General features: G+C 47.1%; 3 protein-coding genes and 1 pseudogene across 7 annotated transcripts; 1 reads left to right on the top strand and 3 right to left on the bottom strand.

Annotated features, from left to right (window-relative positions):
* Positions 1 to 9,014: 9,014 nt before the first annotated feature.
* Positions 9,015 to 42,357, bottom strand: WDR37 (WD repeat domain 37). 5 transcript variants are annotated; one of them, XM_088843983.1, is made up of 15 exons: positions 35,084 to 41,116; positions 33,191 to 33,435; positions 31,559 to 31,736; positions 28,654 to 28,750; positions 27,034 to 27,129; positions 26,704 to 26,768; positions 22,629 to 22,764; positions 21,512 to 21,583; positions 20,154 to 20,198; positions 18,632 to 18,708; positions 16,581 to 16,821; positions 15,360 to 15,501; positions 10,952 to 11,086; positions 10,383 to 10,497; positions 9,015 to 9,289 (listed from the first exon to the last, which is right to left on the bottom strand). In XM_088843983.1, exons 3-15 carry the CDS (start codon positions 31,694 to 31,696, stop codon positions 9,158 to 9,160), a joined length of 1,491 nt encoding a protein of 496 aa, XP_088700109.1. In that variant the 5' UTR covers positions 31,697 to 31,736; positions 33,191 to 33,435; positions 35,084 to 41,116; the 3' UTR covers positions 9,015 to 9,157. The 5 variants fall into 5 exon arrangements, with proteins under 5 accessions (XP_088700109.1, XP_088700108.1, XP_055287609.1 ...); XM_088843982.1 differs by lacking the exons at positions 33,191 to 33,435; positions 35,084 to 41,116 and adding an exon at positions 41,659 to 42,357; XM_055431634.2 differs by lacking the exons at positions 33,191 to 33,435; positions 35,084 to 41,116 and adding an exon at positions 41,150 to 41,645.
* Positions 42,358 to 46,110: 3,753 nt separating this feature from the next.
* Positions 46,111 to 50,171, top strand: LOC129559852 (isopentenyl-diphosphate Delta-isomerase 1). The gene is made up of 5 exons (XM_055431655.2): positions 46,111 to 46,561; positions 46,803 to 46,975; positions 47,116 to 47,208; positions 47,661 to 47,791; positions 48,729 to 50,171. Exons 1-5 carry the CDS (start codon positions 46,413 to 46,415, stop codon positions 49,044 to 49,046), a joined length of 864 nt encoding a protein of 287 aa, XP_055287630.1. The 5' UTR covers positions 46,111 to 46,412; the 3' UTR covers positions 49,047 to 50,171.
* A 2,771-nt stretch (positions 50,172 to 52,942) lies between these two features.
* Positions 52,943 to 67,638, bottom strand: GTPBP4 (GTP binding protein 4). The gene is made up of 17 exons (XM_055431573.2): positions 67,510 to 67,638; positions 66,455 to 66,625; positions 65,072 to 65,175; positions 64,857 to 64,993; positions 63,494 to 63,594; positions 63,194 to 63,286; positions 62,444 to 62,635; positions 62,302 to 62,367; positions 61,209 to 61,298; positions 60,653 to 60,763; positions 59,319 to 59,396; positions 59,010 to 59,061; positions 58,468 to 58,568; positions 56,693 to 56,890; positions 55,742 to 55,807; positions 54,489 to 54,632; positions 52,943 to 53,633 (listed from the first exon to the last, which is right to left on the bottom strand). The coding sequence occupies exons 1-17, from the start codon at positions 67,555 to 67,557 to the stop codon at positions 53,481 to 53,483; spliced, it is 1,905 nt and encodes a 634-aa protein (XP_055287548.1). The 5' UTR covers positions 67,558 to 67,638; the 3' UTR covers positions 52,943 to 53,480.
* A 33,462-nt stretch (positions 67,639 to 101,100) lies between these two features.
* Positions 101,101 to 101,196, bottom strand: LOC129535582 (U6 spliceosomal RNA; annotated as a pseudogene).
* Between the last annotated feature and the right edge of the window lie 10,796 nt (positions 101,197 to 111,992).

The raw sequence follows: 111,992 nt of genomic DNA, 5'->3' as shown, positions 1-111,992 counted from the left end.
TATTTTAGCAAATATAAAGAACTTACCCACCTAGCCAAATAAATGCTGCTTTCCCCAAAACAAGACTGTGAGAATAAAAAGTCTTACTCTGGCGCATGGCCCCCATTCAACACAATTTTTGGACTGTCTCCTGGATTTGAAATTGCCTTCAGTCCCCACTTATGAGGAACATAAGAAAACTACTTTTATTGTTTTACGATCACACCTGGTAAATGGAATCCTTATTACATTTCCCACTTTAAAGCCAGGATTTACAAAATGTATATGACCAACAACCCAATTTTGCCAGTATAAACTCTGCCTTTTGACAACTGCCTTCACAACTGTTGTTTTTTCTTTAAGCCAACCACTGTTATTATCATTCTTTTATTTTATAGGACAAAAAATACAGAAAGAAAAGGATGTAACAAACATGTCAGGTTGCATTTTTTAAAAACTGCAGGTTTGTACATGTTGTTCTATTCACACTGGGGAGCAGGCTCTCCCCACCTTCCGGCGCAGCGGGTGCACGTGTCCGAGGCCCTTCTGCAGATGCAGCCCTGGCACACGTGGCATGGCCCATGCGGCCACAGGAGCAGCAGCTCTTCCTGCAGGAGGTGCACTTGCAATCTACATTTGCAAGAGCCGGCACACATGCAGGACCCACCTGCGGTGCAGGAGCGGTTGGGATCCACAGCGAACTGAAGCAGGGCTGGGGTCCGGAGACGACTGCACAAAGGACGGCGAGGGTGTCCGAGGGGCGTGCGCTTGGTGACTGCTCTCCTCAAGAACATGATCTTGGAACAAAACTGGCTTCGCGTTTCCTCCCATGGAACACACACTGACGGAAAATCAGACAATTTAGGATAAAACCACACGTTTGTAAGTGGAAGAACTAGTATCTGAAGTGAAAAATCAGGGTTTGCAATAAGCATGAAACGGATGTGGGGAAAAATATTACTACAAATTCCCTCGTCTTACCAGCATTCACTTGATCCAACACTTCCTCTTTATAACTGCTTCTATTATCTTGGTTGTATGATATTAGACTCATTAAAAGAACATCTGTAGGAGCACTCAGGTTATACAGTGTGAGAACTGGAACATGCAATCGTGTGCCCAGCATCCAGATCAGGACCGGCGCCCATGTGCCCAGCATCCAGACCAGGACCAGCCCCCGTGTGCCCACTGTCCAGATCAGGACCGGCCCCCGTGTGCCCACCGTTCGAATTAGGACTGGCCCCCGTGTGCTCACCATCCAGATCAGGACCAGCACCCATGTGCCCAGCATCCAGATCAGGACCAGCACCCATGTGCCCAGCATCCAGACCAGGACCAGCCCCCGTGTGCCCACCGTCCAGATCAAGACCAGCCCCCGTGTACCCACCATTCAGATTAGAACTGGCCCCCGTGTGCTCCCCATCCAGCTCAGGGCCGGCACCCGTGTGCCCACCGTCCAGATCAAGACCAGCCCCCGTGTACCCACCATTCAAATTAGGACTGGCCCCCGTGTGCTCCCCATCCAGCTCAGGGCCGGCACCCGTGTGCCCACCGTCCAGATCAGGACTGGTGCCCGTGTGCCCACCGTCCAGATCAGGACCGGCACCCATGTGCCCAGCATCAAGATCAGGACCGGCACCTGTGCCCAGAATCCAAATGAGGAACAGCACGGTGCCAGTCTCAGCTCTTCCTGATCTTGCCATTTCCTTCACCACAGCCCCATTCCTGGCCCACAGACAACCACTTGGAATGTTAGGCTTCATCCCACGAAATACGAGGCTATGATCACATGCATGGCTGGATGGCTCATGCCTCACGAGGTTTCACATGGACCAAGAGTTGTGCACAGCTGCATGTGGGTCATCCAGTTTCTGTTACATCACATTTCACTGTGTAGACATACCAAGACTTGCTTTCCAGTCCCTGGTGGTGTGTGCCATTTGTTCCGTGTTTGGCGCTATGACCTTGAACATGTGCTCTTTGCAAGACCATGGACTGCAGCTCACCAGGCTCCCCTGTCCTTCACTATCTCCTGGAGTTTGCTCAAATTCATGTCCACTGAGTTAGTGACGCTATCTAACCATTTCATTCTCTGCCGCCCCCGTCTCCTTTTGCCTTCAATCTTTCCCAGCATCAGGGTCTTTTCAAATGAGTTGGCTCTTTGCATCAGGTGGCCAAAGTATTGGAGCTTCAGCATCAGTCCTTCCAATGAATATTCAGCGATGATTTCCTTTAGGATTGACTGGTTTCATCTCCTTGCAGGCCAAAGGACTCTCAAGAGTCTTCTCCAACACCACAGTTCGAAAGCATCAATTCTTTGGCACTCAGACTTCTTTATGGTCCAACATCCATACATGACTACTGGAAAAAATCATAGCTTTCACTATTTAGACCTTTGTCAGCAAGGTGCTATCTCTGCTTTTTAATACTTTGTCTAAGGTTTGTCAGTTTTCCTTCCAAGGAACAAGCGTTTTTTAATTTCATGGCTGCAGTCAACATCTGCAGTGATTTTGGAGCCCAAGAAAATAAAATTTGTCATTACTTCCACTTTTTCCCCTTCTATTTGCCATGAAGTAATGAGACTGGATGCCAAGATCTTAGATTTTTGAATACTGAGTTCTAAGCCAGCTTTTTCACTCTCCTCTTTCACTCTCATCAAGAGGCTCTTTAGTTCTTCACTTTCTACCATTAGGGTGGCATCATCTGCGTATCTGAGGTTGTTATTTCTCCTAACAGTCTTGATTCCAGCTTGTGTTTCATCCAGCCTGGCATTTCACATGTACTCTACACAGAAGTAAGCAGAGTGAAAATATACAGCCTTGTCATACTCCTTTCCCAATTTTGAACCAGTCCATTGTTCCATGTCCAGTTCTAACTGTTGCTTCTGAATACAGGTTTCTCAGGAGACAGGTAAAATGGCCTGGTATTCCCATCTCTTTAAAAATTTTTCAGTTTTTCTTTTAATGTTCTGTCTTTCACATAAATGCTGGAACTGATTCCCCTTTTGTTGTGAGATGTGGGTGTGTTAGTTACTTAGTCATATCTCTTTGTGACCCTCCATGGACTATAGCCCCCCAGGCTCCTCTGTCCATGGGATCCTCCAGGCAAGAACACCTGAGTGGGTATCCACTCCCTACTCTGGGGGATCTTCCCAACCCAGGGATCAAACCCACATCTCCTGCATTGCAGGAGTCTGAGCCACTAGGGAAGCCCCTGGTGTGTGAGACAGGGATCCAACTTTACTATCTTCCTCCACGTGAATAACCAGTAGTACTAGAACCATTCATTTCCCCCCGCTGATCTGTGACTATATGAGCTGAAATGTTTCAGGTTTTCATTTATGCATGAATCAACTTTGATATCTTTCTGTTATACTGGTCAATTTCCCACTCTGTGCAAACCCCTCACTCTGCATACTACAGCCCTGCCAGACTCAAGGTAAATTTTTTTTTCTCTTTTCCCGCCTCCTTTTTTCTCTTCTTGGGCATCTTGTTAACCCTGGCCTTTGCTCTTTCTAATAAAACTTAGGAACCACACTGTCCAATGCCTCAAAAAAAAACCTGGGTGATATGGATTGGAACTGCACTGTATCTACTTGCCAATATGGGAAGAACTGACACTTTTATATTGACTCTTCCTATTAATAAACCTGATGGTCTGTCATTTTGTCTTTTCTAATGTCTATGTTGCTGGGAAAGGTTGGGGGCGGGAGGAGAAGGGGACAACAGAGAATGAGATGGCTGGATGGCATCACCGACTCTGTGGACATGAGTTTGAGTGAACTCCGGGAGTTGGTGATGGACAGGGAGGCCTGGCGTGCTGTGATTCATGGGGTCGCGGAGAGTCGGACACGACTGAGCGATTGAACTGAACTGACTGTCTATGTTAAAGTTTTAAAATATTTAAAACACAGTTGATTTTAATCCTTTTTTATTTTTGTCACATATTCAAAAAAGCAAAAACTTCTCAGATAACAGGCCATATATTTCAATGGTTCTGAAATTTCAAAAACTATAAAAAGAAATACACTAAAAACTCACTTCTGCCACATTCTTATTTACCACTTTTCCCAGCCCCTCACAATAACCATGTCTAATCACTTTTTATCTTTCCAAGGTGTTTTTCTTTGTGGTTAGCGTTGAAATTTCTCTATAAATATTTAATAACTTAAAGATTTAATCTTTCAAACCCCAGAAGAACAAAAAACAATATTTAAAACCCAAGCTCCGATCAGACGTAACTTGGTGGAGATGTGTGCCAGTATGCTGGTCCATTTGAAACCATGCTTTCGTGACTTTTTCTTCTTACAGAACATCCTTATAAAGGTCCCTTTACATTTTCAGTCCTGGGTGTTCACTGGAGGGACTGATGTTGAAGCTGAAACTCCAATACTTTGGCCACCTGATGCGGAGAGCTGACTCATTTGAAAAGACCCTGATGCTGGGAAAGATTGAGGGCAGGAAGAGAACGGAACGACAGAGGATGAGATGACTGGATGGCATCACCAACTCAATGGACATGGGTTTGGGTGGACTCCGAGAGCTGGGGATGGACAGGGAGGCCTGGCATGCTGCGGTTCAAGGGGTCACAAAGAGTTGGACACAACTGAGCAATTGAACAGAATGGAACTGAACTGAAAGGTCCCTTAGGGAAGGGGTGCTGGTGAAAATTGCTTCTGTGTATCCACAGGCCATCCTTTCACACTCATTCCTGAAGGAGGTCTTGCTGAGCACAGAATCCTAGTTATCTTCTCTTCACTCTGAAGCACCTGGCATTATTTTCACGTAGCTGAGCTACTGGAGAGAGATGAACTTTCTCAACTCCAGCTCCAAGACTTCCCAGGCAGTGCTGTGACAGCCGCATCTGCGCTAGTGGAGCACAGAACGACAGCTCGCCCAGCATGCAGGTGGGAGGATGGGGTTGTGGGCCAGTGGTGACAAGGGGCCCGGCAGCAGGGAGCAGATGAACTAGGCCCAGGTAACAAACTACAGTCTCCAAATCACAGCTAAAATTTCCCAGCATATCCCTGTCATTGGGTAAGTGGGGTAGGGGGTCCTTCTCACACACTGTAGCACCCTTTGGGTACCACAGACACCTGTGTGCTAGCATGACAGGACCCGGGAACTGCCCTCATCATGGGGTAAGCCCCGCCCTCTCCGCCTGCTGCCCCCAGCTCAACACTCACCACAAATCCCATGGAACAAGACTGCCACGCACTCATCAGGACGTGCCAGGCGCACGTGGAGTAAGCCACACTTCCCAAAGCCTGACCAAGCCACCTCCATTATGGACGCCCTCCACACCCAGTCACACTTCTCGAGTGGCCGAAACCTCACTCTCGTCCCTCTCACTTCATGACACTCTCTTCAGCCTTGACAGGAGGCTCCGATTTGAACGTCCTCTCTCTGGAGACCCTGTCCAGCCAAAAGGCAGAGCCTGCAAGGCACCAAAGGGTGCTCAGTCTACCTGCATGTTGGCCCTAAGCTGCTTAATGTTCTTAGAAATCTGCTTTTAAACTCCGAGCACTTTTGTGACTTCATTTTCAGCCTCTTCATACACCAGGGACTGCACAACATGTGCTGATGTAAAGCAGAGGCACTCCCAACATAGGGAATAATTTCCTTGACTCCCAATTTATTTAGTGAAAACAGAAAACCTGTGGACAGTGAGGGAGACACATCTTGGTGGCATCTTGATGAAATCAAAGCAATACAAGTCTTGTCTTCTCAATTCTTTACACTAATATGAACTTTAAATGCAACTTAAGGTATAATTATGAAATTTAGGTAATACTCACATTTTTGAAGAGTAGGATAAGGGAGAAATTGTTGAGAAGCTCTGCGCTCTGGGGACTGAACATGTACCTGCGGCCCACAGGACTAGGGTGGCAAGTCCTGGTCTGGGGCAGGGCTGGAGGACACGCCGGGCAGGGCCCTGCCACCTGCCAGGTTCCCAGGAGCCACCTGCCACAGATCCCATGGCAGATGAAGCTCCATCTACATGGCTGAGAACAGGACAGTGAGCAGGGTCACAGACAATCCCAGCATGCATTCAACACAGAAAACAGGCCCTCTCTCTGTAACAGGTCACTTTCTGTAATTGCAATTATTCTCAACGTTCAAACAAGCTTAACTATAGTAAGGACAGGACAAGTGTTTTATGAAACTGAGGAACTTTGACAAAGGACTGTATTTTGTCAAGTTATTAACTCCCTTCAGAAATTTTGGGGTGGCGATGCAGGAATGGAGAAGTGTAATGTGGTTTGTTTAATTACAGTATAACAGAAAATAAAATACAATTGAGCTTTGAAGTCTAAAGTTTTTCAAATGGGCAATACTATAATTAACTTGTTCACTTTCTACATGACTGTGATGTTCAGCTGCCAATAATGCTTTACCAAAGCAAAAACATGAAAAAAAAAGTCAAATAAACTTTGCCGACCAAGGTCCGTCTAGTCAAGGCAATGGTTTTTCCCGTGGTCATGTATGGATGTGAGAGTTGGACTGTGAAGAAAGCTGATCGCCGAAGAATCGATGCTTTTGAACTGTGGTGTTGGAGAAGACTCTTGAGAGTCCCTTATACTGCAAGGAGATCCAACCAGTCCATTCTAAAGGAGATCAATCCTGGATGTTCATTGGAGGGACTGATGCTAAAGCTGAAACTCCAGTACTTTGGCCACCTCATGAGACGAGTTGACTCACTGGAAAAGACTCTGATGCTGGGAAAGGTTGGGGGCAGGAGGAGAAGGGGACGACGGAGAATGAGATGGCTGGATGGCATCACCGATTCTGTGGACATGAGTTTGAGTGAACTCCGGGAGTTGGTGATGGACAGGGAGGCCTGGCGTGCTGTGATTCATGGGGTCGCGGAGAGTCGGACACGACTGAGCGACTGAACTGAACTGAACTAATAACAACACTCTCAAAAATAGTTACAGAACATGGGTTTTTAATGAATCTCATACTGCAATGAAGACATTGAACACTTATGAACAATTACATCAACACAGTAAAAACACCTGCTTCTACACAACACTTATAAATGCACACTTCCCCCAAAAAAAACTTAATTTTCACAGATTTAAGCAACAGATGATTTACATAGGATTCTTCAGTTCCAGAACAGGTACAGAATTTTCACTCTGCAGAAACTGATGTGCAGTGGCTGAGAAAGGGTGTCATTTGTCCAACAACACACCTCTCAAGAAATTCTCCTGACACATGGTTTCCAGTAAACACACATTTCCTCCTGCTGTGACAAGAAATTCTGGACTCATCGGCACATGGACAAAACCACTCCCACTTCCAAACACTGCTTCAGATGAGATCAAGGCAGCGGGCCACATGATTTCACTGCAGCCACATGCACACACATCCCCGCGCACACTCATGTGCACAAACAGGTGTGCACACACAGCACCCCCAGCTCCTTCATGACACCTAAAGACACCCCGTGACCATAGTGGCGGGTCCCACTCCTGAGAAGGGTCAAGCCCTGGGGAGGGAGGGGGTGGGGGGAGGGAGATGGGGCTGTGTGTGGAGCCTCATCTGCACGGCCACACAGCTGGCACACACGCTGAGTTCACTCGCTTCCCGTTGTTTCAGCAGGCAGAGATCTGTGTAAGTCTGGCGTGATGACATGCAGACATTTTCCAATGTTCCTAGCAGTGACTCTAGTAAGACACTCAGCTGTGAGACTAAAGCAGGAGAGAGGCCAGTGTGTACGGGGGCGGGTGGGGCAGCTCCGAGTGAGACCCAGGGTGGGGGCCCTTCTCACACCAGTCAGGGAATGTCAGACTCCAACATCAGCTCCTGAGCCGCCACTGCTGTAAAGCTGCACTGAAACCCCTGCCATCTCACCCTCGCTCCTCAGATCTCCCTCCCACCCGGCCGGGGGTCCCCCAGACCCAGTCATGACCATCCAGGGCTGAGAGGCCTGAGGTCGGCCACGATGGGGCCTGACCGAAGGACCGCGGGCAAAGGACCAGCATTCAGGCTGCCCCACGTTTGACACCACAAAACGGAAGCGGTGATGGGATAAGGCCAACACAATGGCTTCCAGTGTCCCTCTCCGTGCCTGTCCCAGGACAGCCTCCAAGGGTTACAAATGGGGCAGGGGGAGGCTAGGGGGCACTGAGATGTCTCGCTGTCAAACTGTAATTCAACAAGAAACACGACTTGTGAACACTGGACAGAAAGTCCTGAGAAGGCAGGAGCAACAGGTTCCAGGCAGAAGGGGCCCCTGGCAGCCCTTCCTGGGCAGGGCCATCGCTGCACCCACCTCTCCTGCCTTCTGGATGAGCTCATTCCAGCTCTAAATCACAAGTGCCTGAGCCAGTAACAGTGACACCCCAAGTTTCCCAAATACTTTATATCTGAGGTAGAACTCATTTATTTGCATTGCTGGCTCTCAGATGCCACCAGGAAGTGAACCCACTTGGAAACATGCAAACCCAAGGTGTAGAAAATAAATAAGGTTTGTCCTTAGGTAGCAGGCCCTTCTAGAAAGGTCAAGTCACATTCAATGGATAAGTCATCTGAAACTTCTAAAAACTGTTTATAACCATAGCTATAAACTAAAGTGCTTTAAATTTTACTTAATATCTGGAATCAGTGATTAGAACCATTCTATTTCAGAATTTGCCAGCATGAGATACCTCAGGAGATTGAAATGGTTTTCCATAAAAAGAGCAGAATTTTTTTCTTTTCAAAAGAAACTGTCCAAATGTTGCAAATTCAACATTCTATGCTTTTTTTAACTTCTAAAATCCAAGCAGATTTCCCAACTGTAACAGAACACAGAGGTGAAGCTGAGTTAGCACACGCTAGAACCCCACATAGACGTGAGGTCTCTGCCCACTCCCGCCGGACAGACACACATGCACCATCGCTCCAGAGACCACTGACCACTCGCCCAGATGCCCCGCCCTCCTGTCACCCAACACACCAGGGACTCACTACACCAGTGGTCATGGAAACGGCTCCACTTCACGGCCGCAATGCCCACACACACAAAACAGAAAGAAACAACAGGGCACACCTCTGGACACTTCATGCAAGCTGGATACAGTGAGGAGAGAGCGCCCTGCTCAGGTCCACCGCCCACAGCCGTGGCGTCCCAGCGCCCAGCGAGCTGGCAGGCACGGTCCCCGGCCGGCGGGAGCCTCGGAACGGCACCCTCACTTCTCCTGTAGCAGCGCCGGGATGTTGATGTTCCAGCCGATGGCCTGCCGGTCAAAACCGCAGGTGAACAGGTTGCACACGGGGTGGTCCTCGCTCCAGGCTGAGCCGCACACCATCCGCCGGTGGCCCTGCAACCAGGCACAGCGCCGTCAGAGCAGGGCCCGAGCAGGACCACACCCCTACAACCTCCTGTGCTGCTGGGGGAGCTGCCGCGAAACGAGGGGTGGGAACACGGCTGAGCTCAGTGCAGTCCAACCCTCGCCTCAGGACCCTTTCTCCAAGAACAGGAGTCAGACAGCAGTCAACAGGAAGAATGCAGAAACGGTCCCTCTGGGATGTTTTAATGAATAAATGAGGATGGATGATGTGGGAAGAAACAAATATAATTCAAAGACCCCAAATACATTTGAACAAATAATTGCTTCAAGGAATAAAGGAGCTAGAAATGTACCTTTGGTGCCAAATAAAACAAAGATAAAATAAGTAGCCTTTCAAGTAGATTCCCGCCACCTTCAGAATGCTGGAACAAACACTGCAGACTATCTAGGGAGTTTAAAAAGTGGACACACTGACCTGTTACTATAACATACAACAGGTACAGGGCAAGATTCAGAAAAGCTGACAGAAATCCCATAAGTAAAATAGACTCTCAGCAGAACAGCACCAAAATTTCCTCTGCAAGACATCCCCATGGCGGGGTGCCATCCACACACTGGGGAGGCCTTCCCAGGCCAGAGGCCCAGGGCCGCCAGTGGAGGGATATCCACAGCAGAAGCAAGACCTTCCCTCCATGACCACTGAGAAAACTGCAGGAGGTCACCGGAGACAGGCACTGAAGTCAGGACTCCGGACGAGAGACCACACACGCCGGGCCCACTGCAGGTCACTGGGGTCAGCGACCGCACAGCGGGCGGGAGGGGCTAGGAAGCTGGGAGTAGGGAGCCCAGAGCGCCCCCATCAGGTCCACGCTCCCACTCACACCCCTCTGGGCCCCAGCGCTCCCGAGTCCTGACCCTCAAATGACCGAGAACTTCGGATGGAGACCCAGTAAACTGCATGTGAGACTGTTGTTTTGAATATACTTGGGTAATTAAAACCCACTGTGAGAATTAACTTCTTTCTTTCAGGAGGGGCTCCTGAAGCACTGAACACGGCCAGGCTGGCTGGGAGCTCCCCATGTCAGAGAGCCCAGCCCCCCGCACAAGCGGCCCCAGCACACACCTGCCGACTGCTGCGTGGAAGCCTGGCCAGCCGCACACCCGCCATGTCAAACAGTCTCACCTGGCGGTTGTCATGGGGGAGGGCGATGATTTTTTGGCCAACACAGACATTGATCCTACAATGTGTAGGAGGAGAGAAAAGTAAGTTACATAACCAACAGTGACAACACAAGTTTTTGAGATTACAAGCAATAATGCAGTGGTGGTTTCACACATTCCACTCTTCAAGCCAAAACATATCAGCAAACCGAGGTGTTACCAGCCTACAGCATCAGAAAACAGGCTGAGTTGCTCACCTGTAACTTAAATGTGCTACACAGTAACCTCTGGCCAAAAACGAATCATTCTTAATTCTTAAAAAGCTCAATACACCAACCTGATTTTATACCCAGGTTTCAGTATTTATAGAATACAGAATGTGCATTAGAGGATCAATAAAAGATATTTTCCTGGGAGTCTAAAGCACTTTTCCCAAGGCCCTACCAAGTGAACACAAGTTTATAGGAAGCCAACACATGCCACAAGCCCCCTTAGGGCCACCCTAATGGTCCATGGAGGAGCACCCATCACCTGTTGATGGCAGAGTCTGTGCGGATGGTGGCAATGGGGGACCGCATGTTCTTCAGGTCCCAGACCTTCACAGTGCGGTCGTCACTGCCAGAGACCACGTTATCTCCCACGGTGAACACGGCAGAGGTCACAGTGCTGCCAAGAGAGGACACGCAGTCAGAACCTCGTCAGGAAGTCCCTGTCCACACTGCACAGCAGACACCCAATCCTGCCACCCCGGGGCCTGGCGGGCGGGCGGGGAGGCAGGGATGTGGACACCATGAGTCATCGACTCTGCTCACTGGCCCTCCTGCTAACCCCTGCCAGCACACAGGGGCCGCATTGACCTCTCCAAAGCAGCCTCACCTCATCCCGGCAGCGGGGCAAGGAGAGGGCTCCCAGACAAGATGGGCCAGATAAGACAGGACCCACCGAAATCTCTAGAGCAGACAATTAAATATCCATCGCAACTGAGACTTTCAGACAATTCAATCAGCGCACTGTAAAAAAAATTCATTCCAACAACAACAAAAAACCATTTAAAAACTGATCTGAACAGACTTCTCCAAGGGAGGTTTACAGATTGCCAACAGGCCCATGAAAACGTGCTCAACATCACTAATCACCAGGGAAATGCAAACCAGACCCCAGTGAGCTGGTACTCCACACCGGTCAGAACGGCCCTCATCAAAGAGACAAGCGATCAGTGTTGCAGAGAGTGGGGAGAAAGGGAACCCTCCTACAACGTTGATGCAAATGTAAATTGGTGCAGCCACTGTGAAAAACATTGCAGAAATTCCTCAAAGACAGAACTGTCATGTGACCCAGCAATTTCACTCCTGGGTATTTAACTGGAAAAAAAAAAAAACAAAATCAAAAAGATACACACGTCCAAAAGTGCATGGCAGCACTGTTTACAACAGCCACGACACAAAAGCAACCAAAAAGTCCACTGACAGAGGCCTGGGTAAAGAGGATGTGGTCCGTACAGAGCGGGGTGGACCTGGAGGGCACTGTGTTCGGGTCAAAGGCCGGGTGCACCACAGGGAGAAAGACGGAGACAAGAGTAGCCCCAAGAGCAACCCGACGACTAATGCAAACTCCTCCTCTGACGACAAGGACACAGTGGGGCCTTGAGTGGGAACCAGGTGCGGCTGCCCCTCAGGTCACGGGGCCATCTGAGCACTCGGCCACTGACAGGGCCCTAGGGTGGACACCTCCACTGCCAGCGACCTCTCTGTGGATGTGAGGCCTCAGGAGGTCTGGCTCAGTTAAACCTCAGTTAACACTCTGCTAAATTAGTGGGGAAAGTCCCCACAAAGCTTGTCAAACCCTGTTAATGAAATGCTGAAAGACACTGGGTTTCAATGCATCAGGACCCTGACAGGTATCGTGGGGCATCAAAGTGAGAGGCTGGCTGCAGTTCTTCCAAGGACTGTCCTCCCAGGGCCTCTCCCACACGGTCCCTTGGGGCGGTGGAAAGCCCGGCCCCTCCAGCGCCCGCCGCCTCATTTATCTTGTCGCCGAGAGCAGCCGAGCATGTGCCTCCAGCTGACAGAGCGGCTCCGCCACTGCAGCACGCCTAAAACGTTCGTTCCGCTCCCTCTGTGGGCCTCCATCAGCGGAGACGGAAAGCTGGGCTCCTCATTAGGACCCACAGCTGTCCCCCCATCACACAGGGAAGTGGCTGCTCTGCATAACAATCTGCTGAAACTTCCCGGCCAAGGAAGAAAGTGCACAATGTGGAAAATGAAGCCCAGAGACAGGAGGCAGCAACTCCTCTGGCACCGGCCGCAGGCACCGTCTCACTCTGAAGGGATTGGGGCCTCCAACGGGGCAGAGTAAGCAGGCAGGGAGCACATATTCCAGCAATGGGGCTCAGGCAGAGCCTTCGCGACTCTTCCTCCTTTGCAGGCAGCGTAAGGGGCACGTGGACTGCAGACCCAGGTGTGACATGACACATGGCCCACGCCACCTTCCTGCCTGATGGCCGTTGCGCACAAACCCACAAGGACCTAACCGACACTGCTCACAGGGTTGGGCGACCCCCAACTTCCAACCACTGGCCTCCAAGCTGTGCTGAAGAAGCTAAGGTCCCTGAAGAGGAACCCGTCCTCAGGGACACCCTGGGCCCTCAGAGCACTGACCCACAAGCACGGGCCCGCCAAGTTAGAGAATGCTCGGCTCCTGCAGTTCACGATCTCAGATGCCTGAGTGAGAAAGAGAAACTCATCTCCCAACAACACAAACTTCTGAGGAGTCCTGGAAGGCCAGCTCCGCAAGGAGCAGACCCTGAGATAACAAGCGTTCAAAGGAAGTCAGGTTTGCACCACACCAATTCTTTTTGTGATTTCAAATACGGTTTCCCCTGGAGGAGAGCAGGGCACACTCCAGCAAGCAGAGCCAGACTTCACTTGATACCCTTCTCCAGCTGTCCCCAGGCTCAGTGCAGACATTCCCTGCTCACTTCACAACAAGGCTAAACCCCAGAACCGCTCCCTCGATCACCGCATGCCAGGCCCCGCGTCCTACAAGAAAATACACAACAGAAGGTACTGACACTATCCAGCCGAGGGCCCTGACAAGGTCGTGTGCACACAGGCCTCAGAGCCGCGTGCAGCACCCATCAGAAGTGACACAGGCTGCACGGAACATGACACATGTAGCGGCGTGGGTGCGACCTCCTGCAGGCACCACCACCGCCCCACCCTGCTCCCTACTCCAGGGTGCTCAAGGCATCCTGCCAACACCTTATCAGGTCCAGAAGTGCGGAAAGAAAGAAATTTTTCTGTGAGACGTTGTGTCTTGTTTTCTTTAGACAAGGAAGCAGCTGAGTTCACACTCTAGAAATAAACAATTATATGAAAGGAATTTAGGCAAAAAGAAAGAAAAAACTCTGCATTCTCAGATATTTCTAAGAATGAAATATTCCGTGCTGAGCTAATTTCCAATTTCTTCAATGCCAGAGTTTATGGCACGTGTAGACACCATCAGCTGGGCACAGCCTGGAGTCATTGGCCACCCACGGGGGAAGCTTAATGACCAGTGACTGCCTCCACTGCTGGCCCCTTTTTATAGCAATGGAAACAAAACAAAATGAAACTAAAAACAGGGTGACAACTCTGCCGCACTCCACAGGAGGCGGTGGTCCTGGCGGGGTGGGAGGGGGCTTCTCTCAAGTGCAGCAGGGGTTCCAGCGATAAGTTTCATGACAGTGAGAGCCGTTCACAGGAACGGCCCTGGATCTGACCCACATGGCCGGAGTCCAGCTCCACTGACTGCACGTCAGAGGGGCCAGGGCATTGTCCCCACCAGGCCATCTTCAGGTGCTGGTGGAAAGCACATGAACGCACAAGGACTGAGCCCATCAGACAAAAAGTTCTGGGTTTCGGCTATAGCTGATGACAGAAATACATGAGAAACGAAATGCCAATAGTTGAAACTCCTGTGACACTCTAGATTTTTCCAACTAAACATCTCTGTCATTTCCAAGAACAGGACACACTACAATCCCCACTTATCAGGAAAACAGCTGGTTACAAAAGATTTCTAAAATTGCTTTTCAGTCAAATTGGTACACCTTGGGCCACCAAAAGCTTGTCTAATAATACAGACCCCAAGCTTCGCTACATAAATCCTGTTAAGATTCCTATTATAATGAAGAAATTTCATAATACAGAGTGAATAAAAGTAACATACCAAAAAGGGGGTGGGGGGCTCACCTGTCTTTTTCACAAATGTATGATGAAAACCTGAAACAGACACTCCATCCGGAGCTCTCTCTCCACCCAGCAAAAATAATACAGCCAGATCTCAGGGGGACTCATCACCTACAGACATTCATTTATCTTACAGAGGAGTGTTACATCTCAAACCCTACTTTCTGAAAAAGGCACAGGAGCCACGTGAAACTTGGGGTAACAGTACCCAAAATGAAAAGGAGAAAACAGTATCTCCCCCAGCTCCCAGAGAAGCTGGGCTACAGCTGAGTCAGTGATGCTGAAGCCTACACCGCTACACCTTGCCTCAGGAACAACCAGCACACAGAACACTCGAATTACCTGTATTTCAAGTTAAAGTACTCACATCACAGAGATGTTAAGAGTCCAACACACTTCACTAGAGAACCTGTGCTGAGTCCCTACAAATGAAAATATGCCCTAAGATAAGCTTTCCCAAAGTGTGTTCCACATCATAACAACATGAACCATGCAGTCACGCAGTAAGAAACACTGCCTCTGTGTAAGCAACCATCCACTGAGAACACTCCACAGGGACTTTCCAGGGTGACACAAGGGAAGAAGAGCCACACTCCTGAGAACAGCACACCTGAGTGTTTGTTTCAATGCTCAGAAAACCACCCTAGAAAACCCAGTCATGTCCCAGCCCAGACCAGAGTTAAAAAGACATTTACGTGACCAGGACTCACTCCGTGTGGCCCTGGAACACATTCACGGAGTGGATGGAAGGGTCGCGGAAGTCCCACAGACGGAACGTCGTGTCGCGGGAGGAGGTCACCACTAGCCGCTGGGTCGGGTGCGTGCAGCAGTGCGTCAGCTCCTGGTCATGCCCTGTGGGAGATGGAAGATGCAATCACAGTGAGGACCCCACTCAGCTCCCAGGAAAAGCAGTCGCAGGGACAGTGTGTGGGGTCAAGGGCGGCCCGTGTCCCTTCCCCTCGTGCATTCGAAAGAGCTGAATGAGCAGCGTGGGAGGGACACTCCTGACCCTGACGGGTGAAAGGTCAGGAGGGTCTCTAACGGCCAAATGTATGAGAAAGTACAGCTCTGAGTTTCGAATGTGAGAAGAACCTCTAGTAACCCACGAGTGGAGCGCATGGTGGGACACATCCCTGTCACTCAATGACAAAACGCGCTGACAAGCAGGTATGAAGGTCGGTGGCAGGCAGGGGGCTGTACACGCCCTGCAGGACTCCTGCCCTGCATGTGGGCACAACCTGCAGAAGCGTGGGATAGTGTTCTGGTGATCTCAGTACATTATAATGCAAAATGGGTTTTGCAGATAATGACCAAGACCTCCAAATCTCACGGCTTTCAGTTAGCCAAAAAAAAAAAAAAAAACTTCCTGGGTGGCCTGCCATAGTCAGGCGGGCCTTTTTAAGGGTCCCAAGAGAGACTTGCTCCTGCTGGCCTGGAGGAAAGCCAACAGCATGAGGTGAGAAGCCTCTGGCAGGGCCGAGGGAGGGGACCTACAGCCGCCTCCAGGTACTGAAAGCTGCCCCCAGCCGAAAACCGGCAGAAAACCGGCCACAGGAAAGGGATCCTTGAAATGGCAGTAGAGGACCGCAGGTCTCAGGTAAGGGCACAACCCCGCAAGCATTCTCATCCCGCCCACGACACCCTGAGAATCAGAGCATCAGCAAGCACGTGCCCAAAACTCCTGGCCAGGGACACCATGTTATAAACTCATGTTATTTTAAGATACTAAGTGTGTGGAAACTAAAGAAAAAAAAAAAGAATACACCAACCACATTCAAATATCTACATACTGCATGTTTCTAGGTGCAGTTACACCCCCAAAAAATAAGATAAATTTAACCACTAATGGCTCCATTACTCAGGAGGATCTCTGAAAATCACAGCTGTGCCAACACTCAATCCAGACAAGAAGTCCCTCCCACATGACACACCTGTCAGGGAGTGGACAAGCTCTGATGTCTCCACATCATACAGGTTAGCCGTTCTGTCCCAGGAGGCTGTCACTGCCTGCTTCCCGCCAACCAGCCAGTCAGCAGCTATGACCACTCCCTGGTGGCTCTTCAGAGATGTCAGCGGCGCCCGGATGGTGGGACAGTCGCTGGACGGGTCGGGGTCTGCATCAGGCTCGTCCTTGTCGGAGCACTCCACTTCATCCTCGCCACAGAGCTGCTGCTGGGGAAGCAGAGGCGGGTCCCTGGGGATCCTGACCTTGCAGACCAGCCGCACAGTCAGACTGCTACCACCTATCCTTCCAAGACTTAACCACCGTTATGACCGACCCAGCGGGCGTCGGGCACTAAGTAAACATGCATACACACCCCATGTGGGAGTACACACCACATGGACACACGTACACAAGGATATGTGTGTCACATCTACAAACACGGTAGAGTTAAAATAAAATGTTAAGATAAAAAATACATATATAACACACTCAATTAAAAATGAATTGTTAAGGGGCTTCCCTGGTGGCTCAGTGGTAAAGAATCCGCCTGCCAATGCAGGAGACACGTGTTCAATTCCTGGTTCAGGAAGACCCCACATGACTCAGAGCAACTGAGTCCGAGAGACACAACTATCAAGTTCTATGCTCCAGAGCCCGGGAGCTGTGACTACTAAAGTCCATGCATCCTAGAGTCTGCTCTGCAACAAGAGAACTCAGTGCAAGGAGAAGCCTGTGCATCATTGTAGCCCCACTCGCCACAACTAGAGAAAACCCTCACAGCCACAAAGACCCAGCATGGCCAAAAATTTTAAAATAAATTTTAAAAAATGAATTGTTAAGACTGCTAACCTAAAAAACGCTCACTCTTACTCGTTACGGGAATTTATTAATTACTTAACCCATCTCCATTTGGAGAAGGAAATGGCAACCCACTCCAGTGTTCTTGCCTGGAGAATCCCAGGGACAGAGCAGCCTGGTGGGCTGCCGTCTATGGGGTCACACAGAGTCGGACACGACTGAAGTGACTTAGCAGCAGCAGCAGCAACCCATCTCCAAACAGAACAATGTTTAAAAGGTTTAAAAATAGAAAAGTAATCTTCACAGGCAAAAATAAGAAAGCTGGAAGATTACTATCACCCTCTAACAATTACAGCCAAAACATAAACAGAAATCCAACCTCTGCTCGACCACGTGAACACACCCAGTGCCCTGGGCCTACAAGGACCCCCACCTGCAGGAGCAGCGCAGGGAGGGCCCCCGTGTACATACCCCACAGAAACTGGAAATCAGATCAAGTCACCCAGGAGGAGGACGAGAGCCCACGTGAGGACCCAAAGGCAGCATTGGGCTGATACGGTGCAACTACATCTGACAGGACAGGTAGGAACTGGGCGCTCTGTGGTTTAAACCTGTGGTCCGTTCTTCTCAACATGAAACCTAACTTGTCGCCAACCTTAAAATCTGACCCACGTGACAATGACGTCACACACCCCACTGACCTTCATCTCACATGAGAGACAGACAAGTTGTCTACAATCAAATATATAAAACACTAAAAAATTAACCTAACCTTAAAATTAAAGGACTAATATATGTAAACGTTATAACTTTTGTGGAAAAGAAAGTAAAAGCGAACACAAGCGATGTACACAGACGCACGCCCTGGTCTGCTGGGCAGCCTATGGGGAGGGCTCGCACCCGGCTGGTGTACTGGCAGGCAGACGGTGGCCTCGCTTGGCCTCTCCTCGGTGCATGCAAGGAGAAGGCACAGGGAGCCCTGGGGTGCCTCTTCTCCTCCAGACACCAATCCTGCTGGTCAGAGCCCCACCCTACAACCTCACTTGACCTTAGTGACTTCTTCAGAGGCCCATCTCCACGGATAGCCCCCCAGGGTGAGGGTTCTAACCTATGAATTTGGGGACACACACATTCAGTCCACAACAGAAACCATTAAGTTTCTCCTAAAACTCACAGATGTCCAGAACCCACCGACATACCCCAGGTCGTGCTTTCAGGGTAAGTAAACGTGCTGCTTACACTAGAGTCAGCCGCAGGCTGAGGAGCAGGCAGCTGGACTGCATACCTCCACACGTGGGCAGTTTGATCTCCCGAGGCTGAGGAGAGAAGGCAGGGGGGAGGGGGACAGGGGGGCGGTGTTACCCGGCATGCAGATGAGCACAGGTGAGACCCCGTTAATTCCACTCCTTGAGGGATCACAAGGGATCGACTTAACTTAAACGGGTTCTTCTGAGATGCTCCCAGGAATAGCAAAAGTGCCCAGAGATAATTACCTATAAAAATAATTCCCTCCATCCCAAGGTGGAAAGCTCTGACGGCTCAGAGAAAACTCACAAGGCATGGATTTCATTCTCCACCTGGCTAATCTAAGACGACAGACACCCAAGTCCACAATAACTCGAGTGCACAATCCTGTCCACTGAACCAGGAGGCACCTCGCCCCAGCCAGGAAGAAGATGGCACCGAGACCTCACTGTCAGTAGCCAGGCCGCGAGGGGTGCTCAGACCCAGGAAAGACAGGGGGCTGCTGAGAGGCACAGATGGCTGCAGATGTGCCAAAGGGCCGCCTCCACCCCACACAGGAGCACCATCTGGACTCCACCTTCCCTAGGTGCAAAGGCTGCAAAGCTCCCCCAAAGCAGTGGATGGCAGCATGGGCCTCGTGGCATCAAAGTGCCCAACATTCTGGCCTCTCAAGCCAGCATCCAGTCCCAGCCCCACATGCCTCCTCTCCCCAGGCCACCACTCTGCTGGCTTCTGTCCCCACAGCAGCCTCCCGACGCGTCTCGACCTCATCCCCCTCTCTCCAGCCCAGCTGCCTCTGGTCTTCCTCCGGCTCCCCAATCACACAACAAACAGCCCCCATAACAAGGCTTCACTCCCGGCTGACTGCTCCCCAGAGGTCAGTTCAGACGTTCACTAGCTGTCACCTGTCCACAGGTGCAGGCCTATTCAAACCAGCCTCAGGATGAAAACAGGTACTCTGGTCCTTCACAGAAAAGCCTGCTGATCACTGATCTAGACACACACGCACCCTTCAGGTTACATCTGTGTCCCCAAAACACCATAGGGGTCCACAGGGTCACAGTTTTATGGCCAACTCCTCAGTGTGACCATGAAGGCGTTTGTGAGACCACTAGGTGAGGTGGAGACAAACCCAAAGGACCACAGCTCTTTCTGGGAGGACCACTCGGGAAGAAGTGAAGACGTGAACCCTGCAGGTGCCCAACCCAGGACCGTTGACCTCCTTTCTATGCCCACAGGGTCTGAGAGAGCCTGAGAGCCAGAAAGTGGGCAGCAGGGATAGGCTCTGTAAAAAGACCTCCAGGAGAACCAAACTAACTCGCAAGCCACTGCTGGTTAAAAATAACCCTTGGTGTTGTTTTCTTTATTCATTTCTCATGCAACTTGTGAAATGTCTACTAACGACCAACTTCTGTGAATGGCATGGCTAATCCTGATGCTACTGATAAGAAAAGGAATGACAGTTGTTTTCAGATCAGCAATAACTATTCAATAAAGGAAAAAAAAATCAACATACCGGTGAGGGCCAACTGTTCTGATGGATGAAATTTTATGGAGTTTACTGCAAAGTAAAAATATTGAAAAACACATTTATAATAAGAATATATCATCAATATCTATTACAGCTACAGTATATGTTGTAAGATTAAATTTAAAAACTAAAGAATTATGATAGTTCAATATTAAGTCTTCTTATTCCGTTAAACTATGAATAAAGAGAACAGATACAACACAAAATAACTAAATATGAACTACCAAACCACTCAAGAATCGGCTACACAGGAAAACAATACTTGATCTCTTAAACACTGAGAAGTCATTGAGAGCTAAAAGTAAACCAGGATGAAAAAAGAAAACTTAATTACAAAAGGCAGAGGTAGATTATGGTGGGGGACACTGTTCACTGCCCACACGCCCACCCTCCAGAGAAACCACGAGTTCACGATCTGCACAGAAATGAGACCACTACTCCCTTCAGAACAGCAAAGCTGGGGACTATAGGTGAGGCACATGCCCGGGAGCGGGGGCCGCACTGTGCGGCGGTGACAGGCACGTGCCCAGGGAGCAGTGGGCCGCACTGTGCAGTGATGAGGACAAGGAGCACAGGGCCCATCTCCCTTTGTAACAGGAGTCCCTCTCTTGTCTAAAACTCAAAAAAGTAAGAAACAATAAGACAGGCTATTTTTCTAAATGGAAGAAAAGAGCAGAAAATTTTAAACTATTCCAAGTGGCTGACTTTGAGAAGTAGAGATGGGCAGTGAGAAGGACGAGCACGAGGCCCCCGTGGGTTTGTCACACAAGCTAACGCTTTCTTAACGCTCAGGCTGAGTATTCAGCATGTCACACCCACTGCAGGAGCAGCTGCCCCCAGGTATGGCCCTGAGGGAGCTGAAGGGTCCAGCTGGAGGGGACAGTGGACCAGGCAGGGGTGGGGGCCAAGCATGACCTGGCCCACAGCCCCGATGGGACAGAGGTACACCCCCACTGATGGGACGGGAGGTGTGCCAGGGAGGACGGGGAGAGGAGGTGTTCACCCAAGTCCGTGGGGGACACAGCAGACCCTGGAGCCGGGTAGTGGACACCACCTCCAAGTCTGTGTGCAGGGTGAAGGGTGAGCTAGCCAGGAGCACGAGACACAGGCCCAGAGCCGGGGCGCCAGAAGGAAGAAGGGAGAGTGGGACAGCCCATGGTGTCCGCAACAAGGAGCCCAGTGGCCACCAGCACCCACAGGGCCCACATACAGCACCTCTGCACCACGGAGCCTCGGCAATTGGACAGTGCGAAGCCAGTGCACACACGTCAGTCCCAGACCATGCAAGGTGAGAGACCGAGGCCTGGCCCCCACAAGGGGACGCCCCGCGATCTACGGCTCACCTGACCCCACGTGGCCCGTGTACTTGGCGAGGCTCCGCCCCGTCTCGATACTCCACAGCAGAGCTGTGTGATCTGCAAGATCCAAACAAACACAAGTGAGCTGCTGCCAACATTAGCCTTTTTAATTAAAGAGGAGGATAAAACTTCTAAATCTGAGAAGTTTCATCACTACTAGTACCTCATGGGATTTTGCTCACACTCCTCTGTAATCCAACTGATGCAAGAGGACAGGGGGCCAGTGACCCGCCTGAGGCCATGGACTGGCAGGAGAACCTGGGGACCTGACTCTTGGGGCATGGCCATGCTGCCAGCACCAAGCCTGGGACCTGAGACACCAGGGTCCATGGGTCACGGGCTCATCACCTTGTTGAAACAGTAAGACTTTTCAGAACATCAAGTTATATTCAAATGCAAATAGCACCCAATTCCAGTTCCAAATTATTTGAGATAATCCATGCTCTGTGGACCTCTCCAAAACAAAGATAAAAAGGACACTCATTAAGGAAACCTGACAAAAAGTGCTGATTATCCATGTGAGATTTCAGAAATATCATAAAAGGGAATCTGTATCCTTTCTTTTAAGCTAAAATTTCCAAAATAATCTGGGGTGCTCCTGTATGAACACAGTTTTAAACAACAGAAAACTTTCTTCATCATTCTAATGACTTTACATTTCCTATTTCCACTCAAAAAGGCTGGATTTAGCGTATAACTTCTCACAAGTTGGCACTCCTTTTCCACAAGCGAACATATTTTTAATTTCGGGAATTTTTTCTGAAGGGTTATTAGGTTATTAGCTCTCAGAAGACACTTTCTCTCCAAGGAGGACCCCAGGACTCCTGGCAGTGGAACCCCTACACCAGGCCAGCACGGCGCTGTCAGACCACACAGCACGTCCTTGGAAGGGACCTCTTGAGTGGGGAAAAGTGAAATACACTATCAAAGCAAATGTACATGGACTACGGCTGACAAGAAAGCCAATCACAACTACCTAATGCCATGGAGAGGCAATCCACTCTGTGCCACTGGACAGTGTCCCAGACGGTGAGTGGTTCCAAACGCAGCCACTCACTCGGATGCCAATAGGCATACGGGCAAGCGTTGATTCCAGACTCACCAGCAGATGCCGTCCCCAGCACCACGGGCTGCGTCCTTGCCACACTGACGTCCCAGATGCCATCCCGGTGGCCAATGTACTCCTTCACGAGCTGGCACACTGCCCGGGATGTGGTGGTCTTGAAGCTGGAGACGATCTGAAATTGTGATGGAATTTATTGAGCAAATGGTTCAGTAAAAAAAAAAGAAAAAAAGACTGTGTCTGGAAAATGCATAAATCATTGAAAAGAAAATTTAAAACATTATAGCAACACAGTGTAGGTGCAGTTGGATCTCACAAAGCAAGGCAAAGTCCTTACAAAGGCCTCAGAAGAACCCCACAACCACCCCCCACCGCCTGCTTGCCTGTCTGTATACCTTACATGTCCTCATACACAAACCCAAACTATCGCACAACATTTCCAAATTCTCAAAAAAAAAAAAAAAAAGGACATAAAAAGTCAGGAAGGTATACCCCAAACCCTTAACACTAGTTACTCTTACTACTAGGAGACCTGTATTTTCTTACTTTTAGTAATTCACACCAAACATATGACCAGGAGGAAAAGAATCTAAGGTGGGAAGGAATGAAAAAATAACAGGTGAGGTCACTGAGCACGGTCTCAGCCAGTCCTGCACCAGAGGGGGAAGGGGACAGGGCAGGGCCAGCAGGCCCTGGCCTTGGGCAGCACACAGTCTGGCACGGACACTCAGGCACAGTGGTCAGGAGGCAACGTCCTGTATGACCCACACAGCACGTAGTCCCCCCCTTTCTCTCATACAGGAAGGGCCTGAGGGAGACGCTAACAAAACACAAAGGGTTTGGTTTTTTAATTGTTCTGGGATAAAAGATGGCGTTTCTGCCTTTAAAGTTAATCAGAATACTGAAATGGTAAAACCAAGTTAAAAAAAAAATGGAAGGTATTCTACAGCTGCTTTAAACACTGATTTAGCAAAGCCCTAAAAATGCATCTACATTTGTTTTTAGTATAAACACTTAAAACACAGTTCACTGTTCCACCACCACCAGGATGGCCTTCAAATGATTCCCGACACAGTGAAAGGCTGAACCAGACTTCCAGCAGGGAGACTCACTCTTCAGTACACACTCCTGACTCAGCGTAAATGTAAAAGGAGGGACAGCACTTCCCAGGTGGTCCCACACTCAGGACTCTGTGCATTCACTGCCAAGGGCACAGGTTCCATCACTGGTTGGGGAACTGACATCCCACAAGCCATCCAGACACTTTCAGGAGGGGCGCGGGCGAAGCCCATGACAAGTGGTGGGCAACTTCTCAGACACCAATGTTATGAGATATGAACTGCCCCCACTTGCCCAGCAGAAACACAGGTTACAGCCGAGACTTGTGCCAACCACATTTCCAGTGAAGTTGGAGGAGAGGGACTGCGGTTGATGACATCAAGCAGATGCTCTCAGGCACTGCTTCCAGGTGCATGCCACATTCAAACCACTGAATCACTGCTTTCTAAATATGGACTCAGGCATAACTGCACAGAAGCCCATGAGACAGACTGAATTACCTCCAGGGAACACTTGTGATGCAAAAGCAGAAGGATGCTTCCAAATTACCCTTTGCACTAAAATAAAATTTAAACTACTATAAAATACAAAGGGCTTCCCAGGTGGCACTTGTAGTTCCTATCAGCGTTCAGTTGCTCAGTCATGTCTGACCCCACAGACTACAGCACGCCAACACCAGGTGGCACTAGCGGTAAAGAATCCACCTGCCGATGCTGATGAGAGATGCAAGAGACACAGGTTTGGTCCCTGGGTCTGGAAGATCTCCTGGAAGAGGAAATGGCAACCACTCCGTATTCTCGCCTGGAAATCCCATGGACAGAGGAGCCTGGCAGGCTATAATCTATGGGGTCTCAAAGACTTGGGAGAGTTAAAAAGCTGGCTTAAAACTCAACATTCAAAAAACTAACATCATGGCATCCAGCTCCATCACTTCATGGCAAACAGAAGGAGAAACAAAAGGGGAATCAGTGGCAGATTTTATTTTCTTGGTTTCCAAAATCATTGCAGTCATTAAATTAGAAGATGCCTGCTCCTTGGAAAGAAAGCTATGACAAACCTAGACAGCATATTAAAAAGCAGAGACATGACCTTGCCAACAACGGTTCATATACTGAAAGCTATGGTTCTTTCCAAAGTCACGTACGGATGTGACAGTTGAACCATGAAAAAGGCTGAGTACCAAAGAACTGATGCTTCTGAACTGTGGTGTTGGAGAATACTCTTGAGAGTTTCTTGGTCTGCAAGGAGATCAAACCAGTCAATCCTAAAGGAAATCAACCCTGAATATTCATTGGAAGGACTGATGCTGAAGTTCTGATGATACTTTGGCCACCTGATGCAGAGAGCCGACTCACTGGAAAAGACCCTGATGCTGAGAAAGATTGAGGGCAGGAGGAGAAGGGGACAACAGAGGATGAGATGGTTGGATGGCATCACCGACTCAAACGGACATGAGTTTAAGCAAACTCCAGGAGACAGTGAAGGACAAGGAAGCCTGGCGAGCTACAGTCCATGGGGGCGCAAAGAGTTGGACATGACTTAGTGAGACAGAATGACAACAACAAAGAAAGGCTTTTTCACAACAAAAGAAACTTATCTTTATAAAAACCTATGTAAACAATTTCACAAATTCCTGGGAAACAGTTTGCTGTTTAGCATGTGGTGCTGCCCCCACAGGCCTCAGAGCCAGTCCACAGACCCCAGGCGGGACAGGTCTGCTGGGGGTAAGGAGCCTGAACCCGTCCACTCCTCCAAGAACACTCACTGCAGCAGAGCAGACCTGAGCTCCATTTCACCTTCATTCTTTAAAGTGTGTGCACAGGCTACTAAGATCGTTAATAGTATGTTTCTCATAAATTCAGATAAATTTTTAGTCTCTAAAATGACTTGGGCTTTCAGTATTTCTAATACATTTTTTTAAAGCAATTATTGTACACATCCTTACCTTTGCTCAAATCTTAAGTTTTACTACTCATGGTAAGAGGTGACTCTATATAATTCTTTCTTCCTCTACTTCAGAAATGATCAGAAAATTTTGGAATTCTAAGACCATACACTGTATACATAAACTGGAATAAACAATATAATTCAAAACAACATAAGAAGTTAAGTGAGTAAGAATATAATGTCACTTGACATTTTTAAAAAGAACTTTAATGTTAATTTATTTAAAAATTCAAAACTACTAAATGCAAGCTAGATAGAACAAAAAAATTTTAATAAGCCACTTACATCCTAGAGTTATCAAAAGAAACACAAGAAAATGTCAGGAATATTCATATTTTTTAAAAAACAAAAAATTACCAAAGACTTTCAAATAAGCAGAAATAGCCTAAGACTGAAGCTGCTCCTTGAATTGCAGTTCATCTCACTGAGAATACAGGCTTAAGTTACTTAACGGAAAAATTAAAAGCTAACAAAAAACTATTCATGCCGTCATAGCAGACTCACCACAAATTTCAACTTCCTCCTAAGATTAAGCAAAAGTACTATACACTCGTTTAAGTTAGGCAGGTAATTTATCTTGTTTATTCCAAATACCCCAAAGCAGAGATGCACACAAATCATCTCAAAATATTACTTCATAGTAGTATTCTCCCAGAGATAAACTAATTCCCAAATAATTAAATCCCTGCCACTTTAAAAAGATCAGATGATGATTTATAAAACAGCAAAATATGACAAACGTCTCTATTCTGCCTTTGGACCTTCACTTTTTTATCATACTTTGCAAATTAAAGAAGAGATGAACTGAAATGTAACTACACCTCAGAATGTAAGTTCCATTGCTTTATACCCATTTATTAGCTTCTCTGAATTCAGAATCTCCTTATCAAGCCACATTAACAATAAAAAATGTACTTTCCCACAAAACACACCACACCTACTAACACATGATATGTCAGCCACAGTAAGCAGCACAGGTAGCATCCAGGTGCCTATGCCCTGGAGCCACTTAACATCAACAATACTTGTCTTAAATATTAGGTTCCTCTCTTCCCATCGCACTACATGCAAACAGACACACTCATGATGGCCCGAGAGCCACACATACCTTGCTGGTGGAGGCCTTGTAGGTGGTCTTCAGTTTCTGAGAAAGCTGGCTGGTGCTATGACTGGCTGCAGAGACACAGAACCAACCGTCAAGAAAATTACACAAGTAAGAACATCAGAGCTGGGACAGGGAGACAGCTCGAGGACACGGAGGACAGTGCAAACCCCGGGTGTGTCCACACCAGCAGAAACACGGGCTTCCTGGAACCTCACCTCCTCGTCCTTCCACACCCATACCCGAGGGATGCTACTCAAGCCTGCTGACCATGGAGAGGAAACGAGTCCTCCCTGCACTTCCTCCCTGCAGTCGCCTGCAGGAAGCCAGCCTCACCTTTTGTCTTGAGTTGGCCCTTACTCAGTTCTGCTCCATCGATCGCTTGTCCTTCAGCTGCTAAGCGCTCATTAAGAGTCTCGATTTCTCTACGCACTGAAAAGTAAAATAATGTGCTTTTCAGGTATATTCACCAATTCCAAAACTGCGTACATAGAATGTTGCATGTTAGAATTGTCTAAACAAGCACATGAATGATATCCCAGTAAACAAAAGGATGGACACAGAGTGCCAAAAAATTCAAAGACATTCCACAAGCACAAAGTCCACCACTCATGCCACCCCAGAAAGACACTGTGCTCAGTTCAGTTCAGTTCAGTCGTTCAGTCGTATCCGACTCTCCGCGACCCCATGAATCACAGCACGCCAGGCCTCCCTGTCCATCACCAACTCCTGGAGTTCACTCAAACTCATGTCCACAGAGTCGGTAATGCCATCCAGCCATCTCATTCTCTGTCGTCCCCTTCTCCTCCCGCCCCCAACCTTTCCCAGCATCAGTCTTTTCCAGTGAGTCAACTGGTCACATGAGGTGGCCAAAGTATTGCAGTTTCAGCTTTAGCATCAGTCCTTCCAATGAACACCCAGGATTGATCTCCTTTAGAATGGACTGGTTGGATCTTCTTGCAGTACAAGGGACTCTCAAGAGTCTTCTCCAACACCACAGTTCAAAAGCATCAATTCTTCGGTGATCAGCTTTCTTCACAGTCCAACTCTCACATCCATACATGACCACGGGAAAAACCACTGCCTTGACTAGACGGACCTTTGTTGGCAAAGTAATGTCTCTGCTTTTTAATATACTATCAGGATTGGTCATAACTTTCCTTCCAAGACACTGTGCTATTGACCCCCAAACAGGGCTCCTGGATTTCAACAGAGTTCACATCCTTTGTACTTTATTTGGTGCACTTTAAAACACTGTTCTGGTCCTGTCTGAAACTCAATAAAATAGTCTCCCCTGAAATCATTAGGGGAAATGTATAATAACAAAACCTGGCTACTGTTACTGTTGTCTGGTACCAGAGCATCAAGTGAGGGCTACACATCTCAAAGATTAAAAGTTGAAGGGAAAAAAGAAAAAATTTAATATTGGGGAGTTCTCTGGTGGTCCAGTGGTTAGGACTCTGGGCTTTCATTGCCAAGGGCCTGGGTTCATTCCCTGGTTGGTGAACTAGTCACACAAGTCACACGGTGCGACCAAAAACAGAAAAAAGTGAAGAGAAAAGTACTGAATCACAGTGGAAGGTGAAGAAAGAAGAGGAAGTACTGAATCACAGTGGACGTGAGGAAAGAAGAGGAAGGCAGAGGATGAGGAAGAAGAGAAGCAGACGCGGGGCGCGGGAATGCCAGCAAGATGGGGCCTCTGTCCTCACTCTGTAGGGACCTACGGTCATAACCCACTCCAGCGGGAGACAGACGCTCCCACCCCCTGCCCCCAGACCCTGACCTGAGTGTGTAGAACTGGAAGATAGTAAGCAAGTGCCATCATAAGCCCCCCAAGCTCGTCAAAGCAGAACAGAAAAGGTGTACAAAGGTGAATGTGACTCAGAAATGAAACTCAAATATCCATATGGAGAAGTGACAGGTTATAAAAGTATTTAAAATAAGAGCAATACTCACATTCTAAGTTTTCAACATAAAGGTTTTCAAATTCTCTTTCTATCTGACCAAACAGTTCCAGAAGAGTACTGCGAACCGAGGAAGGCAGCTTAGAATCCTGCAGAGAAAGAAGGTTCTGCTGAAAGTGAATGAGTAAGTGAATGTGGAGCTCTGACACCGAGCACTAGTACACTTTTTCCAAAGGGAATTACCATTCAAACTCTTATTTTATATCTTTACATATTATATCTCTTCTATGTAAACACTCAAAAAAACTTCAAATTTCAAATTCCTACAGCTGAAACTAAAACCAAATTGTGTAAATGGTTCCCCAGGATGGCACAGGTTTTGAGGTCAAGCAGGTCTTCAAACACGTAACTCCCTTTACATGGAAGGAGACAAGCCTATTCAAAAGCTCCGAGTTTGTGGGAGATGAAGCTATGAACAGCCCTTATGCTCCAGCATGTGGCATCACAAGTTAATCTTAGTAAGTGGTACCTCACAGTCCTCACATCCACTGTGCTCCAAGCGGAGTAAACTGGACACTTCCTGTAACTCTACTCAGCACTTAAAGACTGCTCCGAGGAAGAAAAGTGAATTCAACTATAAGAGCGAAAGGCGAATCAGCTGAATGAAAACACCAGCGTGGAAGGTCCCAGGCCTCTGCAGGGACTTCACTACAAAGCTACGACTCAGTGAAGCTTGTAGAAGAGTCTGCATTTTCACGGCTGGCATACAAGAGGCGTGCCCTTTTCCCAGCCTGCATCAGTGCTTCCAGTGCAGACATGGGTTTCCCACTCCACAACTAGCACCGCTGCCTCCTTGCTTCTGACTCAAGAATCCAATTCCCATAAAGGCTGCCCAACAGCTGAGAGCCTGTAATCCATCCAGAATATCACCCGTGGCTCCACTCGGATGACCCAGGCATCAGACTCCTGCACCTGAGGTCCGCCACACCTACCATGCCAAGTACCCACATCCAACGCCATCACTGCCGTTGCTGCCGCGGGACCAAGCCAAGCGCCCCCACCAGCCCGGGGAGCTGCCCGTCGGCCCACAAACACTGACCCACCTGCAGGGTTCTGAATGACCCTCACAAAGGGGTACCCGAGAGGCAGCTGGCTCTACATCACAATGGGGACGGCACAGAAGCCCTAAGAACACGGGCCCCTCACACGGAGTTATCCCCAAAGATGCCATCAGGGCGGCAACAAAGGGTGACTGCTGGAAACTGAGGAGACTAACAATCTAAAAGTCTTTTAGACAACCTGCACTGTCCAGTGGGGGAGCTGATGGCCACATCTGACTAACCTTAAAAGTAGGTTAATCACGATTTTTAAAGTCCTCTGTCCCACCCATCACACGTGGCTTGGGCGCCCATACAGGTAGCACAGATCTAGAACCTTCCACCACAGAAGTTTCACTGCACAGCTGGTTCAATCATTCCTTGTCAGAAGAGACGAGGACACAGACACCAGCGAGGAGGAACGTGTGAGGACACAGGAGATTGGGTCCATATCCAGGAAGGAAGCCTCAGGAGGACCTGCCTGCCCACCCCTGACCTCCAGCCACCCACCTCCAGGACAGAGAGAAAAAAGCGTCTGCCATTTAATCTCCCATCTGTGGCACTTCACTGTGGCCATCCGCCATCCGAGCTCACAAGAACAGGCAAAGCCATTCTGGAGGCCCTTTCAATCTACAATTTTATTTCCAAATTAATTTAAAATGTAACCAATTCATTATTCACCCAGTCAGTACATAAAAGGACCCTAAGTGAATGTTTCCCACCCGCCAGCAATAGCACCAGTTTCTGAGCACACACAGCTGCATCCTACAAGCACACCCTCCACGTCCCAGCTTCTTAGGTCAACAGCAAATGAGCCAATTTCTCAGATTTATGCCATATTTCCCTGTGACACTGTGGTGGATCAATCAGTTCTAACTGCAAAGGAATGATATCTATCTATCTATCTATATATCTATATGGGGGGGGAGGTCATCTTGGTTCCCTGACCAGGGATTGAACCCATGCCCCCTATGGTGGAAACTTGGAGTACTAACCACTGGACCACCAAGGAATTCCCAGTATTTATACTTTTACTACCGTGGTAAAGATTACACCTGCCAAAGCAGGAGACTCAAGAGAGACGGGTTCGATCCCTGGGTCAGGAAGATTCCCTGGACAAGGAAATGGGAACCCACTCCAATATTCTTGCCTGGGAAATGCCATGGACAGAAGAGCCTGGCGGGCTACAGTCCATGGGGTCGCAGAGTCGGATATGACAACACGCACACACGCATATATACTTATGCCTATATAAACATACAGCAGATAGATCTACAATTTATTTTACTGTAACATATGCTTTTAGACTTAACAACAATGTTCTTTTAAAAACCTAACATTTTACTCATTATAGAAGAACTAGAAAAAGTAGAAGCAAACTTATTTTTGTTAATAAAGTATTAGATCCCTTAATAAAGGGGGCATCAAATTATCAGAAAGATATATAATGTAATAAGTGGCAGATATACTCACACAGCAAACACAGTATAAAGCCAATAAAAGTTACTGAAAGATCAGATTCCAAGAACTCCTCAGAGAACAAAGATCATTATACCTGATTCTGCTCTCATCTTGAGGCTCTGAGACAGAAACCTAAAAGGACACTGTCAATCTGCCTGTGCAAAGAATAAACACTAGCCCAGACTATCACACCCACATGTATTACAATGTATAACACATTCACCTGGAAACTGAATTCTGCCTCTGCAGGCTGTCGTACTTGACTGTCATTTTCACTGGTCTTACGGGGGTCCTGCTTGTTTTGGTAACCCACACTTTCCCTCCACTTTGGAGATCTGTATACACTGGACTATTTTTTGAACACTGCAAACACGATTCACATCTTCACCAGATACTCACCTGTCCCTCTAACATGTCTCTGGGCAGGCCCGTCCTCTCCTGCTCTGAGCTGTTAGTTCTCCGTATGGAAAGGCTGTGAGATTTGCGCTTCTGTTTTGCTTGGCGAGCAGCTGAACAACTCCCGCTTTCTGTGGGCATTACTTCTGGAAGATGAGGTCCTGGTCACTCCTGCAAGAAGCTAAACAGGAGCAGGAAAAACAAGTACTGTATTTCTGATATAGCAAACTGAAATGAAAGGAAAATAGGGGATAGGAGTGAAACTGCTCGCTGCAAATTTCCTTATTAACATTTACTATGTAAATTAGAATGACCACAGCCTTCATTAAAGAGGTAACTTTTTATCAAATTTCATTAACACCCTTTAAAAAAATCAACAACAGAGAACGGTTTAAAATAGAGAACTCTCCCTTAGCCCACTCTCTGCAAACTCCCCAACTCCCCTGGGGAACCAATTCTAATTGCATTTTCCAGCTACAGATTCCAGAGCTACGCCCTCCTAGAGAAATCCAATGCAAGCCCCAAAAGCAACTGTAGATATTCTAGCAAGCACATTAAAAAGGTAAGGACAAAATTTTAATGCTTTATTTAACCCATGTTTAAAATACTCTCATCGGAGTCAAGTAAAAAGCCCAAATGAGGTCTGTCAGCATTTGTAAGCTCCAGTTTCCTTCTCACTCACAACACCACTCACTGGGAACTGGTCACATTCGCTGGACTCACCTGCAGTGAGGGCCACCAGCATACAGCGCACAAAATCCTGCATGGCATTCCAATATCCACATAATACATTTTCCTTTCCCCATTTTGGACATTATTCATTTCCTGCAGTTACTATGACTCTAAGCAGTATATCTGGAGAAGGCAGTTGGCACCCCACTCCAGTACTATTGCCTGGAAAATCCCATGGATGGAGGAGCCTGGTAGGCTGCGGTCCATGGGGTCACAAAAAGTCGGACACAACTGAGCGACTTCACTTTCATGCACTGGAGGAGGAAATGGCAACCCACTACAGCATTCTTGCCTGGAGAATCCCAGGGACGGCGGAGCCTGGTGGGCTGCCGTCTATGGGGTCACACAGAGTCAGACACGACTAAAGTGACTTAGCAGCAGCAGCAAGCAGTATATTTACACAGGACACACTCCTTCTTCGTCTGCAGATTGACGTTTTGGATATCACTTCCTCATTTTCTGCTCTCACTGGTCCCTCCTTCTCCCAGCATACCTTTGTGAATGCAAGTAATTTTAAGCATCTACTTATATGCCTTCCTTCTTCAACAACTGACAATACCTGTAGGTCCTCACTGTGAAATGGCTCTCAGTGTCCCACCTTTTGTGGGCCGGCCTGCAGCCCTCCACTCCCCACTCTGCTGCGGCAGAGTGCGTGTCCTCTGGGGATCCTGAGCTCAGGGTTCTCAGCCCGCCCCCGCCGATGGACCACAGTCACCTCCTGTGGACTGCTGACGCTGCTCCCCTGTGGATGCAGCACAGCTGTCTTAACCATGCACTTACTGCAAAGATGTCTGGCCCTTTCCAGTTTCTTACTATTACAAATAAAGTTACTATGACAATAACATACAGGTTTTTGCTGAAACTCTTAATACTTTGGCCACCTGATACGAAGAGTTGACTCACTTAAAAAAGACCCTGATGCTGGGAAAGATTGAGGACAGGAGAAGAAGGGGACGACAGAGGATGAGATGGTTGGATGGCATCACTGACTCAATGGATAGGAGTTTGGGTAAACTCCGGGAGTTGGTGATGAACAGGGAGGCTTGGCGTGCTGCGGTTCATGGGGTTGCTAAAATCAGACACGACTGAGCGACTGAATTGAACTGAAGTTTCTATTTCTTCTGAATGAAAGCCCGAGAATGAGACTGCTGTATGTTTAAAGGAAAAAAAAAAACCAACAAAATTTTTAAAAACGTTTGAGATATAATTCACACACAATCCACTGTGCCAAAACTTCTAAATTTTGATCAAGTCCTAACTCATCCATTATTTTTCTTCTAAGACTCATACTTTTAGAGTCATGTCTAAGAACTTTCCACCAATCCTAAATACCCAAATTTTTGTTTTCTTCTTAAAATTTTAGCTTTATCAGTTACATTTAAATTTACAAGCTATTCTGGGGCTGTTTTAAAGTGTGAAGTTTTGATCAAGGTTTTTTTTTTTTTTTCCCTGGCGGTATCCTATTATTCTAGCACCATATGCTAAAGACAATCCATCCTACACCAAATTAAGAAAGTTTGGCATCTTGCTCAAAAATCAATTGGCCATATTTCCATGGGATTATTTCTTGGTTCTCTATTCTGTTCCACTGTTCTGTGCTATCTTGAAATCAGACATCTTGTGATTTCTATCACATCTTTTTCACAATGTTTTAGCCATCCTAGTTCCTTTGCCTTTCCTCAGAAACTTAGAATAATCTCATCCGTATCTGCAAAACTCCTGATGGAACTTTGATAAGAACTGCGTTTAATCTGTTGACTAATCTGGGGAGAACTGGCATGTCTATTATGTAGAGACTTCCAATCTATGGACACAGAGGACCTGTTTCAGATCACCTTTGATTTCCTTCCTCAGCTTTGTAGGTTTCACATAAAAGTTCTACATATACAAATAACCCTGAAGATTATATTTTTGTGCAATTTTAAATTGCTGGTATAGAACAGTACAACTGATTTGTGTGTAATATGCTCTTGTTGAACTCATTTACTACTTCAAGATTTTTCTGTAGATTATTTAGCATCTCCTATGTGGACTACTGTGTCATGTAAAAAAGGACAGTTTACGTCTTCCTTTCTGATCTGTATGCCTTTATTTCCTTTTCTTATCTTACTGATCTGGCTAGAAATTCCAGTGCTATGTTGATTAGAAGTAACAGCAAACATCCTTTCTTTATTCGGATCATGAGGTAAAAATAGTTTTCATTTCATTAAGTATACTAGCTGTAGGTTTTGGGTAAACACGTCGTTTTATCAAGTTGAAAAGTCCCCCTCTACTGTTCACGTTCTGAGAGTTTCATGAGGGAGTGTCAACTGTGTCATGTTTTTTCCTGCATCACTTAATATGAGCACGTGGCTTTCTTCTAAGCCCCTAACAGGTCAATTACACTGTTGATTTTCAATATTGATCTAAACTTGTATCCATGGAGTAAATCCTACTTGGGCATGGTGCCTAATTCATTGTCTGTTTTCTCATTTTGTTTTTCTGCCTTCTTATAGGTTATTTGAACATTTTTTGGAATTTCGTTCTGATTTATCTTGTTTTTGAGTTTCTTTTGTATAACTTTTCTTAGTGGTTGCTAAGTTTTCATTATCTTTTCACAGCTTATCAGTCTGCTGACCACCAACGTTCTACCAGTTCCTGGTGAGTGTTGATGCCTTACTTCCTCCATGTCCCTCTGCCCTCCCCACTGACAACAGAATCGTCTTAAGTGTTTCCTTCAAACACAGAGAACCACATCAGACAGCTGTGCTTCAACTTTCAAACCTAAGTCAGAGAAGGACTGTCTATTGAATTTACCGATTCATCTACTCTCTCCATTGTTTCTTCTTACTTCCTGGTGTTCCTACAGCGCTTCCTTTCTGCTGAACTTCCTCTATTATTTCAGGGTAGCTCTGTTGGTAACAAATCATGTGAATGATGTTTTCACGATAGAGAATTCTGATCTGATGGTTCTTTTCCTTCAGCACTTGAAAAATGTACTACTTCCTTCTGGCCTCTGCAGTTTGTGATGAGAAATCAACTACAGACAGAAAGACATTTCTCTCTCCCACTGCTTTTTCATCTTTCGTTTCATAAGTCTGACTATGAGGCAGCTTAGCAGATTTCTTTGAATTTATCTTGCCTGGGTTTCACCATACTTTTTGAATATATAGGTTTATGGCTTGCCAAACTTGGGAAATACCTAGCCAGTGTTTCTTCAAACATACTTTCAGTCCGACTGTCTCTCTCCTCTCTTTCTGATAAGAAGGACAGGTTTCTTGTTAAAGGCAGAGGTCCCAGGGGTTCACTTTTTTCCAGTCTATTTTCTCTCTAATGTTCAGACTGGGTAATTTTCATTGTTTTATCATCAAGTTCACGGATTCCACAAGCTCACTAATTGTACTCCCCAGTTCTAAAATTTCCATTTGTTTCTTCTTTACATCCCGTATTTTCTTCTATTTTTCTATTTTTCATTTGCTTCAAGTGTTAGTATCTCCTCACTGAAAATTTTACGATGACTGCTTTAAAATCCTGTCAAATAATTCTAATATCTGCATCGTTCCTGTGTGGCTATTAGCTACCTTTTCTGATTCAAGTTGACATTTTACCCCTGGGTGTGAGAAGCCTCAGTATGCTGGGTGTTGTTATCAGACATGGGACCTGATCTAAGTCTTCCAGCAAGCCTCTTCTGATACTGGCCCAGCCAGCAAACAAGGGGATGGCCTTGTTTCTGCCAGGTGGATATAGAGTGGGGATGGAAGCAAGTGCTCCCCGCTCCGCCTCCTCTGACCCAGGTACCAATGCCGGGTGAAGCTCCCTTGGCCTCTATTCACACCGCAAGCTGAACCTAGGGCACCTTGTTACTGTGCGGTTCCAGGCTTCATCACCACAGGTGGTGGTAAAATTCCTCAACTTTTGCTGGGTTTCTTCTGAGGCCATTCCAACAGGAAAGAGGAGGGTGTTCTTTGTTACTGCACAACAGAGATGAGAACTCAGCTTCTCACCAGGCCACTCTGATCCCACCCAGCAGTGTGGTCCCCACAAGGCTTGTCAGGGGTCAGAGACTAGACTCCCTACCCCACCTGGGATGCTCAGCGTGAGGTGGGGCCACAATGTTTTCTGAGCATGTCCTGTCTGGCAGGCTTTCCCTTTCCTGGTCTTCTGGTCAGAGGCCAGCTTTCTCGGGGCTTGCTGAGCCCTTTGGCATTGCTGGGCTGCAGCTGCTCAAGGCCCAAAGCTAGGATGTATGGGGCAAGAGGAAAACCCAGGGAACTCAGTCCTGAGTCAGTTTTTAGGTCCCCATACACCGACAGTTTTCTTTCTTCTCTCCACCTTTCAGTCTCTTGTTTTTTTTTATTTGTTTTATATTTAATGTCCACTGTTTTTAGCTGTACTTAGTGGGAGCAACAGGAAAAGTATACATCTACTCTAAAGCCAGAGATCTTTTGACTCTCCAATTGAACATATGTAGGCCCTGTACAAAAGATAACAAAAAAGTAAGTACATTCAAGTTGGTCAATTAGTTCTTTATGTTTAGGTTTTAAAACTTGAAATTCACTAATTTATTAAAATTATCACTTTTTGCAGCATTATATAGACAAAATTTAAGTCTCAAATGTTTTTTAAAAAGGACACTTAATAAGATAACTTCTTCTTTCTAAAATTCTCATTTAAAAAAAAGATATCTTCCATTCTCCTTGCTTTTTTGGATACTCTATCCATCAAAGCCAGCCACAAGGCCAACCCCCATTCAAGTAGAGGGCAGAGACTTCACCTACCGACAGGACAATAAGAATCTGTGTTATCCATGACACCTTATTTCACTCACCTGAGTTTGAGAGTCATACAAACCTAAGTCCCCACCAACTCCTCAAAGGGCTGGCTCTCTTCCATCATGAAGCCTCAGCTTGAATGTCACTTCCCAGAACAGCCTCTCTTGAGGACCACTAGCCACAGCACTTCATGACTTTCGCCACGCTTGTATTTACAACCTATTTATGATTTGCTCACTTAATAAGCATTTCCCCCACTACACAATCAACACAGTGAGGACTGGGACACAGTAAATTGGGGCCACTACTGTATTTGTACTGTATTTGTTAGGCCTGACATAAACACATCCTCAAATATCTGATGGGTGGATGAACACTACATCTACCACTGACAGGCTGTGTAACCCTGGTCAAGTTACTTAACCATCTTCTGAAGGCTTAACTCTGTATTGTTAAAGCAGAGACGATAATAGCACTACTTCATTAGGTCACTCACCAGTATTCCTCATCTGGATGGGCTGAGCACTGGGAATGCTGTAGCGAACAAAACAGGCTTGGTTCCTACCTTCTCAGAATGCTTTAAGAGTTGAGTTGGAAGACAGATATTATACACACAATCTCATAACTTATTACAGAAGTTATAAATTGTGATGAGTGCTACAAAAGACATGTGCAAATATTATAAGACCAGCTATTAGCTAAATAGTTACAAAGATCATCTGAGAAGCTGGCACCCAAATTGAGACTGAAGAATTCCTAACAGTTAACCACATGGAAAACAGAAAAAAGAGTAGATATTTTAAGGACAGGAATAGCATGTGAAAATGCCCAGATATTAAAAGACAAATACTATAGCTGTAATACAGCAAACAGGGGACAGAACAGGGCAAGGTAAGTGGAGAGATAGGCTTAGAATCTAATCTTTTGTTTACAGTTTATCCTAAAATAAAAGGAAGGTCACTTACAACTTTTTAAGCAAATAAGCAATAGCAGACTGGCTGCTATGTGAAAAATACACGAAAAGGTAAAACAACCATGAATGGAGAAGCCAGTTAGGCAGTTACTGAAACAGTCAAGGTAATAAATTATAACAGTTAAGATTAGAGGAGAATGAATGGATTGGGGGTGGGGGAGAAAGGTAACAAGGAGAGCGAGAGCCCCTTTCTGAGCCAGCAGATAGGTGAAACAGAGGTCAGATTACTGAGATGAGACAGCAGATATGGAGAAGAAATCAGGACCTAATACTGAATGTATCATGTTTTTGCAATGCCTTTGAATGTCAAAATACAAGGAAGCAGGGGTGTACAGTTTAGAGATGAAAAGAGAACTATGCAATGTGTAGAAACTGGGAGAAGTCTACACTGAAAGTAAAGACAGGTACTTTGACCCCATCATGCCTCTAAGTCCAATACCTTACCATTTTTAACGGCTCTTCTGCACACGAGGGGGGAAAAGTTTATTACTGGTAGATATAGGCAACACAGAATAAAACTGTCTCTCACGAAAAATTATTTTTGATGGAAAATGACAGAACAAATCTTTTTCGTGAAATTTAGATCTGAAAAATTTGAGCTATAGAAATTAGAGACAGTTGAGACAGAAGCATAAAGAAAAACAATGGCAGAATCTGTGGTTGGCAGAATTTTACATACACAAAAAAAGGATACTGATATTTATTTTAAGATATTTGAACATAAATTCTTTAAGCAACTCATATGATCCCACTGAAGAATATTTCAATAACTTTTTAATAGAAACATTTAGAAACTATTTAATTGCCATATACAAAAGAAATTGCCATGTCCAAGAAATCAAAGTGACTTAAAGAAGTCTTAACCAGAAATTATATTCTTCACTTTAAAAAATAAAGGTCCCAGGTGGAAGAGGCAAAAATGAGCCTTCTGAAGTGCTGTGAATGTTCCATATCTTGATCTGGTTTATGCTTATACAAAGATGCATATACAGGTAAAAATCCACAGAGCTGCACATTTACAACTAGCACACTATATGAATTTACTGTATGTTTTACTCAATAAAAAACAACTCCCAGGCTAAAAAAAATAAGAAGGTATATATAATTCACTTTTCAGCGAGCACACGTTAAATGACTAACTTCATAAAGCATCTCAGTTATTAAGATTTTCAACACAGAAATTTATCCCAGCCACCTCACAGTTTATGTTATGTTTTTTAAAGGAACAAACATATCAAAACCCTGTTTCACAAAGCTCAAGAAAAAACGAGACTATCTCTAAATATTTCAGTCAAGCAAGTAAAATAGCAGAGAGCTTCTCTTTCCTCCCTTAAGAACTTCATCAGTAGAAATACTCTGGTAAACATAAACTGGGAAGTTAATGTATTCCAAAGGTTCTAAAATTGCTTATACGAAGTGTGAAAGTCACAGTATTAACCTTCCTTCCACCTCAAGGATAGTCTCCCTTAAGGATCACATAACCAGCTTGTCCAACGTCTGTATCTTCAGTAGAAATAAGCAGTCTTCTTCACTACTAACTTGTAAGATTCTCACCCTGGCCTGTCCCTGAGCCTTGAACCCTTCCCTCAACCCCATGAACCACCTGGTGCTACTCTGGGCTTTGCCTGATTTTGTTGGTCACCTCACCAAATAGTCAATGTACTGGTCATCTTTTCCCACTCATCAATTTCTACACAAACACACACATTTCAAATAACTACAAATCTGAAAGAGGTTTTGGTTCTCCAAAGAGGTTTTAAGCTCTTGTTTAGTCACTAAGTCATGTCCAACTCTGCGACCCTAAGGGCTGTAGTCCGTCAGGCCCCTCTGTCCATGGGATTTCCCAGGCAAAAATACTGGAGTGGGTTCCCATTTCCTTCTCCAGGGAATCTTCTTGACCCAGGGATCAAACCTGTGTCTCCTGCATTGGCAGGAGGGTTCTTTACCATCTGAGCCACAAGAGAAGCTTCATGACAGGGCATATGACCGCATTAAACAGACGGTTTAATGAATAAAAGGTCCTGCTGGTTTTTTTAAACACATCCAAAAAAGTATAAATAGTTCCCTCCAAGAATCCAACCTCCCTATCCTGTTGGTCAAGCATATCAATTTAATATAAACTCTCCTGCGCAACTGGTTTGCCCTTGCATGCTACATGCCTACTATACCCTACAAACAAAACAATACTCACAACTTCAAACTCATTGGCGTTTTTAAACACTTTTGGCCAAAGAAAAATACTGACAAAATAGTAAATGTCATGAACGTTAATAACATGCAAAAAAAAAGGTTAAAAGCGATACTCTGCACGTGGCATTTAATAATACAATACGTAGCTGAAAAGCCGATAGAGCTTTTCATAGCACTTCACTGTAAAAGTACCCTTACTGAATGCTGGAAGACAAACGACAAACTCAGCTGCTGAGTGACATCAACCAAAGGCAGCCCCGCAGTCCAGCCTCTGTAAACCGGCTGAAGGTGCCCCGTGCACGACCCAGTCGAAGGCACGCTCACCAATGCTGGACCTGATGCTAGACTAGGGGCATCTCTAACCGGAAAAACACCAACGCTACTTAAAGACCTCAATTATTAAAAGAATGAGCTCGCATCAAGGATGAACTTCTTAACTGTCAAGTCGTCGTCTTAGAAGCATCAGCACTTGGGAATTCAGAGCGCCGTCGGTACACTGGGGAAAGGGGCTGAGAGTGTCAGCTCGCGACCAAGGCATAGCAGGTGCGCGCGGCTGGGGAGGAAGGAAACGCGCCGGGGCCTCCGTGCGAGCACCCGGCAGGACGCGAGGCTGGATACGGCCCGCCGCTCCAGCCCAAGGTCGCGGCGCCCCTCGCGCGGTTCCACACCCCCAGTGGGGCCTAAGGACCCCGGGTTCCGACACGCTCGCGGGTGGGAGGTTCCCGGGGGCCGCGAAGGACCCGCCTCCCCAGCCGCTCTGGGCGAGGGGCGCGCGTTCCAACTCCGTCGAAGCCCGGCCGGGCTCGGGGTCGGACAGGGGCACGGAATCAGGGCCCAAGTAGGGGTTCGCGGGGCCCTCCCAGGACAACCCCACCCAGCGGAGGCCGCCGCCGCTGCACAGCCTGCGCGACTGCGGTCCCGGGCTGAAGATGGCGGGCCAGCACTAACCTGTCACGCCGCCGCCGAGCCCGCCGCTGCGCAGTGCCACCCGGGCAGTGCGCTGCCGCCCGTGTCTTCCCAGCCACGAGGCGCGCGGGACGGACGCGGACGCACAGGACCCCGAGTCCCCGCCTAGACGCGGTCTCAAGACCCGGCAGCCCAACGCCCCACACTTCCGGCGCCGGAAGTCCCTGCCCCGCCTCCGCCCACTCCGGGAATCACTCCCGCCATCCTTCACGCGCAGGCCCGACAGGAAGTCCCGCCTCCGCCCCGCGGCTGGCACCGCCGGAAGGCCAGTCCGCCGGAGGAAGTCCCACCCGCTGCCCGCGGGGGCGGGGATCCTCAAGTGGGTCGCGTCGGCCCTCAAGTGGGTCGAGGGGGCGGAGAGTACACAGCTGGGCCCCGGGACCACCCGGCCCTCGCCCTGCGGTGTTGGCGGTCATCTGAAGTCCCCGCGGAGGGCCGAAGGACGGCGGGCGCCCGTGGCGCGGGGGCGCTGAGGACCTGCGGGTACTCACTGCGGCGGGGGCCCAAAGGCATCCCGGGCGGGCGCAGGTCAGCGTCCATGTGGACCCGGGTCGGGTCTCTGGAGCCGCCGGCCCCAGTCGGAACCGCCTCGTGTGCCTGGAACCGCTTCCCGGGGCGGCGCGGGCGAGGCAGCTGCTCGCGGATCCCGGCGGATCTGCGGAGGGTGACTCACCCCCTGCAGCCTCCGGTCTGAAATGTGTGTTCGCCATTGGCTGCGGAGACGAAACAAAGGCAGCGTCTCGCCGTGAAAGGTGGGACCTGATGGCCTTCTTGTCCTTGTACAGGTTGGAAAACTTACAGGGTGCGCAGGCGGCCTCTGCTCTAGGAACAACCAGCTGGGCGTTTAAAGTCCTAAAGCAAAAACGAAATCAGACTCGTGGGAGCGTGTTTGTTTGTTTTTTTAAATACAGACTAAAGCTCATCATTCGAATTGGAGAAGCATTAGTACGATTGTTGCACAAGAAACAAATTCGACGTATTTGGGGATTCAAATAGCCACAAAGTTTGTGCAGTAAAACCCAAGGTTACTTCAATATTCAGTATAATAAAAGTTTATTGCTAGAATCAGTTAATATAAGGTGAACTGAGGGTTTCGAGTTTGGTGGTTGTAGCTACCATTCAACTAGAATTTTTATTAGGGACCTAATAGGCACAAGGCATTCTGCAGGGCGAGGGAGCAGGTAGAATGCCGGGTGAACCACAGTATCAGCTCCCAGTTGATTCAGGTGCTAATATGTGGTTTTATTTTGCAGCAGAACATCAACAGTTTGGGTGAAACTTAGGATGTTGTTGTTATAATTGAGGTAATCTTTTCTCTACTATATTTAGAATTCTATAAAAGTCACTGGAAATAAAATGTAAAGAAGTGTCACAAAAATAGGGAAAAGGAATCAACACTTTGTTGGCCCGCTGTGTGCCAGACACATATTTGTTAACTTGTCTGATCCTCAAGCCAACCTAATAAAGTGCTGATCAAAACTGCGATGAGGTACCACCTCATACTGGTCCAAATGGCCATGATCAAAAAGTCCACAAATAGTAAATGCTGGAGAGGGTGTGAAGAAGAGGGAACACTACAGCCACTATAACAGTGTGGAGGTTCCTTAAAAAACTAAAAATACAGCTACCATATGATCCAGCAATCCCAAAACTGGCCATATATCTGGACAAAACTAATTTCAAAAGATACAGTTCAGTTCAGTCGCTCAGTGGTGTCCGACTCTCCGCGACCCCATGAATCACAGCACACCAGGCCTCCCTGTCCATCACCAAATCCTGGAGCTCACTCAAACTCATGTCCATTCAGTCGGTGATGCCATCCAGCCATCTCATCCTCTGTCGTCCCCTTCTCCTGCCCCCAATTCCTCCCAGCATCAGAGTCTTTTCCAGTGAGTCAACTCTTCGCATGAGGTGGCCAAAGTATTGCAGTTTCAGCTTTAGCATCAGTCCTTCCAATGAATACCCAGGACCGATCTCCCTTAGAATGGACTGGTTGGATCTCCTTGCAGTACAAGGGACTCTCAAGAGTCTTCTCCAACACCACAGTTCAAAAGCATCACTTCTTTGGCGATCAGCTTTCTTCACAGTCCAACTCTCACATCCATACATGACCACTGGAAAAACCTTGACTAGCCGGATCTTTGTTGGCAAAATTATGTCTCTGCTTTTTAATATGCTATCTAGGTTGGTCATAACTTTCCTTCCAAAGAGTAAACGTCTTAATTTCATGGCTGCAATCAGCATCCGCAGTGATTCTGGAGCCCAAAAATACAAAGTCTGACACTGTCTCCACTAGTTTTCCATCTATTTCCCATGAAGTGATGGGACCAGATGCCATGATCTTTGTTTTCTGAATGTTGAGCTTCAAGTCAACCTTTTCACTCTCCTCTTTACTAATGGCATACTACTCATTAAAAAAAAAAAATGGAACCTTTTGCAACATAAATGGGCTTCCCTTGTAGCTCAGTCGGTAAAGAATTTGCCTGCAGTTCAGGAGACCTGGGTTCAATCCCTGTGTTGGAAAGGTCCCCTGGAGAAGGAAATGGCAACCCACTCCAGTATCCTTGCCTGGAAAATCTCATGGACAGAGGAACCTGGTGGGCTGCAGTCCATGGGGTCGTAAGAGTTGGGCACGACTGAGCAACTTAACACTTTTTGCAACGAGTGAACCTAGAGATTGTAACAGTGCGAAGAAAGTCGGTGAAACACATATTTGTAGGTGGGATCTAAGTTCAGTTCAGTCACTCCAGTGGTGTCCTACTCTGCAACCCCATGGACTGCAGCATGCCAGGTTTCCCTATTCACCAGCTGCCTGAGGTTGCTCAAACTCATGTCCATGGAGTCAGCAATGCCATTCAACTATCTACAGTATGATACAAATGAACTTTAATTTACAGAACAGAAATAGACTCACACAAAAAACAAACCTAGGCCTACCAAAAAGGAAAGGTGGGGGAGGTGGATAAATTATATTGGGATTAACATATACACTACTATATATAAACAGAATCCAAGGATATACTGTGTACCACAGGGAACTGACTATATTCAACATCTTGTAATAACCTATACATGGAACAACAGACTGGTTCCAAATAGGAAAAGGAGTGCGTCAAGGCTGTATATTGTCACCCTGCTTATTTAACTTATATGCAGAGTACATCATGAGGAACGCTGGGCTGGAAGAAGCACAAGCTGGAATCAAGATTGCTGGGAGAAATATCAATAAACTCAGATATGCTGATGACACTACCCTCATGGCAGAGAGTGAAGAGGAACTCAAAAGCCTCTTGATGAAAGTGAAAGAGGAGAGTGAAAAGATTGGCTTGAAGCTCAACATTCAGAAAACAAAGATCATGGCATCTGGTCCCATCACTTCATGGGAAATAGATGGAGAAACAGTGGGAACAGTGTCAGACTTTATTTTTTGGGCTCCAAAATCACTGCAGATGCTGATTGCAGCCATGAAATTAAAAGACGCTTACTCCTTGGAAGGAAAGTTATGACCAACCTTGATAGTATATTAAAAAGCAGAGACATTGCCAACCAAGGTCCATCTAGTCAAGGCTATGGTTTTTCCCGTGGTCATGTATGGATGTGAGAGTTGGACTGTGAAGAAAGCTGAGCGCCGAAGAATTGATGCTTTTGAACTGTTGGAGAAGACTCTTGAGAGTCCCTTGTACTGCAAGGAGATCCAACCAGTCCATTCTAAGGGAGATCGATCCTGGGTGTTCATTGGAAGGACTGATGCTAAAGCTGAAACTGCAATACTTTGGCCACCTCATGCGACGAGTTGACTCACTGGAAAAGACTCTGATGCTGGGAAGGATTGGGGGCGGGAGGAGAAGGGGACGACCGAGAATGAGATGGCTGGATGGCATCACCTACTCTGTGGACATGAGTTTGAGTGAACTCCGGGAGTTGGTGATAGACAGGGAGGCCTGGCGTGCTGTAATTCATGGGGTCGCGGAGAGTCGGACACGACTGAGCGACTGAACTGATACTGTTAAAAGAATAATGTGTAAAATATCATTTTGCTGTACACCAGAAACTAACATTATAAATCGACTAAAGTACAAATTATTCTGAATTGAACTTAAAACATGTGAGCATGCTAAGTCACTTCAGTTGTGTCCGACTCTGTGCGACCCCATGGACTGTAGCCCGCCAGGCTCCTCTGTCCACGGGATTCTCCAGGTAAAAATACTGGAGAAGGTTGCCAGGCCCTCCTCCAGGGGATCCTCCCAACCCAGGGATTGAGCCCGTGTCTCACATCGCCTGCTTTGGCAGGTGAGTTCTTCACCACTAGCGCCACCTGGAAAGTCCAATTAAGCGTGCTGCTGCTGCTGCTAAGTCACTTCAGTCGTGTCCGACTCTGTGCGACCCCATGGACGGCAGCCCACCAGGCTCCGCCATCCCTGGGATTCTCCAGGCAAGAACACTGGAGTGGGTTGCCATTTCCTTCTCTAATGTGTGAGGATGTTAGCAGTCAAAACTCAAAAAGCTAGTATGCAATGGAGCAAAGATTGGATTAAAATACAGGATTGGATCAAAGCCCACGTTTTCCACAGTGCTTTCCTTTGATAGGGCTGCTGTAGCAAAATGCCACAAGTCAGGCTTAAACAACATAAATTTATTGTCTCAGGTCTGAGGCTTGAGGTCCAGGATCAAGGTGCCAGTCGGTGCTGCTTCCTGCCGAGACCTGGGACAGGGAATCTGTGCCATGTCTCTCTCCTGGTGGTTTGCCAGCAACTCCCGACTGACAGAGGTCGTTTTCTAACTCCTTTGCTTCACAAATAGTGACAAACTTGTCTAGATACTTTGAAGTCGCCACACTACCCGTCGGGGACAGCTCACGGTCACCGACAGGCCTTTAGCTCACAGGACGGCCTTACACAAGCGCCTCCCCGCGCCTCACACTGCGAGCGCGCGGAGACGCCTGACGTCACCGCGCCGCGACCGCAGCGCCTCCGGCGCGCCGATTGGTTACAGCGGCCAGGGCCGAGGGAAAGCCGTAAACGGACGCTCACCCGGCCCCTAGTCAGCGAGTGCCCTTCCTCAGGCCGTTCCGCAATCGAGGAGCGTCACCTCAGTTGTGTACCAAAGGCACCGAGAGCACCTGCGCTACCGCCTTGGGAAGGTTCCGCAACCCAGAGCCGTGGGAGGAGACGCCTGGAGATCGGGAGTGGCGCCACCGCGCGACCGTGACGTGGGTCGCGGGCCGGCGCACCATTGGCCGGCGGGAATGTGGCGCGCCCTGGCGCCGGCGCGGGCAATTGGCCGCGCGGCCTCGGGGGGCGGGGCCCGGGCCGGAGGCGGGGCCCGGGCCTGGGGGCGGGGTCTGAGGGAGACTCGCCCGGCGGCGCAGCCTTCAGTGGACCGCGAGTGTCTGAGGTACCGAGGAGAGAGTCTGTGAGGTGCTGGGAGGCGGGCGGGGGTCCCGGATCTGCGAGCTGAGGGGCGGGCCGAGCGCTTGCGGATCGCATCCCGTAGTCTAACCCAACCGCGTGGGGAAGTAGCCGGAGGCCCGGGGTGTCCGGCCCGTGGGCAGCGCGCGGGGCTGTAAGCGTGGCGCTGGGCCCGGCGCGGGGGAGGCGGCGGGGGCGTCCTCCGACCCTGGGACCCCCGCCCCCAGGTTCCCGGGGCGGCGTGGAGATCGGGCGGCGATGCCGGAGGTTAGCACGGACGAGCTGGACGAGCGGCAGGTGCAGCTCCTGGCGGAGATGTGCATCCTCATCGACGAGAACGACCGGAGGATCGGGGCGGAGACCAAGAAGAACTGCCACCTGAACGAGAACATCGAGAGAGGTGCCCGCGAGGGCGGCGGGGGGCGGGCCGGGGTCCTCGGGCGCAGGGAGGGCGGGGGTCCCACGTCGCCCCCTCCAGCCGCCCGAGCCCTTGCGAGCCCCAGACAGAGACTCAGGACGTCGCATCTCTCTCGCCGTCAGGGTTGTTGCACCGAGCTTTCAGTGTCTTCTTGTTCAACACCGAGAACAAGCTGCTGCTGCAGCAGAGGTCAGACGCTAAGATTACCTTCCCAGGTAAGTGCTCACCCTTTGTGTGTTGTTGGCAGCTGTACGTGCTTTGATTTGTTTGTCACGTGCAATTTCTGGTAGCCGAGATCAGAAAACTCTAGTCAGTTGCTGAGTTTTATTTTCTTCACACGAGAAGCTTGTAAGGTAGATGCAACTTAATAAATAAAGCAGCAGTAAAGGATAAGAACTGCTAGGTATGCATAGATGTGTCTGTAATCATTTGTGTCTTATACACAAGACCATTTGACCGTTTGGGTTAAGAAAGCATTCATAAAAATGTACATCTACCTGTGTCTTTCACAAAATGGTCGCTGGTAGCCCGTTATAACAGATTTAAAATTCTCCAGAATCATTTTATTTTTCTGTTACTTTTAAAACTTTAAGTTTTCTTAATCTTCCCAACCTATTTTTCAGGAAAAGTTTATCTTTGTATATTTATAAACATTAACGTGTTCCAGGGTGTTTTACTAATACTTGCTGTAGTCACCCGTTAAGCAACCCTAGTGAGCTGGAAGAAAATGATGCTATTGGAGTAAGAAGAGCAGCACAGAGGCGGTTAAAGGCTGAACTCGGAATTCCCATGGAAGAGGTAACCCACCATACCAGCTTAAATCTATTTATAATACATTAAAACAATTTTTAATAAAACTTTAAATTCAAGTGTAGCTCTCTGCTCTGTATCACTTGGGTTTTTTAGGCCCCAAAAAAGCCCGTTGAATAAGTTAAATTTTTACTTCATAATACTTGTAGATACTTAACTCTACCAAAATGATCTATTAACCAGTATATAAAGTTGACTGTTTTATAATTGACCAAAGATGAGTATTTTCTTGTGAACTACAGATCTGATTGAGTGAAGTGGAATTATCTTCTTGTTCCTAGAATTGTCCCCTTTCAATAAGACCTGAATAAATAAAAGTGTCTCTTTTATCTAGTTAAAATGGGAATTTTTTTTTCTGCTATAAATTGAGATTGGAGGGGGAATGTCACACTTCTAGTTTGAGTGACTCTCCTATTTTAATATACATTTTTCAATAAATCTTCTATTTTTGGTCCTTTGGGAAAAATTTCAGACTTGAAACTATTTAATACTGTTTCAAGTATATAAATTTTCCTGGGTCAGGAAGATTCCCCTGGAGAAGGAATAGGCTACCCACTCCAGTATTCTTGGGCTTCCCTGGTGGCTCAGCTCTTAAAGAATCTGCCTGCAGTGAGGGAGACCTGGGTTCAATCTCTGGGTTGGGAAGATCCCCTGGAGAAGGGAACAGCTAACCACTCCAGTATTCTGATCTGGAGAATTCAATGGATTGTATATAGTCCATGGGGTCGCAAAGAGTCAGACATGACTGAAAGACTTTCACAGTATATATACTTTATGTATTCCGTGTATTAATAGGAAATGGATGTTTCAAAAATTATCATTCTAAAACTAGTTCTGTTGTTCAAGGTATTACTGAAATGTAGTAGGTTGATTCAGATTATTTTTTGTTGACGTTTTGGAGGTTTTACTTTTTTTTTTACCCTAGGTTCCTCCAGAGGAAATTAATTATCTAACACGAATTCACTACAAGGCTCAATCTGATGGTATCTGGGGAGAACATGAAATTGATTACATTTTGTTTGTGAAGAAGAACGTGACCTTGAATCCAGACCCCAATGAGATTAAAAGCTATTGCTACGTAACAAAGGAAGAATTAGAAGAACTTCTAGGAAAGGCGGCCAGTGGTGAAATTAAGATAACCCCATGGTTTCAAATTATTGCAGATACTTTTCTCTTTAAGTGGTGGGATAACTTAAATCGTTTGAATCTGTTTGTTGACCATGAGAAAATACACAGAATGTAAAAGTGGAGGTGAATGGTTACTAAAGTACTGAAGAATTTCTCTAGTTAGTAAACTTAAAATGAACTTTAAAAAAATCTGGTTCCCCACTGGAACTCTCCTTGGAAATACTGATACTTTACAACCAGAATTTGTATAGAAAAGAATTCTTGATTTTATGTCATACATCCCATATATATGTACTACAATTTGTAAAAAAAGTTTGAGAGATTATTATACAAAGAGAGCAAAATAAACTTAACCTGTCTACACAAATGGTTATGACACATTTAAACAGACAAGTTCATTTTTTATATATTGTGATACAAACATTTTCAGAAGACTTGTATATCACTTTACTATCTGCCAGGTGCTTGACATATCTTTAAACTTTTATCATGGTCCAGAAAAATGTGCAGTGGAAGCTATTTGCTTATCTACTTCAAAACACTACAGTTTAAATTTCCATGTTAAGAGATAAAATATAGTAGAGCAGTTCAAGGGAATTAAATGGCATGATTTTTGTCATTGAAAGTTAATTTTGTGGTTTAATCATTCTGGAAGTATTTTTGATACTTAAAGTCTAACATTGATTTTGGTAGGGACATTGACTAGGTGAAGTCATTTAAATAGTCCATGCCAATTAGTAAAGTCTGGTTTTCAGAATTACTAGGAACACAGACTATTTGTAAAATGGAACTTGGGTCAGTTGAGTTATACTCAACAACAGGGTCTTTTAACTGTGGCACTGCAGTTTAGGCTGGATAATTCTTTTTGAAGGTTCATCCTTTGCCTTGTATAGCAGCATCCTTACGTTCTACCCAAAAAATGCCTTTGGCACCCCTCCCCCAATAGCAGCCCCAGTGACACCAAATGCTAAATGTCTTCTGGAGGACTTGACTGCAGTCAGGCCATGTTGTAGGAAAATTAACCAAAATCAGGTTAATATTTTAAATAGATTTGGGTTATGGAATATGTATATATTATTTGAACTGTACCTTGACTAATGGTACTTTTATAAACTCTTGCCACAGATTTCTCACATTTGAGACCTTAAGACTGCTTTATTATCCTTGAATGCTATTAATTTCAGGCAAAAGTGTAGCAAACGTTAACTTTATCTAACAATAAAGATGAATTACATTTTGATACTGTTGTCTAATTTGTTGTAATTTCAATTCAGTAATAGTTGACGAGACTGGAAAAGACTGATGCTGGGAAGGATTGGGGGCAGGAGAAGGGGATGACAGAGAATGCGATGGCTGGATGGCATCACCGACTCGATGGACATGAGTTTGAGTGAACTCCAGGAGTTGGTGATGGACAGGGAGGCCTGGCGTGCTGTGATTCATGGGGTCGCGGAGAGTCGGACACGACTGAGCGACTGAACTGAACTGAATAGGTGAAAAGTCCTGTGGTAGCTTAAGCATGGTAAATGCATTCAAAATGCATTTATATTATTTCTAGTTCTTTAGCTTACAAAAAACTTGGTAACTACAATGGCTACTGCTTGCTGTGTGGGCAGTGGTGTCTTATATTTAGATTCTGGACAAAGCACTGACAACAGGTACAGAGCAAAGTTACCATCTATTAAACTTTATTGATATTCCTATTTTGTTCATGCATTGTTTTTTCTGTCTCCATCTTCCTATAGCTTCTTGAACAGCTTTAAGGCAGCTGTTTTACAGTCTTTGTCTAGTAAGTCTGCCATCTGGTCTTCCTGAAGGACATTTTCCTAGTTTTTTTCCTTTAATGGACCACACTGGTTTTTTATATGAAGTTTTAATTGTGGGTATCTGTGCCTCCTGCGGTCTTCAGGTCTCAGTTCTTTTTCCAAATGTGTTTCTTTTTTGTCAACATGTTGACTTTCTAAATTCCTGAGCATGGTCCCTTCGATAGCTCAGTTGGTAGAGCGGAGGACTGTAGTTGACATTCTAAATTCCTGAGCATGCAATGCTTTTTGAAGTCATAATTCTTAAGTCTCTAGATCTCAAAAGGGGTAAAAAAGGAAAAAATGCAGGGGAAAAAGAAATAAGCACTGGCCCTTCAAATTCAGCTGGCAGGTATCCATCTGTTTACACCTCTGCCATCAGAAGCAGCAACTGCCAATCAAAAATCCCAGTATTTGGAGGACAAGGCCCTTTAAGGGCTCAATCTGATGCCAACAGGCAGCTCCAGAAATGCTGGCACAGTGACCAACTCAGGATTGGGAGTGGGAAGACAGACTGATGCTGACCACAGGGGCTAAAACTGACCCAAAATGGTTTACCACCAAGGCCTCCCCAACACAGGAAGAGGCCAGCCTTTAAATTCCAAGAGTCCCAGGAGTCAGCAGAGTTTCTGCCAGAGGAAAATTCTGAAAGAGATGGGAATCCCAGACCACCTGACCTGCCTCTTGCAAAACCTGTTTGCAGGTCAGGAAGCAACAGTTGGACATGGAACAACAGACTGGTTCCAAATAGGAAAAGGAGTACGTCAAAGCTGTATATTGTCACCCTGCTTATTTAACTTATATGCAGAGTACATCATGAGGAACGCTGGGCCGGATGAAGCACAGGCTGGAATCAAGATTGCCGGGAGAAATTATCAATAACCTCAGATATGCAGACGACACCACCCTTATGGCAGAAAGTGAAGAACTAAAGAGTCTCTTGATGAAGGTTAAAGAGGAAAGTGAAAAAGTTGGCTTGAAGTTCAACATTCAGAAAACTAAGATCATGGCATCTGGTCCCATCATTTCATGGCAAATAAATGGGGAAATGGTGGCTAACTTTATTTTTCTGGGCTCCAAAATCACTGCAGATGGTGATTGCAGCCATGAAATTAAAAGACGCTTACTCCTTGGAAGGAAAGTTATGACCAACCTAGACAGCATATTAAAAAGCAGAAACACTACTTTGTCAACAAAGGCCCATCTAGTCAAGGCTATGGTTTTTCCAGTGGTCGTGTATGGATATGAGAGTTGGACTATAAAGAAAGCTGAGCACCTAAGAATTGATGCTTTTGAACTGTGGTGTTGGAGAAGACTTGAAGAGTCCCTTGGACTGCAAGGAGATCCAACCAGTCCATCCTAAAGGAAATCAGTCCTGGGTGTTCATTGGAAGGACTGATGTTGAAGCTGAAACTCCAATACTTTGGCCACCTGATGGGAAGAACTGACTCATCTGAAAAGACCCTAATGCTGGGAAAGACTGAGGGCAGGAGAAGGGGACAACAGAGGATGAGATGGTTGGATGGCATCACCGACACAATGGACATGAATTTGGGTGGACTCTGGGAGTTGGTGATGGACAGGAAGGCCTGGCGTGCTGCAATTCACGGGGTTGCAAAGAGTCGGACACAACTGAGAGACTGAACTGAAAGTATAATCCCAAAGGAGAGGGACTCTGGATGTTCCTGGTCGTTCCACCTGGTATCATTCAGCAGGTTTCTCTGAACATAACCTTTCCCAGCACAAACAAAACTTTTACTTTACTATGGATCCCTAAAATGCAACTTTCAAACCCACCTATGTGTAGAAAAGCCCTGAATTACACTGCTCAACACTGGAGGACCCACAAAGGTGCACTTAGAAACACCGACAGTGAGCAGAGGGGACTTGGAAACTACACACAAAGCGGTGGCCAGGGCAGTTTTGAGGTGAAGAAGTGCTGTTGTAAGCACTTCATATTCACACATACTAATTCCCTTCAATTTACTGAGCATGAACCTCACAATGATTTCCACTCAAACAAGTCTTCAGCAGTGGACACTGAAACAGGAGATGCCCACATTCAATTGCTTCAGCAACTTAGGCAACATTCTACTCCACAGAAAAGTACTTTTTGCTTTGAAAACAAAAAAGAATTGTCATTTGCTTTTTTCCCTTTTCATCTGCCCACACTGACAGTGGTTTGTAACTGAAACAAATAAAACCAACCAAATCAAAATTTCTTTCTTTTGGAAGTTTATTTTGGATAAAATAGTCGAGGACAAATTAAACGGTGCACTGAACAGAAGGACTAGGAGATGACTTAGTCCTTTCAGTGCTGGCATGCTGATATCTGTAACCTTTCACCAGTTCCTGGGCCTGCAGGGCAGACTTCTGTCCACACAAACAGAGGTGTGTTTGCAAAAAAGGGACTCTTCACGTGCAGTGACCAAAGTCCCCTCCTGCACAAGAGTATGATTTGTCCATCAAAAGCAACACAGTCACATCAATAAATCTTTCCTGTCCTGCAAGTCTGAAGCAAACAAAACTTCAGAAATGAGAAACCACTGCCCACCCAAAATATCTGTAGTATAATAGTGACAAAAATTACCCACACCTGTACATTTGAGGCATAACCATAGCTTTCAGCAAAGCATCAAGTCCTTGAGTTACTTCACTGTTCTGTTCAGTTTACAGATCACGACTCCCAGTTCTGTGAAACCAAACCAGGAAAAAGTCAGGTCAAAGTGTTTCAGTGGCAAAGGACACTATCTCCTGTCCTTTTTACCAGCTTTCCTCTTTCCTGAGAGCAAGTGCTTTGGTTTCATGTCAAACACATGTCTGTCTGCCTCCCCTTTCTTCCCCAAGCGATTCATCTTCTTCTGAGCATTCTTCATCATCGTCTTGGCCTTCTTCACCATCTATAAAGGTAAAGAAAAACCTATCAGTTGTGAAAACCCAAATTTCCAAGTGAATTTCCATTACCTAACAGTCCAGGTCTATGCTGTGAAAAGAAGCCCTAGTGAGCATCACTCACACCATTTTCCCGTGGACACACCATAGTACCTGCAGGATGGAAACTGTACCAGACCAGTCTTGTACCTGTAAGGACCAGACACACTCAGACCTGCAAGATCAGGTACTGTGTTCTGTTCTACTTCCCTCTCAGCAGATGAGGGCACAGAGATCTGGCTATGGAGCTACTCGTACCTGACTGATAAGTGGCAATGCTGGTATTAAGTCCAGATTACTAGATGAAATGGCTTCCTGAAAGCACACTGCTTGTCAGTTTATAAACAGACTTTCTCATCTATATGAATTTTCAAAATGTTGAAACTAACCATTTTTGTATTTAAAGAAAAAAAGAAAAAGTAGTAGTTGGTCACAAAAAGAGACTGTACACATCCAAAGTGTCTTTTCTGAAAGAGTGCCCCAAACAGCTCCCTTCTGTGGTGGGTGAGGGCCCCATGTCCAGGCTCTGAGCAGGACTGTTTTCCTAGCATAGCCCTGAGTGGCTGGGACCAAGGTTCAGGCTGCAAGGCTATTGCAATATACCCTGCTCTGTCCACCCGGAGAAGGAACACACACACATGAAGAAAAGGCCCATGGACACCTGGCTGTGCAGGGGCCAAGCCCGACCCTCAGGGTGACCACCCAGAAAAACGCACTCCACCACCCACCCCACAATCTCTGCAGCTCCAAGTGTTTGCCCCAACTCCCTGAGGGGTCAACCATAGAGGCTACTGTTTTATTAGCTGCTCGTTACAGGGACTAACCTTGACATCCCGGAGACCAGAGACATCACGTGGAGGCCGAGAACAGCTGTGACTGCGGGTCACAGAGGCGGGCAGGACAGAGTCTTCCCGCTTCCTCTTCCTGGTGACACTCCGAGACCTTCTGGCCTGGACTGCATAATGGGCCTGAAACAGAGCAGGCTTCAGTGCCTCGGGGTCCCGGTGCCTTGGGGTCCTGGCACCTCGGGGTCCCGCCTTAGTGACAAACATTAAATTACTCCAGTGCGGGGAGAAGGCACATGGAGGGCTCACAGAACCATCGTCGAACAAGCTAAATACATTTAAAACATACATAGTCAGGGCCTGCCCTGGTGGACCAGTGGAGACGAGTCCTCCCTTCCACCATAGGGGATGCAGGTTCAGTCCCTGGTCATGGAACTAAGATTCCAAATGCAGCACAGCATGGCCAAAATAAATAAACAAATCTTAAAAAAAAAAAAAACACTGTAAAAAAATAAAGTACACACAGTCCTCATTAATTATTGGTCAAATATTCGTCTTCACTCACACAGCTGCCGTGTGCTACTCAGAGCTGCCTGATCAACCTCCTAAGCAGCACGATTTATGTCAAGAGCGGCCCTCCTTCTCACCCTACTGGCCACCAGAAAGCTCAGTCATGAGGTTGAGCAAAGACCTGGGTGCTGAGGAGAGGTTCTGCAGGCCCCTGCTCAAAGTGCCCCTCAGGTTGCTATCTGGAAATAAGACTGCACAGCTGAGAGCCCAGCATCCGATAATCATTAGTCAGGAAACATAATGTGAACAGCACGCATGGCTCATCAAAATCCGCTTAGTCTAACACAATGGTTTTCCTTGTTTCAGTAATTCCACTTCTGAGAAACTGCTTTGAGAAATAATCCAGAACATCAAGATGCTCTTTCATATGAAGATGTGTACTCTGGCTCAATTCATCAAGAAAATCTGCAACACTAAAAATGGTATGTGAAATGCCTTCTAACCTCTGGGGTCTGAGGCATGGCTTTGAACTATTTACAGCCTATATTCCTCTCACACCAAGGCACTCAGCACCACCTCCCGTTTACTATGTCTAAACTGAAGCTAATTAAAGCTCGATGTGAAGACACTGGTCAACAAAATCAAAGTCACAGCTCAATAAGAACTATGCAAAACAACATAATTCTCAACACAAACCCCGGAAGTGCTGACTCCTCTGTAACCTGTTCCTGCCCTGGTTCCCAGGACAGCACCCCACCCCCACCCCGGCCGTCTGCACTCACGTTGTCTTTGTCGTTCATGTCAACACCAAGACTGCGCATCTCATCCTCCAAGACCTTCCGCTGAACCTGAAGGGGGAAACGAGATTGTTTTAAACAGTTAGTTTGATGAAACCTTAAAAAAAAAAAAACTTGAGGAAAAATGTACAGAACAATGATCCATGATACACTTATTTTAGAAACTATCTTTTACTTGGGCTCGCATGCAAGTTTTTGGACAACTCATTAAATAACATAAAAATTAACATTTTCTGGGTGATTACATATTACACACAGGACAACATATGTGTGGCCCCCGGATTCCACTCAGCTCCCCAGGGGTTCCCACATGCAGACCCAAGAGGCCAGCAGCTCCTCCCCCATGGTGAGGGAACACAGCGATGCCACAGCTGTCCACGTCATCCGCCACCACACAGAAACCGCATGTCAAACACACACGTGTGCTCCATGGAGACAGCCTGGCCCAGCTCACTCAACCATCCCCCACACCATCCTCCTTCCCTGGGCACAGTGACTCCAGATGAGAGCGAAGGCCCTAGGAGACAGACCTGAGGACCCGAGGACCCTGGCTCCATCCAATCCACTTGTGCCTCAGCGTGAACCTCCCCATCCTAATCAGTCACAGGGCTCAGATAAATCACTCTGGCTCTGAGTTAGACTGCGTAAGGTTTCTGAAGAAAGTAAAACATAAGTCCTTTCCAATAAAGAATTAAAGAATAAGGATGTGTTAACTGATGAGTTTACCTCCACAAATTTACCCATAACTCACGATCTTCATTTTGTACAGCTACAAAGTAGTTGAATCCAACAGTGAAAGTCACCAAGAAAGGGTGAACACTCAATATAGGTCAACACTCAGCCAACCTCAAAAACAAGTCAACTTACACCAACCAAAAGGCAGCCATACAGACGCCCACACAGAAAAAAACACTGACTCTTGAGCACAACACTTGCCTTCTTGGCCGTCCGAGGCATCCTGGGCCCCTGTGTGTCCTTCTCTCTGGACTGTAGAATCTTCAGCTTCTTTTTTTCCCTAATCTGTTTTGCCAGCTGTCGAATCTCCGCCATTTCTTCATCTTCACTTTCAGATTCACTGTCATACTCTCCAGCAGCTGTTCTTAGTTCTTCTTCTTTTTCTAACTCTTCCAATTTCTTTAAAAGAAAAGTCATAATTAAAGTTAACAATGAAAAACTCATACATAACCCTAGGGTTAGGGTTAAGGTTAGGGTTATAACTTTATAAAAACCAGGTTTCTCCTAAGCTTTTTGAGGTGATACAAATGCCCAGGTTCAGGCTCACGTGGCCTCGGCAAGGCTCACCTCCCCGCAAAAAGGCACAGAGATGAGCAAGAAGACTACACCAACAGAAGCAGACAGTTCCATGCCACTTCTTTACCTTCTTTAGAAAGAATCACTCCCAACTCCAAGGTTAAAACATGTAAAACGTTCCCCTCTTCCTAGATGGTACACAAGAGCAGGTCTGTTCTTAAAGAACCATGAATATCAACCCAAACTGGCCTTGGACCAGGACAGCTTGTGTATCCATCCCAAAGCTGTTCCAAATACAAGCTCATTAGCTGTATGGTTAATAACATCTTTAAAAATGTATAATAAACCTCAACAAGAGCCCGAGTCAAAGGTGCCACATCACTACTGGTGTGATAAGGCAGAAGGAGGGAAGGAGACTGGAAGGGGATGGGCAAGGTGAGGCCAATCATGGGCCATCAGAGCCCAGACTGTAGAAGGGGGCTGCTACACAATAAGAAACAGAGCAAGAGGCACAAGTGAAGAGATGAAGACATGAAATAAATCAAGGACACCATCTGAGAACTGGCAGTTCCTCAAAGAGTAAGACATAAAATTACCTTATAATCCAGCAATTCTCCTAGGAATCTGCCCAGACACGTTGAAAACACTCAATACTAATACATGAACCATGACACCCAAAAGGCAGAAACAACCCTTATGTGTCCATCCATGGATGAGAGCATGAACTATATACTATATAGAATGTGCCATACATTTGAAATAGAACATCACTAAGAAAGAGGGAGGAAGAAAGCTCTGACACATGCTACCACACGGACAAACCTTGAAAATACCATGCTCAGTGGGAAGTCAACTTACTGTGTGACTCCACTTTTATAAAATACATAAAATAGGTGGCTGCACAACACCACGTGTGTACTAGATGCCACTCGATCATACACTTTCACACATTAAGAAAGACGTGACTCAGAAAAGACAGGACCGCAACTGAAGAAGAACACAGGGTCTAAGGCAGGCTTTGTTTTTTTAAAAAAGAAAGAAACTTATGGACACTCGTATGTTAAGAAACAGCAAGTGAGGAGGGGGCCAGCCGCGAGTGCCAGAGCAGGACCAGTGAAGAGGAGGGTCAGGCTGGGGAGTGGGCAGCCCCAGCAGAGGGTCCACTCATGGGGTGAGGCGGGGTGGGGCAGGTGAATGGGGTGTCCACACGAGAGAGTCCTTCACGAAGGAGCCAGGCAGAGGAAGACAAGGAGGGAGGTGTGGTGGAAGAAAGAGTGAGCACCAGCCTCAGGTGGAGGGACACGGGGCTGAAAACAGGCCCCAGGTGACAGAGCCCAGGCTCTCGCTGGGCGCAGAAAGAACAAGGGCCAAGGACAAAGTGGAGGGGGAAGCTGTGCTCGTATCTCCTGGGTCAAGTTGAAGAGGAGTAAAAGTCACACAATGTCACCAGGGACACATACCTGCATGATGTCAGGGTCAATATAATCGGCTATGTTATGGCCTTCCCAGATCTCAGGGATCTTGTCATGTTTCTCAGATGAATTTATTATATCCCAGTACTCTAAAGGTCAAAAAACAAAAAAAAAATCTTCAACTACCAGATACCCGAAGAGTCACCACTTAACAAAGTCCCACATCTGCAAAGACAGTAGAGCATCTGTGCTCAGTGCCAAGTAAACAAGGTAACGTGCTTGAGCAGAGGACTAGTCCACGCTCATGCCAGGGCCCATCAGTACCTCAAAACCAAGAGTCCTAAGGCATAACAAGAGACTATCGATGGTATCAGCCTGGTCCAGCATTATATGCTAGGAAAGGTACAAAAATAATCCCTCACCAAAAACAAGAGAAACCTACCTGGAAGGAAAAAATCTCAGCATTCTGGCAACCTCTCACCTTCAAGAAATTAAACTAACAAAATGCTGGACAACTTGTACCCACTAAGGTACTCTCATACTTTTCACACACCTAGCATCTTAAACAACTACCACACTTGAGCCCTTACTTTGAAGATCCAGAATATAATCATCTCCCATTTCCAGTTCCAGGTCCCGTTCCTGCAATGAAAATGCAACAGTTTTCATCAGCACTTCCGACCCCCAGGGCCAGAACTGCCAGGTGCCCCACAGCCCCACGGCATTACCCCTCTCCAACCTTTTGCCACCTGAAGCTCAGCACCAACTTCCAGTGGGAAACCTGCTTCCACCCCTGGCAGCCCTGTCCCCCAACCCAGGAAGGGGCCCCAGTCCTGGGGATTATGCTCCCAGGTGCCCCCATCCCCACTCCAGCACAGGCCTGAGGCTCCCTCACCTACCCGCCTCTTCTTCGGCTCCCCGAGCTCCATCCTCTTTCTGCGTGCCACCACGCCTTCAGGGATGAACGGGGGCCTCTCCTGTGAAAACATAATTGGAAATACTCACGTGAAATGTTTGCTGAATCAAAGCACAAAAAGAAAAAAAATGTCTACTGAATGTAGAACGTCCCAGGTGGCACTCATAGTAAAGAGTAAAGAACCCGCCTGCAATGCAGGAGACCTAAGAGACGCAGGTTGGACCTCTGGGTCGGGATGATCCCCTGGAGTAGGGGATGGCAACACATGTATTCTTGCCTGGAGAACCCCACAGAGGAGCCTGGCAGGCTACAATCCATGGGCTCCAAAAGAGTCGTACACGACTGAAGTGACTGAGCACACATGCATAGAACACACAAGAGTCTGACTTCCTTAATATAAAAATTAGAAATCAATAAGAAATAATCAACCTACAGAAGTGAAGAAGTCAATCAATATGTTAATCACCATAAAATACCCAGTTCCACACAATGTTCAGTAACTAGAAACACAATCAAGTTGAATAATCAGCGAGTGCGACTGCCTAAAACCACAACGAAGAAACATCACTTCTTATAATTTTCACTTTATTTTAGAAGAAAAAATGTGTGGTACTGAAAAAAAATTGAAAACTGGCACAACTTTCTGAGAATCAAGAGTTTTACAGTAACAAACGTCACTGGCAATGATCTTTACCTATTGTTAGTTCCTAGACTGGTCACCAAAAATTAGTGCTGAATGAATAGAATACATGAGAAACATCAAAATAATTAACAACAACAACAACAAAAAAAAAACGCGTGAAAGTTCCCTGGCAGCCTAGTAGTTAGGATTCCCGGCCTTCACTGCCAGGTTCCAGGCAGGGGACTGAGATCCCGAAAGCTGTGCAACGCAGACAAAAAGAAAACACACCACGACAACAGAATCATCTGTGGTCTGTCATACTGATAGAACAGGAAGTGTGCATTCTCAAACCACCAGGAGCATAAACTTCCAGTGCACTTTTGAGAACAATGACATTTTTGATACCATGTCTTAAATTTCACTCTACAGATAAACTTGCAATTAAAAAAAGAGACCTATGATACCACCCTATTTAAAATTTGAGAAAAGCTGATATGCCAGAATGTTTCTGGAAAGATAAACGAGACGAGCTGCAGGAGGCAGCCTCTGGTGGAGGGAACAGCAGTTAAGGCTCCTCCTTTCTTTTCACCTTTTAGATTCTGACACACACATGGCGTGACCTTGATCTAAGAGCACCCAGGAAACCCCACCAGCCCCACAAGCCCTGCCTCCAGGGCCGCCATAGGAGGTCTCACCTTGTCATCTCTCCTGCTGGGAACAGCCAAGTGCAGTCTGTTCAGCACCTCATTCACTTTATTTCCCTTCATTTTGGTTTCAACACGATGAGCCAAAAGCCTGTCACAAGCCTAGGAAGGTGAGAACACGCGGTGCTGGGTCACGGGGCATCCAATGTCCCATCACATCTGAAAGGGCCCAGGAGCCAGAGCCCCACGCCAGATGGGCCCAAGGCTGGAACCTGCCGGGCTCTCCCTCAGAGAAGCCTCTGCGGGCTAGGTGCTGGGACCCCCAAGTTCAGGAAGTTGCCCAGGGCAGACCGTGTGCTCCTGGAGTGGGGAGCGGGTGCCATCTCCCTTCCTGGGCCAGGGTAAGCCCAGCCCAATGCAGAAACTGAGGGGGCAGGACCGGTGCAGATGACCCGTGTGACCCCCACTCCCAACACTCACAGGGCAGAAGAAGGGGGCACAGAGGGGTCAGGGAACCCGGAAGCATCTCTCGGCGGGGCTGCTGGCACTCGGGGCTGACCAAGCTCCTATCAAGGAAGGGACAAGCCTGCTTACGGGGAGCACTGACCTCTGTCTTCACTCTGATAACCCCCTCCTCCGTCAGTGTACTGGTCTCCACCACAGGAAAACCTTCTGCCTGCAGATCTAGAAATATTTTCTGGGAACACAACGGATGAGTAAACATGAGCTGCGGCATTTATTCTCACTTCCCATCCACAAACCATCCTCCTCCTCAAACAGGTGCTACAGATGCTAATCACAACAAACACCTCTGTGGTTTTTAATTCTTCTGAAGAACATCTCCCCAAAACTGTTACTTATTTGTCCCTAAATCCTGCTGTGATTAAGACAATGCACATTATGGGGAGACTCAAACCAGAGTGCAGCAAGCAAACCTGAGACACTCAGGAACATTCTGTGAGGCCTACCCTTCTGAAGAGAACCTTGGCAAAATCAAAATATATCTCCACAGACAATGCTCTCACTGTTGTTCTTTATAAATACCTGGTCTCCTCAGTCTAAGATAATTTCCAAGAAAACACCTTCACAACAAGTACGACCCATAGACAAAAGAACCACTAAGACCCTAAGAGGGACCCCACCTGCACCACCACCAAGGCTCCTGACACCTCACTGCCCACCCGACCACACGACCCCAGTCCAGAAACAAGTGCCCAGCTCAAGCCTTCAGGCTGCTCAGGATGGAGCTCTGCTTCCCTCCTAGGCCCCTCCTCCCTAGAAACACCAGTCACAGCATGACCAGTGTGGCCACTTGCACCCATGCCACCTGCCCAGGTGCCCAGCTGAGAGACAGCCCTTCCCAACAAGCAGCTCCTGGGGCTGCCACTCTGACCACAGGCACTGCCAGCCCCACGGCCTCTGAGAGAGGCCACAGGAAACCTCATGGTCCCTCTGCCACTGATGGGCATCCGTGAGGTTACAGCAACTCAGTCACTAAGGACATAATCTCAACAGTAAAACAGAACACTGTGAACTAGCATCACTAACATTCCTTCAACAGAACACTGTGAACTAGCATCACTAACATTCCTTCAACAGAACACTGTGAACTAGCATCACTAACGTTCTTTCTCAACTCTGGTTGTGGCAGACGAGGTTCAGAATCAGCAGGAAATTTTGAAAACATCGAGGCAATTTACCTGATTGTCCTCAGAAAGCTCAGAGATCCTCTTCACATCACATTTGTTTGCTATGACGATAAGAGGCTGCAGCAAGGAAGAAAACTAATGAAATCATCACCTTCGCCGTTACTCACCAAAGACCACACCAGCCCATACCCACCTTGTTGACAAAGAGTGGCCTGAGGTTCTGGAAGAGTTCCAGCTGCTCCGCAAGCCCGTGGCCGCACTGCTCTGACAGGTCCATCACGTACAGCACCGCGGCTCGCAGGTGGGCCAGTGCCGTGATGGCCTGCATCTCAATGGTGTTGCGGTCCTCCAGAGGGTGGTCCAGGATCCCAGGGGTGTCCACCACCTGTGGGCAGACAAGTCAGCCCAGCATACAGGCCAAGGGTGCCCACAGACCTAGACCAGCCCTGGTGGAGCTCCCCACTGACTACGGTGAAGGAACAAGGCAGTGGGACATGAAAACCGGGGGAGGGGCCCTCCCTGAGGAACAAGCTCAGCAGCGACGCTGAGGACTGGATGGAAAGAGGACTGCTCTATGAGCCCTGGGTTAACCAGAACGCCCCCAAGTGCTCAGAACAACATCACTGTTTACAATACCACGTTAAACTGTGCACATAGGCTGCGCCAACCTTTCTGGGTTTCTGAGGATGCATTAATCAGAAGTCCTGCCGTAAGCAGAGCACAGATGCCACACAGGGAGCTGCTGTGTCCCAAGTTCACCCGAGGACAGAAAGCGGCCCCCGTGCAGCCCTGGAGCCTATCCATTGGGGGTGGGGAGTGCTTCCGGCGACCCAGGACCTGCTCCCCAGCCCCCAGGCTCCCCGGACATGGGCAGACCCTCATTGGTGGGAAGCCCAGAGCCGGATGCCAGGAATGAGGCTGCATGCCCCAGGCCAGCGCTCACCTGCCAGCGCAGGTACTTGTAATCCATGTGCCCCACAAACAGAGACTTGGTGGTGAAGGCGTAAGGCTGGACATCCACATCCGCTCTCGTCACCTGGAACAAACCACAGGTCCTGATTTTCACATCCTCCCAGAACAAACACGCCTCAGCCACACAGCATCAAGACCAACTGTTGGGGGTCAGAAGAGACCCCATGACACCTCACGTGACAAGACTGCTAAGACAGAAGCCAGCACCGACCGGGTGGCCCCCCTCAGCCTACGCAAGCGGGTCCTCGGTAGGTGCGGGGACAGCACCAACCTTGTTGATGAAGCTGGACTTGCCAACGTTGGGGTACCCACACAGAAGCAGGGTCCTCGTGTTCGGGTCAATGGTGGGCAGACGGGACAGATGCTGACGCACTGTGAGAAGACGAAGGTAAATGTACTTAACTTCATGAAAAAGCATAAGCAACTCAAAGCTGATGGTCTGCTCAACTTAGCTGTACACTCCAGGCCTGCGGCCATGTTACCACACTCCATCAGTGATCACACACATGACGAGAAAACATGAATGAATGGAGAAGGCACCAGCTGCAGGGGCATCCAGGCTGAATCCAGAACCCTGCTCCCAGGTCCAAACAGCACTGAGTTCCCACCCAGCAGACCGAGGTGGGGCCCAGACCACACAACCCAGAGGACTGAGCAGAGAGTCGAGTTTGAAAGGGTGATTCGAGCAAGCGTGTGCTCTAGCACTTCCTGGCCTACAGGGCTCCTTTGCCAAGTTACGAGCAACCCTCTGGACCTCGACTGCTCAAGCAGCACCACTGGGCAGGCCACCTAAAGACCTAACTGATGACTGGAAGCACTGTCAAAGCAGCTCAGAGTTATGATCTTGTTGCAAATTACATGCAAGATGCTGGGGGAGGGGATCAAAATCAAATCAGTTAAAAATAATTGAAATGTAAAAATATATACGCATGCAAAACAGCACAAAGTTGTTTCAGTAAAAATTGTTCTACATTAATTTAGAAACCGCCTATTGAATAAAACTCTGAAACATGTTAGTTTTTTGTATTTTCCATCCTATCTGGTGTGGTACTTCCCAACTCTTTCAGTGTAGTAGTTCTCATAGTAAGTAATATTTGTGTGAATGCAGCCATGAAGTTGGAGAAGTAAATGGCAACCCACTCCAGTGTTCTTGCCTAGAGAATCCCAGGGACAGCGGAGCCTGGTGGGCTGCCATCTATGGGGTCACACAGAGTCGGATACAACTGAAGCGACTTAGCAACAACAACAACCAGGTAACAAAACTGGAGTAGCAGTTTGATGCTAACATGTTTTACACTAAAATATCAGTAACAGGTAAAACTACGGGTCACTTTATTTTTATACATTTTGGTATCTCCCCGCCATTTATACTGTACATGCCTTGCCTATTAAATTTGAAAGACATATAAAAGTTTTTAATAGTGCTACTAACAGGTAAGCATTAATTGAATTCTAGCTGCTTTTTCAATCACATCTGTTAGACTTTCTTACAGGTTAGAGTGGGAAAAATAATTTGTTCCTTTGATCTCTACAACAAAACAAAAATAAACATTATAAAAATAACTCTTGACAACAATCAAGTATTTTAACAGAATGTACTAACAAGTAGCTAGTTGCTGATGCATAACAAGTACCTTGTTCCAAATATTCCAAACTCTGCTTCTGTCTTTTGATAATAGTGCACATCCGCCCGAGAGCAGCGCGTTTCAGTTGCTTACAGCGGTACAGAGAATCACCATATTTCATGAGCCGCACATAATCTTTAGCAACGCTGAAAAACAGAAAAAACGTGTAAGATTTTGCTCTCCTTTGACAGTAACTTAAAAGATACATTAAGAAAATCCCTTACTTGTCCACTAAATTTTTGGCAATGTTTATTTGTCCTAGAGCCAACTTGTAATGATCCTTGTCATAGAGAATGTTCATCAAATCTGCATAAAATGGATGAATATCCTGTAACAAGAACAACAGAATGGTCACCTTGGTATGGCAGCTTCTCCATATCCAGTGTGGATAACACTCGAACATAACTTCCTAGGGAAACACATCACATCTTCTGCTCTTCCTCATCGCCCACCCTCCCCCCTCAATCTTCTCCCCAGGCCTCTCTCCTGAACAGTGATTATTTAGTCACAGAGAAAAAATAGAGTCAGCAGGGAAGCCAAGTCCACCTGCCCTGTGCAGGCCTGACCAGGCCCAGCTCCATCTGGGCACCAGAGCCCACCCCTTGGGCTTGAGAAGAGAGCTCCAGAAATACTTTCCCATCCATCCAGCCAGTCCCATCAACCTGTAAATGTGCTGCTATTGCCCAAAACTTAAGAAGAAAGTTTTAAATCCCCGTCTCTTCGCTCATCTTCTATCTGCACAGGTGCTTCCTGGTGCTGTCACCTCATTCTTACTGCGCTTTTCATCCTCAGGTACTTTCCAAAGTACCTGCACTTTCCTCAGAAACTATACCCTCATCCAGCCAGTGGTCACTAAGCACTAGCATCAAGTCCTAGAATTTTACACCAGCAGTTTCTGTCACATGAACCAATCTCTGCTCTCAGCCTTAACCCCCATTCAGGGACTATCTCAGGGCAGCTGAGGCTCTCAGGCTGTATTGCAGACCCCACATCCATCATCACCTCAGCAACTCTGCAACCATGTGGCCCCACTCAGGGGCTCCACAGGCAGGGTCCACTCCTGTATCCTGCAGCTAAGCACGCAGGCAGATGGCTCAGTGCAGCAGGGCCTAACCTCGGGGGCTCAGTGAAGAAGGCAGCGCCCCATGAGACTGCATCTCATAAGAAAAGCACACTGACCATCAGTCACAGCAATAAGATAACACACACTGCTGGACCTCAAGCCACTGGCCCCATCTGAAGCCATAGGAAAGGGAGCTTTGGAAAGAAGGAGGAGAGGATGCACATAGGCCACCAGAACCTTGGGCTTCTGAATTCAGTTCAGTTTTCAGAATTCCAACTGTCCCTACAGCCTAGAGGTTACAGAGAAAGCCTGAGGCATGTTCCAGGCCCTCAGAGATGGGAGTTTCACTGGGGAAACAAGATACTAAAGAATCAAAAAACCTCTGATCTGCTCCCAGTTTTGTTACTAACTTTCAGAGTAAACTCTGACAAGTCGATTATTTCCTCTTTCCTTCACTATCCGTCAACTGAGTAGACACACCTGGTTTAACCTTGTCTGATGGTTCATATTTACATAATCACTTACGTTCAGCAGAGTCACTTACATCCAATTTGGGGAAATCTGTCAGAATCTGTGAGAGCCTGTCATGGTAATTCTGCTGAGTAAATTTGACTTTCCTCATATAAAAATGTCTAATGCGATGGATTTGGTAATGTTTGTGGATAACTGTCGGAGTCTTTCGTTGAGTCTTCGATAATGTCAGGTCAATAAAGTCCTGCAATAAAATAAGACAGTTACACCAAAAATGCCTCCTTTCACCCACTTATTTGAAATCACCTTAAGAGACTAATGTTCAACAATGTATTTTAAACTACAAACACTTTTTCTATTTTAAACTACAAACACTTATTCTAATTAAATCTTCAGTGTAAAGCTCTGTTCATCTGCATGGTTCCATGCCTTTATGAAAACACTCAGCAAATGCCTGCTGAAATAAACTTTTATCCCACACTCTTGACATTATCCTAACTTCCATATACCTAAAACCATCTGAAACGTTAAGTACCCAGAAAACTCAAGCACAAATCAGGAAAAAAGAATGTTTTAAGGAGAAACAGTTCTACTATTTCGGTATGTCCAGTTTTGACAGCCCACAAAATAACCGGTAAGACTAAAACACGCTGTTTTCAATTTCCCAAGGTAAGGCGGACACGAAAGATTCCGGCAAGAAGTCCAGAGCAAGCCGTCCAAGCAGGTAGACATGAGACGCTGTCTGCTCTGGGAGGCACACCGCCGGCTCTGGGAGGCACGCTGCCGCCGGTCGTTCGTCTGACAGAGACCACGCAGACCCACCTACTTCATAGAGCTTCCTGACTCTCCTCCTCTCCTCTGGGCAGATCCCAACCCCCTGAGGGCCCTAATCTCTGAGGAAGGACCCCCAGAACCCAACCTCCTGAAGGCCCTAATCTCTGAGGAAGGACCCCCACTCTCTCTGGGAGGACCCCAAACCAGGAGGCCCGAATCGCGAGAGAACGTGATCTAAGAAAGGGCCTGGCGGGGAAGGCGGCCCCTTCCAACCCACCGTTACAGACCGGAGCCCCAGCGTCCCGCGACCTGGCCGAGAAAAGCGGGGGCAGAAGGGCCCTTGGGGCCTCCTACCTTGGCAGACGGCACCACCGTGATCTTCTTGAAGTTGTAGTGCGCCATGCCGGCGATTCGCCACGAGGGGACAGCCACCCGGACTTCCGCCGAGGAGCCGGGGAATAACTTCCGCCGAGAAGGACGAAACTTCCGCCTGCGGTGCGTCAGTTCCGGCGCTCCCTGCTCCCCACGCACGGCCTCGGGGTCACACAGCGCCCTCGCCTGGCCGGAGGAGGGGTCGCGGGGCCGGGGCGGAGGGCGCGAGCGGCGGGAGGAGGACCGCGCCGGAAAGGCGGCGTTGAGGTCCGATCCTCACCGCGGAAAGGAGAGGGTCTTGAGAGGCCTCCCCGGGCATCTGTGCTGCCCAGCCGGGTCCAGGGCCTGGCTGGGCCGGGGGTCTGGGGGGCCTTTGGGAGCCTGGGAAGGGGGTGAGAGTTGGGGGCTCAGTGGGGCTCGGAGGGCTCCAGGGGTCTCGGGGAGTCTGGGGTCTCCGGATCGGGAGATCTGGGGGGGCGGGCGCGAGCTCTGGCTGGGTGAGAGGAAGGCGGGGGGCGCGCGGGTCTGCTCTTTGCGCGCTCACGTCGCTTCTCCCCTGGTGAGCGCGCTTCCCTTTTTTAAATTTGTTGGTTGGTGAGGCGGGTGGGATCTTAGCTTCCCCACCAGGGATGGAACATCCCCCTCTGCACTGAAAGCTCAGTCTTAACCACCGGAACGCCAGGGAAGTACCCTGCTGAATCTTATTAAATAAAGGCCGTGGAGTCCCAGCCGTGTGCGACAAGTGACGCCTCTCCTCACCCGCGAGGCCCCCCTGGGGACCCTACACCACCGGAGCTTCCCCCTTTCCCCCAGCCCAGGCCAGCCGCAGGGCTTTTGTACCTCTTCTTCCTCAGAAGCCATCATCTATCCCTCCGCCTCGGTGACTCTGGCTCTTGTCTTAGCATCTCTGCGCCCTTGACCGTGGCTGACTGACCTGCCCACTGCCTTTCTCCAACGAACTCCACCTGGAAATTTACCCCCCACCTTTGCTTTGCCTGCCGGGGGTAGTAGCCCCAAATGCCTGTATGGACCAGACACTTCCAGTCAGTTGTGCATTGTCTGCGGGCACAATTCCAGATTTGCAGCACAGCCTTTCTGAGAATCAGACTGCAGATGGGTCCATCCTCCGGGCCCTGTGAAGGGGGGCAGTCCCGCCCCTCCTGCTGCCACTGCAGGAGCGGAAAGGGCAGCCCAGAGCCGGGCTGACCTGCTGCGAATGCAAAACAGGCCGCAGGTGAGATGAGGTCAGGAGGAAGGAGATGGCCCGGGAGACCTGCAAAACCCCACAGATGAGTGGCAGGGCAGGAAAAACCCACCCAATGCAAAGGGCTGTGGTCGGCTCCACGGCTGCCCTCTGGAGTGGACGGAGTAGAAGGCTGGGGCACTGAGACACTGGCCTCCGTAACCTGCTAAGGGGTGGCCACTCCCTTGTAGAGCCCAGGACCACATCCTGCGGGAAACTGTACCTGCATGTGACCGGGTGTAGTGCACTGTCCAAAGCACCTGCCCACGTGTGAACTCATTTCAACCCTACAGCAACGCTGTGAGTGGGCAGGGAACCGAGGCCCAGCAAGGCTGCCACTAGCCTGTCACAGCTAAGGGGCAGCAGTGGGCTTGCAGCCGGGTGGCCGCCTATGTCCCTGCTGTCCACCAGCAGCTGCTCTGCCCCTGCCTCATCTCTGTGCCCCTTGACTTCTCAGATCCTTTTAACAAGTCCTCTCATTCTTACATGAAAACGTCTCCTACACTCCCCAGATTCCAACACAGAAAGTAATTCTAGAGAGTCAGGATTCTCTCATCTCACTAGCTGTACTGCCCTTTTTTTGTGTCGTGGGTATTACAAGCATGCCTCCTGAGTCTGGCACTTCTGAAGGAAGCCTGCGAGGTGATTAGACTCATCAGGATCATTTGCTTAACTCCAGATAGCTGTGCCCACAGTTCCTGAGAAGCACAGAGCCATGCTCACACCCCTCTCTCTTCCTCAGGTACCTGTGTATCCCTCAGCCTTCCCCCCTCACTCTTACATGGTCCATTTCTGCTCCTTAAAAACTATTTTATTTAGATAAATTCAACCAATCCTTTGCTCTGAATAGCAAATATCCTTTCTTTAGCTCTTAACTCTAAGCAATAATAAAACAATTTCTTACCAGTTGTGTAGGACTATAACGTTTACAAAGTGCTTTACTTTTTAGTATCAATAATATTCTCAACAAACTTGTGATGTGGCACTAAACCAAGACCAGAGGCTTGCTTCTCCCCAAAGGGGCTCCAAGTGACAGGACCCCAGGCCCTGCTGAAGGCCAGCATCTTCTCAACTGTCCCATAACTTAGTCATGTATATAGACACTATATGGAGAGGACAGAATTTTTCTTAATGATAATATATCGGATACATGATTTTCTTGGTTTTACGAAGAACAGTTGAAGTCTCCTTGTTCAATAGAAAAGAAGAGGAACCACTGGAGAAACCAGAAACTCAACCTTGCCAAAGAGAGAGCACATTAAAAATATCCCTGTCAGAGGAAACCCTCAGAGGCCTTCATACATCCTGTTAATGAGAAGTGCACAGGTCCTTGGTATTTTTACGATTCAGCTGTGAATCTGAAATCATATTCACCTAAAACACTAAACTCTTGAGCTGCTGACGAGCCCTGCACTCGCAACTATGAGAGCCATGTCGACTGACCCGTCCTCAAAGTCCTGGAAAGAGGTACTCGCACACAGACCACCGCGAATCAACTCTGTATGGAAACCTCGTTGGGGCAGCACATGGTTGCGCCCGGAGCGTCGCCATGAAGCATGTTGAGTGCCTGGCTTCTTATTAGGGAGTCTCAGTTCAACGTGTAGCGACAGAATCAGCACAGTCATGCAGAACCTGAGCTATATGCCAGCCTTTGAGGGACAAGAACTAGCACATGAAACCCTCCCCTGGTGTCTGTGTGCCCAGGCCATGGGCAAAGCCCTCTGCTCAGCCACCAGGCCCATCTGGATGGACACACGAGCACTGTGACTCGGGGGAAAAGAGACCTAGAGGCAGGGCAAGGCGCCAAGCGTCCATTCAGCCTCCACTCCGCCGGCCGGGGCACGGCTTCCCGGGGGCAGGTATGCGTCCAGACCACATGTCCCTGGACGTGCAGCCAGGCTCCCAGGCCCTTTCTCAGGAGAGTGGATGGGCCAATGGCCAGTTCCCGAGCTCATGGTGCCCGTGCACCAGGGTGTCCAGTGACCAGGGCTCCTCAGACCACAAGCCTGGTGAAGGACACTCCCCAGGGTGCCCCGTATACTTTCTGGTGACTTCCGACCACCAGGGCACTTTGAAGCCCAGGCCTCTTTATGTTGGGGGATTGGTCTCCCTACTTTGCTGCCTTGTTGCTATAGTTCTGATTGACAAAAAGTACATCCTGCAGCAGAGTCTGTGCCAAGAACTGTGACCAAACTTCATACCTAAAAGGAGCCTTTGTGTGGGGATTAGTCATGTAGCCGTAGGTCACGCAGACCTGGCATGAGACGTTAAGACCCACGCACCTGGCAGTCCCTCCCTGCGTCCCCAGAAACTGTGTTCTGGTGGCTTGTTCAGTATGACTCGGGTGTCCCCCAGGTCCAGCTTACTTCCCACGGCCCCTCGAGGGCAGACTGTATCGCTCTCCTGATGTTTCCCTCTCCGGCAGCACTGCCCCGGGCCTCTGAGAAGGACAGCGGAGGTCAGCCAGCAGAAAGCTGGTGCAGCCAGGGGCATCACTTGCTCTGTGCTACTTGAGGTTCCCCCTTTCACAGCTCCACCCTCAGCTCTGGACCTCCAGCTAACAGCAGTGGGGGGGCACCTCGAGGGGGTGCACCCAGACTCCTGTCCCATGGAGTAGTCAGGCAGTGCCTGACCCCAAATGAGGCAGCTTGGTTTCAGGGGCAGACAGGAGGTCAGCTGCCTGGTGAAACTGGGTACCTGCTCCTTGTGGCCGCACGTGACTCTCCCCAGAGACAAAGCGGGGCACAGGGAGGCCGCAGAGAACACTCCACGGCTGAGACTTTATGATACAGCAGAAACGACTGCCTAAACCCCAGGGAAGCCACTTACTCTCCTCAGGTAAAATCTGAGAATGGAGCCAACAGCTGACCAAATGACTTTATCAGGCAAACAAGCCCACACCCACGGTGCCAGGCTTCTGGGCGACTTCCCTCGGGCAGCACTCCACCCCCCTGCGAAGCCCAGCGCTCCTGGAAGACCAAAGGCCTGCTCCCTGTCCCTCAGCCACCCACACATCCAGCGAGTGCGGCGTGTGTGCCAAGTCACCCTTCCAGGTGGTAAATGGGGTCATCGAACGAGCTAACTTGTTACTGCAAAGATAAACATAAAGCACCTTTTAAATATCATTCATGTGGCTTTGCTGAAAACAGATTAATATCGAAACTAATGTTTTCACCTTAAACCGTGAAAGTGTTGAGACCTTAGCAGGAAGGCAACCGGTAGCTCTGACGGCCTGGCCTGCACCCTCTGGGCTCAGTCTGGAGACCCCCAGCTGCAGACACCGTAACTGGACTCTGCTAGCAGAGGCACCCTCCTGCCCACACACTCAGAGCCACTTCGAGGGCCTTTGTCGCAAGGGGATTAGCCTGGGCCCTGTGGCACCGGGCAGTCCATGCGACCGCTGACCTGGCTAAGCCACTGAACTGTTACGTCGTCAGCATCTAGCACACTGCTTGCCCATAAGCCAGGCTTAATCAGCACCGGTCAAATGAATCAGTGTATTCAGCTGCGTTCAGACAGCAGTGTCTGCGAGCCAGACACTTTTACAGTGTCTTTACAAATTGTCAGTAATTTGACTCAGATACCAGCTCTCAGTACAAGCACCATCACTGACTCTGTTTCACATAAGGGGAAATGAGGCACAGAGCCCCTGAGTCAGCTGCCTGTGGTCACACAGCTCATCAGACTTGGAACCGGAGTTCCGACCTGACTGCCCAACCACCAAGTCCAGCCCTTAGTCACTGCGGATGGTGAACAGGGAACGAATGATCTTTCCAGGGCCACACTGAGCCCCCAAGGGACCTGCAGCCCAAGGTTCCAGCGCCCCTGCGGCCGACTCTCAGGCTTACTGGATGGAAGCTCCTGAGACCAGAAGACAACTTTAATGTGGGGTGGACTGGGGTCTCGGGCAAGCTGCCCTGGGATGACCAGCTGGGCACCCGTGCACAGCTACACCACAGGGTGGGGGCGAGGAGGACTTGGGGGCACTGGCACCCGGCTTAAATACACGGGCCACCTGCTGACAGAGGCATCCCTCGGACCCAGTGTCCACTTGCAGCTTGTTAAAATCAGCACTTGGGAAGACCAGCCCTGAAAACTTCCCAAGCAGACAAAGCAGTGTAGTCACACAGCCAAGCTCATTTCTGCTTTTGTGAGAATCACTTGACTCCTTGACTCTGTCTCTGGAATCGTGAGCAAAACTTAAACTTGTCTCCTGAGGATGCTATGGGGTCACCACTGACCAATTCCCCATCATTAAGGAAAATTCTAGAATCATAACCAGTCACAGTGAAGATGGTGGAGGAAGTGCACTGTGGACTCCGGGGAGCCCAAGGGAAGCTTGCCAGGTCTGAACTGGGGTGTCTAAGAAGAAGGGGAGGGGAGGGGACACTGGTCTGGGCCTGAGCCACCCACCGCTGAGAGGACCAGGAAGAGCCTGAGGACACGGTTGGTGCTCGGAGGGGACACGGTGAGGGGGCTGCTCAACACAGCCATCTGTGCTATTTGGTGCTGAGGTAGGGGCCAGAGGTACAAGGGTGGGAACCACAGACACACAGACAACCCTACAGCTCTGACCTGACCACATATGGAGCGAGGGAGGTAGGGGAAGGGTGTGGGGAGGGCGGGATGGAGGAGGCCCTCCTGCACCCCACCGTCAGGGCCGGAGCCCGCCCACCACCCTGGCAGGGGCTCAGGAAGGACCAGCCCTGCCCGCTATGCTGTTCCTGCCCAGAACTGGCATTTGGCCTTAACCATGGAACAACAGACTGGTTCCAACAAGGAAAAGGAGTACATTGAGGCTGTATATTGTCACCTTGCTTATTTAACTTATATGCAGAGTACATCATGAGGAACTCTGGGCTGGAAGAAGCACAAGCTGGAATCAAGATTGCTGGGAGAAATATCAATAACCTCAGATATGCAGATGACACCACCCTTATGGTAGAAAGTGAAGAGGAACTAAAAAGCCTCTTGATGAAAGTAAAAGAGGAGAGTGAAAAGGTTGGCTTAAAGCTCAACATTCAGAAAACTAAAATCATGGCATCTGGTCCCATCACTTCATGGAAAATAGATGGGGAAACAGTGGAAACAGTGTCAGACTTTATTTTTCTGGGCTCCAAAATCACTGCAGATGGTGATTGCAGCCATGAAATTAAAAAACGCTTACTCCTTGGAAGGAAATTTATGACCAACCTAGATAGCATATTCAGAGAAGGCAATGGCACCCCACTCCAGTACTCTTGCCTGGAAAATCCCATGGGCAGAGGAGCCTGGTAGGCTGCAGTCCATGGGGTTGCTAAGAGTCAGACACGACTGAGCGACTTCACTTTCACTTTTCACTTTCATGCATTGGAGAAGGAAATGGCAACCCACTCCAGTGTTCTTACCTGGAAATTCCCAGGGACGGGGGAGCCTGGTGGGCTGCCGTCTATGGGGTTGCACAGAGTCAGACACAACTGAAGAGACTTAACAGCAGCAGTAGCAGATAGCATATTTAAAAGCAGAGACATTACTTTGTCAACACAGGTCCGTCTAGTTAAGGCTATGGTTTTTCCAGTGGTCATGTATGGATGTGAGAGTTGGACTGTGAAGAAAGCTGATCACCGAAGAACTGATGCTTTTGAACTGTGGTGTTGGAGAGTCCCTTGGACTGCAAGGAGATCCAACCAGTTCATTCTAAAGGAGATCAATCCTGGGTGTTCATTGCAAGGGCTGATGCTAAAGCTGAAACTCCAATACTTTGGCCACCTCATGCGAAGAGTTGACTCACTGGAAAAGACTCTGATGCTGGGAGGGATTGGGGGCAGGAGGAGAAGGGGACAACAGAGGATGAGATGGCTGGATGGCATCACCGACTCGATGGACATGAGGTTGAGTGAACTCCGGGAGTTGGTGATGGACAGGGAGGCCTGGCATGCTGAGATTCATGGGGTCGCAAAGAGTCAGACATGACTGAGCAACTGAACTGAACTGCAGCCCATTGTGCCGGAGTCCTGAGATCAGCCGCGGTCCAACTTTGCCCCCAGGGCCTGGGATCCGGCTGGTTCCCAGGGGAAGAATACCCCCATAAACACACCACTGTCTGGAGTCTCCCAGCCTGTGCTGTTCTGCATCCTCCCCACCTCTCACTGCAGGAGGGCGGCCCCTAGATCTCAGCACCCAGGACCCATTTACACCAGTGACCTGACCACAGCTCTGCAGCCGGGAGTCCCCTAGCATCTGTAAGAGCCAGATTGTGGCCAAGGCCCTGGGGTCCGAGGTGAGCCCCGACAACGCTGCAGTGGCAGGAGGGACAGGGAGATCCAGGACTGAGTGCCTGGTGCACCCCACTCTTCACTGAATGTGCCTCGGATCTTCTCTGACTTGACCCATACAGAATCCTGTAAAACACATTGTACTCCTATTTAACAAATGAAACCAAGATTCACAGAGGCTGAGCGGCTCACACAGCCCCAGCCAGTGAGGGGGGAGCCTGGGCTTTAACCCACACCCTCGGTCCTGAGTCCTCGTTTCCACTGACCAAGACACCTCCCACCCATGGTCTGGGTATGTGCACTTGAACCCTAGTCTCTCCTTTAATCCTCACATCAGCCCTGAAAGTCCACCCTTTCAAAAATCAGGGACTTGAGGCACAAAGAGACTTGCCTGGGGTCCCCCAGCAAGCAGGTGGTGCCAGAGCAGGAATGCAGCTCCAGAGGAACACCCATCACACCATCAGAATTACTTCATTTTCTCATATGCTGATGTCTAGACATATAGCCTGCCCCATCCTAAAGGAACACAAGGCAAGTAACAAAAATATACCCTACTGTACAATGGGGGATGTATGAAATAGGAAAATCCCAGGACAAAGGTAAAGTCAGAAAGGAACAGGTAACTGTCATCACAAGCTCTAGGGATGAGTGTTTGGGGGAGCTAGCAGGAGCCCTGGGGGAGCCAGTGAGGTGAACGTGTCTGAACTGCATGCACGGGTTTGCTTCTCTCGTTTCAAGGATCATGACCTCCTAGATTCTGTCTGCTTTTGTTTCAGCTCTGACATTTTCAAACTATTATTTTTAATATTTAATTCAGAGTTTATAATTATTATTAGCAGGAGAGTGAGTCCCCCCCCAAAAGCCACCTTGCCATGGCCTAAAATAGACTTCGCAAAATATTTTCCCAATGTGCAAGTGTGTTCAGGCCACTGAATAATGTGAAATCAAGATCAGACGTTGTTACAAACTGAGGAAAAAAATTTTTTTTCCCACCTGTTGTTACAAAATAGTTTTGGTCACCTCCATGTCCCATTGTTTGTATTATGTAATTTGGGGACATGTTCTTTACTTAAAGAGCGATATAGCACAGTAATTTCTTCCTTATTTACATCTTCTCTTTTCCTGTGTTAAACACCTGTGGCAGTATCTAGAACTTAATAAGAGTTCACAAGAGTGGCAAAAATAATTTTTACAAGCCTGTTACAAATAGAAAGGAAAAGTTACTTTTCTACACTTTGAACCAATATTTGAACTGATTGAAGCCTTGAAGTTTCCAATAAAATTTTTTTAAAAATTAAGGAACCAATTTCTGTTTTCAAAGTTTGCTCAAATAACCTTTTTCTAAATGACTGTTTGGGTTGAATAACTGCCCAGAAACAGGGCATAAACACCACATGGGCAGCTTAGCACACGTGTGTTTGTGTGTGTGTGTGTGCGGGTGCGCACACGCATGCCGGCGCACTAATGCCACTTTAATTGGTTTTGCAAACGCTGACAACTTCGCCTGACACACAGCACACCCGCCACCGGAGGACAGGCAAGCCAAGCCCAACACTTGGAGCACTGAGACATCCTGTAATAAAACTCCAGCCTGGCCTGGAAGCGACACTTGGAATGTTTCCGTTCTTTCTTCTCAATCTCTGTCTTCCATTTCCTTTGCCTCTAATTCTGCCTGTTGAGCTTCCAGGTTTTACTTCAAATTTCTTCTCTCTTGATGCTCAGTGGAGCCTTCTAGTTATCATGAAAAAAAAAGAAAAGAAAGGAGAACAAATTCCTTAGACCTCCAGGAAGAAGATACAGCCCAGCTTTGAGAAGGATCAGAGCTGCTTTAGCTGGTGCTCGTCCTGGGACCCAGAGTAAAATTACCAGCTGCCGTCGGTGCAGGTTGATGTGCTGAGGAAGCCCCAGCACTGCTCTCAGAGGACGCTGTGCAAATATTCACCAGCCATTCGGAACATCAGTCCTGCCCCCACGTTGGGGTGGTGATTCCAATGATTCATAGACACAGAGTTCAGATGTACAGGGCCTGGCAGAGAGCCCTCAGTACCATCTACACCACCCATCACGGCATTTTCCTTTGAAACACCCTGAAGGAGAGACATCAACTCAAGTTTCCACTTACAAGTAGAGGCTCGCGGTGTCTCAAATCTTTCCATCCTATTGCCAGCTAGCATCGATGGCTATAAATTTCCTCTTGAATTAACGTATTATTTTCCTCTTTCCAGAACATACTACTCATTGGTTGCTCTGCCATGGAGCTATACAAATGTATAGTTATCTAATCCATAAATGCAAACATGCCAGACGACTGTAGTTTTTTCTTTAAGTCAGCTTACAACCGCATCTGTGCCTCCTTCTGGCGGTGTTCGTGGTAGGATCTAATCTCAGTGAGGAGAGTTGCCACTCCCACCCAGTAAACCCGAGCAGTGAAAAGGCCCAAGGGGACGGTGGAGGCCCATATTTAGGACGTTCCTATTGTGACCATCCCACGCTCATCCTCACTGGAACACGGGGGGTGGGGAGGGGTATGCCCAAGGCTGCACTCCCCAACAACAGCCCTAAAGTAGCATTTCTCTAGTGGCAGAGAGTGAGGGCTACTCTAGCTGCAGTGAGCAGGCTTTTCTACTCTCGTAGAGCAAGGGCTTTAGGCTGCTTGGGCCTCAGTAGCTTGAGGCCTCAGTAGCGTATGGACTCAGTAGCTGAGGTGCCTGGGCTTTGCTGCTCGTCAGCATGTGGGATCTTCCCAGACCGGGACTAGAACCCATGTCTTCTGCATTGGCAGGTGGATTCTTTACCACTGAGCCACCAGGGAAGCTCCTGCCCAAGTCTTTCTTACAATATGGTGCCAAGACCTGGTGCCTGGACATGGTCTGCGCTAGGCAGAGAACTAGAGTCAGGAGCCCCTTGCTCCAGGCATTGCGACATGACAGCATTCTCCCATGACACACCGCCCAGCTGGCCCATCCTGAACTCGCTGTCAAGATGGAAGAGCGTGGCCTCTTCCTGGAGCCTTCTCCAGAACACCCACCTGGACTTAGGGACAGCCCACATGTCCAGGAGCTCACTCCTACTGCTACCACAATTTCTGCAGACATGTCCATCACTCTCAGTTCGTCTGCCAAGCTCTTCTTTGCGGTTTTAAGGCATTTCTGCTTTCTGAAGGATCATCAGCAAAGCAGATGAAACTGTCAGATGCTGGACTTTCAGGAGAATCAGGTTTACAACGGCTCACTAGGAAAGTAAAGTCTCCATCCTCATCAACTCATCTTTACAGAGTTCATTTGATCAGAGGGACCTCATTAACATCTCTATCTGCATCTATAGTTAAGATGCTCACGTGGGGCACAACGCTATCAATTTAGGCTAATTGGAGGCAAGGCCAACGAAATTAGTGAAAAGTCAAGTACATCTAAGTAACCAAAAACACACTAATGAAGGGTTACTAAGTAGAAAGGACTCGTTTGGAAACTCTCTAAGAATCCCTTCAATTAGCACACAAACGGTTTGAGTGGTTCACCTACAATGTTTGACCTCAGTTTGCTCTCAAGCAGCATTACTTGCTTTAAAGAGCCTTTTATGAACTCGAAGGCCGAGTACAGCTTGAGCCAGTGAGATTATTATTACAATTACCAGTTTCCAACATAATGAAGTTTTTATGCTATAAGGGGTACAGGGTCTTGGAGACAGAATCTCAGTGGCTGCTGAATCTAAATGTCTGTTCTCTGCTAAAGGCCCTGCTCGATCATTTTTCCTGAGCAAGGACTACGTTACAGACCATGTTACATGGTCTACCGTGAGAGGAGAAGGAGGGAGGCATGAGTCCCTGTGGTTAGAACTTGGGCTTCTGTGCCCACCTTCAAATGGAAGGGAGAGGGGAGAGGAGGTTCCTGTGGGAAGAATAAGCTGCTGCCTTTAGGAAAGACAATGGGTTTTTAGGAAAACGTACGAGAGATAAGAGTTTAGATACTGTTTGTCAGGTGCAAGTGGTCTCACCGTCTTCTTTACGGTCACTGGGATCCCCAGATAGGGGGCTCACGGGATGCTGACTGTCAGTGTTGTGCTGGGAGGAGAAGCCGCCCCGAAGAGGAGCTGCCTTTAGTCAGGTCAGGGGAGCTTTGCGAAGGCTTGTTTCTGCATCTGTTGAATAAAATACTATGAGTTTAGCCTTCATATCAACTCTGGGCTTCTGAGTGGATTCCCAACAGTCATAAACTCTTTCCTGGTTTAAAAATAAAGGCAAAAATTTGAAGTCTGTCAAGAGTATAACTATTTCCCAACGACGGCTTGGTGGTTGTTAGGAAAGGGGCCATCCTCCATAGAAAAGGATGCTTATTTATTTCAAGACACATGACTGAGACAGATCGAAAGTGCAACAGAGCCCTGCTGTCTCACCACAGATAAGCTGTTGGCAAGAGCTGTCATAAAACAGCTGCATGTATGTGAGACTGTGAGCTTAGCATGTGAGCAAGGGCATGCATTTCCCCTTTTTGAAAAAATATTTATTCATTTATTTTTGGCTGCTCTGGGTCTCTGTTGCTGTGAGAGGACTTTCTCTGGGTGTGGAGTGCGGGGGCTTCTCTCCAGTTGCGGTGCTCGGGCTTCTCTCCAGTTGCGGTGCTCGGGCTTCTCACTGGAGTGGCTTCTCTTGTTGCAGAGCTTGGGCTCTAAAGCACAGGCTCAGCAGTCATGTCACACAGTTTTAGTTGCCCCGAGGCCTGTGGGATCTTCCTGGAATAGGGATTCAACCCACATCCTCTGCATCGGCAGGCAGCCCCTTAACCACTGGTCCACCTGGAAAATCTGACATTCACTTCTTAATAGGAAAACTGTTATCATCCTACAAGATGAGAATTAGGTATTTAAAATATCAATTTTCTGCCCTAGAAGGGGAAGTTTCCATATGACTGCCTGGGTGGGGTTGGCTTCCCCATCCACCTTATCTTCACCTTCCCCACACTATCCTCACAGAGACACAAGACGACGTTTCCGGACAAACGTACATCAAACAGCCCAGAAACCTGTCTGGACAGGCACAACTTACTTCCATGTGGGGCGGCCTGAAAATGCCACAAAGTGCTCTTTATTTGTGGTGAACAGAAGACTCGGTCCTGTCTGAGCACTGACTCTGCCTGTGGTTCTCAGCATTCTGCTCTCTCAGAGTCACATCTTTGATCAGGATCAATCAGGAGGATCCCATGACTGTTGCTGGCTGTGCTGAGTCTGCATAAATAAAGAATTTTCATTCAGAAATAGGAGGCTGTGTGCAAGACCACAGGGAGCCAAGAAGAGAACAGCAGCCAAGGTGGGAAACAAAAGAGGTGAACGAAGCCTGTGCACTGCTGGAGACAAACTGAGCAGATCCACCTGAGACAGACCTGAGGCGGCAGGGACAGTGAGGCAGTGCCTGCAGGGTAGCCACTGCATGGGCATGAAGACGCGGGGGGAGGGCCGAGTATGCCTCGCTTTCCAGTCCTCCCCTCTTTTCCCACAGCCACCAGTGTTCACTTGCTCTTGTTCAGCCGCTCAGTCGTGTCCAACACTCTGTGACCCCATGGACTGTAGCCCACCAGCCTCCTCTTTCCATAGATTTCCCAATACTGGAGTGGGCTGCCATTTCCTCCTCCAGGGGATCTTGCTGATCCAGGGATTGAACCCACATCTGCTGCATTGCAGGCGGATTCTTTACCACTGAGCCACAGGGATTGCTCAGTACTGGATCTCAGAACGTGTTCAACCACTTTTCAGACAGCTGATTACTGGGCAGGCAATTCCAACATGTGCACGCATGCTAAGTTGCTTCAGTCGTGTCCAACTCTGTGCGCCCCGCTAGACTGTAGCCCACCAGGCTCCTCTGTCCGTGGGATTCTCCAGGCAGGAATACTGGAGGGGGTTGCAAACCTGTGCACACAGCTGACGCTTCCCTGTGTGTCAGGGAGGGAGGGGAAACACAATAATGTGAGGAGAGGGTAGCCCACCTCTCTCTCCTCAGCCTCCAGGAGCCAGAGGGGCATTTGTTCCCAGCAGGAGCAAAAACACATCCCCTTATGGAGCACTGAGAAAAAACTAAGGAAGAAGCAAACTGGGAGAAAACAAGCAGTATTACAACTGTGGCAATGCCACGCTAACACAGGCAGAAGTTGAGAAGCTGAAAGGTATGTTCTGAAAGAAGGTAATTCAGCTCCTAGAGAGTGTTACTTATGCCCCACAAGTGAAGAAATAACTGCAGATGAGAAAAAAATGTTTCCCTAATTCTCTCAACTATCAAAGTTCTAAACCCTTATAACTCGGGCTTTTTCCTTTTATAACACTTTGATCTTATTATGTTTTTGATCCTTTGATTCCTTTATCTCATCTCAACTTATAATTAGATCTTCACAGAATCTATCCTACACAAACACACCCTTTTTACTATTTTTAAAATTTTTGAAGCACAACATACATTTGAAAATCAAATCACTGGAAACATGGATGTAACAGCCCTTCAGGGTATGAAATAGAACATTAGCAATAATTCCTGGGTGTCCTTCCTTTATATCTTCCGTCTTTATCTTCACTTTTCACTTGACTTTTGCGTGCTTTGTTGCTGAATCTACACCGTGTTTGAAAACTCTCCTCTCACTAGAGAGGCAGCAGCAGTCAGGAGCTGGTCTTTGAAACTGGATTGACCAGAGATCAAATGGAGATCAACAGCTCACCAGCTGTGTGACTCTGGGCAATGAACTCGTCCCTGAGGATCAACCTCCACACACATGGAATGGGAGAATGAAGGCCTGTCTCACGGCCTGTTTACTGATTAAGTAAACGGGAACCCAGCTTCTGAGTTTCAGTCCTGGTCCTACGGTGCAGAGTAGAAGTCATGGTCTTTAAGCACTCCAAATGATTCTTCTGCTCTAATGGCTTGCCTTCTCCATCCACTTTCTTACTATTGCAACTGAAACTGAATTATTATAGAAAGATAGTCCGAAAGTTTTGGACGAGGACGTATTTTGTAAAGGGGGAAGGGTTTTAGTCGTCACAGTAACTGGAAGCATGCTGGCCTTAATAGAAGGGGAACGGTTGCAGAAACTCATGCAGTACTGCACAGCTCAAAGAGGGTCTCCTGCAGAAGGCCACCAGCATTCCCTCTGAGAATCCAGAAGGGAAGAAGGGAGGAATGAACAAGTCTGTTCATACTCTTTATAATTAGTTAGTTTTACCAATGTCTAAATTATATCACCTTTTTTACACTTTAAGACCATCATTTTTTAAATCCTGTTTGCAGAAGGAAAAAGATCAGTTGATCCTCTGTTTTTGTGTTTGGAGAAAAACAAAAGTATATATAAAATAAGTTTGCTTACTGAAAAATTATAGTGGGAAAGGTCCAAAAATAGAGTATTGGAGTGGATAACCAACAAAAACCTACTGTACAGCACACGGAACTCTGCTCAACTGTTATGTGGCAGCCTGGATGGGTGGGGGGTTGCGGGGAGAATGGATCCATGTATATGTGTGGCTGAGTCCCTTCGCTGTTCATCTGGAACTATCACAACATTGTTAATTGGCTATATCCCAACACAAAATGTTTTTGTGTTAAAAAATAAGTGAATATAATTAAAGCAAAAACAAAAGTAGAGTGTTTTTTTATTTGCTAGTATATGAGTAATTGGGGTACTCATTCTTCTTTCCTTTTTAACTGGAGGATAATTGCTTTACAATGTTGTGTTGGTTTCTGCTGTACAACATCTTGAATCAGTCCTAACTATATATCTATATATCCCCACCCTCTTGAATCTCCCTCACATCTACCCCCTGCGGTACTCATTCTTAAAGAGCCAATTAAAAAATATATATAGCCATATAAAATAATATCACAGGATAATCTTTTACTGACATGGGGGAATATTAATGCTGCATTGCTAAATGAAAAAATAAAGAAGAGTAAAACACAGGCATTGCAATTACAAAACATGCAAAGGAAAGGATGACCCAGACACCAGGAAAAAAGGAAAAAGCAAGCAACAAAAACTGCTGGTGAGAGCGACCAGATCTTATCTAAAACTTCAAAACAGCCATTATAAATAGTATTCAAAGAACTAAAGAAAACCATAATTAAAGAAGTAAAAAAAGGTATGATGATGACAATGTCACATCAAGTATATAACACCCATAGAGACAGAAATGATAAAAAATAATTTACAGAAACAAACAGAAATTCTGAAGCTGAAAAGTACAATAACTAAAATGAAAAATTCACTAGAGGAGCCATAAATGAGAACTGGCATTAGCAATAATTAGTAAGTTTGAAGATAGAACATTGAGATTATAAAATCTAAAGAACAATAAAGAAAAAATTATAGGTTTTAGCCTAAGGACAATTAGGAAAGGAAAAAAAAAGCATATGGATTGGAAAGGAAGAAGTAAAACTATCTCTATTCACAGGTTACGTGATATTGTGTATAGAAAATCTCAAAGTGAAAGTGAAGTTGCTCAGTCGTGTGTGACTCTTCGCAACCCCATGGAGTGCAGCCCACCATGCTTCTCCGTCCATGGGATTTTCCCGGCAAGAGTACTGGAGTGGGTTGCCATTGCCTTCTAAAGAACCTGTTAAAAAGTACTAGAAATAATAACGAATTCAAGGTTGCAAGATATAATGTCAAAATGCAAAAATGAATCATATTTCTAAATATTTGCATGGAACAATAAAAGTGGAGTTAAGAAAATTGTATTTGCGATAGCATCAAAGAGAGTAAAACACTTAGGAACAACATAAGAAGTTTAGAACTCATACTTTGAAAATTATAAAACCTTGTTGATGGAAATTAAATAAGATTTAAATAAATGGAAAAATATCCTATGTTCATGACCCGGACGATGTTATGTTGCTCAGATGGGAATAATCTCCAAGTTAATCTACAGACGCAATGCAGTCCCTCTCTGAATCTCAGCTGGCTTCTTTTTTTTCTTTAAAAAAATTAATTTATTTTACATTGCTCCAAAGATGTCCTTCTCTGAATTCCTAGAGCTCCAAAACGTATCACTGCACCTTGCAAAGGGTAAATTAAGTAGCAGATGGACTAAGGGAGCTAACCAGCTGACCTTACAATAGGGAATTCCAGATTACCTGAGAGGGCGCAGGGTAATCCCAGGGGTCCTTAAAATGGAGAGGGAGGCAGGAGAGTCAGTGTTGGAGGACTTGTTCTCAGTATAGCCGCTGCCGTTTGAAAGACAGAGGAATGGCCAGAAGGCAACAAACGTGGGTAGCCTCTAACGGCTGGAAAATTAAGGGACAAGTTCTCCCCGTGAGCCCCCAGGAAGGAACATAGAACTGCAGACACCTTGATTTTAGCTCACTGAAACCCATTTCAGATTTCTGGCCTCCAGAACTGTAAAAAGATTAATCTATGTTGTTTAATCCACTGTCTGCAATAACTTGTTACAGCACTAATAGGAAGATAATATACACCCCATTTTGGTCACTTATCACTATCCAAAATGATCTTATTTAGTCACTTATGTAGTGTCTTCTGGGCTTCCCAGGTTGTGCTAGTGGTAAAGAACCTGCCTGCCAATGCAGGAGGTGTCAGATGTAGGTTTGATCCCTGGATCAGGAAAATCCCCTGGAGGAGGGCATGACAACCCACTCCAGTATTCTTGACTGGAGATTCCCATGGACAGAGTCCATGGGGTCGCAGAGTGTTGGACAGGACTGAATCAACTTAACACACACAGTGCCTTCCACTCTGGAAAGCGAAGCCATGAGGGCGAAGACCTGTTTTGTCACTGCAGGGCCTAGGGTCTGGACCAGCAGTCAATAGAAATGGTTGTTCAGTGAAGACCTTTGCAATCAGTGAAAGAGGCTAACACAAACCCAAGGGGTAGAGCCTGGTGGTCCTGTGTGTTTGACAGACATGTATATCAGAACAACATTTAGGTTTCCCTGGTGGCTCAGACAGTAAAGAATCTACCTGCAATGTGGGAGGCCTGGGTTCAATCCCTGGGTTGGGAAGATCTCCTAGAGAAGAAATGGCTACCCACTCCAGTATTCTGGCCTGGAGAATTCCATGGAAAGAGGAGCCTGATGGACTACAGTCCATTGGCTCACAAAGAGTCGGACACAGCTCAGTGACTTTCACTTTCACTTTTGAAGGGAGTAGGAGAAAGCAAAAGGAGAGCGGTGTAGACGATGCAGTCTACAGAGAGAGCAGGCAGGCTGGTAGCCCATGGCTGATGTGTCACTGCTCTAGGAGCTCTCATAGACCAGAATCCCTCCAAGTCCCTCTGCCTGTATGAGGCGTCCTCGACATCCTGGCCTAAGGTGAATTGTTGAGAAAAACTTCCAGAAACTACCAGGCAACTTGACCCACCTGGGTACCAATGGTTATCACAGACAGTGGAAAAGCCACAAACATCAGATGCCACTTTTATAAACACGCACACATCATTAGAAGGTCTTATCTCAACAACTAAAGAGAGTTTCCTTTTTTTTTAATTTAAAAAATCATTAAAAAAATTTATTTGGCTGCAACAGTTCTTAGTTACAGCCTGTGGATTCTTTTTAGCTGTGACATGCAGGTTCTAGTTTCCCGAGCAGGGACCTAACCCAGGTCCCTGCACTGGGAGTGGGGAGTCTTAGCTGCTGAACCACCAGGGAATTCACAAGAGTCTTTCTTTCTTGATGGGGGAATGTGGGAAGTCATTGTTTTCTGCTTTGGGATCTTCTGTGTTTCCATATGAATGACAATAAATATGCACTGCTTTTGTAATTAGAAGAGTCCAGTAAAAGGTGATTCAAGGAAAGGGAGGAAATGCCAAAGTCAAGGGGCTGATATACAGATTTATGCAGGAAACCAAGAGGGTTGGTTTGTGGCTGAGAGAGGAGAAGGGACACTTCCAGATCCACCAAGAGGACTGGCTTTTATTCTTCCATTGTCAAAGATGCTTATAAACAGGAGGGTTGTTAGGCTTGGGGCTTCAGGCTTAGCTGTATTTTGATTTGGAGTTTATTCCCTTCACAGGATGACAGACTCTAAAGGAACAAAACATTGATTACAGCTCAAGCTACAGACATGGCCAGAAATGTAAATACCAGGATCTTGAAAACGGTAAGCTTTTTTTAGTGTTTGTCTACATAATAGATTCATCCCATCACTGTCCTTGGTCCCATTTGCAGAGTTTCTATTTGCTCAGAATGCCCAGATCCGACCTTCCTGTCAGTACAAGGGGCTGGGCCTCTATGAGAAGCTCCTAGAGACATCATGGTGACCTGCGGCCCACAGCCCACCATTGACAAGGAAGCAGTTCCGTGGAACCTGCTTAGTCTTTGTCATTTTAGGCTGAACAAAACAGTAACTGAAAGGTTTTCTATCATAGACATTGTACCTGAGTGCCTCTTAGATGCCAGGGTAGTCTTGGGCATGCAGACGGGAGCCCTGCAAGTGCTCTGGTAAGGTGACTACATAGTTGTGGTGCAAATCAAGCTCCACGCTGCTATTACATTTAGCCGTAGGGGCTGGTGCATGTATAATTTGATGGAATCGCTCAGGGTTCATGGGGTCAGCAGTTTGAAAGCGGAAAGCTGGTCTGAGTCAGCCCCCAGGACAGCTGCATAAAGAAGCCTCCAGTTTGACTGGTAGACCAGAAGCCCAGCCAGGAGGCTCTTCTCCTGTGGGTGGTGCACCACCACCCTGCCCTGCCTTCCTGTGCTTGAAGGTGGAGGGGCACACTCTGGGGACCAGAGTGGGGATGGAGCAGTCTGCATCAGACAGGATGAGAAGTAGAAACGAAGACCCAGGGCTCTAAACACTGTCACACATTTCCTTCTTGCCAGGGTTTTCAAGGGAGTACATGTGTATATGAAAAGTTACCAGTGCAGTTTCAAGTTATTCCAGCTAAGAGAACAGTGTTTACTTTGCTTATTTCCTGCTAAAACTTAGAGCAGAAAGAGTATTAAGTCCTTTGGATTTTCCAATGTGTCTTGAAGGCTGGAAAAGCTCTCTTAAATCCATGGAGTAAGAGAACGTAAGCTACACATTCCAGGCAACAGGCAAAGACATATGTTGCCTGGGGAATAAAATACCTTATTGAAAACACAGTGACCTGAGTCCCACGTGGTTTTAGGAGTGGTAATTTCATGAGAAAGTAGAACTGTAGAGATTTATCAGCCACTGGTATTGTTTAGTCAGCATCAAACCCACAGAGAGGTGAGTTGGCTCAGGAAATGCAAAAGTGCTCGAAACACATTTCTAACCTTGCAAGGGGCTGGGGCCCAGAAAGAAAAATCTGGCAGTGTATTTAGGTTACCAGCCTGACCCTCCACCACCACGTAGCACACCTGGCACCCGTGGAGCGGGGCTCCCCCACTGGCTATAGTCCTAGCGGGTTGACGACAAGTAGAGATGCAGGTGACGTCAGCAAGATGAGGATGAGGCGGTCTCAGTCTGTGTCCTTCCACAGAAACAACTAAAACAACTACTCAAGGTGGTAACATTGGTAACATCCTTGGAAGAGCTCTGGAGTTCAGTTCAGTCCAGTTCAATTCAGTTCATTTGCTCAGTCACGTCTGACTCTTTGTGACCCCATGGACTGCAGTACGCCAGGCCTCCCTATCCATCACCAACTCCCAGAGTTTACTCAAACTCATGTCCATTGAGTTGGTGATGCCATTCAACCATTCATCCTCTGTCATCTCCTTCTCCTCCTGCCTTCAATCTTTGCCAGCATCAGGGTCTTTTCCAATGAGTCAGTTCTTTGCATCAGGTGGCCAAAGTATTAGAGCTTCAGCATCAGTCCTTCCAATGAATATTCAGGACCGATTTCCTTTAGGATGGACTGGTTGGATCTCCTTGCTGTCCAAGGGTCTTCTCCAACACCACAGTTCAAAAGCATCAATTCTTCAGCACTCAGCTTTCTTTATAGTCCAACTCTCACATCCATACATGACTGGAAAAACCATAGCTTTGACTAGACAGATCTTTGTTGGCAAAGTAATATCTCTGTTTTTTAATATACTGTCTAGGTTGGTCATAACTTTTCTTCCAAGGAGTAAGCGTCTTTTAATTTCATGGCTGCAGTCACCATCTGCAGTGATTTTGGAGCCCAAGAAAATAAAGTCTGTCACTGTTTCCACTGTTCAATTAAGAAACTGCAACAGCCCAGGGGAGCACAAAAATTGATGGCCACAGGGGGAAGGTGTTTTCCATCTGTCACCCCATTCCCCAAACCGGCACACCCAGGGCCAAGAGGAATCGCCTGCACAGTGAGTCCCCACAGTGAAAAGACAAAGGGCAGGAGGGCCCCGGTAGAAACCCTCTCATACTCACCTCTCACTGTCCGCCCCCCAACTCCTGCTTTTTATAGCAGGTGAAACAATCAATTCAAAACACAGTCATCATGGACTTGCCTGGTGCTCCAGTGGGTAGGAATCTGCCTGCCAATGCAGGGGACACAAGTTCCATTCCAGGTCTAGGAAGACCCCACTTGCCGTGGGCCGCTAAAGCCCACACATCACCACTACTGAGCCTGTGCCCTAGAGCCCATGGGCCACAGCTACTGAAGTCCCCCCACACACCTCAGAGCCCGTGCCCCGCAGCAAGAGAAGCCACCACGACAAGAAGGCCATGCACCACTAGAGAAAGCCTACATGCCCTAGAGCCCATGCTCCACAGCAAAAAAGCCACCCAATAAGAAGCCCATGCCCCACAAGGAAGAGCCACCCTCATTCACTGCAACCAGAGAAAGCCCTTGAGAAGTGACAAAGACCCAGTGCAGCCACAATTAAATAATTAATTTACAAAAACACACAATCATCTCAACAAAATGTCTGCCACCATCACAGATCGGATCCCCTACCAGAGTGGCTGTGAGGCCCTCCTTGCCGCTGGGTTTGCACAGTGAGAAGCAAGTCATGATTTCTGTCTGTCCAAGGTTGACCTGTGAAATGTGGACAAAAACACCACCGTCGGCCTCTACACACAGTGGCAGCTGTGGCATTACAGGCCTTCAGGACAGAGGCTCCATCAACCAAGCCGGACATGGCAGCAGCCGGGTGGCCACAACAATAAAGGGGGTGCAGCTCCCCCGCGGAGACCCTGGGGCCCCCTACTTCCTCACTGTGTCACCACTCACCCCCCTCCACTCCCAACCTGCTGTCCTGAGTGGCTATGTGCCTACACAGTCACAGTCCCTACTGGTGAGGAACAAGCTGCAGCCCAGCTGGACCTCCTGTATTTGATCCAGGCCGCTGAATTTTGGGCAGGCCCTGCTCCAGGCAGCACATGCCTGGTGTGGCCTGGCTCCCAGGGGCCAGCCGGGAGCTTGGCCTGGGCTGTCAGACCTCCAGCCCCCTCCCAGGCCCTGCAGAGCAACGTGGGTGCCCCCAGAGCTGGGCCCCTGGGAGGCCCTGCCCCTCCTGCCACCGGCTATGCTGTGCTTAGTTGCTCAGTCATGTCCAGCTTTTTGTGACCCCATGGACTATAGCTCGCCAGGTTCCTCTGTCCATGGGATTCTCCAGGCCAGAACACTGGAGTGGATTGCCATGCCCTCCTCCAGGGGATCTTCCCACCCAGGGACTGAACCTAGATCTCCTGCATTGCAGGTAGGTTCTTTACTGTCTGAGCCACCAGGGAAGCCCAGCATGGTGGCGGTACCATCTCCACAACCACTGGGACCCTCCCCAGGTCCCAGGGTTGGGGATGCAGACCCTACATCACCTCATGGGGTCGGCACTTGGGCGGGAGGTACTGGAAGGAGGACCTGCCACAGAATATGTGTCTGACGGGCACCTGAGTCCCAGCTCCTGCGGCTGCTCTTCCCCTGCTGCCTTTCTCTGATTTTAACTCTGAAGCACCCTATGCTGACTGCTCAGCCCCCGCCGCAGGCTCCCTGGAGCCCTGATCTCCCCCAGAACAGCCTCACCTCCCTCCAACTCCTCAGAGAGCCCCTCTGACCTCCAAGTTCAGATGCATGCCGGCTACCCTCACGGCCACACATGCTTTCCGGGCATGAGTCCCCACCTGCCATGGCCGATGACATGTCTTTCCTCATGGGTCCCTGCAGACAGCCCTTTCTGCTCTGTCTGCACACGGGCTGCACGAAGCTGCCTGCCTGCTGGGCCAGTGACTGGCACACCTTCTTGGTGAAGGGCCACCTCTCCACTCTTCCCATGTGCACAGAGCGACCAGGATCATGCAGGAGCAATGAGCTGTGTCCCATGGCCCCAGGGAGGACAGGGGGGCCATGTGAGGGCTGGAGATGTCTGGGCGCCCCAGGGTCACATAGCCAGGACAGTCTCTATGGGGTGACCTGCTCCCGGCCTTGAGGGTCAGCTCTGAGTCAGCCTTCAGGCAGCTCCACCCCAGCCCCTCGTTCCTGGGTCAAGGCCAGCTCCACCTGCTCAGCCCCAATTCCCCATCTACCCCGGATCTTGGTTAGTCCTTCTGTGTTTCCCAAATTTTTAACTGGTGGCCTCTCCGGGTGTTTTCAGGGAGACTGAGAAGATTTACTGTTCCCCCTTGATGAAGCAGAAACCTCCTCACCCTGTGCTTTTACTGCATAGTCCGCTGCTGCTGCTGCTAAGTCACTTCAGTCGTGTCCGACTCTGTGCGACCCCATAGATGGCAGCCCACCAGGCTCCCCCATCCTTGGGATTCTCCAGGCAAGAACACTGGAGCGGGTTGCCATTTCCTTCTCCAATACATGAAAGTGAAAAGTGAAAGTGAAGTCACTCAGTCGTGTCCGACTAGTAGTGACCCCATGGACTGTAGCCCACTAGGCTACTCAGTACATGGGATTTTCTAGGCAAGAGTACTGGAGTGACTTGCTGTTGCCTTCTCTGACTGCAGAGTCTAGATTCGCTCAAACGCACTCTGTACCTGGAGTTCACATACCTGAGTCCATTCTGTTATTAGGTTGGTCCTTTGAATTTTGTAACTTATTTCTTTGAAAAATTATATGTTATTCCCACCTCCCCATGTTGAGTACGTAGTATATAATAGAGGATTTTTGTTCTTTTTCAAACCAAGAGTCAAACCACCTAATTTTGAAGACTGCAAAAATAACCCATAATATCTTTTAAAAAATCAACAAAATTTATAATAAAAAATTAACAAAATAAAAATTATGCTCAAAATTCCCTACAACTCTTTCTTGTAGTGGTGTTCCTCCTGTCGATCTGTTCTTCTTTCATGTACACAATGCTGTCCTGAAAGTCTCTGAAGGGTCTACTGGTTTCACATTTTTAAAGTCCTTGCCTATTCGTGGCTTCTGCACCACAGCCTCTGGGGCTCCTTATTCCAGTTCTGCCTGTGGTCCTTGTGTCCTTACACGTCTCAGGGGCCTCGGGGGTCCCTGGGGGTCTGCCCAGGTTTATAAGTGAAGAGAGCTTCAGGAGCGTTTGTAGCCGACGTGGCTGCCTCTGTTGTGCCTGCTGTCTTCGTTTTTCCTTTTATCCTGCAAAGAACCTATGGGTAAAGATGAAACTATAGATAGATGAAAAAACCCAGGTGAAACAAGAGGTCAGTGTATCAACACGGTAAGTGATTCTGGATCGAGAACGAGTCAGTGTTTGTTTCAGTTCTCTATCCTTTCTCACTGGGCTAACTCTATCTTAGGTGGAATTCTAGAAAATTCTGGAGTTCACAACTAGCAGGCATAAAGATGAAGAAAGAGGAGGCACTCCCTTCACCACCCGCCCATCAGCTTGCTGCAGCACACAGTCCCCTCTGGACACACCTGAGGTCCCCTCTGGACCTGGCGGAGGGGCGAGCACTTTCCTTTTCCAAAGGAAAGACAGACGACAGCCCGCAAGGAGCAAAGGACAGTGCTGGGTGCCTACAGCTGCGAGAATGCCACAAGCGAATGCCACGTGTTTTCTTCAAGCAGCTCCCACTGACAACAAAAATGTAAATGCATCTGCTCAGTGCGGATGTACAGAATCGCCACAGTTTACTATTATGCTGTAATTAAATGAAATGGCCCTGCAGGAAGGAAACGTGGAGAGGCTGTCACAAAAAAACCAAAGTCACAATATTTTCAGCAGCTGGTGAGTCACTACTCCCCAGGAATAAACACAGCCTGAGGCAGACGACCATGCATGGCCTCTCCTCATAGGAGTGTCTGCAGCAGTGATGAGCTCAGGCTCTTAACAGGTAGGAGGGAGCCAGTGACTCCCGAGTCTTTCTATCCATGAAGGCAGTGCTTCCTGACATACTGCTTGGGGGCCTTGAGTTACAAGTGAGCCACAGACCCAGAGTTAATCCACCCGTGATGTTCAGAACAGTGTCACAAAGGGTATTTCGACTCTCCGCTGACTTGCCTAACACACTGCGGGCAAATCAAAGTGTCTCTGTGTGCAGATCTAATTTAATGTACGGTGATGGTGAATTAGGTAATAGGAGTGTCGGTTTGGGGCTTCCCTGGTGGCTCAGCAGTAAAGAACCCGCCTGCAATGCAGGATACCCAGGTTCAATCCCTGGGTGGGAAAGATCCCCTGGAGGAGGGCAAAGCAACACACTCTAGTACTCTAGCCTAGAGAATTCCACAGACAGAGGAGCCTGGCAGGCTGCAGTCCATAGGATCACATAGAGTGAGACATGACTGAAGCAACTAAGCAGGAAGCAGCAGCAAGCAGCGTCAGTTTGGGGCTTCCTGAGAGGCACTAGTGGTAAAGAATACCCCTGCCAATGCAGGAGGCATAAGAGATGAGGGTTCGATCCCTGTGTGGGGAAGATCCCCTGGAGAAGGAAATGGCAACCCACTCCACTGTTCTTACCTGGAGAATCCCATGGACAGAGGAGCCTGGCAGGGTACCATCCATGGGTCACAAAGAGTCAGACATGACTGAAGTAACTTAGCATGCACACACGCACAGTGTCGGTCTGGGTGAATAAAACAGAGCTGCTGTTTACTGAGTGACTACACAAGTCAGCTGCACAACTCTGAGCAGCTGTGAGGGAGATGGTATGATCCCCATCTTACAAATGGGTAAACCGAGGTCTGTGATAGGTAAGCAAGTCAGCAAATTCATAGTCAAATTGGGCAGCCAAGGCAGTGCAATGACCTGGCTGCTCATCTGTCTGTAAGGTTCCCTGGGGTCCCAGCCCAAGGCCGGTCCTGCAGGCAGGCCGGGCTGTGCAGCTCAGGGTCATGGGGCCGGGAAGAGTGCCTCTGCTCCTTTGTGTAGAGCTGGAATTGAGCACAGCATTCTGACCCAATTCCTCTCACAGGCACCAAGCTGGCCCCCTCCACACTTGCATGCTGGTCCCTGCCCCAAAGTGCTCTGTGACCCTTCTCAACAACTGTCTCCTCCAGAGCTGCCTGCTCTCCAGGCTCCGAGGCTTCTTCCTGGAAACATGGCCACGTGGTAACAGTGTCCTAACCACTACAGCTATGGGCTGTGCACCAGGAGAAGTGGCCCCGGGCTGGGCTGGGGGTGGAAGGGTCACTTCAAGGTATTTTGCCTGTTTTTCCCTGAAACCCCTGGCTCTCCTAACATTCCACATTCGTCCACAACAGCGGCAGCTCCAAGCCCTGCACCCTCGCTGGCTCCTGAGGGAGGAGGTGAGTTGCAGGGACTCGCTGTTAATCATCGCAGCAGAAACGGAGCAGTGGGGTCCTTGATCCACACTGACAGGACCAGCCTGGAGGAGATGCTGATTTCCTGCAAGTCTAGTGAGACTGTTTGTAATGAAGACCTCAGATCTCTGAACCAGGCTGCAGTGCGTGTGTTCCTGGAGGAATCCTAAGCAGATGCTCCTATTGCCCATGGCAGGGCCACTCTGCCCTCTTCCAGAGCAGGGGAGTCCTTGGCTCCAGTTTGTAGCGGTTCTTCACCATAATGTAGGTTGTGCTTTTACCATCTGGAAAGCCTGTACTTTTTAGGCAAACATAAGAGTCTGAGGTATTCAGAACCAGAATCTTCAGGCCAACAAGATAAAGCTGCATGTTCACAAGGCATGTTCACGCCCACAACTATTCAGAATGAATGGTAAACCCAGCACGTGCCAGATTTCTGCCGAACACCGGAGATTCCAAATGGCAGGTCTGCTGTCACTACACTTGCTGCCGGCCCACCGTGGCCTGGTCCACACTCCACCCAGGGCACGAATCCTGCAGGCTACTGGAGTGGGTGTGCCCTGGTATGCTAATAAATAGATGTAGGCATTTCTAATACTAGAGACAGGCTGAAGAGGATCACAATGCAGCTTTAAAAAATAACAATATTTTAAAATCAAAATAAAGATTAGATTGTAGTGCAGTAAATAGCAGTTTTTGTGAATCTTGAGGATTTTTAATTTTGAGAGTTTTTCTGGTTATTTCCAATTAAAAATCCTGGAATTTGAACGCCAACTGGACAAGGATGATGAACAGAGCACCTCATTTGGCTCTACTGTCGCTGAGTGGGTATCAGCCTTGATTTTGTCAAGGGTTTGTTTGGGCTGTGGGTAAGAGGCCACAGGCCGGCTCTAAGTGAGGGCTCTCCCCCATGGTTCCACAGAAGGAACTTCAGGTGTGTCCATGCTAAATGACACAAAGTCATTTTTCAGGGAAAGTGTCTGTGGCTTTGCTCAAGGTTTATGAGTCGGCTGAGACCTCGTCCGTGTGCTGAGACCCCTCAGGCGGGCACAACCGGAGCACGGGACACACTTGCCTCACCTCTCATGTGGCCGATGTAGTCAGAAGGCTGCGGGCCCATCTGTGTTAAAGCAGGCTCTTCAGACTCACACTCATGAGACCCACAGGTGGAACTCAAAGGCCCGCGACGTGGCAGCCCCGCAGGCCATGGAGCCTTGAGCCCAGGCTGCTGGGGTTGAGGGCCGGGAACAGTCGCACCATCCAGCCCCTGCAGCTGCTGAGGTTGTGGCGCTGGAGACCAGGCCTTGTGTGTCAGCAGGCCTGCTCAGACCCTGTAACTGTGTAACTGAAGATTATTCCAGGCATTGGGCAACAGTAGAGGAAGAGACATGCTTTCAAGGAATAGACAGGGTCTTACTGTTTTAAGGAAAGGTGTGAGAGGAAGTAAGAATGCTTATCACCTCCCCAGAAGGTCGACAGCAACCTCTCAGGCAGAGGGAGAGGCCTTCTCTGGGCACCCACACAGAGTGCACAAGGGCAAAGCCCTGCCAGTTATGGAGGCGTATACTTGCCTTCAGATTTCCCAGTGATTTTGTAACTGAAAACATTCCTGAACTTTCCTGAATGTGGAAAGAATGGTGGCATCGGCCAACTAACATATCTTACTGGAACTGTCTGAGTTCCAAGGAGGAATTTCAAAATTAGCAATGGTCTTACTTTAAGACCTTTCTCAACGGATGTTCCATTTTTATTTCTCTCTTGATTACCTTTAGGAAATGTTTGTGAAAGTATTTACCACATACCACATTTCTCACTTAAAGGTTTGGCTTCTCTCAGCAAAAATTAAAAGTTGAAATTTCCCATCGTCCAAGCCAAAGTGAGTAGAGGAGGCCCCTTTGCCTAAAACGATAAGATTTGGGGCAAAGAGCCACATGTGAGGTATTATTATTATCTGTCAGTCTCCTTGCTGTCAAACATCCTGTGTGTTGCTGACAAGAAAAGCAATCATTGTGCTATGCTTGTGCACAACCCCAAGCCCTTCCTGAAAGGCCCTCCCACTCCAACTTTTGCAAAAGACCATGCTAACAAGATGAAAAGACAAACCCATAGACTGGGAGAAAATGTTCACAAAGTAAATATCCAACAAAGGACTAGTATCTCAACTATATAAAGAACTCTCAAAATTCAACTCAGCAGTAAAAAACAAACGATCCAATTAGAAAATGGGCAAAAAATATGAAAAGATATTTCACTGAAGGGGATACACTGATGGCAAATAAGCATAGGAAAAAATGTTCAACATAAAGAACCACTATGGAAATACAAGTTAAAACCACAAGGAGTTATCACTGTACATGTATCAGAATGGCAAAAATTAAAAATGATGGCAGCACCCAGTGCTGGTGAGGAAAGGGAGAAACCTGATCATCCATGTCCTGCTGGTGGAGATACAAACTGGTGCAAACACTCTGGAAAACAGTTTGGCCGTTTCTTAACAAACTAAACATGCAGCTAAGCATGCAACCCAGTAATTACATTCCAGGGCGTTTATCCAACAGAAATGAAGACTTACGTTCACACAGAAACCTGTACACAAGCATCCACAGCAGCTTTGTCTGTAATAGCCCTATGGAAACAACCCAGATGTCTTCCTTGAGTGAATGGTAAAACTGTGGTCCATTCATTCCATGGAATAGCACTCCGTGACAAAAAGGAATAAACTATTGATGCAGATGTACAACCATCTGAACAACTCTTCAGAGAATTATGCTGAATGAAAGAAGCGAATGCCAAAAGGTTACTAACTGTACAATTCCATTTATGGGACATTCTTCTTGAAATGAAAAGAATTGTGGAAATGGAGGAGACATCAGTGGCTTCAAGGACTGAGGAGGAAGTGGTGTGCCTCTAACGACTCAGTAAGTGGGACCCTTGGTGATGGAGTGCCCTGTGCCTCCATCAACATTGGTGTCTGGGGGGATGCTGCCCTCCAACTGTGCATTCTGCCACCATGGGGAACTAGGGAGAGGGGCCTCTGACCTCTCGGCACAGGAAGCTATTAATACAATTACCTCCAAATGAAAAGTTTAATAAAGAAACAGGAAGACAATGTGCCTTCTGCATTTGGGAAGAGTTTTCCCCTGTCCGTCCAGAGTGGAGACCTGCCTGTCAACACAGTGAATGTACTGTCACAGTCTCTGCCTCAAGAAGCCTTTCACCAGTCACCATCACACCGTCAACCATCTGACCATGTCAAGAGTTAAGACACTTTGGTTCATTAATTTTTCTGTGGGAGAGGGTGAAGGTGGAATGATTGGGGAGAATGGAATTGTAGCATGTATATTATCATAAGTGACCAGTCCAGGTTCGACGCATAAATTTTCCTCTGTTCGTTTCTTTGCATTTGTGCTTTTTTAATAAAAATACTTTTAACTGTAAAGAAAAAAAAATTATAAAAAAAAATAAATAAATAAATTTTGAGAAAGTCACACAAAAGTTTAAAAAAATAAAATTAAAAAAAAAATTGTATATTAACCTCATGATTCAGGAGCTTTCTACATTTAAAGGAACCACTGTTCATCAGTCAGTCAAGAAAATCCGAGACTTCTTAACCTCCCTGCCAGGGCCACAGCCTACTTCCTTCTTGGTTCTACCGGTCACGGACTTCCTCCCTGGTTCCTGGTGTCTCAGTATGTACCACCACTGACCATGGCCCAAGGCTCATGCCCTCTGGTTGGATATGTGGGTCACCACAGTGCCTCTGCCACTTGTACTGAGGACAGAACTGAGTCATATTTTTTCCATGCCTGAAAGAAGCAGAACAAAACGTTTTTTTGTTTGCTTGTTGGCAAGAATTGGCAAGATATACTGGTTTTGATGATGAAATGCTGGCTCTTGCTTCCTTTTCACCCTAAAGAAGGAACTCAGCAGACAAAAGTATTTCAGAGTCAAAATTATGACAGTTTTCCTTTCCAGTTAGCTTGGACTGAAGTCATTATCCCTACATTTATTCTTTTAAGAAGGGTATTTTTTTTTAGTGTTTTTCTAAAATCTAATGTAGCTGCTCTGTTTAGTCATAGCATAGTTCAATCCTTTGATTCAACAAATGGGAGAAATGAACATTAATAACTTGAAATAACTTGCTAGATGCTATTCAGAACCGGGACACACAGACCAGTGCTCTTTGCACCCATGTGGCCATCCCTTATGCGGACACAGTTGCTAGAGGACAGACCTGACAGGAAGTGCTTGCTCCCCTGGTCTTTTAGGATTCTTTTAAGAACTGGAGAGATCACTGTGTGAACTACCCTAAAAGTTACCAGAGAAGCAATTTGGACAAATGTAAAAAGCAGAGACATTACTTTGCCAACAAAGGTCCGTCTAGTCAAGGCTATGGTTTTTCCAGTGGTCATGTATGGATGTGAGAGTTGGACTGTGAAGAAAGCTGATCGCCGAAGAATTGGTGCTTTTGAACTGTGGTGCTAGAGAAGACTCTTGAGAGTCCCTTGGACTGCAAGGAGATCCAACCAGTCCATTCTAAAAGAGATCAATCCTGGGTGTTCATTGGAAGGACTGATGCTAAAGCTGAAACTCCAATACTTTGGCCACCTCATGCGAAGAGTTGACTCGCTGGAAAAGACTCTGATGCTGGGAAGGATTGGGGGCGGGAGGAGAAGGGGCCAACAGAGAATGAGATGGCTGGATGGCATCACCGACTCGATGGACATGAGTTTGAGTGAACTCCGGGAATTGGTGATAGACAGGGAGGCCTGGTGTGCTGGGATTCATGGGGTCACAAAGAGTCGGACACGATTGAGTGACTGAACTGACTGAACTGATACCTATTTATAAGAATAACAATTATTCTCAAATTTGACTACTTAAAAATTTTTATAAATCTTTATATATTCATTCAAACACCAGCCTCTGTAATTAAGAGCTGATATAAAACACACAATCTGTGAGGAGGATAAGGAATGTAAAGGCCTTTCCAGAAATTTTCATACAGAATGTGGAAATTAAAAGTCTACTTTTATTTTTAGCAGTTGATTCTCAGTACTCTATAATGTGGTGTTAACTTGAGAACAGATACATTCAGAAAAGTAGCAGGAAGCAAGTAATATTTATAGAGAATTTCCCCCAAGGGGTCAATTCTTTCATCACTGTGATTTTCCTGGCTGTTAAGTACTGCAGACTGGGTGGATTCAACAGTAGAAATTAATTTCCTCACAGTTCTGGAGGCCAGAAGTGCAAGATCAAGATCCCAGCCAATTCAGTCACTGACAAGACTGCTTCCTGGCCTTCTCCTGGCCCTGTCCTCACTTGGCCCTTCCTCGGTCAGCCCTGAGGGGAGAGGGTACCCAGAGCTCTCCATGTCTCTTTTCACAAGTCCCCACCCTTATGGCTGCTTTGAACCTTAATCATTTCCTTAGACACCTCATTTCTAAACACAACTACACATATAAATTCTGGGTGAACATATTCAAACCATAACAGATTGTTACTATCATTCAATCGCTAGTCATATCCAACTTTTGCCACCTCATGGACTTCAGTATGCCAGGCTCCCCTTTCCTTTACTATCTTCTGGAGTTTGATCAAATTCATGTCCACAGAGTCAGTGATGCTATCAAACCATCTGATCTCTGCCACTTCCTCCTGCCTTTGATCTTTCCTAACATCAGGGTCTTTGCCAGTGCGTCAGCTCTTCCATTCAGGTGGCCAAAGTATTGAAGCTTTAGCATGAGTCCTTCCAATGAATATTCAGGGTTGATTTCCTTTAGGATTGACTGGTTTCATCCCCTCGCTGTCCAAGGGACTCTCAAGAGTCTTCTCTAGCACCACAATTCAAAAGCATCAATTCTTAGGCACTCACCCTTCTTTACGGTCCAACTCTCACATCTGTACATGACTACTGGAAAAACCATAGCTTTGACTATATAGATCTTTGTTGGTAAACTGATGTCTCTACTCTTTAACACACTGTCTAGGTTTCTCATAGCTTTCCTTTCAAGGAGCAAGCATCTTTTAATTTCATGGCTGCAGTCACTGTCAGCAGTGATTTTGGAGCCCAAGAAAATAAAGTCTGTCACTGCTTCCACTTTTCCCCTTCTATTTGCCATGAAGTGAAGGGACTGGATACCAGGATCTTAGCTTTTTGAATGTTGAGTTCTAAGCCAGTTTTTTCACTCTCCTCTTTCACCCTCATTGATGGGCTCTTTAGTTCCTCTTCAATTTCTGCCATTAGAATGGTATCATCTGCTTATCTGAGGTTGTTGATATTTCTCCCAGCAATCTTGATTCTAGTTTGTGAGTCATCCAGCCTGGCATTTTGAATGATGTACTCTACATAGAAGTTAAATAAGCAAGGTGACAGTATCCAGCCTTGTCATACTCCTTTCCCAATTCTGAACCAGTCCATTGCTCCATGTCCGGTTCTAACTGTTGCTTCTTGACCTGCATACAGGTTTCTCAGGAGACAGGTAAGGTGGTCTGGTATTTTCAACTCTAAGAATTTTTCAGTTTGTTGTGATCCACATAGTCAAAGGTTTTAGTGTAGTCAATGAAGCAGATGTTTTTCTGGAATTCCCTTGCTTTCTCTGTAATCCAATGATTGTTGGCAATTTGATCTCTGGTTCCTCTGCCTTTTCTAAACCCAGTTTGTACATCTGGATGTTTTGATTCATGTACTGCTAAAGCCTAGCTTGAAGGATTTTGAGCATAACTGTACTAGCATGTGAAATGAGTCCAGTTGTATGGGTAGTTTGAGCATTCTTTGACATTGTCCTTCTTTGTGATTAAAGTGAAAACTGAACTTTTCCAGTCCTGTGGCCACTGCTGAGTTTTCCAAATTTACTGACATGTTTTGTGCAGCACTTTAACAGCGTAATCTTTTAGGATTCTAAATAGCTCAGCTGGAATTCTGTCACATAGTAATGTTTCCTAAGGCCCATTTCACTTCACATTTCAGGATGTCTGGCTCTGGTTAGTGACTACTCCATTGTGGTTTTGTATAGTTCTGTGTATTCTTGCCACATCTTTTTAATCTCTTCTGTTTCTGTTAGGTCCTGTTAGTTCCAGTTCACCATTTCAAAGAGGAGTCAGGCTCCTGAAAGAGGCGTAGGTGGGTAGTTCTCAGGCTGGGCATCTCAGGAGGCTGGGTCAACAAGTAAGCTTGGGCTGCAATTCATCTGAAGGTGTGCTTAGGGCTAGGGGACCCCATTTTCTTCCAATAGAAATGAAGCTATTCTCCTCTGAGCACATATGTTGCAGTCTGACTACATTTTATTAGAGAGTATTATAATAAGCCTGGTTAATTCTTTTTCTTTTATTCTTAAAACAATTTTCAGTAGGTTTTTAAAAGTTTTTTATTGGAGTATAGTTGATTACAATGTAATGTTAGTTTCAGGTGTACAACAAAGTGAATCAGTTGTACATACGCATATATCAACTCCCTTCTAGATTCCTTTCCCATATAGATCATTTCAGATTATTGGGCAGAGTTCCCTGTGGTATACAGTAGGTCCTAAATATATGGAATGCTTCACGAATTTGCATGTCATCCTTGGGCAAAGCTTCTCTGTATCATTCCAATTTTAGTATATGTGCTGTTGAAGCAAGTGCAAGTTTGATTGCTTCTTTATATAGAAAGTTATTTGTCTTCCACTTTGCCATGTTAGGTAAGGTATAGCAGAAAAAATTTCTACCTAGTGAGATGTGAGGTTTGCATGACTGGACCTCCGTTCTGTGGACAGAGATGTGGAGCATAATATAGGGTGGTGGAAAATGTACAGAGTCTGGAGGTCTGGGTTTCCACTTGCTGGCAGGTTAGTTTACACCTCTGGGTTCCCTTTCCTTATCTATACAGTGGAAATAATGGTAATTGACATTCCACTGTCATTTTAGGGATATGAGACTGTGCAGTGGAAAACCTCTTATACATTCAAAATGGTAAAGACATGGCAGTCATAATAACTAATATTATATAAAAGCACTATGGAGTGCTGGATGAAATTCTACATTACTGATAGGAACTACAAATAGCATCCTCATCAGTATTAATATTACAGATCCAAAAGCAGGATTGCAACAATTCAGTACACTGCTGTGATGTTTGCTATGCTCCCATTCTGTGTACTCAAGTCTTCTGCTTCTTAAAAGTCTCTCCTATCACTCCCTGAACCTACTACTTCTTTCCCCTTCTTGGCTTTTATGGTCAAACCTCTTGAAACTGTGTGTAAGTCAGATCTCAAAACAGGCTGTGGGTTACATAAAGACCCCCATGGACATAGCAGTTTGCGTGTTACTCCAGGCTGGGCAAACTCCCTTATGTCACCCCAGCCAGTCCCCATGTTTCTGTTAACTCTCTGATCCCTGAAGATGCCTTCAGCATTTATAACCTCTAGTGCTAAAGATAAAAATAGTAATCAACAGAATCACATACTTACAGACATCAGATTAAGGAAGGGAAGATTTGCAAATTAAGATATAATTTATACAATTATGTCATATTTTCTAAACATGGCCCCAAACTTGGCCTTCAAAAATAGTGACTTAAAAAAAAAATAGTGACTTATACCCACGTGGACTTCCTTGGTGGCTCAGACTGTAAAGAATCTGCCTGCAATGCAGGAGATCTGGGTGTGGAAGACCCTCTGGAAAAGGAAATGGCAATGCACTTGGTATTCTTGCCTGGAAAATTCCAGAGGAGCCTGATGGGCTATAGTTCACGGGGTCACAAAGAGTTGGACACCACTGAGTGAATGTTTCAGTTTTCAGTTCAGTTTCATACACATGTATACAGGGAATTGCTAGCTTGATTTTACTCACTCCTTTTTATTAATAGTAATAGTAATAATTACAAAGGTCTGTCTAGTCAAGGCTATGGTTTTTCCAGTAGTCATGTATGGATGTGAGAGTTGGACTATAAAGAAAGCTGAGCACCAAAGAATTGATGCTTTTGAACTGTGGTGTTGGGGAAGGCTCTTGAGGGTCCCTTGAACTGCAAAGAGATCCAACCAGTCCATCCTAAAGGAAATCAGTTCTGAATATTCATTGGAAGGACTGATGCTGAAGCTCAAACTCCAATACTTTGACCACCTGATGCAAAGAACTGACTCATTTGAAAAGATCCGGATGCTGGGAAAGATTGAGGGCAGGAGGAGAAGGGGACGACAGAGGATGAGATGGTTGGATGGCATCACCAACTCAATGGACATGAGTTTGGGTGGACTCAGGGAGTTGGTGATGGACACAGAGGCCTGGTGTGCTGCAGTTCATGGGGTCACAAAGAGTTGGACATGACAGAGAGACTGAACTGAACTGAATAGTAATAATTAGGGACGTCCCTGGTGGTCCAGTGGTTAAGACTCCATGCTCCCAATGCAGGAGGCTCGGGGTTCCATCCCTGGTCAGGGAACCAGATCCCACATGCTTCAGCTAAAGATCCTGCATGCCACAACGAAGATCAAAGATCCTGAGTGCTACAATTCAGACCTGGTGCAGCTAAATAAATATTTTTAAAAAATAGTAATAATTAAAGTTTCTCAGTCATGTCCAACTCTCTGCAACCCCATGGACTGTTGCCCGCCAGGTTCCTCCATCCATGGGGTTCTCCAGGAAGCAACACTGGAGCAGCAGCTATTTCAAATGCTTTGGAAAAGCCACGAGCCCAGTAAACTATATGAAAATTGAGTGAACAAGTTCAGCTTCCAGGTCCTCAGGTCAGCATTTCACCAGCCAGCTGTGATCATGGTGAGTCATAAATCAACTTAAAGGATGACGACTAGAATTAAAAAAATAGAAGAGATCAAAGAAAATGGCATAAAGTAAGGGTAAATATTATCTCATAAAACTTTTTAAAAACTGTGGTAAAATATATATAACATAAAATTTACTATTTTAATCATTTTTAAGTGTACAATCTGTGGCATTAAGTACATTCACAAAGGTGTGCCACAATTAACAGTATTTCATGAAACTTTGGCTTCGTGTGTGTGTTCGTGTGTGTGTATGTGTGTGTGCATGTGCACACACATGTGTGTGTGCATAATGGCCTGTACTATAAAATGTATTTCCTATTATGAGTCTTGGCTTTTTTCAAAAGCATGAAAACTCTACATTAGCTCACTTTTCCCATATGTAAGACAATGGCTAATTCACTAGGACTTTGATGAAACTTGGTTGTTAGAGAAATATTCTAAACCTAAATGTGAGGAGATACTTCCAAAGAAAAAGATAAATTGAAACATCTGACGAACATAATGAAAAATTTGAGATGCATATTTGTCTTTATGTGTGTAGGTGTTGCATATTTGCCCACGTTAACAAATGTGTGGAGATTGTGTATTCAAACACGGTAATACATCCAGAGTCAGGGGACAAGGTCAGAAGATGTTACCCTTAGAAACTGGAGGTAAAAAGAATGGACATACACTGGTTTAGACTTACTTTCTTGGTGGCAACTCCAACTGTGGTGCCTGCCATGTTTTTTTTTTTTTTGATGACTATTATGAAAGTTTATTTAACAAAAAAGTTCAGTAAGAAAATGTACACGGGTCAATTTTTCTCACAGTGAAGTGTGGAGAGGGGATGCATGCTGTTGATTTCTCTGGTGACACAGCCATTGTTCGTACTTCCTCCCAGGCTTCTAACATGGTGACGCTATTTCCTCGTATTGCCACCATCCCAGTACTTTTGTGTTGCCCACCAGTTGCCACCTCCACATAGTTATCTATCACAAGTTTCATAAAGGGTCAAATCCCCACAATATTCCTTGGACATGTCTGCCACCATTTAATTTTGGTGATAACGTCTTGTCCATAGGTTTCTCCAAGTTGGGAGGGTGAGCTTTGCTCATGATGTCTACTCAGTGAGTTCAAAGATGCCTCCAAATGGAACTTCAGTAGTCCCTCGGGCTGCAGCGGTAGGCCTGGTGTTCTGTTTCTGACTGTGATGGCTGTGCTTCTAATGAGACTTAAGGGTTGCGCTAATCAAGTCAAGGAAACAGTCTCCCAAGTCTGATCAAAGTGATCAAAATATACCCAGAGGAAAATGCTGAAGTGTGGAAAATACTCAGTCACACAACTGTAGTATATGGTATTTAAGGTTATGATGGTTGTTGTGTTAAGTCACTCAGTCATGTCTAACTCTTTGCAACCCCATCGACTGCAAACTGCCAGGCTCCTCTGTCAATGGAATTCTCCAAGCAAGAATACTGGAATGGGTTGCCATTTCCTTCTCCAAAGGTTATGATATCAAAACAAATCAACAAGGAAACAAAAATTGCTATTACCATGGAATCTAGGGGGAAAAATGTGCAAATGATAAGGATTCCAAGCCTGCTGGACTCATTGTGGTGAATGGCGTCAGAAGCAGCTCACTGAGAAAGGACAAAAACCTGCCAGAGGCTGGTGGGTGAGCTCGCAGAACTGGAATGAGTTCAGTTCAGCAGACATCTAAGAACGGTGAACAACAATGAGGATGAATGAAGTTCCTGCGTTTGCGAAATTCCTGAGGAGATAAACACACTGGTGCTCCTACTCAGTGCAGCAGGAACTGTGATGCAGAGCGGTGGATGGCCCTGACGCCCCGGGGAGGGGCTGGGGCAGGTATTCAGAGAAGGCTTCCTGGAGGGGGTCAAAGGGTCTGAGCTGAGTCACGGAAACTGTGGAAGACAACCAGCCGGAAGGAAGAGGGAAGTCTCAGAAGGAAACACACAGAGGTGGAGTGGCTCAGTGTGCTCAGGAAACTCCAGTCAGTTCAGGATCCAGGAGGGAAACCTCAGGCCCCTCCAGGTGGTGTTTAGAGGTTCCCTCCCTTGACCCTGACAGCTTATCACCACTAGGCAGCAACAGGAGCTGCCCAGCTCTTAAAGTTCGGAGGGGTCCTCCTCAGAGGAGCCTGGGGCAGGGGTGGGGATGAGAGGCACGCTTCTCAGGAGACTCCTGAGAACCCACCACAGCACCCCTGGCACTCGTGCTCCATCCTAGAGTGTGTGGGGCCAACTCCAGCCTGGGGGAGACAGGCCAAGGACGCCAGGAGTGCTGCAGGGAAGAACACAGGGCAGCGTCCAGGGTGTCTAGACAGCAACCTTCCCTCCCCTTAGAGGAACGCCTCTGAGGGACATGGATGTGGGGCTGAGGAGAATGTGCACTTTGCCAGATCTCCAGGAAGTCAAAACTTTATCAATCTAATAAAAACAACATGCTTCTTAAGTCTAGTCCTCTGCCTGAAACATCCAAACGGGGACGTTTCTCATGATTCATCCACTCATCTTGCTTTCAATGAGAGTGACAGGCAGGCAGCAATCATAGTGAAAACACCATCTTTTCTGAGGCCTGGAGTGACACATTCGCCTCAATGCATACGGGACTATGTAGGTCAACCATCCCAGAAGATATTGCCAAAAATAGTAGGAATTTAAGCCTCCATCACAGGAAGCACCCTTGGCTGAGAACAGAGCTACTTTCAAAGGAAAACATAATCTAACTGCAGAAGCATCTACTAGGTCTCTACTAGGAACTGGATCCAGGGTGTTACAAAGTATGCTACACAGAAAAGTTCCTCAGAAACTTGTCTAGATACGGCTCCTGTAGCCAAAATTCATCTCCCCTGGAGGCCCTCAGGCCTTTTCCCCCTGAGGGCTGGCATCTGTGGACACAACTCTGCCCAACCCTCTCGGCCTCTCAGTTTCCAGAGCCAGAGGTTTGGCCCTATTGTTCCTCCTGAGGGAGGGCTGTGGAACATCCTGGGAAATGCAGTCCTCCTCTCTAACTGCTTTTTGGGCCACACGTGCTCATGGAATATTTGTAATGAATTGAAACCCTCCATTTTATCACCATATTTTTATTATCATGAGGAATTTAAAAACATATTCAAAAGTAGGGAGAGGAGTTTCATGAGCCCCCATGTATCCATCACCAGCTTTCAACAATTTTCAACACACTAGTTTGTCCCATTATTTCTTAAGTATTCCTGCTGACCACCCTCCTTTAGATGGTTTGGAATCAAATGCTAGATATACATAATACAGTGTCATTCATAAATACTTCAGTGTATATCTCTAAGGGCTTCCCTGGTGGCTCAGATGGTAAAGAATCTGCCTGGAATGCAGGAGACCCAGACTTGGGTGGGGAAGATCCCCTGGAGAAGGGAATGGCTATCCAATCCAGTATTCTTGCCTGGAGAATTCCCTGGACAGAGTCTGGCAGGCTACAGTCCATGGGATTGCAAACAGTTAGACACAACTGAGGACTAAACAACAACAAACATATCTCTAAAGCAAAACTCTCTGCTTGACAAGCCTTATATCTATAGGAAAGTTGCAAACACTTACATATCCCACATCTAGCTCACCAATTAAGGTTCTGTTCTATTCTCTTTCTGCGGAAGTGTGTATGTGTGTATTCCACTGAACTACTTGAGAGAAACTTGCAGATGTCTTGATCTCTCACCTCTAAATACGTCAGTTTATATCTTCTAAGATCAAAGACATCTTCCTCAGTTCAGTTCAGTTCAGTCGCTCAGTCGTGTCCGACTCTTTGCGACCCTGTGAGTCACAGCACGCCAGGCCTCCCTGTCCATCACCAACTCCCGGAGTTCACTCAAATTCATGTCCATCGAGTCGGTGATGCCATCCAGCCATCTCATTCTCTGTCGTCCCTGTCTCCTCCCACCCCCAATCCCTCCCAGCATCAGAATCTTTTCCAGTGAGTCAACTCGTCGCATGAGGTGGCCAAAGTATTGGAGTTTCAGCTTTAGCATCAGTCCTTCCAATGAACACCCAGGATTGATCTCCCTTAGAATGGACTGGTTGGATCTCCTTGCAGTCCGAGGGACTCTCAAGAGTCTTCTCCAGCACCACAGTTCAAAAGCATCAATTCTTCGGCCATCAGCTTTCTTCACAGTCCAACTCTCACATCCATACATGACCACTGGAAAAACCATAGCCTTAACTAGACGGACCTTTGTTGGCAAAGTAATGTCTCTGCTTTTTAATATGCTATCTAGGTTGGTCATAACTTTCCTTCCAAGGAGTAAGCATCTTTTAATTTCCTGAGCCATAAAACAATTTACAAATAAATTAAACTTGGAAAATTGAACCTTGATTGTAAGATTGGAAAACTCCATATTGAGATTCTAATTATGATCTCTATAGTAAATTTTATTCTGATCAAGGATCTAGTCTTGGATCATACATTACATTTAGTTGCCATGTCTCTTTAGCCTCCTTAAATTTTGAAAAGTTCCTCAACCTTTCACTGCCTTTTATGGCCGCACTGTGAGGCTTGTGGGATCTTTGTTCCTGGATCAGGGGTTGAACCCTAGCTGTCTGCCGCAAAAGTGCCGAGTCCTAACCAGGGATTGCCAGGGAAATCCTCAGCCTTCATATTTTTGAAGAGTGACAGTTTTGTAGAATGTCCTCAGTTTGAGTTGATTATTCACCATGGGTAGTTTGTGGCTTGACTGGAACATGACGTGACCGATATCACGTGACGTCAGCAGGGCACCATTACAGGAGATGCCAACTTTCACCCCTCAGTTAAGATGGGGTCCATCATATTTATCCACTGTTCAGTTCAGTTCAGTCACTCAGTCATGTCCGACTCTCCGCGACCCCATGAATCACAGCACGCCAGGCCTCCCTGTCCATCACCAACTCCCGGAGTTCACTCAAACTCATGTCCATCGAGTCGGTGATGCCATCCAGCCATCTTATTCTCTGTCGTCCCCTTCTCCTCCTGCCCTCAATCTTTCCCAGCATCAGGGTCTTTTTAGATGAGTTAGCCCTTCACATCAGGTGACCAAAGTATTGGAGTTTCAGCTTCAACATCAGTCCTTCCAATGAACACCCAGGACTGATCTCCTTTAGGATGGACTGGTTGGATCTCCTTGCAGTCCAAGGGACTCTCAAGAGTCTTCTCTAATACCACAGTTCAAAAGCATCAATTCTTTGGTGCTCAGCTTTCTTTATAGTCCATCTCTCACATCCATACATGACCACTGGAAAACCATAGCCTTGACTAGATGGAGCTTTGTTGGCAAAGTAATGTCTCTGCTTTTTAATACGCGTCTAGGTTGGTCATAACTTTCCTTCCAAGGGGTAAGTGTCTTTTAATTTCATGGCTGCAATCACCATCTGCAGTGATTTGGAGCCCAAAAAAATAGTCACTGTTTCTACTGTTTCCCCATCTATTTGCCATGAAGTGATGGGACCGGATGCCATGATCTTACTTTTCTGAATGTTGAACTTTAAGCCAACTTTTTCACTCTCCTATTTCACTTTCATCAAGAGGCTCTTTAGTTCTTCACTTTCTGCCATAAGGGTGGTGTCATCTGCATATCCGAGGTTATTGATATTTCTCCCGGCAATCTTGATTCCAGCTTATACTTCTTCCAGCCCAGTGTTTCTCATGATGTACTCTGCATCTAAGTTAAATAGGCAGGGTGACAATATACAGCCTTGAATATCCTATTTGGAACCAGTCTGTTGTTCCATGTCCAGTTCTAACTGTTGCTTCCTGACCTGCATACAGGTTTCTCAAGAGGCACGTCAGGTGGTCTGGGATTCCCATCTCTTTCAGAATGTTCCACAGTTTATTGTGATCCACACAGTCAAAGGCTTTGTCATAGTCAATAAAGCAGATATAGATGTTTTTCTGGAACTCTCTTGCTTTTTCAATGATCCAGCAGATGTTGGCAATTTGATCTCTGGTTCCTCTGCCTTTTCTAAAACCAGCTTGAACATATGGAAGTTCACAGTTCATGTATTGCTGAAGCCTGGCTTGGAGAATTTTGAACATTATTTTTCTAGCGTGTGAGATGAGTGCAATTGTGCGGTAGTTTGAGCATTCTCTGGCATTCCCTTTCTTTGGGATTGGAATGAAGACTGACCTTTTCCAATCCTGTGGCCACTGCTGAGTTTTCCAAATTTGCTGACATATTGAGTGCAGCACTTTCACAGCATCATCTTTTAGGATTTGAAATAGCTCAACTGGGGTTCCATCACCACCACTAGCTTTTTTCTTAGTGATGCTTCCTAGGGCCCACTTGACTTCACATTCCAGGATGTCTGGTTCTAGGTGAGTGATCACACCATTGTGATTAACTGGAAAAATAACCTTTTCCTCCTTTGAAATCAATAACCAATAAGCAAATAAAAAGCTGTGAAATGGCATACACAACTTTTCATTCAACAACTTTTACTCACTGATTTTTAGGATTCACTGATGATTCTTGCTAGAATAAATGCTACCATAGTTGCAACATGGTAATTTAAAAAATAATTCCTTCTTCATTCATTAGTCAGCCTTCTAATGTAAGGAACAGCTTTCCCTTTTTCTTCCTCATCTCTATTACTTTTTTTACTTACATATTTATTTCTAAGAACCCATGCAATCTTTTATTTCCCAATGCATTCTAATGTGTTACTGTCATATTCAGTTTGATACTTCCATCTAATTTGACTAAGTTAGTTCCTATTGCATTTCTACTTTGACGACTTTTTGGGGCCAGAGACTCTCTGTGAACTTAAAACCTTTTACAAGCCCCCTCTTGCCTCCTAATAAAAATCTTGACTCACTACCAAATTCAAACATCCTAAGCGTTTAGAAGACCCTTGGCGTTCTTACCATGCTTACCCCTCCAGACTCCCATGCCTTCCACCCACCTTACCAGATTGGTTTCATGCTCTGTCATGTTCAAATATGTCCTCCCTCCCTGCTGGAAGGTGTGTTGACAGCCCCTCCACCGTGGTCTCTTTGGCCTTGGTCTACTTATCTCTTTATTTATTCCTTCCCAAGCTGCTTCAGACCCTCCTGTGTGCTTGCTACCTGGGCAATGTGTGCACATACCATGGTAATCCTTACTCCTCTTTATCCCTTGCTATCTATTCATCTGTCTTACAGTTGGTGCTGCCCTGGGCCATCTCCCCAGCACTTGGCACAGACCTGGAAGTAGACCAGGGACGTGGTGAGGGCTACCAGGGCCCAGGAGGAAATTCAATTTTCTGAAAGGAAAAGATACAAATGGTTGACACTTGTGTAACTTGAAAAATAAGCCAGACTTTACCAGAAGTGGAAGCAGAAGGACACCAAAAGACCAAAGTGCTCAGGAATGAAGACGCTCCACTCAAAACTTCGTGAACAGCAGACACTCTGGAACTAGTGCTCCTCGCTTTGCTCTGTTCCCTAACAGGACTTAGCACACTCGGGTGACTGCCACTGATTGGTCTTTCAGTAAATGGTAGGGTCGTAGAGTGTAAAGCCTGTGTGTCATTCACATCCAGAGACTACCCCAACGCCTTCATAAAAGTCTGTTCAAGAGAATGTGATTTGAAGGTTACGGTATCTAACCCAAGGGCAAGAAAAAAATATATACGGGATCTGCTAGCCCATGAAAGATTATTTGGACTTCACCCTCTGGGGCAACCAAGAAGTCTTGACTCAGAGGGGGATGGTTTTAAAGGAAATATAAGCTGGCATGGTGAATGGTGGGTAAACAGAGACCAGCTGTGAGGCTACTAAATCTAACTGGGAGAGAAGTAGCAGCAGGCAAAACCACCAAAAATGGGAAAAGGAAACAGCTTTTGGATAGAATAGGTAGAACTTGTAACTGTTTTAGATGAGAAGTGGTTTTTAAAAGTTGATCTTATCTAAGTAGAAATGCCATAAAAATTCACTGTGGTATATATAACCTCACACCCTAAGGTGAAAATGGGTGCTTCCTTTGAAGTACAAGTTAAGATAATCACACAAGAAAAAAAAAAAAGCCAGTTTTGATTGTTTGGGAAGGATCACAGAACATTAATGGAAAGTAAGAGACGTCATTTTAATATAAAGCATTCTCCTATCCTTTAGTCCCTTTTGTACGGGAATTTATCTGTGCATCAAAATTTCTGCCAGACGCAGACACAGGCAGACAAAACGGAGGTCTAACTTGCCAACTTCGGAGGGTTTGTCGGGCTTTCAAAGGAGGACCACATCACCGCGCCTAGGGATGACTTCCTGGGCCCCAGTCTGCGAGGTCCCATGTAGAGGTCCCTCAGAAGGGCTCCGCAACGTAGGCAACAGGTTCTCTTGGAAAGTGAACGCCGAAGGTGACTTTCTCCTCCTGAAATATATATTGACCCATGCTTTGAATCTTAGAGGAACTCTGTTTTACGTGATCATCTTAGGGACACTGCCACGAGTAGCACTAGTGAAAAGGCAAGTTTCTCAGAGAGGGGGTGTAACAACGTATCCCAAAGCAGAAAGTCAGCGCCCAGCACCGGTGTCGATAAGTGAGCTTCCCAGTCCTGACGTCGAAGTCCGAGGCGCGCCTTGGGGGTGTCTGGGCCCTCAGAAGGCAGAGCTCAGAGGCGCCGGTGCACGGGTGAGGCTGGACGGGGGACCCTGAGCAGCCTTCAGGCCGCATGCATG

The sequence above is a fragment of the Moschus berezovskii genome, chromosome 15, assembly GCF_049115385.1.
Source record: "Moschus berezovskii isolate FMDL1 chromosome 15, NW_MosBer_1.0, whole genome shotgun sequence".
In the NCBI taxonomy this organism is placed as follows: Eukaryota; Metazoa; Chordata; class Mammalia; order Artiodactyla; family Moschidae; genus Moschus; species Moschus berezovskii.
The sequence above is the reverse complement of the archived record's forward strand: the minus strand, read 5'-3'. Positions and strand labels throughout refer to the sequence as shown.

Bases quoted from the DNA above. Each gene is read 5' to 3' on its own strand.
- WDR37 (XM_088843982.1), bottom strand. From the start codon at position 31,696: ATGCCCACAGAAAGCGGGAGTTGTTCAGCTGCTCGCCAAGCAAAACAG. The intron at 11,087-15,359 runs GTGAGTCCTGGT...CTCTCTTGGCAG, and splicing joins GTGTTCCAGGGCCACACGGA to CACTGTGACCTCTGCCGTGT. The intron at 10,498-10,951 runs GTGATGGGTGCT...TACACATTGTAG, and splicing joins ACAGACTCTGCCATCAACAG to GATCAATGTCTGTGTTGGCC.
- LOC129559852 (XM_055431655.2), top strand. From the start codon at position 46,413: ATGTGGCGCGCCCTGGCGCCGGCGCGGGCAATTGGCCGCGCGGCCTCG. The intron at 46,976-47,115 runs GTGCCCGCGAGG...TCTCGCCGTCAG, and splicing joins GAACGAGAACATCGAGAGAG to GGTTGTTGCACCGAGCTTTC. The intron at 47,209-47,660 runs GTAAGTGCTCAC...AACGTGTTCCAG, and splicing joins CGCTAAGATTACCTTCCCAG to GGTGTTTTACTAATACTTGC.
- GTPBP4 (XM_055431573.2), bottom strand. From the start codon at position 67,557: ATGGCGCACTACAACTTCAAGAAGATCACGGTGGTGCCGTCTGCCAAG. The intron at 63,595-64,856 runs GTACTTGTTATG...GTCTTCTCACAG, and splicing joins TTTGGAATATTTGGAACAAG to TGCGTCAGCATCTGTCCCGT. The intron at 59,062-59,318 runs GTAGGTGAGGGA...TTTTCATTGCAG, and splicing joins GGGAGCCGAAGAAGAGGCGG to GAACGGGACCTGGAACTGGA.